The following is a 120,322-nucleotide window of genomic DNA, read 5'->3' as shown; positions in this document are numbered from 1 at the left end:
TAATTTTTCAGTGAATAAAGTAGCATAAACAGGCAAAGTCATTGCCTGGCTATTTAAATAATAGTATAATATAACCAGTGGAAAACGGTCAGTGTTGATGTTTAATGGCCTTTGAGTAAAACTGTCACCATATTTGAGAATAAAACAATAAAACCCCTCCGAGTTGTTTTGATATATTGATAAGTGGCCCAGCTAAACCTGGAAACAGCAATATGCAGCTGTTGATAGGAACAGAAATTACTCCAACTTGCATTCAATGCGATCCGATTGGATACTACAGGTAGCCATTTTGAAGTCAGTTGATTTGTCTCCCGTTATTGGGTTTATGTTCTGCTTCATCTTGTTTCGGATGACTAATGTAAATAAGCGCAGAATGAGCTACATACCTTATTGCTGTTGAAAGATGCGTCTGCGTTGTTTGGTTCATCTTTGCTTTATTTGCTGTAACTTGAGAAATTTTATTGTAACAAAGTTTGGTGATAGCTGGGAGTCTTCTCTGTTTGGTCACTTTAACCATCCAAACATCCTTAAGAGTTCAGAACCCATGAGTTTTTTACTCTGCGCCTTTACATGTTTGTGTGCGTGGCTGTGTGTGTGTGTGGTTTCGGGAACTGACGGTCTGACGGGACAATCCCCCATCAAAGGGTAAACGTGAGCTGTAGAACACTGCATTGCGCACATAAACATTTTGCGTGTGTTCATCTTTTAGGTATGCATATGTGCACCGTTACACCCCTAATAAATTATTTTATTTTAAATAAAATTCTGAAATGTTTTTATTTTTTTGCCATTTTTAATCAGCCGCCTTAAATCTCAAACCCCTAAAAATAAGGGAAACCAAATGCTAAAAGTTGTGTGTACATTTACTGAAAGACCAGGCCTTTAAATAATATCCCAGGTTGGGAACATTTCACTACCAGTGCCATGGTAGATGAAGAGAGATATTAGTAAATTTCTTCACAAAAAACATTTTCCAGAAAAGATTTTCTGAGTTTTAAAAGTCTTTGTCTTTTTTTTTTAAAGAAAAAAAAACATAAAAATTACGAGACTTGGAAAATTTCCAAAGGTCACAAATTTCCTAGATTGTATCTAAATCTCTGAGATTTATCTAAGAAATCGTTGATTTATGAGCAAGACATAAAGGATCATTTTGAGTCAATAATTCCTTAATACTGATGAAAAAGTACTTGTACGTTTTTCATCCACATCTAGGACTGTTATTATCATTAGCTTTTCTCTTGCTGAAAAGTTACTTGTAAGTGAATTTGGTCTTATTTCAAGTGTACTGAGATATTTGGAGTAGCAACTAGACAAGAAAGACCGTTAAACTCCAGACATTAATAGACATGGCAGCAAGATCCTATAATTTGAACTTCAGTTATTTCCAAACCAAACAAAAGAAATAAATATGGTGAAAATTTCCATCCAGATGTCTAAAACTAGTAGACACATACCTCCTAGCATACGCGCAGTTGCAATTGCCAGTACAACTTCACTCAAGGCGCCTGAATACATATGAGAGTCACACATTAGATTCTCATTTGTAAGATAAGTTTAAGACATATAATCTTTTCCTTCCACTTCTCAATGATGTGTCACTTTGTGTCCCTTGACATCTTAGCAGAATTAAACTTTGACGTTTTCACAGGACCAATGTGAGAAAGTTGAAGGTGCATTATTGCTTTTTTTCAAGTCACTGTATATATCAAGTCATGATGTAGCTCCGTACAGCCTGGCACTCCGCCTTTTGGCTCTATAACCTCCTTCGTTCCCTTTTATTACTTCAAAATACGCCGGCACAGATTTGTAATAGTTCATGCGAGGCTTAAATTGCTCTTTAATGTTTGCTCCTCAGAGTATCGCAGCAGAGCTCATGCTTTCACGTCTCCGGCAGCAGCAGCAGCATTGAATGCAGCGCTACCAAGGAGTTTAATTGAAACGGCTACAAGCGTGATACGGCAAAGTGTCGGCGCTCCACTTTTAAACGCTGGAAACGTCTCAGAGTTTCAAATGCTCATGCAAGAGGTTGTTGATGGAAAAAAAAAAATCTGCGGTTTTCCAGCTTTGGATTTATCTGTCAAAAGGCTGGAGACAGTGGTAGGTGTTTTATGTGGACAATATGGCTCACAGCCCAGGTTGGCAGAGCGTTGGGGGGCGGACTGAGCACTAGAGAGATTTTCTTTGAAAATGCTAAGGCTCAGTTGTACTCTAAACATGTTTTCTATTGCTTTTCAGATGGGGGATGTAGCGTCACACGCTATTTGCGCAAATGTCTCTCACCACGAGTCGCTGATCTGATTTGCAGCATCTGATGCAGCACTTCACTAAGGGATCATTTCTTCTTCTTTTTTTTATTGCTTATTGGTGAAAAATGGCACGCAGTCTAAACTGAACACTCCCCATTTATTTGGTTTTGTGACCAAGTCCGATTCTTTTTGGAGTTGCAGGAAAAAACATCTCGTTCTCCACAGATGATTTTTTTTTTTTTTGTGGTTCAGTTCTTGGAAAATGCCTGGAAAATGTCTCCGTCTTTGGAAGCGAGTCAGCTTTTTATGTCACACTGATACCGCTTTTTTTTTTTGTCCCTGAAACTTCAGATTTCAGAGACAAATTGTCACAGGTGTCTGAAAACATGATGGGATCATTCCTGCTGGGAGAGAGCATGTCTGTCTGAAAAGTAGCAGAAATCTCACTTAAGAAAAGATCCTGCGATGAAAGTTAGATTGTAGTTGCAGGAAGGCAACAGTGCAGTGTGATGCGAGTGAGAGTTAAAGAGAGAAAGTGGAATTAGAGAACCAAAAGAATAGCGAAAATAGGAGGAATATGTATATTCTAGACCGGTCCGGTTTGGAAACCACAGTGGAAATGCCAAGGCTGTACTTTTCTTTTAGTTGTTGTGTTTCTCCCTTTGTCTTCCTTTTTTCTCTCTCTCTCTTTTTTTTTTTTGAAATCATGCCGCGTGAGATGAATGTTTTCTTGTTCCGTCATGCTCTACTTACTTTCAGCATTTCCATCCTCACCCTCGCGAAGAAATGAACATCTGTGGGCGGAGATAATCTCACCATAATTTGTCACCTTTTTTTTCCTTCTTCTTTTTAAAAAAAAAACAAGCACCATCTGCGGCACTGGGTTTCCACACTTGACACAACACGATACTTTAGGGAATTTGTGTGTCAATCAAATGAAGGGCTGTCTGTCAAACGTTGGCAGTTTTCACCGCTGGCTGTCTAATAGTTTAAAGCTCCTGCAACCAATACGCAAGACAGTCAGATAAAGTAAGCCCAGCTGACAGCGAAACTTCTCCCTTTCCATTTTAGTCTGACTTCAGGTCTAGGAAGGAGTGTGATTCAAACAAAAGAAGAAGTTTTACGAATGCTAAAGAAAAAGAAAGATCTGGAACAGAGGTATGATGGGAAGTTAATGACATCCATCGCCTATATCGTCTTACCTTTTCAGGGTTGGTAGTGGCGTAGTTAAACGCAACACAGTTTAATGTTGTTTATCTCATGAGACAGACACATTTGATTCCAATCAATATCTCTACATACTTTGGTCCAAAGTGGACCTGCGAGGATAAGCGGTCATGGACAATGGATGTATAGAACGCCTTATAATAGTAAAATATAATAAAATACCAATAACTTTAATAACAGTGGAAGATATGCAGAACTGTAAAAATATTAGAGAAAATCAATGCAGCAAAACAGACAGTGGCAGTTGTTTTTGTCTTCTGTATTTTGGATTCAAGCATGATCTGGGACGATCATGTTTACTTACGCCGCTCTCACGTTTGATTTTGAGAGGTTTCCGCCGGATTTCTCATCCCGACTCCTGAATGCCTGTGAGTGACAACTGTACCTGTGGTTGTACAACACGCACTGTAGGACCATATCTGCGTCTATTTTCTTTGACAATGAAACAATCATTTTAAAATCTTGCCGTGTGAACCTGGCGTAGTGAGGCACACATGTCAGGCTTTGGACTTTAAAATACAGGAAATGTCGCTGTCCGGTGATACTGTCAGAACGAGGAGAGGGAGGTGGAGACTAATGTCAGTGCTGCCTACTAACGTAAGAGAGGATATACCATAAGGAGAAAGACTAACGTGAGAATGGGGGTAGGGAGGTATTTTATATTTACGGGGAAATAATAATAATGCGGGAGAATGGCAGTAAAGAGTGTTGGGGATAAAAAAAAAAAGTTATGTAAAGAGGCTGAGCTAACTTTGATTTTACAGTCACTCTTCCTCCTGAGCCAATACACGGTGATAGCAGAATATAGTGTGCGTTTTTACACAAGAAGACTATGATGATGAAGCGGAGCATCCGGATGTAGTTGATCGTGTTGCACTGTGGCAACTGGAGAGTGAATGACCTCAGGAGACCCTGTGAGTTACGCTGAGTGGTAGAATCTGCAGCAATCGATAGTCCCGAGATAAAAAAAAAACATAAAAAACTTAGCCACACCACTTTTCAAAAACCACATTTGCACCAGAAGATTTTTATTAAAAGCCTCTGTTATGTTTTCATCCTCTGTTCTCCCAAACAATAGGCGGAGCCCCCTTACACCTGTCATAGTTGGATGTTGTCGGTGACGCAGTTTCCTTTTCTTGCCATTTGACGAAGAGACAGGTTGGGGGAAAAGAGAATCATGTTGTCTCTGAAACCATATTTATAATAGAAAGCAAACACTCCCCTCTCACCATTGTCTTTCCAAAAGGCAAATGATATGAAAACTCTCACCTGACTCATTCCCTCAGTATGGCTGCCAAGATGCAAAATTACTCTGACCCACACAACCTTGACCTCTCATTTGCATTTTGTCACCTCTGCTGGGAATTTACTTTTTTTTATTTATTTATTTATTGTCATTATCTGCAGTATGGCAGCATGATGCAGAGGACAAGCTGATAGTGTGGTAAACAAACAAGCAAAAAATGATATCAATCTTTCAGGATCTGTTTCGGTTCAGCTGTTAGATCAAATCCCTTATAATGAAGCCTGCAGTTCCAGGAGCCATTTAAGTGAGGAGAGACAAAAACAGCAGCAAAGATCAACAAGAGAAGGCATCATCCAGAAGTAAGGAGGATTGGTGTGTGTGCGTGAACGAGGGGTGTAGGGGGGGGGCAGGAACATGTCCATCTGTGTGATAATGCGACGCTGCCAGCTGTTATGTATGAGGAACAGCTTGACAGCCGTGAAGCCTCCAACCTGGACTTCTCTGTGTCCTTCAAAGCAGAGAACTGGTTATTCGTCAGAGGAAGATTGATGGCGCTCTCCTTGGAGGAGGATTATTCTCTTCTAGCATGGATTTTATTTCAAACCAGACAGAAAGTCCAAATTGGAAGGCCTTTTACCTTTTGGGCACAGACAGACTCAGGTGACTCATGTGGGTTTATTGGAAATAACTTCATATGACTTTTTGCAACAGTCAGAGGGGCAGTGCTAATGTTGATGTATTTTCTTATGGTGTATATATATTTTCTAACACATTTTTATTCAGCAGGGTCATAAAATGCTTTTCTATCACCGTGTTTTTTTTTGCACATAAAGTTGATGAAAAGGAGAAACACACAAGACGGCTTCTTCCTGGCAACTCCAGAAAGCATTGACTGAATGCCGAAGCATGCCGTACCTTTCACGCTTTGATTTGTTCGTTATGTTTCATCGTCTATCCGGTCACAGTGTTTTAAGAGTTGGTGGGTGTAGAGTGAGAAATTATCATTTTGAACTCTTTTCACACATTCCAGATCAGGGTCACTATCAGGGTTCAGTTAAAAAGAAATGTCAGACAAAATGATGTCTCGCAAAAGTCTAATTAAAATATTAATCAACCAGTTTTTCTTCTCTGCAAGCCAATTTGAATATTCTGTACCTGAAGGCGTGCATATTTGATTTTATTTCTTCATTTGGGACATTCGACTATCCTGTTGCAAACGGTTCACGAGCTCCGGGGTACGAAACACTAAACTGTTGTGGGTGTTGAGCTTCAGTGAGACAAAAAAAAAAAGAAATCAAAATAATCGAGAAACGCTTCGGGGACCCGGAGCAAACGATGAATACGATTGACTGAGTCGGGATATATCATCAGGTTACTTGAATAAATGTTCACTTGCGTAATGAATCGATGTAATGACGATTATGAAGAGATAATATAGTTGAACAATTTAATTACAACGCGAAACAAGATCAACGACACACAGAGTGATTGTGAATACCTGAGGACATGTTACACTTTGGCTACTTTCCACTGATGGACAAAACAAGTTTGTTTCTTTCAGCAAGTCTTTTTTTAAGACTTTGCTGTTTGGTTCTTGATCGATATAAAAAAAGATTTATCTGGCAAAAAATGTGATTTGTGGATTTGGAGCGTCCTATTCTTTGATATATATTTTTTTTTATTTTAAAATCAAAATTTTAGAGGTCATGAACAACAGTTCAACGCAAATAATCCACTACAACTTGATATGATTGTGAAGACTAAGAACACATAAAGCAAAAAAGCAGAAAGGCTCATGAAATCATTTCGGTCACAAATCCTGCCACTGTGCTTCGTCAATATGATTTAAAGTAACGTTTGATATTTTTCTCACTCAAAAAGAAATTTCTCTCTTCTGTAAGAAGCATAACCTCAAAATGGTTCAAAAAGGAATAACCAGACATTATGAAGACACAAAACAACTTGCCTTACTAGTTAGTTTTTGAAGCTGCCCTGTCAGCACTAGAGCAAATCAATTTTTGGATCCATTTGCTTCGTCACATGCAACCTCGATAACTGCGTGCCTTGGCAACGTTGCTGCAGAATCTGTTTTCGCCCAGATGAAAGCCTTCCGTCAAAGACAAAGAAAGAAAAGTAAGGACTCGGTTAAATTTCGTATTGTGCTTCATGAAAACCGTCCACACAGATTCATTGTCCTTAAAGCCGTTGAAGACACTCAGAGTCTCTCTCTGAGTGTGACGAATCAGGGTATCGCTCATGTTGTGCAGTGAGGGCCAACGTCTTCAATCACGGCACAAACGAGAAGACCGGAGCATGACTCGAATACATTACTTGTTGAAAGTTCGTACTCATTCGTTTTGAACGAGAAGGTGCGTGGCAACGTTTGACCTGGGGCCGGTATTCTGTAAACAAAGGAGAGACTGCGGAGTGAGTCAATAACTGTCAATGATGACGAATTTGGGGCTTGAAAACTCGAGTTAGTGCTCACAATAAAATAAATAAATAAATAAATTGTGGCTGAAGTGTCGCTGTAAGGCAGAGGACAAATCGCAAAGGGACCAGAATCAGGATGTTAACAATCACTTCACTTAACATTGAGCGTCATTAGAGAGTAGAGAATGATGGATTCACACATAGCAAACCTTACCAGCACCGATTCAAGTTCACAGGTCAGCATCATGAAGTGGATGGTTGTTAGAATCTAAAGTCATGAAGGATTTTGAACTTTCAGTCCAGCTTTATGAAGTTGGGTGTTGTGTTTATTTCTGCTTATATGGTTCCACGTTTCAAAGGAACAGCCAACGAAAAAGCGGGGCATGCTACAGGAGGAACCGGCATGTTCTGCAGAGGCCTCGGTTTGCTGAGTGGAAAGGTTAACGCGTTTCCAGAATATTTTGTTTCTTCAAACTTCAGTCATTCAATTCAATAGACTACATCAAACCAAATTTAGTTTGAAAAATGACCTGATTGGCAAAAATACATCATGACCCAAAAGATCCCATGGGGGTTAACTTATTTTTGTTAATCTTTTTGTTCATCTTCTTATCTGTAAGATTCTGTCTGTGCAGGTGGGTTATTCTTATGTGTTAAGTCTTGTAATAAATGTTTTGTTTTGGTTCAGCTCCCTGTTTAGTTCACTGTGCAGAGGTTAGGAACTCGTCCTACTTTCAACCCATAAAATATCTCAATTTTGTACTTTGCCACATTAGAACTACAAATGCCAAAATGTCTTAATAGTGGAAGAAAACCCGTTTTTGGGGCCAGCAAAAAGACTGGGCCTGGAGGTTCACCCTCAAGCAAATCAACCACTCTAAACGGACAGAGATACAGTCAAGTTTCTGATCTTAATCCAATTAAGAATCTGCAGAAAGGTTTAAAATCGGTAATCATATACACTCTTCGTCCAGTTTGACAGAGCATCAGGTATTTTGCAAAAAGTTTCAGACGTACAAAATTGATAACCCCAATAAACTTTGACCTTTAATTGACTATGACAAGCATTCACTCAAGGGGGATAGATAGAAATGAGCTTTCAATGTTTTATTTGTAAAGTATATTTTTCAAAAACACAATTGTACGTGGTTTTCCAGCCAGCTAGCTTCGTTTTTGTGTCACGTTGGTATTGAAGCTCACACCTTCTTCCCTTTCCAATCTAAGGGTAATTACAGTTTCCTTCCCCTCAGTTATTTCCACTGAACCAAAAATAAAAAAAAATCTATTGTCACAAAAGGGAACCATTAACTCACAGAGGTCACCCGTTAACTTGTTGGGCGCTCAGATCTTGTGGTCATTAGACACACAGAGGGGGTTAATGACACGACTTCTGTAAGACGACCAGACCCCGATAGACGCGATGCTGAAAGTGAACCATGACACCGAGCAGTCAGCCTCCCGAGTGCGACTGGCTCAGACCGAGCTGTAATTGCTTTCTGACAGTTTTACAACAAACAGTCGTGACGTCGAGGGAGGGAAAAAGTATGACATTTTCCTTTACAATGCAGTCGTCGGGCTGTCGCTTTCAGTTGACAAATCTGTTTTGCTTTTCTTTTTTTTTTTTACATGAAAAAGAAGCGCTTGGGTCTACCAAATTGTTTGGTAGCGAGGAGTACATCACTCTGATTTGACAAAATTCTCCCGTTTGAAAGCCTGCAGCTGCCTGGCCTGTTTCAAGAGCACTCTGAAACTGCTTGGCTGTGACCGCTGCTCATTTGAGGACTTTGAGTAGGACGCATCTGCCGCTTGCAAACTTCTCTTTTTAAAACTGGAGGGACCCTGATTCATTTAAGTGGCATCCCTTAAGTGCCTGTTTTACAGCAAGGTTTATTGAAAGGTTTAATAAATTATGCTGTTTTATTATTATTATTATTATTCATTTTTTACCCTTTTCTCTTCCTGAACAAAGTCTCGGCCTGACAAATCGTCGGCGCGATGAATGTTTCTGCCTCTGCGCCGAGTCAGACAGAAGCAGAAACACAACAAAACGCAGGTGATGCATTATTTGTGTTGCTCACTCATAAATCACCTGCACAATTTCAAAGGGGGAACAAAGGACAAGGCTCGCCCTGCGTCTGAGTCACTTCATCTTCACCTCAAGGGAGTGCACAGAAAGGCTATCCGAGTGTCCAGGATCACATTGTGTGTATGTTTTTTTTTTCTCCCGTGTTCTTTTAAATACCCCCAGAAAATGCAGAAATGATTCAAAGCCAGGCTGAAGATAAACTAACGATAACAAGAATTGTCTCGCACTGCATCATTTTTCAGAGAACGCTGCCAGACGACATCCAGAGGCGCTTGGTGGAGCTCGGGTGTCTCCGACTGCGAACTCGGCGCCCCTCCCTCGTACTGCGGACAATAATCTGTGTGTAACAAAGGGCAGCGAGAGCTCGGCGCGCCGCAGGTACAAGCTCTGAGAGGAGGAGGGACTGAGGGGAAAGAGTCTTCCAGCAGAGCCATCTGTTCATGTGTAATTACAGTGCTGAACCTCAGCCGATTGCTCTCTGCACATTCTGACAGTGGGACCTCCTGACCAGCCCAGAGCCTGGCCGAGAGGCAAACGAGTGTCTTGGACGGCGGCTCACGGTTTAAATAAAGAGCGAGAGCTTTTAAGCAAGAAGCATTGCGGTTTTAATACAAGCGGAAACATCGCTGTGCAGATTTTTCTGCTCAAGTTGGGGTGGACACTCAACGCTGAACTCTCAGTATCTCCCTGCAAGGTTTTCTTGCTTCTCTGCCCAAATTGTCTTTGCTTAGCCACGTCCATGTCATAGGTCAAGACTAGCGCCACCTTAGGGAGCAAATATGTAAGGGCACACACCGCAAAAACACAAAATTTTACATATTTTGGGTCTGGTTTCTAGTGCAAATGCCTTTGTGCACTTGAAATAAGACAAAACTAACAGAAAAGTGACTTTTTAGCAAGATATAGGAGATTGTTTTGAGTCAATTATTTCCTTTGGGAGATAATCTGATTTATAACATAAAGTCTTTCCAAAGTTACAAGTGAAATAATCTGTCAATTGAGCTAATCTTTTTTTTTTTTATCAATATTGAGGAATTGTTCACTTCCTGATAAAATTACGTTTTTGTTGTTTTTTCTCTCTAATCCCACCAATTACTTTCTGAAAACGGGGGATTGCTGTGAAGTGAATGACTCAGATCGATATCATAAACAGAATTTGCCTACATTGTACGCTAAACAGGATCAAGCGGATAATTGTAATTAAACTAATATGTTTGTACGAATGGGGTCTGAAGCACCAGAAAGCATTGAGGCGAGTGAATACTCCAGCACTGAGCTTTTGTCAGTGATTCATTATTGCTGGTTTTGACTGTACAATAAAACTTCAGAGGAATCCCAGTATTCAATATTGGACAGAAATCGCTGATTAAGAATGGCAGTTGTCAAACACATTTGTGATTATGACGTGTTCCTTATACAATGATCTTCTGCCTTGCAGGCTAATGAGACGCTGCATGAAGAGGTCCATAATTTCATATGCAAGCATTAGGCCTCAGCATTTGCACTGTGACAGTTTTACCATTAATCAAAATCAATCAAAGCCCTTGACCCTCGACGCAGTTCAAGTTTGCACGTAGCTCATTTTTTCCCCATGACATTTCATGTGATAAGTGTGTGTGTATGCACAGTGGAGTGTGTGTGTCTGAGTGTATTTACGCATCTGTAGGCGTGTATGGTTGAGTGTTTTCTTTTTTTCTTTCTTTCTCGTGTGTGTGTGTAATTTACTGACTGACTGGCTGGATCCGGCATGACATTTTGGATTCAGTCAGGTTCCCACACTTGCGAATATCAACAGTGACGGCGTAAGAATCGAAGAGGAGCAACTACGACCGCGAGGAACCGGCGCCAGGATGTACTTCCCTGCCTGGAAGGCGGCCATGTTTCGGTTTGAACGCTGGCCACCAGCAGTCTGCCTCTGTTTTCGTCCAGACTGCAGAGGATTGAGAATAGCCCTGCGGCAGATGTTCAGTGAGTGTTTTCATCACTTCCCACAAAACTGCTTAAGTGTCTGTGGTTATCTAAATGGACGTGTGGCACTACTGCATCCCATCTCTCTCTCTCTCTCCCCTCAAAATATGTATATCTGCCCACGACAACAAGAATGTGCAAACAAACAATAACAAAGAACTGCAAGCAGTCTGCTACCCCATGGTGATTTGCATGCAATGTTTCGGCATATAAATTTAGAAAGGAATTTACTTTTTTTTTTCTTAAAATCAAGTTAATGCATTTATGGATGAGGTTTTCGATGATGAATTTCAAGTTCCACTACGTTCAACGTCACTGTGAATTTGTCAGAAATAGCACATTAAAGGCTTTTCCCAGTTAGGTAGGGAATGGCAATTATTATTATTATTATTATTATTATTAAGGTCAAAATGTTCAGAAAAAGCTGCAGCTTTGAGATTTGCTGTCATTCTGTTTATGTTTGGCAATTCTTGTCAGCAGCACCGACTGCGGAGAGCAACCCTGCAGAGCTACTCCATATATTTTAGTCAATGGGTTGAAATAAATTTATTGCAACTGTTTCTTCATAATTGGCTGTTTTAAAATGTTTTTATTATTATTTTTATTATTTTGTCAAAAACACACGCGTAGGTAGTTATGAGGTTCAGGACCACCAATCAATTTTAAAACTATTTGTCGAGCTACAAGTAGCTGACTCAGCTGACTTTCTTTTGCGTTACCTGGCAGTAGGTTTTGCGCTCTCTCGCAATAATGTGCTTATCAGTTCATGTGGCAAAATTTGATACTGTAAGCCTTTCTTCCAGTGGCTGTCGTACTTTCTGCTTTAAAATGAGACTTCTGTGATGTTTGTGTACGTTATGTTAAAGTCTCGTTATGAAATGTCCAAAGTGTTGCATCTTTTTCTGTAGGACAGAATTGCGCCACAAACCTATAATAATGAAACGGAACTTTTCATAAGTAGGAAAGAAAGAAACAAAAAACATCCAAACTTGGACTTTTTCTGAGTTCTTACCACGGGGTGATAGGTCATCTGACGGTTTTGACTGTGTCGCTATACGTGCCGGTCTGAATGGTTTAAAGGGCCGATTTGCAGTTCCTTCTCAGCCTTACACAGACATAAACATGCAGTGAATAAATTACTTTTCAATCAGGTTTTTGAACCAAAGAGTTAAGAATTAACACTGAGGGTATATATAAATATATATATAGAATTTAAATTGACTTTTGGGACTCCATACAAAATAGACCAGTAAATATTGCAGTAAGCGTATTGTGAGGGAATGCAAATGATAAATGTTTCCCCAATTTTTTACAGACTAATTAACTTCCTCATCTTAGCTACTTTGGTGGATTAGTTAAGTTTGCAAACTTATATACAAACACTTTGTTTCATGTACGTTTATGACCCATTTCCTCATTCGGCCTCACGACCTGCACGGACATTACCAAAGATCACAAGACTGTAATTGTGTAACTTTTTTTTTTTTTTTTCAGACCTAATGAGATGCTACCGTTCCAGTAACTGTGAGAGAGCTGCTGCATAAAGTACGGCTCGTGCTCTTCAAGCGACAACAATTTATTCTATTCTCCGTAAGTCTAGGACAAAGCGTGGGGTTGCAAAAATTATAATCATTTTCTTGCGCAAAAAACGCTAGATAAAATATTCTTATAGCTTGTGGGAGAGTTTGTGTTGTTATGATCTGGTTAAATCAAATTACATTTCACAGCTCCAATCCCAAAAGGTATATTTGGTGCAAAAATGACCAAATGTGAGTAAAATAGAGCCAGTTTGCATCTCTGCAGAGAATAATCTACGTTCAAAGAAATGCTCAGACAATGATATTGGCTCCGATGATGTAATCTACAAGATGTATAGACTCAGGATAAAAGGTCTTATATTTCTTATAAGAAAAGAAATGTAAACTGTGTGAAAACATTTACTCTCCCAGACCAGATTTAGACACTTTAAGTAACTAAATCCACAATAAATTTTGTACTTAGCAAGGGAATAAAATTCCCCTTGGGAATACTGATCAATTTCCATCTACCTTTCTTTGCCCCCTGGTGCAGATAACTGCCCCGTCACAGCTGTTTGAAATTTTGACCCCACAAACAAAAGCATCCCAAGGACACTTTTGTCCTTTGGCCAGTAAACTCTGAGATAGTTTTTAATACAGAACAAAATCACAGGAAGTTTGCAGTCAGTGTGCAGCTTAGTTAGAACCATGCAAGTGGAACATGTAAACAAAATATGTGTCTCATCAACTAGATTTATTATTTTGGGTGTCTTAATTGTTGTTGAAATGACATTTTTGTTCTCATAAAAGTGCAGATCAGCACTTTTGATCTGCAAAAGAGTGAAGCAGCAGTTAAATCCTAATTTTTATGGAGATATAATCTTTACACACAGACATCCTTGTACTGTTTGTGAATTCAGTGCCATTTAATGGCGGCGACTGAAAATTAAACCCAACTGAAAACCACGTGATCTTTCAAGTCACCGAATGCTACTTCATCCTCCTCAGGTTCAGGGTCTGCGCCCAATAAATACATCCATGGGAAAGAAAATGAGTTCACTTGACAGAGCCAGGAAGCACAGGGGAGTCAGTTCCTGTCTTGAATTTTCCTCTCTCCTCCAGTCCTTTGATCCTCGGGAGACGGAGGAGCGGAGGAAGGAACCCAGATGTTGAGGGGCTGGCAGATGAAACGATGCAGCTCAGCCTCAGGTTTGAAGCTTGCGGGCAAAATAGTGAAGCTGCTAGTTCGGTTCCGAGTCCTGCTGACCAGCTTTACGGGAGCGGCCCCGACTCTCCCCTCGAGGGGCCGACTCCGCAACATGGCAGTTAAAAGCTCATCTGGCCTCAGTGTCGCCATATGGCTGCGTGCAATTTGGTGGAGCGGCCCTCATAACCTTTATGGAGCTGCTCGAGACCCGGCGAGCTGCCCGCATAATAACGTCAGTGCACACAGAGCGTGGAGCTCGTAAATCAGCTGAAGGCTCTCCGGTTGTGCATGGCGTCCCCGTGGCTTCATGGCCTTGGAGACCCAGAACCTTCTCCGTGAAGGTTGACGAGACGACGCAGCGTGTGTATAGTTAGCACTGCGTACGGATTATACTAACCAGTTCCTGCGTTGTTATGTTTGAAATCACATTTAGCCTTTTCTACATTGAAAAACAAGATCATTTTGTTTTCAGAATATATTTGTTGGAAATATTGGACAATATGCATTTATAATTTGTAATATGAGTGACAAACAAATCATTAATGCTATTTTTTGAACATATATTTTCTAGTGTCACAAAAACTAATATATTGTCTTGCTCTTCACTTTTGTCTTCAGCTTTTCGTCTTGATTCTTCAAACCTGCTGCTCGCCCGTATCTAACTATATATTTCCACAAGTAATATTTCTACAAAAGCAACAAGTAGACCTATATTGCTAATGACACTAAACAAAAACAAATTTATCAATGGACTCAGGAATATCATGTATGAAAATGTCTTTAAACAGATAAAAGAAAAAACAAGACTCCCATATTGCATTCAGTTCTATTTTAGCATCCAATTGTGATGTTCCGGTGGGAAATCCTGAGCTTATTCAGCTTCTTTAGCTTCCTTAGCAGAGTAGTTTATTGCTGCCTTTTAGAAAAAATAAACATTATATCCTCATGCATGTCGCCAAAAACTACAGAAAAACTGTAGCCTGGTCTCTGGGACATGGAAGTTACTGCAGTTTTCTCCCAACCCCCAATGTCAGTGATTCAGTAAAATATTATTTGGATTTTATTAGTGTTTTTTTCACTGTACCTCTGTAATTAACCACGTGATCCCCAAGTTTTCATGGATTTTCAGCCACGTGGGTTCAGCCAAATATGTACCTTCGCGACACAAACAGAAAATGAGGGTCACGCCTCGGCCATCCCGGCGTCAGACCTCAGACCTCATAATAAACTTATATTATTGGCCTGCAGACGAGAGCTGATGGAGGCGGCTGCCAAGAAACCTGATTTAAGTCGAGCAGCCGCTGTTCCTTTTATCGTTTTAATGGTTGCTGTCGAGACGACGACCGAACTTCCCGTGGAACCAAAATGAGACGGGAAATTGTCTTAACGCCTCCACATACACGTCCTCCTTGCTGCTTTCTTTTTATCGCGTTTGCAGATTGGCGCACCAATTTGCACAGCATCACTGGGCATTTCTTACATCAGACAAATCAAAACAGGAAGGCATGCATCACTTTAGTGCACCAATCGTGCCTCCCATTACCTCCAATGAAGGATGTTATTGTGCGCGTAGACGGCAGTCTTAAGACCACTCAGCACCTTCGGGTTTTTTCTCTCTCACTGCTATCTGAATGATATGGCTATAATAATGATAATAATAATAGGGGCAGATAGCGCTGCAATTCCACAGCACGTTTTGCAGACACGTGCACCTAAAAGCATCTCATGGGTATTTACTGTAAAGATCCGCTGCAGTGACCAGGTCGTGCATTAACTGCTCAGCCCTCAAGTCGTTTCTTTTGCCGCTTTGTTTAAAATCATTAGTTCACTGCTGGTCTGCTGCAGCTTGAACAGCCACATACCCTTAATGCAAAGTTTACCGAACAATTGCTCTGTTTACTGAAGCCTACACGGCCCCTGCTTATGAATTATGAATAAACTGGCTGCACAGTTGTGACACAGAGCAGAAACTGTTTGCTGAAGTGCAAAGTATTTGCCGTTGATTAATTGTTTTCATTGCGCCTCACCTTGTGCGATTTGTTTGTCTTCTTCTAAGAGAAATGTGCTTTGCAACATTATGTTTTTCAAGGTATATCAATGTAAAGCGCATCACTTTCAATGTTAGTCGACTGGATCATTTTTCCAGCAGAGCATTTTTTTTTCTTTCAGCATTGCCAAAAGTGACGTTATTGTGCAAGAGCGGAAACAATCGCCACGTGCAACATGTTTCAAAACAGCCGGGTTTTTGTTTTGTGCAACCTGTCCGACCAATTTTGCTGCTCAAAACGCAGGGGTTATAAAATATGTGTCTAACATGCTTCAAAAGACCCTAAGTGGTAACGACTTGCATCAAAATATTTGTAGTTACTCATCAATAAGCAGGGAGTAGGTTCACATTTCAAATGTGTGGTGACTTTTTAGTGTGGAGTTGGCCTTTTCTCATGTGTATGTGAGATTTTTGGTCATCATAGCATTGTAGCCAAAGTGAAAGAGGGTTGCGTCAGCATCATGCTGCTTGGTTCCATTGGCAAGAATTGACCGGTTGATGGATGGAACGACATAACTAGCAATCAGCAAAAATAACCGGTTATGAGACTGGAAAAGACGGGAAACTTGTGCAGCTCCAACAGAGCAACAACTCTGAGAGCTCTACCAGAATAGTTCAATTGAAATCATGATTATTTGTACGAATGTCCAAAATACAGTCCTAAATTCAATTGAGAATGTGTAGTCAGTAGATAGAGCCTGAAAGTCAGCCGTCGGCCATATTGGGCAGCCATTTTGAGGGGCCAAATTGGCCACAATTGGCAAAACGGGTACGATTCATGCATTTTTAGATCTTACCACTGATCCTCGGTCTCCGAGCCGACACCATCCTGCTCCCAAACACATCAAATAAAAAATTTTGCTTAGTTTTTTTTTTTTTTTTTTTTTTTTTATGGGCAAACAGAAAGAGCCTGTTTTGCGGCAAAATAGGAGGCTGAAGGTATTCATCTCTGAAAAAAATTTCAACCATGCATCATCTGAGCTCCTCATCATTATACTCTGCTTTGTGCTGCTACATTAAATCCCTACGAAAATACATTAAATTGTGGTTAGCTATTTCACAAAGTGTATAAAATTGAAGAAAGCGCACATTTATTTGAAAGGCAACGGACTCGGACAGAATAGAAATGACTGCGTTGCTTGGCTTTTCGCAATTGTCTTGTCAGTGTCTCCTTCTGTCTGGCATTTTTAGCCAGGAAGAAACAATCACACGGTAATCTGCTGCAGGCCCACAAAGCTCGGGATCAAGCAAAAGCGTCGACAGAATATGTGTGATTTGTCTGCAGGCTGCCAGGGAAAGTCATAACCTTCAGAAGGGAAATGGACGTAACGTGTAACTATCAAATATAACGCAGAAGACACATTTTTCTTGCGGGGGTTATGACTAAACTAAAAATCAAACGCTGCTAGCAGAAATCAGTGCAAATGTAAAATTTCTCCAGTTTTTTTTTCTTTTAAAGGCACATTATGGGTCATGTTTTTTAGCATTTTGGCAAAGCTAAAAGCAGCTTCACAACAGATATCAACCCGACTGACTAAACAGATCATAGATAATCCCGTTACGTTGAAATAAATGTCTCTGTTTTGAACTGCACCATGTCTGACTTCCTGAACTAGCTAGCTGTGCGCAGTGCTAATGCTAGCTTGTACTGGTTTGAACAGGGGAAAAAGGGAGATTTGCTTTCAAAACATTTCAGAGGTTATTGGTTTGTTGGACAACAGTTGTTCTTGCATCTTCTTATATGAAAAAAAAAAGTTAAATATTTTTACTGCTTCTTGTATAAAATTACTAAATTGCTAATCAGTTCGGGGGACCTGCATCCCTGGCATCCACACACTCGTTGCTACGATCGCTTGTCTCTGAAGCGATCGTCTGAATGCTGAAGTATTTTGTTTTCGAGCTTTTTTTCCTCTCTAAACCTATTCTTAATATTACGAAATGACATGTGATGAATGAAATAAAAAATTGTGCATGAGCTACTGCAACTAAGCTTTCCTCCATACCAGCTAGCTCCTCTAAAGCTACTTTGGTTCTCGGCCATGAATCGTATTCTGCTGCTTTTACCTCGGCCAGCTTTCTCTGCAGTCTGACACTCAGACGAATGTCTTCAGTTGTGTTTTCTCATTTTGCTTCGTCCTTTTTACTTTCTGAACTTACTGTACTGTCTTACCTCAGCCTTTATAAACTCCAGCGCCCTGCTTGCTAGAGAGGTGGGACTCTTGCCCATTGTTGAAGTAGGTTCACTTGTTCTAGTGCACTGTGTTTCCATTTGCCTCTGGCTGTACATTTTTGTCTTCTTACACGCACTGTAGCACTATTTGTCATCTTATACACACCAGCGTTACGCCCCGCCAGGATTAGACCCCACACAGTAGTCGACTCTCTCCATCTCAGTCCACGTTTTCTCTTCCCTGCAACCTCACAGCAGGACATCAACGACGGAGCTGAGCATTGCAATCTCCTCTGTTTTTGCAACAGCTTTTCTCTCGTTCTCTGCTTTATTGCTGCACGTGATGCAGGCAGCGTGTTGTAGTGAATGCGTGCACATGCAGGAGCAACCCCGGCCATCAAGGTCAGCAGGGGGGGAGCAATTTTGTGGCTGTAAATCTCTCCATCTCTTGTGAAGTTAACGAGCATGCTTTCTGTTCACACGTTAGATTGAATTGGCGCTGTGGTTTCTTAAGTTGTTATTTTGATGCAAATTTAATATGTCTTTTAATGCACTTTGAATCTAACAACTTAACTGGATTGAACAAAAACAACATTTTTGCTACACAAACTTCGATGTCTTACACTGACTTACTAAAAGTGTATTGACAATCACTTCTGGTGGAGCATTAAATGAAGGGATTGACTTGAGGAGGCATTTCTCAAGAACAATTAGTCCTTGCCAACAACTTCGTAAATCTGCTTCCCAGTGACTCACACACAAAAATTAACTGACTTTTAAAAGTTTGCAAACTTCATCATCTTCTTGATGATGGATTGGGCTAATACTTGGTCAGTGACAGCCAATTAAAGATGTATAGTTGGTTACTTTTAAGCATGACTGTTGATGGTCTTCGGAACCTGATGTCAGCGTTGGACCGGCCTCGCTCCCATCCTCTAGCTATGAGAAGCTGTCCGTGACTTTGTGAGCAAATCTAGATAACAGCCAAGTACCATGCGATGTGAAAAGCACGGTGGTTACACACATTTGGAGAATGCCGAAAGTGGGTCACTTAGCCCACTGAGATTCAGCCTGTACCATTCACTGATGTGGAAATAAGTCTCTTGCATTGGCTCTAACTATCAAGGCTGCACTACCAACCAGTGCCACAGTCAGCACCCAGCTTTGCGCTGCATAAACATACACAAGCGAGGGAGCAATTTTCTTCCCATCCTTACTTTTAAACAGAAGTCTGTCATTTTTAGGCTGTAAAATTTAGCATGCTCGATTCTCTTGTGTTGATTTGTCCTTGTTCTCAGTTTTGTTTTGTACTATATTGTGTCCTGCAACTTTTTTGTATTTCCAAATTGCAGAGAACAGTCCATGTCGTCCTGCGGCCACAAAATCAACGTGGCTACGACTTCTGATGCCGGACAGTACAGTTGTAGCTTTTGTTGTTCCCAAAAAAGTTCCCAATGTGCTAAAGTGGTGCAGTGCGTGTCGACACCTCTACTCCTGCAGCTCTGACATTGGGTCAGACTTCGGTATGATACATACATGAGTAAACCTTTTCCGAATGACCTTTGTCAGATGGCAGAGAGCCAGTTCTTCACTCTCACCAAGGTCTCAGTGGCAAGCCAAACCGCAGACGTCAGCTTGTGTGTGCCGCCTAAAACTGGAAGCTTAATTGCAACGGTTGCCTCACAGTAGTCTGGATCAATTCAAACGAGATCTTGTGCAAAGCCAGTGAGAATCTTTTTTCTTTTTTTTTTTTTTTGCTGAATCTCCAACCAGCAACATCTGGCAGAAGAAGAAACTTAAATCCAAAAGAAATAGTTCTGTGTTGTAGTTTCTACAACAACATATCAGTGTTTTGATCAGTTTATCTATATTTTTTTACCTTAATGTCTTACGTTCAGTCAAATTGATTAATTTTCGATTGATTTTATTTATTTATCCAGAATGTTGTCAAATAATTTGTTAACACTTCAAAATACTGCAAAAATTTAAACTTGACTGAAAAAGTACAGGAAGTAGCACAAAGCTAATTCTGGTTCCTGTCCTACACAATGAATTAAAGTAAATTACCCATTTAAAAAATCATTGCAATATATATAAAAAGCACAAAAATTACTTATTAATCGCCAAACAGAAACATAAAAGTAAAAACTGACAAACAAAACAATCCACAACCAAACCCGAGACAATTTGAAGTTATTTACCCTAGTAACCATCTAATATTCTTTTAAACCACTTCCATAAGTCCACGCCTTCATCATTTCATAATTTAACTCCAAGGACTGCAAGAAACATACTTTTTTAAAAAAAATCTTTTTTTAAGGCTGTTTTTCTGCAAATTTACAAATGTCTCAAATCATATTTGAACTCATATCTTGTCAAGAGAAATCTTTGCACTCCAAATGGTAGTGAACTTCATTTTCCTCCCCAAAATTATTTATATTATTTTGTTATAAACCAAATCATAAAATTTCATGATGGCACACAATAAACAGTGGAGTTAACCAGACTTCATAGGGAGCATCTGAAAAAAAAAAAAAAAAACAGATTTAAAGTTTTTCTAAAAATTCTTTCCACTGCTTTGAACTTTGTGATGATGCATTGAGATGCCGCAACGACCAGGCTTCATGTCTGCGTACGGCGAGTCGGGGTAACGTGTGTCATACATTTCCTTTTTTTTTCTTCTTCTTTTTGACACATCAGATTGATCATGTCTCTCAAGTATAAAAGTTTAATGTCAGTCCACTCTGAACGTTTGCTGTCTCATAAGATGCTTGTAGCAAAATGAAAACGGGACGTCTTCTTATGGCGTTCTTGTTGCTTTTCAATCAGGACCAAATTTGGGCCTTACACAACAGAACACACACATTTGTGCACAGAACACACAAACACCTTCAATTAAACCCAAAGTCTACTCTAGGAGGTGCCACTTTATGTAAGATTGTAACATTTTGACCCTGGTTGCGGTGGGAGAAATTGGTGTATTGCACATTTTAAAGCTGGACGCCCCCTGGGGTCTAATTGTGGTCAGCCGACGGTGAATGGAGAGCAGCACAAAGCTCCCAGGGGAAAGCAGAGGTCCAGGCAAACAGTCTGAAGTCATTACTGACATCTCCTTGTTTTTCTCTGTCAGCCATTCCCCTGTGAGCTCACCTACAGCTGTGGTATATGGTACATTAAGCTTAACAGCAGATCGCGCATTAAATCAAAATCCAGATATTTGTGTGTAAGAATAGAACGACGGCTGTTAATTATCCTCCTTGTAAACATTTTGTCCATCGTCTACTTCATTGTGTTTTCTGGGTTTGTTCATGTTTGGGAGTACTTGACGGGCAAGATGTAAACCCCTGCAGGGCCACAAAAGACCTTACTGTTAATAGCAAGTCGGTCGTTTTGTCAAGGGGATTCATGAATGCAAGGAAACGAACAGAAACAAGAACCTATATATTTTTATTTTTTTGTCTAACACAGGTAAATGCTTTGACAAGTCTCAATCAAAACAAAGAGACCAAACGTTTAAGGACAGTGATTTAATGTCTTTCTTAAACGGACGCTATATGGCGGAGCTTTGCACGATGGGCAGACACATGCAAAGTTGTTTTAAGGACAAAAACCATCGGATTACAAGATGAAGCCTTCATTACTGATAAAAAAAAACCACAAACTGGATGCTCCTCATGCTTATTGGTCTGATGAAATGCCAACACAATAACTGAGGCTGGGTTTCCATGGCTGCAGTTTCATATTAGAAATCTAACGCCACAAAAGGATTTTGTTACTGTGAAAAATTTCTAGTATTGTTTCTGATGTCCTGATGTTGTGAAGTGGCAGGAAAAAGAAAATCGGTTTGCACATCTAGAGGCTGAAGTTCTGTCCAGTTTTTGGAATTAAAATAAAATAAAGAGTTCTTCTAAACATCAGTTTTTCACTGTAACCATGGATATCAATTTAAATTTGGTTCAAGAAGTTTTCTGTTCTGTCCTCACCCTTAGTGGTAATCTGTCCTCATTCCCATCTGGTCTGGTTGGACACGCAGTGCTGTGACATCACTGCCTCGAGAAGTTTGACAATTTCGTTTGCTAGCTGTTTATTCTCCATCTTTGTTTTTGTTCCACTTGGTAGCTCAGTTGGAAGTTGCTAGATGTAGAGTCACTAGTATTATGCTAATAAATTCACACGTGTTTTGAAGAGAAGTTGTGTTTTAATGTGTGCAGTGTTTGCTGTTTGGGGACACTGTGACTATTGTTCATACAGTACCACTCGGGTACAAAAACCCGAGTATGAGCTGGTGTTCCGACTTGTCTTTAATGTCGGAACCCAATCTGCCCAATCTGAGCCCAGTGAATTCTGGTTAATTAACACCCTTCTTGCCCAGCCTTCCAGTTTGGTGGACGGCCATATCTTGGTAGGTCTGTAGGTGTAGCACCATGTTTCATTTGAAGCATTTCAGCCGTAATAATGGCGTTTGGAATACATTTTGCAATTTCGCACTGTTTTAAACTTCTTTGCAGTCTTATCCTTGAGCATTTTACTACTTGCTAATTAGGAGATTTCTGAACATCTGCAGTAGACTGTAATTTGGAGTGCCAGAATAAAGCGCAATGAATACAAGTTTACGTCGCTGAAATCTTCCACAAATTCTCCTTCAGCTTCACATTTACACCCAAATTTGTCCATCAGCCACAATCCACATCAGACACAGTGTGCGGCTCCTGTGTGACGACATACGAAAAGTTCCAAGGACTTTGAACGCATTTGTAAGACACAGAATGCTCTGTAATGCTACTCATGCAACACAGTCCAATTAGATCGGGTTTATTTTCGCTCCGGCTGCCGAGAGAACCTCCAGGTACTCTCATTTTCTGCTGTTGTCCTTCGCCAGGGGAGGCTCCCGCTGTAGTAGCACCGGCAGGAGGAGGCAGAATGAATGGGCCCGCTTCAATATCTTCACTCCGTTATTTCCCCACAGGCGGCGAGCTCTCCCTCATTAGCACAGCCCTCACCTGACTTCCTGCACTCAGGCTCGCCTGTCTCTCAGGTGAAATATGAACCCACATGACTCTGCGTCGTTGCTGAAGGAGAGAAACAATTTCAGGGCAGCACAATGCAACAGGAAAACGGAAACCCGGGCCCTTATCGTTGGAACGTGGCCTCGACGCCTCCCAGGGATCTGCAGAGAGGCATCGACTGGTGGTTAACGCTGAAGATAGTGAGACTGATCTCTCTGTCACTCAGCTGGAGCTTTTTATCTGACTCCAAAGGGTGAATTGTGGCATGTCGGCTCATTCCTCCCGGCTTATCTGGTCATTGCCTCGGTACGTCCACTCTGTTGTGTAGAAAGACTATACTCTGTGGACAGTTCTCCATTTATTCAAACAAACACACAATTGTTTTTTTGTTTTTTTTGTAAGTCATTGATCCCACGAAGTAAAACTACAATTTTTTTAAATTGCTGATCCAGACGGGATGTCTGGAGGGCACCAGAATTCACGCAGCTGTTTTTTTTTTTTTTTTTTTTTTTTTTTGTCTTCCATGGGAGTGGCACAAATTAAGTTGCTTAGTTCCTAAAAATAAATAAATAAATAGTGAGAAATGACAACACTGCCCCCTGCTGGCCAGTCTAAAGATTGCACCTACCAACGTGATCTGCTCTGTTGTCGCGAGCAGCACCGTTGTTGCCTAGCTACAGTCGAAATGGAGGCTGACAGGTCAGTTACTGAAGTGACTGATAAATAAATGTTATCAGTCTGAGATGTCACACTTTGTGTATGGTTGGTTTTCACCTGCCTGAGTGGGAACAGTAAACTCTAAAGATTATCATTCCTGAACTGAATTAATTTATAAAATAAATAAATGAATTAATTAATTTATGCTTCTTGAATTGAGGAAGTTCTGTTTTTTTTGTGGGTTTTTTTTCCTCACTCAAAAGTCTTAATAGAGGGGAAAGGAGTATTTGTCTGGTCAAATTTGAAAGTGAGTCGTTTCCTGTTTTTCTACGTGTGGAGAAGAGTAAAGTCTGTTTGACCTTTCTGGCCTTACTCAAACGGCAAATACAAAGGTAAAGACGGTATAAAAAAATTAAGAAGAATGAAAAAAAGAAAATCATAAAAGGAAAACACCAATTTTATAGGAGAATGAGATGAAATTATTCTGGAAGAACAACATCGCAGAATAATTTTGAAAAACTAAGAATATATTTTTTTTCTCAATTTCAATTTCTTAATTTTGAAATTTGTTCCGTTTTTGGTGTTTCATTGTTTCTGTGTTTTGCTTTTCGGGACCTTCGTACACTATAAAACTGTCAGCTGGTCAGATAATGTACCTGCAGCAACAAACACCACACTGTTGTTGCTTTTTGGACAATGTTTCATTAGATTCAATACGGAATCCTGCAGCGAACGGCACATAAAATATACTGGAATTAAAAATAAAACATCAATTTATTGTCAGGGTTAATAAACGAAGACAACAAACTTAAGATAAAACTCTAAACAAAATCTGAGCTCAGATCAGAAACAAATCGACTGGTTTCAACATTTTGGGCTGTTTGCTAAAAAAAAGATGATAATAATATATTTATCAATTGATTGCACAACACTTTATTCATGGCTTTTAGATTAAAGAGGACTCAACATAAATACTGGCCTGACCTCAGATTTATACCTACCTATAAATAAAATATGAAAACTATGAGTCATGTTACTCCCGCTGCCCATCTGCACACAATACTTTGTGTTGGTCTGTCTCATAAAATCTGAATGAAACACATTGACATTTCTGCCTGTTACGTGACATGTATTGAATAAATGACACTAATAAGACATCATGTGTTTCTATTGATTTAAAGAGGAGTATAAACAAATCACCCTCTCAGAGAGGATAAATGTATTATTTTTTACTTTCAACTTCTTGTTGGTTACCTTTTTGTTTGATTTTAAGACTAACTTAGAGAGCTGATGCTATTGAAATTTTTATTTATTCTTTTTTTTTTATCTTGCACAGCGATGTTTCAGAACAGTGAAACTCAGGTTTGATTAGGACAAGAAACAAGTTAAAACAAGATGTGGGGTTTTGAATATTATTCCTCAATCAACTTGAATAATTACTTCTGTGTGCCCTTTCAAAACCGTGATTTGTTTGCTGCTACTTTTCCTGTTTGCCCAATTCTGACCCAGTTACAGAGTCCTGGAAAGTCCCCAAGTCTTTCAAGCTATTTTGAAGGTCATGCATTTACAAACTTTCCCCCATTTTATGTGACAAAATAAGGTCTGAAAAACCTGGCATGCCTTTGCTCTCAGCCCCGTTTTAGTCATGTTACTCGTACGCGCGCTTCTCTTTCACAAGTTCACTTTGATGGGAAGATAAGTACAAGAAAGCTTTGCCCAGGATGCGAAAATTGTAAACATCCTTGGAGCGCAAGAGCAACAAAAAGCACCTTCTGTGTTCAAGAAACAGACGCACGCAAAGACACACCGAACGCATGGCTTTTAACTGTCGAGGTTTATTTACATGAGACAAGTTTTCAGGTGTTGAGATTTTTCTTTTTTTTTTTTTCTACATTTGCACACGTGGTAACAGGAAACATCTCCACAGAGCACAAGCAAAGCGCATCCTTTCATCGCTTTCTCCTGAACAAGCCGAGCTTTTTAAGTGCAGCTTTTCTCTACAGTGAGTAATCATTCTGTGGTCTCATGGGCTAAGAAAATTGCACTTCTCAAAATGTAAATATGACAGGTCAAAGTTGATTGTAGCCCCTAAATAGAGGCCGCTCTTCCAAGTGCTCCTAAAATTTGCTAGAATGGCCTGCGGTTGCTGTCAGCACATGGCGGCAGAGGCGTCTGAAGCGAGTAGCAGAGTTCAAAACGGAGCTAGCAGGACGGAGTCGGCACGCGAAAACCGGGAAACACGAGATGGTCCCGTCCTGGAGCAATAACACAATCTGCAAAACAGTGAAGCACCGGAAAGTACAGAGGCGTGACCGCATGGAGAGATCAGAAGTACAAAACGAGACATCGTCTGTGCATTCGAGAACTTTGTTGATTGACTTTTGAAAATGAGCACACCGAGCTTCCTAATGCTGGCACCGACCTTTACAAATTCATCCAAAGATGACCTGAGTTGAGACCTTTCTGTCAGTAAACGGCAGCCTGAACAGAGGAGGACCAAAAGTACAGTGGACGAGGATATCAGAAGTCTTGGCTACTTGAAACAGCAGCTTTTTTTTATTATTCTATAAAGTTATTACCCATGTTGACTAAATGAAGTTATTTAATCCCAATTCTCCTCCCTGCTACATTTGCTCACACTTGCATTGCTAGTCAAAAGCCACTCTGTGCCTGTAATGAGTAAAAATTGTCACTGAGTTAAGACAAAACTGCTTTTAATTCTTTGGGGGTAAATCTATGTTAAACAAAAAATAAAAATAAAAACGACATTCCAGTTGTTACAAAAAAGGTACAGCACCAAGAATCTGATCAGAACCAACAAACTTTAATAAATCCCCTTTAATATGTGTATGCTATATGAGATAGGTGATGTTTTGTTGTTGTTGTTGTTGTTGTTGTTGTTTTTATTACATTTAAAATGATTAATTGAGCTGCTGGACAGATGTTTTTCTGTCAAATGAGTCAAATTCACATTAGATTTGGGGTTGTCGGCCAGAACACGACACAGTGGGTTTTTGTTTTGTCGTAAAGTGAAAATCAGAAATAATAAACGTTACCCTTGCAGAAAAAAACAACAACTTTCAACACATTTGCTTCTACCGACCTCACAGAAGGAATAAAGCAGTTGAGCATATCTACAGGTACCTGATCATTTTCTGCATGGTGGCTGTGCAGCACGGATTTCGGGTAAAATTTAGCCGCCGAAGCCGATCAACAGGGAAACAGACGTATGAGAAATGCTGTGGCTGCACCTGCATTACAACCTACGCTGCCGCCACAATCCCAGTAATTGTGAGAGGGACAGATTTATGCAAAACGAAAAACAAGAGGCAAAGAGGAAGCCAATCAAATCAAAGGGCAACGCAGAAAAGGAAATATTAACAGGTTCCTGGGAGTTAAAGTTAAGAATTCATCTTTGCTGTTCACAACTGGATGCATCATAGTTTGGGGTCCATTACAACCAGATCAATGATTTAACAAAAAAAAAAAAAAAACTAATTTTTACAATTTCCACCTGACCAGTTCAATACTTTCTACTAAACTCAGTAACTCAAAAATCATAGTTTTGTCTTCAGTGTCACTTTTAGAAAAGCACTTTGTGAAATTCTGACATGAAAACCTATTTTTTGTCACCAAGCTGTTTTTTTTAATTATTAGAATTATTTATTTTTTTATTGCCAGTTTACATTTGTAAGTGGGAAGGAAAAGCACACAGAAGCAACCGGAGGAGCAGTTTGTGACCTGTGACAGTAAAGGCCGCTGCAAGTCAAGAAACAGACTTAAAATACCTGAACATGCTGAGCAAGTTCTGAGCTCTAAACTCGCTCACAGTAAAGCTGGAATGGTTTTCAGACATCCAGTCTCCTTGAGGATGATTTTACGGTATTCAGAAATCTCCAGGGGTGAAAACGACACAGGCCCGGCTCTACTGGTTCGCCTCGGCTCTCGGACAGAGCACATCATCGTAACACGAGGTGCATTGCTCTCGACACGCTACAACCAACACGCTCCGCCTCCCGTCGATTTGTTCACAGCTGACTTTTTAGTTAGCCAGTGATACAAATCTGCCGTGACATCAAAGATCGGCTGCAAATGAAACCGGCTTGGCACTTCAATTTGTTCAATTGCAGCAGCACATCTGTAAGTTCGTGTTTATATATATATATATATATATATATATATATATATATATATATATATATATATATATATATATATATATATATATATATATATATATATATATATAATTTTTTTTAACCATCGCCTCACTCCTGCACATCACAATTAATCATTTGAGAACATTCATTTCTGTCTATAAATCAACTACAGAGAAAATAAAACACAATCACAAATATACACTGGGAAGCACAATATATATATATATATATATATATATATATATATATATATATATATATATATATATATATATATATATATATATATATATATATATACATATAATATATAAAAGAATAGACTTTGAAATGTACCAACACTGTATCTGAAATGACAAAGGTGAGGTGTTGGAGAAAAGCCTGTTTTTCCGATGGAACCAGGCCGAGGCGGTTCTGGAACATGCGATAACTCGGGTCGAGCTTGTTAGACTGTCGCAGCTGCACAGAAACAGGGAAAGGAAAGAAAGGTGAAGCTCAGTTCCGCCTCAGGTCTGGCTAAATTAGAACAACCACTGGAAAGAGGACAAGCACCGATTTGAACTTTCTCACATTCTGCTACTACAGCCGCAAACTTCATCGCATTCAATTCGGATCTTACGTGACATGTCGGCACAAAGTGGCGCACTACAAATTTCAAGACTTTTTTTAAATGTTCTATGAATAAAAAAAATGGCAAAACAATTACATTTATGCGTTAGCCTGAACTTCCCCACAACTTTCTCTCTGACCTCGAGTCATTTTCCTCACGGAACAGCTGGATTTATGCAAAATGAAAGTTCACACAGGTGGACAATTTACTAATTTCTTAACTTCGGAAGGAAATCAGCAGCTGTATTTTATCAGGAAGTCACGTAATCTTCCTGATTACGTGACTTTATGCAAAACGACCAGACGTGGTCCCAGGACCATCCTTGTGGAACACCACAAGTATACTTTATTTCGCTGTGTCAGATTAAAGGGGACTGAATGTGAACACATGCCATATTTTTCACATTTTGTTGCTAAAAAAAACAAAACAAAAAAAGCAAAACAACTTTTTAATCATTTGTCTTAACCCTCTATGGCATTGTGTTGCCCTGAGGCAACAAACCACTATTTTGGCCCACACACCGCCCCTTTAAATTTTTTTAAGTAAAACATCACATTAAAAGTCTGATGATATGTCTGTGACCAATGAAATTTGAGCTGGGCGTGGCTTTGACCTTTGTCTTGGGGTGAAACAATCCTTTTTTTGGACCCCAGCTGACTTGGACACACCGCTAGCAGAAGGTAAGATAAATTTCACTTTTTTACATGTTTAAATTTAAATAATTTTGTATAAATAATATGTGCGATGTGCATGAATAAGTGAAAAAGCATATTTCATTGAGTAAAGACACCTTTAGTCTTCATTTTTTACTAAAATGGCAGTTTTTCATTTGTTGCCTCAGGGCAACATTGTGCAGTTAGACCACTTTTGTGTGAACTATAACATGCTCATGGATGAAGTTGTGTAAGGATGTGTAGTTATCAACATAATAAATTTTTTCCTGTACTATCTACTGTTACTCACAGGAAATGGATGCACAAAGATTTTATGGGCGTAAGGAACATGATCAAGCGGTTAGGCTCATTCCTTCTGACAATGAGCTAGAGGAGAGTGACAGTGAGGAAGAGTTGACTCCAAAATCAGGTTTGAGGGAGAGTTAGGAGATCAGGGTTCAGTCAGTAGAGTAGCATACTGTATGGAATGAGCATGTATGTGCGTTTGTACATCAGTGAGTGAAGAGAGGTATATATGACCTATTCTTTTATGCTTACTGGTTTCTTTTGAAAACAGATGACCTGCCTGATGACAATGAGTTTGTGGATGAAGAGGAAAATGAAGATGATGAAGTATCACAGGAAGCTGTTCCACGGTTACCCCATTGGAGAACACCCCGCAGTGCCAATATCACTGATTACCCAGAATGGCAGGCCAGTCTTCCAAAATCATCCATCCATTATCTGGTCACCCTTCTCCCTATCTGGGTCGGGAGGTGCTGGTGCCCATCTCCAGCTGCGTTCCGGGTGAGAGGCGGGGTACACCCTGGACAGGTCACCAGTCTGTCGCAGGGCAACACAGAGACAAACAAGACAAACAACCATGCACACACACACTCACACCTAGGTTGAATTTGGAAAGACCAATTAACCTGACAGTCATGTTTTTGGACTGTGGGAGGAAGCGGGAGAACCCGGAGAGAACCCACGCACGCACAGGGAGAACATGCAAACTCCGATCAGAAAGCCCCCAGGCCAGGAATTGAACCCAGGACCTTCTTGCTGCAAGGCAACAGTGCTACCAACTGTGCCACTGTGCAACACCTTCCAAAATAAGATCATATCATTTCCCCCTACAAATACTTCAAGATGTTTTCTTCTGAAGACATTCTGGAAGTAGTTGTAGAGCAGTCAAATTTATATGCAATTCAGTGTGACACCTGAACCTCGCTAAAAAAGAACTGGAACAATTTATGGGTATAGCAGTATACATGTCATTGTTTGGATTGCACAGTGGCACAGTTGGTAGCACTGTTGCCTTGCAGCAAGAAGGTCCTGGGTTCGATTCCCGGCCCGGGGTCTGTCTGCACGGAATTTGCATGTTCTCCCTGTGCATGCGTGGGTTCTCTCCGGGTACTCCAGCTTCATCCCAAAACATGACTGTCCAAAAACATGACTGTCAGGTTAACTGGTCTTTCCAAATTCTCCTTAGGTGTGAGTGTGTGTGTGCATGGTTGTTTGTCCTGTTTGTCTCTCTGTGTTGCCCTGCGACAGACTGGCGACCTGTCCAGGTGACCTGTCTAGGTGACCCCGCCTCTTGCCCGGAACGTAGCTGGAGATGGGCACCAGCACCTCCCGACCCCGTTAGGGAGAAGGGTGCTCAGAAAATGGATAGATGGATGGATGTGTGGATTACCAGGCACCTGCATGCATCTAATCTCTAATGCACTAATTGATAAACCATTTGTGGCTGTTTGTTGAAAGGAAACTTGTTAAAATTGTTGTTGTTGAAAATAAACTTATTCTAATGTATTTATTGCTTGTTTGTTCATCATTCCACTTATTAAATACATACTACAGTATAAAGAAAACCTTGGCATTTTAGTACCCTCATAGCATATTGTTGCCCTGAGGCAACAAACCAAAATCTGGTGGGGGGGGGCAGGGTGGAGCACATTTTCTGATTGATATATTATAAAGACCCCCTCAAACTCCCAAAACTAGGGTGAAATATTTTTTTCCTCTGTCGCAGCTGCACAGAAACAGGGAAAGGAAAGAAAGGTGAAGCTCAGTTCCGCCTCAGGTCTGGCTAAATTAGAACAACCACTGGAAAGAGGACAAGCACCGATTTGAACTTTCTCACATTCTGCTACTACAGCCGCAAACTTCATCGCATTCAATTCGGATCTTACGTGACATGTCGGCACAAAGTGGCGCACTACAAATTTCAAGACTTTTTTTTAAATGTTCTATGAATAAAAAAAATGGCAAAACAATTACATTTATGCGTTAGCCTGAACTTCCCCACAACTTTCTCTCTGACCTCGAGTCCTTTTCCTCACGGAACAGCTGGATTTATGCAAAATGAAAGTTCACACAGGTGGACAATTTACTAATTTCTTAACTTCGGAAGGAAATCAGCAGCTGTATTTTATCAGGAAGTCACGTAATCTATGAGAATCAACTTTATGCAAAACGACCAGACGTGGTCCCAGGACCATCCTTGTGGAACACCACAAGTATACTTTATTTCGCTGTGTCAGATTAAAGGGGACTGAATGTGAACACATGCCATATTTTTCACATTTTGTTGCAAAAAAAAGCAAAACAACTTTTTAATCATTTGTCTTAATTTATGTAACACGCTGGTGTTGGCCGCTCATTTACTTTCCCAGGTAAACACACTGAAGTGTGCTGCTATAAAGTGTCAAAAAGTGAAAAGGTGCAATAATATTTTTGTAAGGACCTGTGTGGACTGTTGCACATTTCCAAACTTTAATTTAGAAGGTCGGTCCTGTTACTAAACAACTTGGGTTACAAAAAAAAAAAAAAAAGGATATCGACGTATTGCTAGCATACAAGAATCACAGATGGTAAGTTGTGATGTCTATTTACAAACCAAGGTTTTTACCTTCTTTCCATCACAAGTAAAAAAAAAATCTCTCAAATCATAAGAGTTACTAGCCTTAAGAAAGTCTATTTATAATAAAGGGCAGAACTGAAGCAGCAGCTGAAAGTTGTTACAGAACAATGACACCAGCTGCAACTATTGAGCTGCAGAACTGTCAAAAACCCATAAAGGCCTCAGGCCCACATCCACTGAAACATCTCAAGCAAACATTCAGATTTGACGAAGCGGCCACCGAGGGCGAAGGCTTTTGGTCGAGCACAGAAAAATGCAACGGGACTTTCACACAAATGGCAAATGGACATACATTCCTTGTTTTTGATATAACACCTCGAGCTTGCGCCGAACGTCGGACGAGTTTAGAAAAATTGTCGTATAAAGACGCAGGTGTTAGGGTAAAATGAATAGAACAACCCTTCTGAAAAGAAATGAGGTAGTGATGTTGAGACAAAAAAAAAATAGAGGGATGCACCAGTCCATGTGAACACTGCTCCAACCATTAATGACATCGAAACGGATCGGGCCAAAAATACAAGAAATATCTCCAACATGTTTATGTTTTTTATTCAAAATCACATGAACACAAGTACAAAAACTGGGGCCATTTTTCCATAGATTTTGCTCTAAATAAATATTTGCTCCCTTGTAGATGTCTTTTTTTTTCTTACCTTTTTGTCAGTCTTGCATGTTTCAGATCACCAAATCAATGGCACAAATCTAAAGAGGAGTTTTCAAATGACAAATCCTTTTATTCAGAGGGGGACAGTTATCCAATACAACCCGTCCCCCTTATTAAGTCGTGAGTTAAGTGTCTTTGAATTCCCCAAAAAGCTCAATGCACTGTCCAACACTTACTGTTGAAGTATGATTGTTATTATTATTACTATGAATTAACTGGCCTTTAAGTGAAAGGGCAAATTATAGCTAGAACTGTAGAATCAAAAGATCAGTCAAACAGAACCTGTCCCACAACATGAAGTAGGATAAATGCTTTTAAAAACAAATCCTGCCCGAATAAATTCCAGCACAGATTACAAAGTTATTGACAACCATCAGTCTGGTTGGATTTCTCAGGCTTTTTGTACCAAAGTCAAAGCTGTTATCCACAACATGGACAGAGCATGAAACGGTGGCAAACGTCCCCAGGAGCTGAGGTCAATCTTTGTCCTCCAACAATAAGAAAAACCAGGTGAAATTTGAATTCATGCAAGAGTTCCGCATCCAAAACCACTGCTGACCAAAAGGAATTCAAACTTACAACCTCACCCCCACTCTCAGAAAATAAGAGAAACAACAACAAAAAAAGCCTTTTGGAACAGATGAAAAACTCTGGAAAGTTCTGCTTCCCAGTAAGTCTGACACAAAGCTGAAACAGCATTCGGCTAAGTGACATCACACGTGTCGTATTCACAGATCCTGCTGTGGTGTGACCTCAAAACGCGCCGTTCGTACTCGAATACCCTCCAAAAGAGCTAAATTGACTTTCACTAAACTTTTATTCATCAACTTAAATTTTTTTTTAAAAAAGCCTTTTGTATTTACTTTGATTATGTTTGTGAGATGTTAAAATTAGTTTGATCATCTGAAACATTTAACTTTGACACAAAAATACCCCAAACAAACCGAAAAACAAATCTGTAAGGGGGCAAACACTTTTTGAGCTACCAAACAGGCTCGTTGGAAGAGTTTCAATTTTTGTGTGACAGTGTTCTGACATCGGTGTGGACAGAGGTGCATCCCTGCCGAGCTAAATCAGGAGAGTGGCCTGCAGATGGGTTGCTGTAAAACCCTCCCGTTTTGTTTTCCCTCCAGCTTAATGCAGCCCAGGTCTACATTGAGGTACTCTTGATTTTAATGCGAGACGGACACGTGGCCCCACATCTACCGAACCTTGTTCACTTCACTCTTGACATGGTTTGTACTCGCATTGAATAGAAAATATACAGAGGTTACAGAGGCACCCGAGACCCTCCACTCAGGAAATGTTTGTATTCGGTACGCTGGACTGGAATCCCTGTGTGAGTGTTTGGACCCTGAGACTGCAGGATGTGGGTGTTCTGCACTCTGACATTCGTGAATACTCTTTAAGGTCATTTCTCAATGCCACTTTGAGGGGGTATCGATAAAGCAACCCACCCTGATGAAACCCCGTCCGATTACTCCATCACTTCCTGTTGTGACGTACTAAACACCACCAATAGGAGGAGCCCATCTGTAATTCACTCCCTCCTGCTCTGACCTGAGTCAGGTTGCCCCACAGCCTCTTGTCAAATCAGGCAAATTTGGTGTGAAATGTTTGTGCAGCAAAACATCTTCGCTCGTGCCGATACCATTTCAAAGACACTGAGAAATGTTCCCAGGGGTCATGAAAGGTCAACCAGCGCCTCTCCAGCCCCTTTCTTCAAATTGTGTCAGTCGACTTGACTACATTTGTGCTGGTTTGGCTTCGAAGAGATTAATGAAAGTTTCATTTCATTTTGATTTAGTGAAAGTAGGTCAGAGGGGGAGCCGGTTGACCTTTAAACTTTCATTAATAGCTTCGAAGCCACAGCAGCATAAACAAAAACTTCAGCTGCACAAACATAGCCGAGTTGATTGGAACCAATTTTGTCCGGTTTGCAGAAGGTGTTCTCTCGGGTTCTGCTCTGCTGATATCTAAACTTTCCCGTCTCCTTTTTGTGATGTGGAAAGAATCCACAAGGATGTAGAACTTCAAACAGTTCCGGACCTCTGCAGAAAAAGAAAACACTTCTTCTCATGTATACGGTATACACATATGTGAAATGATGGATTCAAAGTATCTATAAAACTATGCAAGGAAGAGAAAGAAATCCAGTGACAATGTGCATAAAAAATATTTTTTTCCCTTCATGGATTCTTCCTGGAAAATTAAAAAAATAATGATAATAGTCTGAAATGTCCCTGCGAAGATGAAGTTAAGGGCACAGATATATGTGAGCAGCTGAGGTAGAGTGGACGAAGCCGGGGGTGACAAAGGGTGCGGAAGGTAGTCCGGCAGAGATGGCCTTCCCTGCAGCAGACGGGCAGGGTCTGGAGTCTTCCACTTCCACATGCTCAGATTTCAGTACGGGCCTCAGAGTCTTAGGAGAGTGGAAGCCATTGGTGAGACAAGTGTCCAGCTGTGGCTCCCTGTCGGCGTTCTGCTGCTGCCCGGCGCCTTCCGCCTCCTCATTGTGACGAGCCGCCAATGTTCTCGCGGGAAGACTCGGGGGACTTTCAGCCGCTGAAAGGTCTTCAAGGGGCCCCGCCTCTTCTCTCGGCGAACCCGGCCGGCTGAGAGGGGAATACGCGTCCCCTGATAACGACGGCCCCCGGGTGGCGTTGGAATCCCGCTCGCTGCCCTCCTCCTTCCCCCTCCCGCTGGGGTCTGACAACTCAGAGTGTACAATGACTTCTGCCTCCACCTGGTTACTGCACAGAGACGCGGAGAGATGATCGTCGGTTTCCTGTAACACAATGAGGCCGCTGTTATTTTTAGGGCTTTCATTTAGCGATTCTCTTGAACCATTTGGAAAGGTTCCTTGTTCTTTGGAAACTTAGGACAGGTCCGTTTAGCTTACACAAAACATTGTTCATTACATTTTTCAAGTGTAAACAACATTTACACTTGAATTCAAGAAAGCCTGCAAGCAGATAAGCAATTCTACAACCTTCTGTCTTTGAAAAGCAAAAGTAGAGCCTGCTGCACAGCCAACAAGAATCCAGCTGAACATTAAGTCAACAACAAAGTGCTTATCTTTTCCAGTGGTCATTGTATAGTGTATACAGCAGTAAAACCAGCTAGCAAAACGTGCTGACCTTTGCTGGGTGTTTTTTTTTTTTTTAAGTGCTCGGGTTTGGAAGCAGTAGAAACCCAAATGAAAGTACAAAAATGTGCAAAGTGTGAATTTTCCTAGTACTTTTGTTTAAACACATCCAACCAAAAGTTGATATGGATTCAGATCAGTTTGTCAATAGCATTGAACTCAATGGAGGAAATCTCAAATGCCAGAAATAAGAAACCATCGATCGTTGGATTATGTCTCCACTTTTAAAAAGTGTGTCATATGATGGGAACACTCCAATGCACCAGATGCAAAATGTTGGACAGGTGCAGTCAGGGGCGCAAAGGTCGGCAAAATTCACAGTCTGACAAGTATTTGCTACTCTTCACTCGTAAAAAACAAAAACACACATTTGTAGGATGCATGCCCTGGAAAAGTCTGGATTCTGTTCACCGTCCTCTCCTTCACCGTAGGAGGATCGAAGTTTCCAGATATCAGAGTTTAGTCACATGTGTTCTGCTTGGATGAATGCCATGGTGAGTCGTTGGCTTGGCCTTCAACTAAATGCTGGAATTCCAAAAAAGTGCTTCAAGCCAGGAGTGTGACTGTCACAAAACCCCTAACCTTTTAAATGAGCTTCAACAAGCTTTATTAAAGGGAAAAAACAATTAGGATCTAAATAATTACAAGTAATGGTTGGATTTGCCCCTTGACACGAACATAATTAAACACATTTATTTTCCCTTTCTTTCTTCGGTACCAACCCTGTCCTCAACCTTTTCAGCTGTATAAAAAAATCATCCAGGTGGAGTTTGTTGCCACCTTGTTAATGTCCGACATCTGAATGGATTAAAATGTCAGTTATTGACTGTGATGTTGGCTTAATTGGATTGCTGGCAACAAAACATGCCTGGCATCAATAAAGTCATAGGGTGGGTAAGGAAGACCTCACTAAGAATGGATGAAAATATTAAAGACGAAAGTGAGAACTAAGAAAAAGAAATGATATCATCTTGAATCTGCTGATAATAAAATATATGTCTGCTTCGAAGCTGCAAAAATATGTTTCCATGTTCTGTCCCAGACATAAACTCTTTATCGCAAAGAGGAAAACTGGTATTTCTAACAAAAAGCAAGAGACTCATATTTGAAACCTAAAACTCAGTGTGTATGACTGGTTGCTTTACCGTGCCAGTCGCAGTAATGAACATGTTGAGCGCTCCGTTAGTCAGCGCCGGAGACTCTTCTGTTATGGTGTCTCTGTATCGGGTGATCCTGTTGACCCAGTTATGACTCACAGAGCCGTTCCAAGCAGTCTGCGAGAGAAACGAGCACAATCGGAGGCATCAGAGTGTGACTAGTCACTTTATCGACACACACACACACACACACCACACACACACAAACAAACAACAACAAAAAAAAAAGACGTAAAGAACCACAGGCTTCCCCCTCCTCCTCGCCTCTCATTGAAGGTTTTGACATTCAATTCATGTGCAGGAGCATCGTCCCCAGTTTCACCATGGATTACAACTTGCCATCAGACTCTGTTCCTCCGGGTCTTTTGTTGGCTGCTGACCCGACTCCTGGGTGCCTGGAGGCATCAGCGTCTCCAGTTCGTGGCTGTCGCTGCACCCGGGCGCACTGGCCGGAGCAGGGCAGCCGCCTTTCCTGCACTGAGGAGTCGCAGCTGTGGAGCTCAGGCCTCCAGACAGCTCTCTGTGTGGGGGAGGAATCTGACCGTTAGACAAGGAGACTAACACTCCGGAGGCGTCGCCATGATCGGCAAAAAACACAAAGACAAATACGAGATTTACAAGCTTTACAGTACATTTGACCTCGTCTTAAGATCGCTCATTCACACATTGGAGGGGTCACAACAGGAAGGGCTTTGGAGATCAGAGGACGATTGAAAGGCTTCCAGAAAATTAAAGATAACTATGACTTGAATAATCATTATTTAGAGATCTATAAGCAAGAGATTATTACAATAAAGAAGACATAAAAACAGTGGACAAGGGAGAATCTTGTGACGTCTTAGTTCCTTGTGCATCAACAATCCAATGCCAATTACCATAAATTAACAAAGACATACTCACTCAAGTGACAATGTAAACAAAAAAAAAGATGGAAAGAGGATGAAATATTGATATAAAATTAATATATTTCATAAAAATATCAAAGTAAAGGGAATTCTTACAGAAAACGTCATATATACATATACATATATATATATATATATATATATATATGTATATTCACATATATAAGTGTGTATGTTTGTGTGTATTGTCTCACTCTCCTAAATTTTCCAACTATTTTTCATATATTAAGGACATGTTCAAAGATAAAACAATTTTGATAAAATGTAAGAACAACAAAAAGAAAAACGTCTCTCATATAATTTGCTTGTGGATGTTTCTGTTCAGGAATAATACATATTTAGTTGAAATTCTAATGAAGACTTGCAATAACAAGGAACTTGTGACAGAGGGAAGCAGAGACTCTAAACCGATGGGCTGGAATTAATGAAGAAATCTACATAATGGGAAAACTGACAAGACTGTAAGAGCCCCAAGTGGAAGAAGAAGAATCAGCTGTCTGAGCCGACTTGATGTTCTAACCACAATTTTTTTTCTACTTTAAAAATCACAGGTTCAGGAGGCGCAGAGCTGTTTGACCTTCCGAGCAACGCTTTCATAACCATCTGATGCAATATTAAAATCTCTGAAGAGACCGATTTTTCTGATTTCATCTACTAAAACCCGTAGTTATCGACAACGACAAAAATAAATGCTTCTAACATATCTTTCTAAAAAGCCGTCAAATATAGCAGTTTCACCTTTTAGTTGGACTGAAATTTATCGAGGTGTTCAGGGTGTTCTTAGGAATTGCGACCAAAATAGAAAACATGCTTAGAGTGCAAACACTGACCTGGGTTTGCTGTTTCGAAAGCTGAAACACATACAGAGGAGGATGCAAATAAGTCCCAAGCAAACACCGACTATGATGCCTGTGACTGTGTGAATGTCCAGCTCTGGTAAAACAGGCAAAGCAGAAAAAAATTAGGATACCTATTAGGATAAATATACAAATTTCACAATTTTACAACAACGTAGCACAGAAAATGGGTAGAAAATGTTTGATCCCACTACCGAGTTTCATATTTGACTCATAAATCACTGGAAACATTTTTATTCTAGCTTCGGGGAACGCTGCAGTGGCTGGAATGATGGCTAAATTGAAATCAACGCAGTTGAGACAGGATGGACTTATTTTTCAATGCGCCGTCGAGATATTTGGCTGTGTTGGATTTGTGGAGAGCAGATCCTTCGTTCATATTCATTCATACTGGGTCTTGGCAGTGTGGATTAGCAGTAGAGGAAAAAAAACAGATGGCAGAAAAACTCAGCCACCCACACATCTCCAGTTCCATTCACAATGGCACATGCAAACAAGAGTGTTACTCTGCTCGAAAAGTTTCTAAGTGAAAGATAGGGAAGAGTGAAAGACTATTTTGTTTGCTCGACAGTTTCTCAGGTCCTGGCTCAATGCATTGCGTAAAGTTTTCAAACGTTCTCGTTGATGCCTTATGTCACAGAGCGTAATGCAAAGAAGTGCACGATTCTCAATTGTTTCACAAGTGAGTGAAATTTTCCACATGAGGAAAGAATATTATGATTTACCAGACCAAGCTCAGACATATCGGATGGAAAAAAATCTCTGAACATTAAACTTCAAGTCCTGCCCCAAACCCTAAGATAGTTTTGAGTTTGTGCTTTGACTAATATGCAATATACCTGCATTAGCATTCGCATCATTATCGATAACTGAAACTGGGCCGGCGTCAATGTATATTTTCCATTTTGTTGTCGTTTTAGTTTTCAGGAAGGGCAGGACTGTGGGGCGTTTAGCTGAAGCAGAGAAGAAATATTCATACCATACTTGGGCAGGGGAGTATGAACCTCCGAAACGGGTGAAAAAGGCCCTGATCCCACTTTTGTGGAAGCTCCCACTTTAAAGAAGTACCGGGTTCCCCCTGACAAACCGTGGACCTCCACACTAAAGATGCCCCCTGAGAAAGAGAACATGACCGACACAAACAGCTGCATCCAGTGTCTCAACTATGAACATGCTTCAACGTGCAATTGCTACTAGAGAACATACCGCCCTCGGAGAGATTCCTCCACTCGTCTTCAGGCTCGCTCTGGTTGACGGTGTACAAAACCTTGTAGCAGACGATGATGCCATTTGGCTCCAGCGGAGGGCGCCAACTCACCAGCACAGACGAGGAGTTCAGAGCTCTCAGCTGCAGCTCCTCAGGTGGTGTGGACGGGCCTGAGGGAGACGAGAGGATCAGGTAAGTCATCAGAGCCCAGAAAATGAAGCCTCACACAGCTGGGGAGAGTTTATTGTCTTGGTGGGGGATTTGACTCGCTGTGTGATAGCCATCTGTGTCCTCATGTCCCTGCCACCTGGGTGCAAGAGAGGATATATTATGAGGGTGGGGTAGGGGGGGCAGGAAGAGGCTTAGGTGATGATGCACGATGGAAGAGAATGTGAAGAGGTTAGCTGGCGCTAGAACGATATAACCCACCCCTCATTCAAATTCAGCAAACAGCGGTCATTGGCCATTTTCACACCTGTGCGTTTAATTAGTCAGTCAGTTATTAGCAACCCCTGTCAACTGCGAATCCCCATCCAATCGGTTCGTTTACTGGTTTGCTCTCTGCACATAATTACTTCCATATATAGCATGATCCATCAAACTGCCAGAGGTACACACAGTGCAGATTATTCAGGCCTCCAAAAAAAGAGCAAGGTGAACCTAACTTTTACTGGAACAGATAAAAAAGATCAACTTCAAAAAAACAAAAAGCAAACGCTCACCGACTCTGTTACTTGCTGCTTTTCATCAAGAGATATTATCAGCTAGATTTCTTTAATCAACTCGCTCAAAAGAAGGAGCTTATGAGTGTTAGCGTCAAAGAGAGGACCCCAAAAAATAAAATCAAAATAAAGAGCTGAGACTTTAAAAAAAATTTATTTTTCCACCAAGAGCATGCAAGAAAGTTCATACTTGTCATATTTGTGCAGCTCTGAGGATACTCACGGTCAGGCAGGGTGGCCTCCACCACGGTGCCGCTGAAGGGCCCTGCAGCGTTCGCTCCATTGGACCGCACTGCCAGCTCATAGTGGGTGAAGGGCCTCAGTCCCCTGAGCAGAATCTCCAAAGACGAACTGAACAACATCAAGACAGTCAATCACCACCCAAAACCAACCAACCAACCAACCAACCAACCAACCAACCCACCATCCATCCATCCATCCATCCATCCATCCATCCATCCATCCATCCATCCATCCATCATCCATCCATCCATCCATCCATCCATCCATCCATCCATCCATCCATCCATCCATCCATCATCCATCCATCCATCCATCCATCCATCCATCCATCCATCCATCCATCCATCCATCCATCCATCCATCCATCCATCCATCCATCCATCCATCCATCCATCCATCCATCCATCCATCCATCCATCCATCCATCCATCCATCCATCCATGCTCTAACACCCTTTTCCCTACTGGGGTCAGGAGGGGCATTGGTACAAAACCTTAGATTAATTCTATTCTATAGTTGTTAGGATTCCTATGGAGCACTTTATTTTGTCAAAACTAAGTCTGAGCAATATCTATTTATGGACATCTAGGAGAGATTTTGGTGATATTTAGTGGAAAAAGTTGTCTAGAATGAGTTTAGATGATCCTTAGAACTCAAAGGATGCATTTCTGCCAGCCCCATGCCTTTCGCTTTGATCAAAACTGTAATTTATTTGCCTAAAGAGTCTGGTTTGTTTGGCGAGGTGTGTATGCGCACTGAAAGTCAGATGCAGACCAAAACAGCACTCTCTGGCCTGCCTCAAAACAGAGGTCTCGGTTCGAGCGTGGGTCGAATGCATATTTGAATGTCAGTTTCCTATGTTTCCCCAAAAGTAGAAAACTGACTTAAAAAAGAGGGGAAAAAAAAAGAAAGAGAAGTGGGAGGAAAGTTGAAAGGGAAAGAGGGAGGTGAGGATAGAAGAGGGGAAGAAGGGTGAAGAGAACTTCACTTGTTACGAAACAATCGCCTCCTCTGGGGAACAAGTTCACGTCACATCTAGAGTCACTATTTTTGAGACTTATGTGCAACTTGAGTCCAAGTCTCTCTCCTTAAATTTGTTCTACTTGCAGCCGAGTGAAAAAACTGGAACACCTTGTGATGGCCCTGTGCGTTTTTTCAAACATATTTGGATATATAAAAATGGTAACTTTCATTTTAACAATACCAAAAACCGTCTCAGATACTCATCCTGGTCTTCCGACCTGCTGTAATAAGAGACAAGAGAGGCGTTGGTGGTTCCTGCTGGGCTGCAGCGCACTGTGTAGTTGATGATGCGCACATTGATGAACCGAGGTTTCTCCCAACGGAGCCAGATGGAGGTGGAGCTGTTGGCCGTAGCTTGGATGCTGCCAGGGGGCAACGGAGGGGACGAGGACGGCCCAGAGTCTGCAACACAAGCGTAGCGTCACTCCCTTGAATGCCAGAAAGTGCAAATGCTGTTCTGCCGTCATCCACATGCAGCCGTCATGTTGGGTTCTTTTACTGCTCAGAGATGCATCCCTCTGAAGGGAGCCTTACGTCTACCGTGGAGCTTATCCGTCCTTCCCTTCCACACTGCAGCTGCTCCGTCCTTTTGCTTGTCAAATGCCCAGACCCTCACCTCATACTGCCGGTCAGGAGCTAATAAAACGCAGAGGAAGAACCCGGAGAGACAAACTTTTAAAGTAGCACAAAGGTCTGTCCAAGCAGCGTATTGTTGGATTTCAGAAACGACCAACGTCTTACCGAGCCCCGTCAGCAGGTGATGCCTCGCCTTCTTCCGAAGCCTGATGGTGTGCACCTGCGACGTTCTGTCTGTGATGGAGAACTCATCAGTTTCCGCTTCTCGATAGGAGAGCTTGTAGCCAGAAACCAGCGTGTGATTTGGTGAGGGTTGCCATGTCACATTAAGAGTGGTCACTCTGGTTCTGACCTTCAGCTCAGAAGGAGCAAATATAACTGGAAAAAGATTTTAAAAAAAAGAAGAAAAAAAGTGAAGATTAGCCCATTGCAACACTTCACCCCCCTTCTTCAACTCAGCTCACTGAAATAAGCCAGTACAACTTTTAAAAGATGTCGTTTTGCTTTTTACATTATTGGTGTGATCGGTTTGAGCCAAAATCAAAATTTAATTATGAATCTGGTGCCACACCTTGTTAGAAAATAAAAATAAAGAGTTTGAAGCAGGAAGTGCTCTCAAACGTCCTGGCAGAAGGATGACCTAACGTTATCCAAACATTGTTTTCATTTCATTTATTGCCATAATCAAGACTGTTTCTTCATTTTTTTTCCCGTAAAGACAGTGATATGTTGCCCACTTTTTGTATCCCATGGTTTTCAAAAGGACGCATGAAGTAATTATCGTATAGCAAATGGGGACACGAGTGAGCCGTGAACCCTCTCACCTGTGCTGTTGTCACTGGGGCCATTGCGAACTATCGTCTGCTGCTCGACCCATTCAGACGGAACGCCGAAGCCCACCGCGGTTCCGGCAGCTATCCTCAGTCGGTAGACCTGGTTTGGGCGCAGCTCCCTGAGCGTGAACTGAGTCTCGTTGCCCCTCAGCTCCACCGAGAACACAGTGTCCTCTGTGGAAAATACAGAGCACACTCTGATTTCTCAAAGGCCACGGGGTCTTTTGAAAGAGAAAGTGGACAGGTCCTTTTTTTTGTTTAATTATAATTGTCTTGCAAAAGAGAATTGTGCAAATTATTTCCAAAATAGATGTGCTGTTTCTGCTTTATATTATCTACGGAAAATTGTTATGGAAATAAAGTCCATGGAGAATTGAACTGGTTAAACTAATCAACCTGCAACAAGAAGAAGTCGGTGGCTAAGAGGTTATGTCAGAGGGCGGGGCTTTGAGGGATGGGGGGAGTGGACTCGGTAGGCTGGGCTTGGAGCCCATATATAACTGCTTGCAGGTCTAATTATTATTGCTATGATCCACAAATCAGTTTTCAGTCATTCTCGGGGGGCCACAAAAAAAGCGTTGAGTTTCTCAATCGGTGAAGATTACTCACTCTGATCCAGCGCGCTGTAATCAATGCGGTAGCGGGTAACGGCCCCACGGCTGTGCTGTGAAGTCAGCGGCTGCCACGTCAGCCTGATGTCAGTGGGGGACGCGCTGGCGACGGACAGCGGAGGAGGTGCACTCGGAACTACAAGCAGAAAGGAAGAGACAAGCCAAGCTGACTGCTGTGCGCGGTAAGTCCGAAAATGTTGAGAGGCCATGACAACACAGCAGAGTTCTGGTTAAATAAAAAAAAAAATTAAAAAATAAGATCCATTTGTATAAGCAAAGTGAAATTGAAAAACACAATGTGTTTGTAGGTAACTACAAAATCTACAGCATTTTGGCGTGGGCAGCATTGATCATTTGTGAAGTCCTGCAGCCGAACATATGTCACAGCTGAGCTTTTAAGGTCTGTTCGTGTTCCAACCCCGGATAAATTCGCTGATTGTTATCCTCTGAGTACACCTGCATCACTCACATGAAGCTGCCACACAGACACGGCTTAAAGCATGCAGGATCTGATGCGGCTTTCCAATTGGAGAGCAGAATGACCTCACTTTGTGATTCTTTGCTTCATTTATGAGTTCAGTTTCATTTGCCTTTTACGAAGGTTGAGGTACTCACCATCCTCAAGCATCTCTATGGTTATAGGCAGCGATGGAGGACTGGCTCCCATGGGCGAATAAGCCACCACAAAGAAAGTGTAGGCAGTGTGGGGGAGGAGCTCTTTGACGAGATACTCTGTGGTGTTGTTGCTGACTGCGAATGAAGAGTCCTGATTATCTGACCCTAAAACAAATGAAATTCATATCAAATACGTGGATTTGTTTTAGTTTTTAGCTCCTTACCACATCCACTTAGAAAAAAAAAAGAAAAAAAGACTAAAAGCAAACCTGCAGTGAGTTGGTAGTGCACGGAGTAGGCGATGATTTGGTCCGTGTTGTATTCGGGTTTCTCCCAGGAGAGCAGGGCCGTTGTGCTGGAGTACGGCGTAGCAGTCAGGCGGCGAGGGAGGCTGGGGAGACCTTCCTTCACGATGACCGTCAGCCTGGCAGTGGCGCAGGCCGTCCCGAGCACGTTCTCAGCGATGCACTGATAGTAACCTGCGTCCTCCTGAGCCAGCTGGTTGATGAGCAGGACCCCAGGGCTTTGCACCTTCACCCGCCTGAAGGATCTAATGGGTTGGCCGTTCTTCAGCCAGTGCAGCACTGGGAAAGGTTCCCCAGAGCTGTTGCATAGAAACCTGGCGGTGTTCCCCCGGGAGAGGGACACAGACTCCGGGGGCTGTACAATCACTGGAGGGGCTGTTCAGAGAAGAACGTGGAGAACCCTTAAGAGCTGCAGCTCAAATCCAGGCTGCAGTTTTAAAGAAGAGCTTGTTATGCACACACAAAAGAAAATCTATTATTTTCACATTTTCAAAATATTATGCTTTTTTGACAGTTTCCCCATTTAATTAATGCTGTAAATTACAATAGGCCTTCAATTCCGTGAAGATGTTGACGGGGACTATTCTCACTCAATCAGCTCTCAGAAATATCTCAAGATAAAAGGCAGCAGATAGATGGTGTGACATTACTCTTACCGGCAATGTGCAACTCGGCAGCAGCAAAGACAAACTCTCTAGTTTTGGGCTTGTTGGCTCGGCAGACGTAGACGCCGGCATGGTGACGCCTCGTGTCTCTAATCACCAGGTTTGTGGCAAGGACAATCACGTCTCTGGAAATGGGCTTTCCGTCTGATCAAAAGAGAAAGCGATGTGGAGCATCAGCACAGGAAAACTGCTGCTGGCGACTGACAGGAGAAGAGATTTTTCTTTGCTGTCTTATAAACGCCAGAGAGATGTAACAGGAAGAAAATGCTTTGAAGAACACGAGGCGGGATCGGATAGGAAACCTCACAAAATGACCAACAGGGGGCTCTCTGATTTTTCTTGGACTGGGTTCGCAGAGATGTCTGGATGCAGGAACCACACTCTTAAAATAAGCATGTGGTCATTTTAAAGTTGTGACTTTCTTACCGGGTAGCATGTGCACAAAGGAAAGCATGTCCAAGTTACTGCAAACAGGCGAATTTATAACTTCTCATCAACAAAGTTTAAGGAAAGTGGATAGGGTGAGGCTTAGGTTTGGGTTCTTAAGGTTTAATTTGGTTTTGGCGATACACCAGGAAAAAGGAAAAGTCTAGCAGGTACTGACGCCTCGGGGCATTGAATGACACCAAGCGGACTAGACAGGTAGCACCAGAAGCTGAGAAGAAAATAAATTTCCGCTCACTTTCGAAGCGAGTGGAAACCTTTGGAAGTCCCACCTTGTCTGCTCCATGACACCAATGGTTTTGGCTGGCCGTGTGCCACACACTCCATCACGGCAGGATGGCCGAGCACCACCGTGGCATTCTGGGGTGGCGCTACAATCACAACTGGGCTTGGACTGTCAATGGAGCCTGTAACAAAACAATAGTTTCTCTGGTTTATGTACTTGGAATCAACATTATTAGACTACTTTTTAGACTCCTGTTCTTCCAATCCAGACATGAAATAAGACCAGAAGATCCTTAGCAACCCTGAACAGGAGCACCTTGTTCACATACATCAGATCGACATTAGATTTATTTTCTTCTTTTGTTCTTTTCTTTTGATTTTGTTATTTTGTTTGTATTTCCCTTTAATTCCCGTAAAGCACTTTGCATTGCCTTGTTGCTGAAAATGTGCCACATGAATAAAACTACCTTCACCTTTAACATTGGAGTACACTTCAATTTTAAGTATTGCAATGGCAAGACCATAAACTTTAAATCTGGTGCGAAATGTTTGAAATGTTTCAGCCTAGAACTACCAACATAATCTAATCTAATATATGCTTTGTCCAAAAAGTATTTCTTTCCACTGGACACGTAAGATAACAAAAGACTCCTTCATTCAAAGTTATTTACTTGCAACTTGGCTCGACAGATTCAATGAGCCGCAACCTGAAAGGCTGAAACAGAAGAAACTGGAGGAACAGGAGGTGGTGTGTTAGTGATGATGACACCTGATAATGCAAAGTGTTTGGCCAGAAGGTCGAGCCGAAGAGAAACACAGAAGAATAAGGCTTTTTAAGGGCTCTAATAGGTAAACCATCATATCAGCTCACAGGATGGTGTCAGTTATCAAACGGAGGAACTCTGCTCCTCCTTAGCGACAAAGAAGGCCACTCAACAAAAATGTCTTTATGGGTTTCATAGGCACTCGTTTCTTGATCACACTAAAGTCGCTAAGGTCCAGCAAGCGCAAATGAAAGAAATAATCTCAGCAGAAATGGTCTTGCATACTGTAAACACGCATTAATCATTGACATCACGTGCAACAGTCTTTGGTGATGCAAAAGGCTTTAAGTGGGTCATGCTGCCTTTGCAACAACTTTCTCGCTGAGGGTGTCTACAAAGTGATGGATCAGATGGGTGCGGGTGAAGTGCACTGCCAAAAATAGAAGCCGTAGCAGAAAACAGACCAAAGAAACACAATGAAAACCTCTGGCAGTGCCTGTTAATGTCTTAGGTTTTCCTCAGCTTCTGAAGTATTTCGGTCTATTACTTCAACACAAAACTGCTGACGCGTTCCTGTGGGTGTTGAGCTATTCCATTCGTGGCACTGAAACAGACAGAGGCGACAACATTAAATCTGACAGAGGTTTGATGTAGACAGACAGCATTGTAACATAACCACTACGTTTGTTTTTTCCAATAACTATATTAAATGTCAAAAATAGCAAACTGTCTTGTGGAACAGTTGTGGGGATTTCATTATGAAAAAATATTTCGAATTTCCACTGTTAAAAACTGATTTTGGGTAAATCATGTTTGGGGCCAGGTGTGTGAAAAATTAGTAATGAAAAGGGGGCGTGTGCGACGGCGAGGCGCGGCGCAGTCAGCAAGTAAGACACTCATGTTCAGATCTGTGCAGAGGGAGTTTTAGCTTTATTGATTGTTTAAACCAAGGAGAAAAAAACTAACGGAAAAGATAAAACAACGATTAAGGCAGATCGTGCCCGAGACACTAGACCGAAGTTTGCACCCAAGAAACGCCGCCCGGTGCAAAAGGACGACGCCAGTGTGTGGACAAAGCCACCGGGGGGGAAAAGGGACGCTCCGGGTGAGATCTGGACTTTGTTTTACTTTTGGGTTTTTTTTGGTGGTACCACTCTGCTTTTTTCTCATCGTTTTTGGGGCTTTTTGACGTTTTGGATTTTTCTTTCGGGATGGAGACTGGGGATTAATACGAGAGACGCTTCCAGGACGTTGTTTTGATTTTGAGTTTATGGGACTCTTTTATGGACAAAATTCTCACAAAAAAGGAGCAGGACTATTGGGACATTCAATTATTTAAGTTTGGTTGATGACTCAACCCAAGCAAGGAGAATCAGACCTATGATTATTTTGGAGGGTTTTGGTTTAATGATTTAGGTATCAAGATAACTATTATTAAGCATTAAAATTCTGCGTTTTCTAAATAAATCATTGTTGGTAAAACCTATTAATTTCTATTGAGTGGTTGAATATTTGTTTTTTTTTAATCAAATTAACCTTGTAACACTTATTACCTATTTTCCTGAGACAAGATCTCCCTTGTGTGTTTTTGAGAGTTCTGCTTTAATCAAGCCGAATATATATATATATTTTTTTTTTTGGGGGGGGGGGTGTTATGAAAGCAGTGAGCCATTTTCCTGGAAAACCTGGAAACATGACCACTCTGCAGTTGGAGAGGAAGAGGTTCATTGATTCATGCAAGTCAAAGCACTAAATGCTGAACAAATCTCTGAAAGGTACAGAGTGTAAGACTATTTCCAACACTGTATTCCAAATCACAATATTGATTTTTGCCTTGGTTTAAGGTAAAGAAAATCAGCACTATTGTCCCTGTGACAGAAAAAGCAGCTGAAACATGCCTCTGTGTCTGCAAGACTGTGGCACTTAACTGAAGGAAGTGTCTCAGTAGCTTTAAAATTGACCTCTCTACACATGTCAGGCCTCTACAGTTTGCATATTTCGTCAGGATTTACAAAAATGATGCAGTGAACAACAGCAGATCACATTTCTTTGCCGCTTTATCCCACCTACAGCAGAACTAACTTGGAGAACAAAATCAGCTGTGCAATGGTTCTGCTTTTTGTCACCTGAGAATCCAACACTTTCTCACTTTGTAACTTGATTTTAGAGTTACACTCAGTCAAATCAATCGAAAATATCCCCGAGTTCCTCAGGGGTGTGTGCTCAGTTCTTTGCTCTTTGACTCTGCTGAAAAGTGACTGAACCCCCTAATTTGCCACAAATCAACTCTTCAGTCGTGGAAACGATACGTCTGTGGTTTGACTCATCAGCAACACCATGTGGACGAGTGACTGCTCTTTACTGGCAAATGTCCTTTTTGTGCACTTACATTTTCAAAGTCTTTGCAGCAGGAGCAGAACAGATGTCAAATTTCTTGTTTTGTGTGCACAACCTTGCAGCTGATTCTGACATATTTGGAGTTATTTTTCTGTCAGCAGTGATTTTTGCCCTGGAAATCTCACTGAGGCGAGGAAGGCTCGCATTGCTTTAGTTATTGTTCTGCGACCTTGTGGATGCATTTTTGCAATATTTTTTTAGGCCAGCCACACCAGGAAGGTTCACTCCGATTTAATGGTGTCTTTATTTGTTGCTCTCACTATGCTTTGAAGGCATCGCAAAGCCATAGAAATGCCTTTGCAATCCTTTTGTGAATAGATGTGATTTATCGACTTCTTTGAGATCAGGGTGTATTTTGACATGTCTTACTTTGCCCCTCACCCTGAATCTGTTTAAAGGGATTGTGATCAGGCTTTGGTGTGACGAGTATAAGTCATTCAAAAGATGTTAAGTCACAAAGGTAATTACATTTGACCCAGGACCAGTAAAACTTCCTTTCCATTTAATATATACAATCATCATCTGGTTTGCACGTTTAATATCTTCTCTGGCACATTTTGAAACACTTGAGTGTGGCCAAAAAGCAGCAGAGAAAACGAAAAGAAAAAGTTAATTTGTTTTAAACATCAACCTTTATTGTGACTGCCAATAATTCACCCAGTTCACTGGATTGAATGACCGCAGGAGACTGATATCTTCAATAATAAGAAAAAGCCAAGAGCCTGAAAGCAGAGGAATGTTGCCAACAACATTTCAGAATAAAGACTTCTGCATATATTTCAAGCAAAGTAGTGTTGAAGGACATGCAATGAAAATGTAAATGAATCCTGTATGCGACGACCCGATCAAAGGTCGTCACAGCTTTTTCATTCGCAAAAGCTTTGCGAATGAAATGCTTTTGATGAGAAAGCATTTCATCAGGAAGTCGTTTGTCAAGCAACTTGATTTTAAACCCCAAAAGTCATATATGAATATAGCTAATAGTCCTCTGCTTACAATCTAAACTGACTTAAAATGAAAAGAAGTTGATCGACTGTAAAAGCAATCGATAGTATTTTAAGTGGAATATGTTAAAAATTTAACTTTTTCACTTCATACGTCTACATATAGTCTAAATAATTGGCTTGACAAATTAATTTTATGAACCTCAAGGTGATTTGGGAATCAGAAAAGAGTATGAGTTTTACATTTTACTTTTTAATCACGTTGACATTTTTTTTCCACGTGGGATCTGTTGAGGACATGTGGTTGTCAGAAACCATCACTTCATGAACTTCTCATACATGATGCAAACCATAAAATACCCCCCCGGATCCTCCACAAGAAAAAGAAATAAAACACTGCCGTTCAGTGCGACAATTCCTGTATTTTGGCACCATCGGCCTCCGGCCTATTTTCATCAATGCCCTGTGACTTCTTCGCCTGCTCCGGTTTTGGACATAGCTGAAGTAACTCTACCCTCAGAAAGCTCTTGATGCTCAAGTTCTTGGAATACTTCAGCTGATAGTCAACAACTCTCTATGCTATCGTCTGACCCGTATAGCTTTAGAAATAGATTCTTCCATGTCCAGAAGGTTAGCGTTTGAGGCAGCTGAAACAAGAACAATTTGTTAGACTTTGGATGAGCTAAATTAAAAAGTTCCTCAATCAAAATCGGGCGTCTGTTATTATCCGCTAAGTTGTCTCAATTAGTCAGTATTACAGTGACGTGAAATGACACATTTCGGTTTACTGAGCCTGGCCAAATGTAGTGGTATGCAAGGTTTATTAAACTCATTCTTCAACACATTTCCTTGTTATTTGGTAGTGTAGTCATTAAGCCACTTGGCAACTGAATTGCAAATATAATGAGGGCCACTTTCAATCGGAAGGCCCCTGCCCAAGTTTTAAATTCCTGGAATATATTTTTAGATATTTCAATATTTCCACATTCGGAGATCGGAGAAACTATTTGAATTGTCACCAGCTGAAAACAGGAAATGCTTAGTCTGAATTAATGTAAAACCGAGCATGCCTCTTTCGATCAACCATATGCAAATACATCTGGTTTGAGCTGCATGAGGCATCCAGTTTTCACTACACTGACTTGGTTGAACTAATCTCATTTAAACACGCAGTTATTTTAAAAAATCACATCGCCTGGTAACAGATACTACAACACACGGTCACCCTATTGGATAAGGATGTCACGCTCCCTCAATAATAAAACCAATACGTGGTTTATAATTGTATTGCCAGCATGCAACCTTTCTTGTAGTGCTACATTAATGTGGTTTACTTAGATGGACGACCTCCCCTGTGCCACAGTGTGAAACCAGAGAGCAGCTCTCTGAGGATCCACTGAAGGTGAACAATGTCTTGTGAATCACCTTGAGTCACAGAGCGCCAGGGATGTGAAACGTCACTGCAACTGACGCAGTGTTGATGTTCAGCCTATTCAAGGAGTTACATGGAGACGCAATCATTGCGTTTTTGGCGTTTCAGCAGTTTTATTGATCAATAATTGATATAATCTGTCAGAACGTAACTCTCGCATAAGGTTAGATACAATATACAATAGGCAGATATTTTCCATCAAGTGCTGAGTGATAATTTAGTATTCTTAGTATGATTTTCTTTTTTCTTCTTTTTTCTCTCTTTCCTTGATCCTGTCGCCTCTTTTGCTGCGCTTTTGATTGCTGCTGTGTCAAAGGCTTACTTCATTCCGGTCGTCTTATTTAGCTGCAGCCTAAAATGAGCAGCAGGACTCTCCGGCGGTGCCTGATTGTCCCACTTGGTCAAGCTGCCCCAGCTCTCCTAAATGCAACATTTCAACGTGGCAAATTTTAACAAGCCATGTTTCTCACAGTATCTCCTTTCGCTCTGTTCACCTACCTGGATTTTACCCCAAGCCCAAGGACACTTAAAAAACATAAACCTTCGCATGAGCCAGGTTCCCTATTGAAACACTGTAAAGCAGAGCAGCAGACCTCACCTGTCGTGACAGTGAGTCTAGCTTCGCTGCTGATATTCTTCCTTTCAGAATTGGATGCCACGCAGCGATAGAGGCCCTCATCTTCTTTAGTCACCTTCAGAATCTGCAGCACCCCATTAGGAAGAGAAATGAACCTGTTGCTCCAAAGGGAAAAGCAAAACAAGTAAAAAAATACAGAAAGCATAAGACAGAGAATACAATAAATGACTTTGTACACTGATCCATGAAGCAGCAGGCTGATGAACTCTACTGTTTTGTAGTTTTCCAAATTATTTTATTAATGAAATAGAGATTTGACCTGACAGGACTTTAGTTACTAGCTATGCACTAAAAACAAACTAGCTTTGTGTTGGTCTCCCTTTTCTGCTGAAACAACCCTAACACATTGACACATGGACATGAAGTCCTATAGGACTCACCTTTGTTTATCAGGGGGAAAACAAAGAATGATTGAAGACCTCCAACTTGTTGTACTTCAAATGAAATCATTTCCCCCCGCTTTTTGGCACCTTATTGTGTCGATAAGCAATTTGAGCTACAGCTGGCTGTTGGATCAGACCACACGAACCAACCTTGCTACTTGGATGCAACTGTGTGCCTTGGAGTCCAACTAGTTCTGATGGATTCTGACCAAAGCGGAACAGAAACAGCCCACAGAGACGATCTGAGCAAGTCAAAGCCTCATGCTCGCCCATTTCTTCTGCTTCTACCTCATCAGGTTCCTGGAGGAAGCATCCACTTAAATAAATCCCAACCGCAATTATCAAAAGGTAGGTGCTATTTGCATCACCTGCTTACAGTTAAGAGAATAACTCACAAAGTAATTAACAGAAGTTCTGTGTTCAAATACAAGATTTGAATCCTATGGAAAAATTCTGGTGGCGCACACACACACGCACACACGAACGTCGCCTCTGAAAATGAAAAAAAATTAATAAATCAAGTCCGAGACGATTCATGCTGCAAGACAGCGGACATAACCAAACCGTGAGTGGCTTAATGGACGCAGAGAGGGACGTGAGAAAAGTTTACAACAGAGAGTGACTAAGGAGAGGCTGTGAATAGGACAAGCAAATGACAAGAAAAGATGAACATGGTGAGCAAAGGAGAGGGGGAAGGTTAACAGCAATTGAGGACAAGGAGATAATACCTAAGAGATGGCAGAGGGTCTAAGCGAGAAAAAAAAGAAAATCACCTAAAAGCAAGAGGTAACAAAAAGAGAAAAAAAGCCTCTGTTTCATCAGCCATCCTTTGACCGATTTCTGCGAGAGACCCTTTAATACTGCCTGGGGTGGGAGAACCACATTACATCAATAAGACCTTTTAAGCAGCAACCTGTCTGGAGGTCATGCCGCGATATCGCCGACATTAACAGTTCGATCTGCGTAATAAGACTGAAAAGAAATTCACTGACCCCAGGGCCTCAGCAAAATGTCTACTTCGCTAAGCCATAAATGAGATTATTTTTGAGAGCATTGGCAAAGGAGATCTTTTCAAGAGTCACATATTTGGATTTTTTTATAAAAATTATATTTTTATATATTCTCTTAGCACACAGAAGACTATTACAAATATGTTATGTTTCCACTTCAGAGAGCCTCTTAATCATGTCGCTTTTAAAACAAGCCTTGCTCTCAGATGTCCCCATTTATGCCGGTCCAGTTTTTGACCAAGAGAAAGAAAACAACACCTCCACTCGGCTCTTAAAGGGTTGTAAACAATGCCACGGCTACACCACCCCAACATTGAGCTGTAGTGATGGAAAGAAACACGACTGTTCAATAGGAGCAGACACTTGCCAAGCGTCGAAGATGAGTGTTTGTCTCCTGAGGTCACATCACTGCCAGCAAAGATGTGCACAAACGTATAAATGTTGCAGGGTTACATTGTCTTGTTTCACTAAAGTCGATCCCTCAGCAAATGCAGATCCGCAATAGATGCTGCGATCGTTATCATACTCTTTAAAATATGCTTGCTGATGTTTGTCATTTTATTACTGGGATACAATATGAGCAAAAGGAAACATATAAAACATATTTTACTGCGTTTTATTTTTGAAAAAATTAAAAATCTGAATTCACAAAAAAAGAGTGTATCCTGCATTTCAGTCAATTTTGTGGAACCTTTGGTTGCAGGTTGTTGTTGTGGTTTGTTTCCTGCAGTTGCACACATCGATTCTTAATTGCAAAAAAAAAAAAAAGCTCTTCCTCTGTCTGTAGAGCAGTTTTAATGTTTTGCCATGAATTCTCAAGTGGATCCAGGTCTGGACTTTCACTGGGCTAGTCAATGATATGAAGCCAAAAAATTTCGTTATACCTTTGGCTGTCCTCTGTCCTCTGTCCTCTGGCAGTGTCAGAGTGAAATGGTCCACCACACTTTTTCTGATTTTCTTTCCCCTATCGATTTATAAAAACCTGGACTCTCGTCCTTTGCGCTTCAAAAGTACGTGCTACTCTGTGCTGGTCTGTCACGTAAAATCCGAATAAAATGCGTGACAGTAATGATGCAAAATATTTTTTGTAAGGCAGTCTGCATATCTCCTTTCACCAGCAACATCTGCGTGAGAATATTAAATGCACTTCCGTCTAACGCACAACTTACCTTGTCTCGTCAGTGACAGTCACTTTGTCTTTTTGCCATGTTATGACAGGTGTGGGTATTCCTTCAATCTGGCACTCGAACCGAGCAGAACCCCCAGCGGTCACCGTTTGTGGTGACGGCTCCTCATAGAAGCTGGACAGACCTACACAGGAAAAACAGCAACAATGTATAACCCATTGAATGAGGCCAAACACCAATATAGGATTGACAATTGGCCAATTCACTGCCATGTTGTTAGTTGGGTTAAAACTGCAACATGGTTTCAAACAGTCTAGTATCTCTTCAAACCATTTTGCAATTTCTATGACACAAGTTATAACTTACTTGTCTGTGCAGACACCTTTAAAAGTTCAATCTCAATTGAAACGAAAGAATATGTGTGACCGAGGAGTAATGTGAAGCACCAGATGGCAGCACTGAGTAAAGCCAGTGAACCTATGACCTCTGACCCCACCCCCCTACATGTTGGTGGGGGTGAGAAGAACGAACAAAACAGCTCCAAGTGTCCCTCACCACTTCAGCTTTAGTCCTGACTGCAATGAAAAGGTACGCGGGTGGATCAAAAGAGAGAAAACACATAAAGAAGACAGAGGTGGGAGACCAAGGGCTTTGAAAAAAACAGAAAAAAAAAAGAGTACAAGCCAGCATAGTTCTGAAAACCCCAAACAAGACTGGCACCGATAATAAAGCTTCTAGTTAAACTCACCCTACTACGGACTGTGAGAGCAAACATGGAGGCCTCCAGATGAGAGACGCATTCTCAAAACATTCCATCAATTTCAGTGACAGATTCTCCGTGTGAACAGATCTGCATAACTAATGTAGAACATATTTGTCTGACTTGATGTCAAAAGTGCTCAGCGGAACTACGCATACAGTGTTAGCGAAGACTTTCGAGCTATCCGCCTGCTGGCAGATGTTTCAGTGTCTCACAGAGGACATCTTTCAAACACTTAGGACAACATTCAGATGGAGCAATTTAGTATCATAGTGACCTTTGGCATTAACCCTAGTGGCCTCTAATATTTTACACTCTACTTTGAACATTGTAGATATAAACTTTACACATACAATACTTTAAGGTGCTGCTGCTATGGTAACAACTTGTGAAGAGGACAGTGATATTCCTGATGAGTGTTGCTATATCAGTCTGTCAGAATAATAAAAAAAAAAAAAGAACATCAATGTGTTTTTCTTTGCTTCTATTTTTTCTATCATCTATCAGTTAACTTGGGCCGACTGAGCAGAATGACGCCAACAGCAGAGCAAGGACTCGTCCAACAGGTCACAAGCATCCAAAGAACGGCAGGCCTCATTCGCCTCAGTTAGGGTCAGAGGTCATGCCTCCATCTCGAGGAAATTGCCTGCGTTCCAAGACATAAACCACTGCTGAGCAAAAGGAACATTAAGGCTTGTCTCAGTTTTTCCAGAGCACATCTTGCTGATCCCCAAGACTTATGAGGAAACAATCTGCGGGACAAAGCTAAACTCTTTAGAAGAGGTGTGTCCTGCTGCATCTGGCATAAAAGTAGCACCCGTTTCACACAGAGAATGGCATACCAACAGTAAAACATGGTGTGATGGTCTGGGACGGTTTTGCTGCTGCAGGACCTGAACGCCCAGCTAAAACGCAGCGGCCTTTCCACCGCTTGATGGCTGAGGAAAAACAAGATGAAGACTTTGGGGTGGCCTAGTCAAAGTCCTGACCTGAATCCTATTGAGATGCTGTGGCATGACCTTAAAAAGTCCAACGCTCCTGTGCAGCTGGAAAAGACCCACTGCAAGACATCACAAACGCTTGACTGTTATTATAAAAACTGCATTTTGAGTTGACTTGTGTTGTATTTCATCAAAAAGTAGTTTGTGATGCGCGGCGAAATGTGCAAAAAAATAAATAAATAAATCCCAGAAAATTGGGAAAGTGGGAAACATTTCTTCAAACCATCGCATCAAAACAACAAATACATGTTCTAGATGAGAATGCGAAGCAGTTTGTATTTGTTTTTGCAGCTGTATGAATCATTGTTGCCTTTTCTGTTTTAAGAACATGTTTTGTCCCAAAACTAATGCAGTGAATCTGAGGTGCTGTCACTCAAGGTTTGTCAGCACGAGAATCTCGCCGCCGACCACAACTGCTGGCGCTGGCGACACCCCGACCGTCTGTCCGTTACGGCACTGAGAGACCAAAGTTTCCCGGTGTGTACACAAAGACTGAAGGACGTGTGGTAACAGTAGCAGAAGGGGTCCGATTCGTTTCGGAAAGATCCGGAGCCGCGAGCTTCAGCGGAGGTGTTGATGATTAACCCCTGGCGCTTCCTGACACATCGCTCCGCACCACAACCTAAATCCCAGAGTTCCTCATCGGCGCCTGATGCGATGCCAGACTGTCCGAGCGCAGGCGAGCTTGTGAGTTGTGGGGCTTTTGGGCCAAGCTGCTCTTTACCTCACAGCGTTTAGGCCGCGTCGGTGCCTGCGGACACACTCCTTGTGTTTGCATTGGTGGATTAACTTTGTGTATCTCTTCTCTAACGGTGTGTGTGCACACGAGGGTGAATGACAGCAGATAAGCAAGGGTGCACAGCAGCAAATGTCAATGAAAACAGAGAGAGAGGAGAGGGGGTTGTTCATAGAGGGCCCTTTGCCCATATGGCGATGGGACAATGGTGATCAGTCGGCCTTCCACCTCTGATTCTGTCAAAGTATAACTGTGCTCATCTTTTTTTTTTAAGGATCTCAGAATTTGAGATGAAGTTCCACAGCAGATCCATCCGATACCCCAATGATCACCCAAGTGGTTAAAATCTGAGGCAAGGCAAGTTTTCATTGACATTCTCACAATAAAGACAACATTCCAAAACACAGTGAGAGATCAGGATGGACATTCAGGAGTTCTGAAGTTGCAAAGCTTATGAAAATAATAATAATAATAAAAAAAAGGGGCACCAAATTTAGTTTGGCCCCTTTTCTTTTTCTTGTGTGTCTTGACTTCCCCCTCTGCTCTCCCCCTCTGTCTTTGTCTGTCCCTGTCTCTGTGCCCCACTCTTCGGCCCCTCGGCTATCAGATTGCAGCGTTTTTCCCCTCCCCTTGTGCAAGCAGATAATTCCACCCGTGACCTCTTTGCTACCCGGCTCTAGGGCTGAGATTGTGAAAGCTCATCAAGCATACCTCCAGCCGGGACGGGGCTATTTGTAAAAGCCACCAAGGAGCATGTGCAACTCCGTCAGTTCAGACAGGAAGGAAGGAAAACCCTTCAATGCTGCCAAAAGGAGTATTAAAAACAAACAAACAAAAAAATGTCTCCTTTCCGGTACCACGCAGGTGTAAGTTCTGGGAAAAAGATTTTTAAAAAAGGCCGTATTGGCTTGTAGAAGGACATCATTAAATATATTGGAATTTCACATAACTGAATCATAATTACTGTAGGAAACTTAATTACTTCATGTTCAACAAACATACTGTATCTGGCCTCGTTTGTGTTTATTTCCCTTCTGCTGTCTTTGTCTACACACTAAAGAAGAAGAAGAAAAAAATCCACCACGATCTGAAACGATTTAAAAAAGAAAAAAAGAGAAAAAGTCCTTGTCCGTCTCTGTGCCTTTCAGGGACAAGCACATGATTCATACTTGCACGGCGACTGCGAAACCAGAGCAGGTGGCTCTCCTAATGTGTTATCACAGATGTGATCTCTGCTACATTCTCTCATCACTCTCATTCCTGCGAGCGAAGACACCCGGGTGGGGTGGTGAGGGGGGATGAGGAGGTCCGCTCGGTATCCGACGACCAGGCGGACCAGCTCCGAACTCCCTCACATCTCTTCAAAAGGTTTTTGCAGAGAACCGTTCGCGCGCAGACTGAAAGATGCGCCGACCCTGCATTCATCCTCCTTAAAATACGCATGTTGTCGCAGTAAAAATCCACAAGTCAATGTATTGTTCTGTGGTTTTATGCAATATGCGCTACCAAACATTTTGTGTGTATCTTCGAAGTGAAAGTGAAATGTGATGCTTTTATTTATTTAGAGGAAAACATGATATTATTTGTATGGATTTGCATTCTGTCCCTTAAAACCTGATTCCCCTACAACAAAAATCCACTTGAACTACTCAAGTGAATAGTATTGGACTCTACAAGACTTGAGATTTGGGTGGAAATTCATCTTCCAGTAGGATTACTCTCAACATACAGTTCGGAAGTCACTATGGAATATTTAATATCTGAGCAACTTCACAATTACACTGGACCAGTCAAAGTCTACACCTAAATCCCATTGAGAATTTTTGGCAAAACTTGAAAATTACTCTTTACACACACTCCTCACCCCCCCCTCCCCAACCATCTGACGAAGCAGTTAAGGAACTGGCAAATAAAAAATCTGCCTCCACAATGCTAAAGCTGGTGCTAAAGAAAATATATCACTGCAAAAAAAAAATAAAATAAATAAATTGAATAGTGTGCATCATTCACTGTTACAACCCCCCCCAAGACCAATAAGGGTAAAATCTGGCGCTGGTTGTAACACAAAAAAACAAACAGTTGTCTGTAGCAAAATGTGGATCATTATTTACAGTGCAGGTAAGTCAACTAAAACAAAGAACAGAACACAGGGAAGTATTTATCTTCAGGGTCTCCAAGGCCAAAATAACAAACAAAACACCCCCCCCCCTGTCTAGCTAAGAAATTAAAAAGAACTTTCTAATGGTAAATAGGAAAAAGAAAGTACAAAACCTGAACTCCCTGGCTAGCCATCAAAACAGGAGAAAAATGGTTGAACACAAATGGCAGAGAACCCCTACCAGCTTCCACTGTGAAAAAAAAAACAAAACAACAGGTTTTGGTTAACACACTTCAAAGGCTCACAGCCAAAATCACTCAGTCACCAGTAAAGTGTCAGATCAGGTCAAGGCCCAAACAAGAAGGGATCCAACACTGGTTGTATGAAGCTCTTTATGGAGTGGCTGATGAGCTCCAACACATTTCACCTGTGCATCTGAAACACAGAGAGAGAGGACTCTCTCATGAAGAGAGCCCCTAGAGGTCAGTGACCGTAACACCCTCCCCCATAAAATCCTACATAAAACATTTCTTCAACTGACAATACCACAGTGAGATAAACAACATTATATCCTGGATAGTACATCAGCTATCACATTGTCCACCCCTTTCTTATGCCTAATGTCTAGGTTGTATTCTTGGGCCAATAAAGCCCAACGCATTAACCGCTGGTTGTGGTTATACATGCGGTTCAGGAAAACCAGTGGATTATGGTCCGTATAGACTATCACAGGACTTGTTGAACCCACATAAACTTCAAAATGCTGCAAAGCCAATAGCATGGCTAATGTTTCCTTCTCAATTGTGGAATAGTTTAATTGATGAGGCTTGAACTTAGCTGAGTAGTAGGAAACTGGGTGACTGATGTCATCTGTCCCGTCTTGGAGCAACACTGCCCCAGCCCCAGTGGCACTTGCATCTACCTCCAGCTTGAAGGTCTTGCTGAAATCTGGAGCTGCCAATACAGGAGCACTGCATAGAAAGGACTTTGCACAGTCAAATGCATGTTGACATGCAGTAGTCCATTTGAATGGCATCTTTGGACTACACAAATTTGTCAGAGGAGCCACCACCACTGAGAAGTTCCTGCAGAAACACCTATAATAGCCAACCAATCCTAAGAAACGGCGTAGCTCACGTCTTGTGGTGGGCACAGGGTAGTTTAGGATAGCCTCCACCTTTGCATTCACCGGACGTACCTGGCCATGGCCCACTTCCTTTCCAAGGTACGTCACCACCGCTTTGGCAAACTCACACTTTGCCAGATTTAAGGTGAGGGAGGCTTGAGCTAGACGAGCAAACACAGTTTTCAGAGTGTTAATGTGATCAGTCCAGGTTGATGAATAGATTACAATGTCGTCCAAGTAGACATTACAGTTCTTAATGTCTCCCAATACAACGTTCATCAGTCGCTGAAAGGTAGCTGGTGCATTTCGCATTCCAAATGCCATCACGGTATATTGCAAAAAATGGTCTGGTGTGACGAAAGCTGAAATGTCAGAAGCTCTGGCAGTCAGAGGAACTTGCCAGTACCCTTTCAGCAGATCTAATTTTGTTATATAGATGGCTGCACCAATACTGTCTATGCAGTCTTCCATACGGGGCAATGGATGTGAATCTGGGACTGTAACTGCATTTACTCTTCGAAAGTCTGTACAGAAACGTTGAGAACCATCTGACTTTGGTGTCAGAAGACATGGAGAGCTCCAGGAGCTATGACTCTGTACAGCCAACCCATTTTCCAGTAAGTACTGAACCTCTTTCTTCATCATTTCCTCTTGACTGGGGGACAACGGTACGCATGTTGTTTAATGGGTGGGGTATTACCCACATCAATATCATGCTCCAGTACTGAGGTCCTAGAGGGCACATCGCCGAAAAGCATAGGGTGCAGCTTGATCAGTCCTTCCACATCCTCCTTCTCACCCTGGGGAAGATAGGACAAATATGCATCCAAGGAATCCAAAATGACAGAGTTCGAAAACCTACCACATTGGCCCTCATCATTCTTCTTCAAACCATCATGGGGAGTATGTCCAGACACCAGAGAGATTGATGCAGGTTGCGGAGAGTCCTCACGACCAGTGTCCTTGTCTTCTTCTCTGGAGTGAAACAACTTCAACATATTTATATGACACAGACGCATTTTGCGCCTCCTATCAGGAGTATGGACAATGTAGTCAGTGTCATTGACTTTGCTTTTTACCACATATGGGCCTGCAAATTGGGCTGAAAGTGATGGGCCAGGTGTGGGCACCAACATGAGCACTTTATCACCTGGCTCAAATGACCGCTTTACAGTCTTTTTGTCATATAGATGTTTCATTTTCCCTTGGGCAGCTGATAAAGACTCTCTTGCTATCGAACAAGCATGGTATAGACGCTCCCGACACTGTGTGACAAACTCAAGGACATTAGATTGTGGCTGCGTCTCAGCTGACAGGAGTTGCTCCTTCAGAACCTTCAGTGGTCCCCTTACACCATGCCCAAATACAAGTTCAGCAGGGCTAAAACCAAGAGACTCCTGTTTAGCTTCTCGGGCTGCAAACAGCAGAAAAGGAAGGCCTTCATCCCAGCTTTTGTCTGTTTCATGGCAATATTTTCTCATCATGGCCTTGATAGTTTGATGCCACCTTTCTAGAGCACCTTGTGACTGGGGATGGTACGGACTTGAGGGAACATGTTTAATGCCAAAAGACTGTAGTGTCTGCTTGAAGATTTTGGATTGAAAATTGCTACCTTGATCAGTTTGTATGATTCTAGGCAGACCAAAAGTTGCAAAAAACTTCAGAAGAGCTTTCGTTATGGTGGGCGCTGTAATCTTCCGCAGTGGAATGGCTTCAGGGAAACGAGTGGCAACACACATGACAGTCAAGAGAAATTGATTACCAGCTTTTGTTCTGGGCAGAGGACCTACACAGTCCACTAGGACACGCTCAAAAGGCTCACCAACTGCAGGAATGGGTTTAAGAGGAACAGGTGGTACCCTCTGATTAGGTTTACCCACTATTTGGCAAACTTTACATGTCCTACAGAACCTGGCAACATCCTTTTTCAGGCCTGGCCAGAAAAAATGCTGCAGAATACGGTCATGGGTTTTAGTGATTCCCAAATGACCTGACCATGAGTGGTCATGTGCCATCTGCAGTATTTGTTCACGATAACCTTGAGGAATAACAATTTGATATACTATTCCCCAATCCTCTCCAACACCTTTCTGTTGCAAGGCAGGCCTTGAGATCCATTTCCTCATGAGTAATTCATTCTCAACATAAAATTTATGGGCCTTATTATTTACTGAATCACTCACACTTTCAAAGCATTTAATGAGAGTTTCATCACTTTTCTGAGCTTGGCTCAAACTCTCACGCGACATTGATTGCGGGATAAAAACCTCAGACTTTTGGGTGAAGTCCTCCTTGAGGGGTGCTGGTTCTACAAGGTCATCTGCTGGCAGCTTGTCCTCCATCAAAGCAGAGCTAGCTCTAGACGAACTAGACGTACCTTCAGACGTGACTCAACAGTCGGACTTGATTCAATAGAGAAGGGCTCAAACCGTGGGAGAGAGGCTGGTGGTTTTTTCCCATCCGGCTTGATAACAGGTGGTGTCTTCTCTACCTTCTCAGGCTTATCAGCAGATTCAGAACAGGTGGTGTCCTCTTTCTCCATTTCTCCTGAGAGCACACCTTTTTCAACCAAGACACTAAAGACAAGAGACTTCAGTTCACGTTTGAGCAAAGACTTAGGGACATGGAGACCAAAATACAAAGCAATTTCATACAAATCATCCTTTCTACAGACATCAAACTGTTGTACAGTTGGAGTATCTAAAAACTCCTTCAAACTAAATTGCGCCATACACAAACAAAATAATCCCGGACGAGCCCCCACTTATGTTACAACCCCCCCCCAAGACCAATAAGGGTAAAATCTGGCGCTGGTTGTAACACAAAAAAACAAAAAGTTGTCTGTAGCAAAATGTGGATCATTTATTTACAGTGCAGGTAAATCAACTAAAACAAAGAACAGAACACAGGGAAGTGTTTATCTTCAGGGTCTCCAAGGCCAGAATAACAAACAAAAGCTGCTAAGAAATTAAAATTAAAAAGAACTTTCTAATGGTAAATAGGAAAAAGAAAGTACAAAACCTGAACTCCCTGACTAGCCATCAAAACAGGAAAAAAATGATTGAACACAAATGGCAGAGAACCCCTACCAGCTTCCACTGTGAAAAAAAAAACAAAACAACAGGTTTTGGTTAACACACTTCAAAGGCTCACAGCCAAAATCACTCAGTCACCAGTAAAGTGTCAGATCAGGTCAAGGCCCAAACAAGAAGGGATCCAACACTGGTTGTATGAAGCTCTTTATGGAGTGGCTGATGTCCAACACATTTCACCTGTGCATCTGAAACACAGAGAGAGAGGACTCTCTCATGAAGAGAGCCCCTAGAGGTCAGTGACCGTAACATTCACATGTACTCATCCTGTTTGGGGGAATATTTTCTTCTTTTTTAGCATATAAATCTCTGCTGCCTTTTTGGGGGGCAGAAGGGTTAAGCATAAATAACTGATAAAGTACATTGAAGATTGAAAGTGTAGTGTAACTACAAGTGGGTGTGGATCCTTTTGCAAAGCCCTTTCATTATGCTAGAGGCTGTAACTCTCCAAATTCTCCTTTGCTTTTTTTCCCCACCCTTCGCAGCATTTAATCTAACATCTCCCCCGCCCCCTCCCTATTAGTACTTTAGTCCTTATTGTTCCCCAAAGAAAAGATCCTCATAAATAAGCATGCAGCAGCTGACAAAAGACAGGAGATCCACAGTGAATGGTGTCTCATCTTACACAAAGCTAATGACTGAATAAAGAGCAGAACTCGGGAGTTTGAGGGAAAGTCAGTCCGTAGGTCAGACAAAAACTTCTACCTATCCCCTGCTGCTTCATATCACGATCTTCCGGCTAATTGAAAAATGACGCGGCTTTGTGTGAACCTGCGGGGTCGAGAAACACGGTTCGCCCCTTCAAAGAGAAGAAAGCACAAAAAAAACGACTTTTTCTCTCAACACGCCGGGGAGAACGAGAGTCCGACTGCAGATGCACAGATCAAAAGGCCAGTCATCCAGCCAGAATCCTTTCAAAACTGAAACACTCAATCAAAAACTTCAGCAAGACTGTGACACAAACTAAGTTGCATAGAGAAGAAGCACCGTGTCGAGCTACTAATGAATACACGCTACTTGTGCTGCATAAACCTTCACAAAACGACTGGTGAAGCTGGAACTAGAGGCTGTGTGAATTTTCCACTTAAACGGACGGGATTCTCCCACTTTGTCTGTTTTCTACAAGTTGATGGTAACAAAATTGTTTCCAATCTGACTCATTGTGGGCAAGAACTTCCATAATGTTCCCCTCTAAACAGCTGCAATGCAACTGTTAATCATACCAAAATGCCAGATGCTTGTACTTCTAACTTACAGTCTAAGATCATAATTAGAACCGCCTGATGCAGTGGTTCTCAAAGTGTGGGGTGCTCCCCTTAGGAGGGACAGGGAGTGCAGAAAGTGGTATGGATGAATGAAAAAAATATATATAGTTACACAAAAATGTTTCACTGTAAAGATGGTTTGTAGTTTGTTTTGTTGCAACCTGAAGTGTGAAATAAACTTCAGTGGAGTTTGAAAACAAAATATGTGTTTTAGGTTTATGTCTGGCCGAACGGTGTGTGAGCCAGTTCATTTTTTTTTCTTCTTTTTTTGGGGGGGATTTCAATGTAATCCATAGGGGCCACTGGCTTAAACACATTATATATAATGTGCCAGATTTGAGGCTCACATGACAGTAAAAGTCCTCATTTAGTCACCACTGCAAACAAACACGTTGAACCAGTTGTCAAAATCTGTCAAGCAAGTTTTGCTGTATTTACAATAGTTTCTTTCCTGAAAATCTCTCTCAAATTGAACAGTTTCTCTCAAGTGGACCTCAGATTTTACTGATGTGAAGTGTGTGAAGAATTAATTGTGACCAACGATGAGCCACTTTGCCACCGTCACTCAAAGCTCAACTCCATTACCCCCAAAATTAGCAAGCATATATATATATATTATGCAGTGACGTGCAGTCAGGAGAGGATCTATGTCCCTCGTAGAAAAATAATACGTAATTATAACATAACTTATATTGCTATTTTCACCCTGACGTTTGTAGTATAAAGTACTTACTTTTCATTTAGCTCAACCAATTCTGATTATTTTTGATTCAAAATTGCTGAATTTTCCCATTTTCCCATTCAAATGCTTGCAAGCGAAGCAGTGAGCTGAGCCTCACCTGAGATTGATCAACCTCTCTAACTGGTTGCCATTCAATGGGAGCATGCACTTCCTGTCTGTACGTCACCAATAAAATGGCTAAAAAACATTTACTATATGAACTGATTTGCCATAATTTAGCTTATGGATATAATGTTCAGTGTTTTTTGTTGTGTGTTTTGTGTGCTGAGAAGCAGAGAACAGACTGGAGGTGAGGCAGGCAGTTCTCTTCGAATGGATAAAGTGGCCTAAATTCAACCAAACCCAACTCAGCATTTCTTGCACTACGTTGTAAGACAGAGTCCATGTCAGAAAACTGCTCAATTTGAACGAGCTCTGCTGTGTCTTATGAGGAAAAAGGGTCAAATATCCAGCTAGAAATCAATCAGAAGCTTGTTGCTACATCAAGGAAAACTTACATGAAAAAACTCACAATCAATTCAGATGTGTGCATCCCGTTCCACCCAGAAAAAGAAAAGAAAAATAAAAAACAGATAAAAAGGATCTCTGGAGTCTGAGTAGAGCCAACAAACGCATGCAGACAGACATGTAACGCTCATCTGCAGACAGGACCGAGCCTCAGCCTTACACAGGCTCTGTTACAATCTTCAAATGACAGCAGAGTGTTCTGTGAACTGTGCGACTCCTACTTGCAAGCAGCACGTTGACAGTCCGGCTGGTCAGGGCTCCGATGGCGCTGGCACTCACACAGCTGTAACTGCCCTCTACGTTCTGGGGAGGCTGGCCGGTGGGCGACAACAGGAGGGATCCATTGGTCAAATACCGCAGGCGATCTCCCGGCGCCGCAGGCAGGAGCTGGCCATCCTTGAACCAGGTGACATTGAAAGGAGTGTCGCTGGACCCCAGGTTGCAGTCCAGCAAAAGTGGCAAAAGCTCCAGAACCACATGGCTGGGCCCAGCACCACAGCTCAGTTCCACTGAAACAGGCTTTTCTGTGTAGGAAGAGAGGACAAAAAGATCAGTTAATGAGGATGTACCAGGAAAGGCCTGGGAAAGTTTAGCTTTTTTCCATGCGACTTTGTACAAGGAGCTCTCGGAATATATGAAAAAGAAAGCATTGTCTACTATGTGATAGATTTGGGCAAAACGTCACACTCGCTACTTTGAAACATGTTAGTCGTTTCTGCAAACTTGGCAGTCTGGATGGGTTTAAGAGAACATTTATGAAACGAGCCGTTCTGAAACAGGACGGAGAGTGTTCTTGGAGGAGGATCTTTAAAAATTAGATTGGCACTGCAAGAGTTTACTGGCATCGCTGGTAAAGATCTGTAAAAAGAAAAAAAAAAGTGTGAATAAATCAGTCTTTCAATGCAGTGGGATAAAATGAAAGACCAATTTTCAAAATGGGGACATTACCCTGAAAGGTGGGGGGAAAAACCCCCATCACGTATTAAGAAATAATTATTTCTGACAAAATCACAACTTCCACAATTACAGGCTTTTTCTATGACAATCATTTTTCCAGTATGACGATAATTTGTCACGATAGAACAGGAATCTATGAACCTGTTCTGTGTTTCTCTCTAGATGTTTTTTTTTTTCCCTCCACTTCACCATTCAGATTTCCTGTCTTTAGTCCTGAATCCTGTGACGGCCATGATAGAATCCTGTTTTGTCTTTGGATTTGGCCATATGTGTGGAATCATAAGGTTCTCAAGGTCTTTCATAGAGGAATGGGTTCACTGCATCAGCATCACAAGCCGTAATGGATACTCAACCCTGCTTTTCTGCATATTTGCTCTGTTTCCAGTGAGCCCGGCATGAAAACCTCAATCTGTTTCTTCTGACCACAGTTTCAAAGCTCCGGTGAAGTTGGGCAAACTCCAAATGTTTACTCTATAGATGGGAAGACAGAAACGACTTCTTTCTGGCATGCTTCTTAGGCAGCTGGCTGGCACGTACACAGTGGATAATGGTTGTTATGGAGACTTGGTGACCTCAGGACACCTCTCTCTTCGCAGCGGTTCCCACACGGAGCGTTTTGGAAATTGATTTCAACTCCCTTATCGTCCCGATCAGCGGACATCTTGTGCCACGAATGACGTGACTGGGTTTCCTCCCAAATATCCCCAATTTAAATGTCGCCTTTTGACTATTTAAAGAATCATTTATTTATTTAAAACACATTCGTCTGCCCATCAGTTTTGACCAAGTTCCATCAGCGTTTCATGGAGTCATGCATTTTAATCCACGGGGCCTCCTCTACAAAAGTGTCAGTGGTTGTGGCCGTCAAGTTACATTTTGGTCACTTCTTGTTTTGAGGCTTGTCTTTGTTCCGTGTGGCGTACTAACGTTGAAGTCACTTTTCCTTCAAGTCTTTCTTTATTGTGCATCTTGAAACTACCGCAGTGCTTTTTCTTTTGTTTTTTTCAGAGTTCAATATGCGTTAGCTGAAGCTATATCCACGGGGTATAGCTTTTCTTTGAATCGGAAACAATTGGCTGGATTATTTCTTGGAGTAGCTCGCATTGGCTCGGTTTCAACATTATCCCAAATTTTCCACTTCTCAAGGTGAGTGTGAACACAGCTGACACCGTCATTTCCAATTCCTTGGGAATCTCTGTGTTCCATTTTCCCATTACATCAAGTTCAAGAACCTTTTTCTGCAGATCATTTGACGATTAGTTTACTCTCTTCAGGAAGGGCAGAAAAGCGAAAGTACATCCCATTATTTGATAACATAGTACATTAAAATGCTAATCATCTAAATACAGTCAGCATAAATTGCTGCTTTTGTTTTTTTAGCCACTGTATTGCATGGCTTTCATTAGACTGATCACTTTTCTGAGGTCAATTTAACTTGAAAGTCAGCATCTGTTTGCCATGCATATGTATAATATGCACTTTGTAATATGCATGAGACCAGTGGTAGTTCTCATACTAACCAAACAGTAAAGTGAATAAAGTACATTCATCATTTCTTAGAAAAGGATACAACAGAAAAAATTAAATAAATAAATTAATTAAATACAAGATAAAAAATGTGTGCAGGTTTTTTGTGAAGTTGGCCTTATGGTGATTTGTATAAATCTGATAAACTGAATACAACAAGACCATTTAATCTCAGGAATCATTTTCCTTTGACTCTGTAGTCAAATCACTCTGAAGACATTTTTGCATCAGTAAAAGCTCTGGGTTGTCAACACTCATTCCCTCCTAAGGGAAGGCTTGCAGAAATGTGTACCTGGAAGGAGAAAACAAAGTACTCAAGCCTTGGCAAATTAGAACAAGAATCTCGTTGCATCATTTTTCCGGGAAAAATCGAATGCTGCTTAAAATTTGCTCTAGCTTGTCTGTGGTTCTGAATCGGCAGTCGTACTGTGCAGCCACTCGAGCTCAGGGCTAGAGATTTCTGTCACAATTGGAGATTTTGAAGAATTATAGATGGCTTGACTGCTTCGCCGTTCTCAATCAGAAAATCACCCTGAAGAATGTTCCTTTCATCACCTACAATTCCTTGTTTTATGAAGCAGCTTGTTTGGATGTAACAGGAGTTGAAGTGAACATACTATTCTTCCAAGGACACAAGCCAGCTGTGCACAGAAATCTAAACCTGTTGCTCTGGTGTGTTTGGAGCAACTGGCAGGCTCACCAACATAACGCCACACAGGCACACAAATGTCCAAATAAACAAGATAAACGTAACAACTGCAGACTATTAACGGCTGCCGTACCCTGCTGTTGTGAACGGTTTTATTTTGAATTGTTTTACACCGCTGAAGTCAGCTAAAACAGACAGTAAATGTTGAGCTAGCTGTATGCTACCACCAAGAAAACAGTTTTATTCTTAACAAGTCTGCAATGATATGACATCTTTTTTCTACAATAGGTGAGGGCGCATCAGGTTCTGCTTTTGTGCTGAAGTTTTCCTGCACACCTACTGAAAACTGCATGTTACTCCGATTTAAATGTTTGGAAATGATGTGGTATAACACGTCTTGTTACGTCTATGAAGCCTCTCACTCCGAATAATGCATTTATGTTTTGATTGGAGGTGTGGAATTTGTTGCTTTTTTTAGTGCGAGAAAGCAGTGTGTTTCGTATGCAGTCACATTCTTCATTTATTTCTATATTTAATTGATACATTGGAAGTGAAACTTTAAACCCCTACGAGTTCTGCCAGGTAAGTTATGTATTCTTTTTTTACTGAACTATTTACTAAGTAGACCAAGTCATCCATTTCGCTTTCATTTTCAAGCCTTTGGAATCCTGAGTGAACCCTCATCATTTCATACATAGCATCTGGACAGCATATCATGCAGCGGTGTGCCTCTTGTGTGGCATAAATTGCATTTGGTAGCTTCTCCAATAACGTTTTAAAATTCTTATATGAAGCGTTATTTCAATAACGTTTCAAATAAGTGATTGATTAGGCAGATCAATCACCAGATCTGCCTAATCTGGTGATTGAATTGTGCATTCTAAAATTATGCCAAAGTCTAATCTTCCTGTCCTACTGTCTTTTTTTATGGAAATGAAAGCATGACAGCGGTATGTGCTCGGGAAAGCATCGTCGCAGTTAACCAACGCGTTTTGTTAATCAACGCAGAAAATTCTGCGTAACATAATATCACGTCTTCGTTCCGACGACAATCACTTTTACGGTTCAGCTTTAAATTGGTCGACTCTCACATACACAGGGAGCAGGTTGCTTCCAGCTCCCCCCATCTCCGCCGTCGGACTAATTACGTTAATGGGAAATGGAATTCTTCCCTTGATTAAATGAGGCCTGACTCCCCACCATCACCTCCTGATGAAGAGGTTATGCTGAGTGAGGCAGCCGACACGTCCACACATAGCTACACTGGAGGAGGAGGACAAGGAGGAGGAGAAGAAGAAAAAGATGCTGTACAGATGTATCAACACACCCATAGAGCAAATGCAAAAATCAGTCAAACTAAAGACCTGCGCATGAGAAGCATATTAAAGCTTCTACGCAGCTGGTAATGTGCTTCAACACAGACAGATCACCCCTAACGGTTCCTTGTATCCTCTCTCCAATTTCTAGTAATTAGGTCTCATTAAGTCATTAAAATGCTAACAGCGATTTCCCGGCTTACCACAAGCATGCTAAAAATAATTAATAATTAAATGAAAGGCGAGTAAGACTCTGTATCAGCCCTCAAAGAGGAAATAAAGGTGTGATTAAACAAGAGGAGGACATTACATAACTCTTTTCATTAATAAAATTAGCCACTTTTCATGTTACACTCATTATATTCCGGAATAAATCAAATAATAGGCAAAAAGCTATGAAGATGTCCTGAAATGAGGTTCAACACAATCTCCTGTCCTCTGTAGCGGGATTTAGAAGACCAGCCGTGTAAATCTGACTCCATATTCACGTGCGTCTGCTCCAGGAGCATTTGCTGATTTGAAAGCCAAAGGTGTTCACATGCACGGCGCAGAGTCGCACGCACCGACGCTGACAGATGCTGTAACGCTGACGCAACAGCAGCAAGCGTGTCATGAGGTCATGGTGCAGTCAGAGGAGGAGAGGATGTGAGACGTGGTCATTCTGCCACTTTTCTTCACAAATTGCGTCTGCTGGGAAAACTGTAGTCGTTGCAACAAACGGCAGCAGAGCACAACAAGAAGCAAACAACAAGAAAAACACAGGTGATCCAAAACAGATCAGGAATGAGCAAAACACAAGTACTGAAGCATGAGAGGACAGAAATACGAAAGCAACACAGAAGAAAAATGGGCAAAGAAATATTTTATTATTTATTTATCTACTATTTTTCTCAGTGCAACCAACTGCCCCCCGTGAAGTCAGCTAATTAGAAAGCAGAGTCGGTGTGTGTGATTTAAAATTCAGCCTCAACGCAGCTGTTCTGCGAATGCCTGAGAGGTTTGTTCAGTTCAGGGATAAAAGTCGGAGAGCTTCAGTGCTCAGTATCCTGAGCCGCCAACCTCCCATGGAGGACTGCTTGATCCGTCATCCGAAAACGAAGAGTGCGCCGCAAACTTGCCAAGACGAGGCCGTGCACCTGAACCGAAAGGACTAGCGAGGGGCGCATCAGCAGGGAAACAGCTAAGAGGCTCACAGTAAGTCTTGATGAGCTGCAGAGATTTACGGCCCACTTGGAAGAATATCCTCAGCCGCTCCAGAGGCAGGCAGTGCTAATCGGTATGGCAGATAGCAAGGAAATCCACTGAAAGGAAATCCACCTGCAACTGAAAGCTACAAGCAGTCTTGTTTTTACTTTACCACAAATGATGTACTGGCATATAACCAGGTGGAATACACCTGAATATTTTCATCTGGATTCAAACTGCAGTTCTGGTCACGCTAGCAAGAAATAGAGAAAAGCCATACAATCTTTTCCCTTATTTAATAACTTACATCTTCTGAGCTTTATGAACCACACAAGTCCAATACTCTTTGCCTTGTGATTACGGTAAAAGGTATTTGACATTGGTGCCATGTTATCAGGTTTATCTGTCTGTAAACTCATGTAAACATACCGAATTTTAAGAGCAACTGTTGTTGCAGATTGTGCCAAACTACACCGACTTCCATCTGTGAAAATCAGCCCAATGCAGAGGAGAGATCGATATTCATACAAAAAACAAAAAAAAAAACAAATCACTCATAAATTGTCATTAAGTATTTAGGTACACCTTACAACGACTGCAGTAACGGGATGAGCAGTTTGACACCTTAAGAATTGGCTTTGGTCCAATTTTGGACTACTGTTCCCAAGATAGACTGTGCTAAACTCAGGAAGGGTCTCCCGTACACACACAAGTTAAACTGAGGCGCGTATGCCGGCTTTGTAATCAATATCTGAAGGCACGGGCAACATAATCTGCAGCTAAAATTGCCCGTGAGTTCCCCAAATGTTTTGACCATTCAGAAAACTTGTCAAAGTGGTTGCAACAAATCTTGTTTGTTGCAACCACAAACAATGTCTAGATTTATCTGTAACCTTTTAAGAAATTAAAGAGTATACAATATAAAAGGTCAGTTCTGATTTGAATGAAAGTGAGGAGTGAAACACGTGGTGGCATCAGTATAAATGCTACTATATGTACTGCTGCCCTTTAATATGCTAAATTGATCCACCAACATCAATTATTACCACGTATTTGAAATTCCACATTTTTAAAATTGTATCATGCATGATAACACTTCTCTTGGAAAAACCCTCCCAAAAAATTTCATTGTCTCAAATCAAGAGCAAATTTGTGTTTTGTCTCAAAGGTGCTTCTTTTTCTCACTTTCAAGCTCACTTGTGAAATGTGAGACTTCAATAACCGACCCCTTTTGAAAGCTCGCAGTCAGAAATCAAATCTCAGCGTCTGTCATTTTCAAGCTGCAGGGAGACGAAGACTCTTTGGTTTCAGCGTGAAAGTTGAAATGCCTGTGCAATAACAGAATATCAGCGACAGTTTTCATCTACTATTGTCTAAACGTTTAGCTGTTTGCAGGAAACAAATATTGATTCATTTATCGGATCTAGCTGTGGGCCAGACTTTCTTTCTTTCTTTCTTTTTTTCTTTTTTTTCCTTCCCACTGCAGGGATTTAAACTTGTGTGGATGAGTTTTCAGGGACAGCAGCTCGCATTTCTTTTTGCCTTTCAGTCGGTTTGTCAGTCAGCTGCGTGTCACGGTTGAAGAAATCACTGACCTTTTGTTTGCCCCCCGTCATAAAAGGAAAGTCAGCTGTTCAGGAATTATTGCACATAAAGGAAACAACTTAGCGATGACCTGAAACCACTGGAGGTGGTACAATTTCAAATCTCCAAGGCAACCATCTGCTGCTCTTTTTGAGATTTGACTGTCTTGGAACATGAGTCAGTCAGTCGGTTATTAGAGGGTTTATTAGGTCAATAAAAAATAAAAAAAAAGATCCATCATATGATTAGTTAACTCGCAAATATCAGCTCGTCAAGCTTCCAGTGTCAGTTAATTTAGGATTAATATTTACGGCTGAAGCTACACAATTTTGGTTTACAACACTAGTTCAACTATATTATAGTGATTTTATCATTCTAAGTAGGATTTTAAAGATGAAATTCCTAATTAATTGTATGAAAATACATTATTTTGTTTAAGCCTTAAGGATTTTCAAGGTATTTCAAGTCGTTCTAGATACTGATTTCAGTTCAGTCACTGGAACTTCATCTTAGGGACTTTTATTTATGTTTGGTGATTTTTTTTATGCCATTTTACACTGCACATCAATCAAGTATAAATGCTTGGCAAAATAAATAAATAAATAAATATCCCACTCAATTAGCTGGATCAAAAAAAAGTGACAAATAATCAAAACATGATAACATGCAGCAGTGTGATTCTAGCTGAAACTATTAACCAATAGCTTTCCGTCTCCTGTGGAGAGGAGCCGCAGTGAAGCTGCAAGTCAATCAGCCATATAGCAGCTGCTGTGTCGAGCGTGAGCCGTTCCAGCTGCGTTTCCTCTCACACAGACACACCAAGGTTTTTCTCACACCACCTTACGGGCAGAAACAGAACCACAGTCCTGAAAAGCCCACAATAATTCAAAGATTTCGGCAAAGGTGAAATCTGCAGCCTTTCCAACTAAAAGGTAAATTTTATTTTGTGTTTGTCACAGGGCTGCATAGAAGCGAATGGCTGAAGCGGCTGTGAAAGTAGCTACTTTTCATTTTCAGAGTCAGAGGTGGCAGTGTTTATAGTCAGGCCACATATCTCTCGTAAAACAGCACACGATGTAAAAGAAGTAAACATTTTATCAAGAAAGTAGTGTTTTGACACCTAAAAGTGAGTTTTTGCCACCATCTGACCAATCATAAATGTATATTTAGGAATCTTAGATATATGCAATTTAAATGCATGTTACTGTTGTCTGGTTTATACACCAGATTTTGATTTTGTGAATGTTTTTGTTTCTTGCAGTTGATCATGAAATAGTTATTGACACAGAAGTATTGCCTGGTACGTATATGTACAAGTTAGAAATAATCTAATTTATTTGAGCAATTAAATAAATCAATGAGTATAATGATTTCAGAAAACCTTTCAAATATAACTTATTTTATGGAATTTTAAAATGGCTTTAAACTATGTTTAATTAGACAGTTTATACTCATAAATACTGAATGGAGTACCCCTAAATTAAACGTCTCGTACCAATTGTTGGTTAAATTGGAATAGTTTGCTTCCTCCAATCACAGAGCTCCTCTCCTGCATGCACTGCAGCCCCCCCAGCTGCATGGGGCCTCCAAATGGCCATGTCAAGGGCCAGATGCACTCGCAAGAGTCAACAAGGCTTGCAACAAAGCTAACATGGGAGTAACACAGCAGGTTCCAGACATAAACATCCAAATTCACAGCACGGTTATCCTACAGTGAGGACCTGGCAACACCAGCTTATGAGGCAGAAGCTGTTGTGAGACTAACTGGCGTGAAAATGGACAATGACTTAAACTTAAAGGAAAAGCAACACGTGCGCTGGGCACTTGCAGTAACTCGTTTTAATCTCATTGCTCCTTTCTGAAAGATGAAGCTGAAGCATATCGATAAAACGCTTCAAAGGACACAGATTTCACACAAGATCAGGATGAGGCAGAACACTGCATAAGTCATTTGACATCATGCACTGCGGTGAGGCTCACATATGCTCACAGCGGGATTCTCACAAGATATTTCCCGTCAGGGGGCTGTAGCATGGTCTTTGAATAGTATGCTGCATGTAAACGAGGACTATTTGCATACTCATTACAAATGTACAAAAATTTGTTAAGGAGATCCATAAAACATGCTTATTTTATTTTATTTTTTAGGTTTTGTTGCGGAGGAAAATATTAGCGGTCTACAAGTGAAAGAACTCAACAGGAAGTGCCAGAGAACTGCCTCTTCGCACAGACTACACGTCGGTAAAACCTCGACAAATAACCCACTTCTGCCCCTCCTGCATGGCCACCTACAGAGTATCTCTGCTCTCAAGAGGCCGAGCAAACAGCACGGAGTAACTGAGAGCCGGTGACTTGCAGTTTGAACAGCAAGTGAATATTGCCAGGGCTGCTAATGCTTTCATAAGAACATGCTGCACCCTGCCTTTCAGACACCCGACTGCTCAGATGGGCTCCGGGTTCCACGACCTCGAACTGGATTAAACCTCAGTGGAAAGCGGCCGGCCGGATGGACACAAAGGAGGGAAGCTTACCGATGTGACACGCTGAACCTGAGATCCGAGGCCAGAGGAATTTCTGCACTGCCTTTAACCTAAAGTACTGCTTGCTAAATGCTTGACTCAGAACATGTCAGAAAGCCGAGAACCTAATGAAGTAAGATGGTGCTGTAAATCAATAATGTGTCTCAAGAAAAATATATTCTCTCTTCATTGGCATTATAGTACAATAGAGTCAAAGCAGCAGCAGCAAAATTCAATCAGGTTTTATCACTTTAGGACAATGAGGTGAATCAGAAACATTTGTATTACAGAAATCTTAACATTTCTGTACTTTTACAGATGGATGAAGAGTCTTTCTGGTTAATTTCTTGGTTTCCCTCTTAGCTGAAAACTTCTCTAAACATCCAACCAGTCCCTACTGAGTAATCACCTTCCCACTTTCAATTATTTGCCAGATCCACCTGTTGAATTTCTGCTGTCATGCCCTTAGTCCTACGTAGGATACAATCCTCATTTTATTTTCTTAAGGCTTGTGTTTATTTCAATAACACAATTATAATCTTGGCTACTTCATGCTTGCCTTTCGGATCTCCGCAACCATAATGGGATAGCTGCATATTGCGTGGCCCGTTATATTGTGCAAGTTTCAACCCCCATCACATTGAACAAAGAGAGACACAAAAGAGATATTATTATTATAAAATGATGGTTATTAATCTACTATTGAACTTTAAAATGATCAGTCTTGATCATAGTGGTAGACTTAACTTGAAGATTACAAGTTTATCGTCAACTTCAAACATAGTTCACTTAAAACCTCAGCAGTTGCTGTATTTGTTCTGAAGAATCTGTCTTGGTGCTTATTGTGTTAACATAAAATCAGACAGTTTCATATTTTCATTCTTTTTTCTGGGGAGATAAAATTATATCAACACCAAATATTGATTTTCATTCAACTTTCAACTCCATCCATGTAAACATTCTTCTCAGGAAATTGGTACAGTTGAAGGTTAATCCTTTTTTTTTTAATCAAGTGGTGTTACTCTTTTTTATCAAAAAGATCTCAGGATGTAAAATACAATTCAGTTCTCGCTGATTAAAAGATTAGTAGAACAGGGGCCCCCAAGGTTGCGTCAGTTCGCCTCACCTTTTTATTTTGTACACAAATGAATGTGCCAGTTCTCAACCCAGTCAGTATATCATAACATTTTCAGATGATACTGTTATTTTGAGTCTTTTAACAGACAACAGTCATAAAGCTGCCATAGATAAGTTTGTTTTTTGGTGTGACTCTCAGAAACTACAGATAAACACCTCAAAAACTGTTGAGTCGTTTCTGGATCCTAAATCAATCACTGACCAGAGTCCCTTAGCCATCCATGGCTGATCCACCAAACAGGTCACTTCTTTTTAATATTAAGGTTTTGTACATAGATGGCAATCTGAGTTGGCACACACATGTGACAAATGTATGCGTTAAGGTTCACCAGCGTCTCTATTTTCTTAGACGACTTCGATTGTGTGGCATTTCAGAACTGATAATGTTGATCTTTTAAAGGGCAACAGTCGAGTTTGTTCTGAGATATGGCATTACTGGATGGTTTGTAAATCTTACTGATAAATTAAAAACTCAAATTCAAAATCTGGTGAAGATGGCAAATATGATAATCAACACTCCGGCTGTATTTTCTCCACAACAGCTGTTTGAGCAGGCTACCATCAGGCAAACTCAGAGCATCTTGTCTGATGGGTCACGTGTACTCGCATCAGAATATCTCCTCGTGAATTCAGGGAGACGGTTCAGGGTCCCCCTGTGCAAATATAACCATCTGAAATGTTCATTTGTACCACTCTCCATTAACCTGATAAATGGCAGACCAGCAGGGCCAGACGGTGACCAAGAGTGGCATGTGGAGGATGTATTGTATGTGAATGAAAATGGTCATGGGGAAGTACTGCCGATCTTTGTGCTTTCATGTATTTTTTGGTTTTGATGTATTTATTTATGGTTACTGTCCTTTTGGATTAGCTTTTATTGTTGCTTTGTAGTTTTGCCTGTTTCCAGGACAAATTTCTCCTAAAATGATCTTAATCTTAATTGTACTCGTAACAGTCTTTGCTCATAAGATTAGCAAAGACTCATCTTGGACACGTTATGAGCAAAGACTATGTCCAGATATTGGTCAACAGATTCAAAGGACAGGAGGAGAAGACAAGAGGACTGATGAATGTTCACCGTGAACACATCGCTGCATTGTGATGTTTATTGAAATAAAATTGGCAAATAGAGAGCCATTTGCTCAGACACTTCAAGAGCCACTGTCACCAACAACCGAATAAAAACATGCACTAACCTTCACCATCACACTGACTCCTTAAAGCTGTAATTGCTATAGCACAAGGTGACATAAAAAAAATCAACATATTCATTCCACAAATATAACTTAACTCAGAGTGTCTTTAAATAATATGCATCTCAAATTAGTATTTGCTCTCTGGGGAATGGATCGAGATGCAGTGACAAATCACAGTTTATGTTTGTACAAACTGAAGCTCCCAGACAAGCAAGGAGGAACACTGGGAACATTGGATTAACCTAACCAAACGCATACACACACACGCATACACACACACGCATACACGCACACACGCACGCACGCATAGCTTAATTTGCTATGTTCCATTAGCTGTTCTCTAAACAGCCTGTTCTATTGTTAAAAGTCTTAAGATGTCAGCTGAAATGAAACCAAAAATGAATAAACTTATTTGGTGAGAAAGAGAAATAGATGTGAAAGGAGAATCTTTTTTTATGCTTGCATAAAAAAATCTCAAAGAGATGTTGGAGAGAATAACATCTACCCCCAGTGAGGGTTTGAATTTACATCAGAACTGCCATGAACGTCCTTCCACGGGCGCTTTGCATCTATTTACATTGAAAATGTTTAGTACTGAAACCACTCAAGGGCTTACATCTGCCTATGAAGGTTTTGTCAGTAACAATTTATCCAAATTGACAGCTGCAGCGTTTGAAAGAAAACAGAAATGACAGCTTTTTGAGAGACAATGAAACAGACGAATCCTGTAGTACTCCTACTTCAAGAACATGAACAGCTCAAACGAATCTTGAATGTAGCTTGTCTGGAAAAACTAATTTAACATGTTTAGAGCAAAAGCTTTTCAGTTAATTTGAACAAACCTTATCAAACAAACTTTGAGGCTTCTTTAAAATCTAAATCCCAAGGCCTACTTCAGAGTAACATCATTCAATCAGTGCTGCATTGTGGCAAATATAGAGAGGACCTAATTCATGTGTTATGGAAAACATTAAACTAACAATTTTGCCATCTAGATGTTCCCTTGTCGGAATATCATTTATACTGTATATATGTTCATATATGATTTTTGGAACAAATATTGTGACCATTTTAAATAAATCTTAATGAAAGATGCAAGTGCTCTCTACTCATCCTAAGTGCGACACATAATGATTATTAATGAACAAGAATATTCATTTTGACAAGGCTCATTTGCCAGATTACGTTCCTTTTGAAAATAAACTTTAAAGTATTAAACATATGTTTCACAAAGCCCATACTTCTGATTTAAGATAACCTAATGTGATAATTTCATTTAAATATATTTCCATTAACTGTACTGCAGAAAATTGCCATAATTATTAGATAAAAAGGCGTGAAAACATCAGTCTATGTGTAACTAATCTATATAATGTCTTTCACTTTGTGAATCAAGTTTCTGAAATGAAAGAAAATTCCATTAATATTCTAACTTACTAAATATGACTAAACTATCTTGCAGAAATTTATACATGTTGAATGTTCTGTTGCCTACAGACTCTAGAAATATTAAACATAAACGATATACGTATCTTGTCAGAAGTTGGTATTAGGAATAACTAAACAACAAGGAAATACCCATATATGAAGGTTTTTTTTTTTTTTTTTAGATATAATTATTGTGCCAATTTAAAAGTTGCAGAGGAAATACTTTAAAGATTAAGTTACAGACTAAATGAGCTGCAATAAAACGTGTGAAATGAGTGGGTATGTAAAATGGGTCTTCTCTGACAGATTGTCAACCCCAAAATGCCGTCCCACCCTGTAGTGCAACTTTACTGCCATGTGCTTTAAGTTAGAAAATGGACTTTGAACACAGCACCACTGTGTCATAAATTTTCTGTTTCAAAATCACTTTCCACCCATTTCTGTCAAGGTGACTAAGATTTTTATTGTCTAAATTTTATTGCTAGCTTTACAAAAATATTTACCACGTATTTTGCAGAAGGATTAATTACTCCAACCTGACAACAACAAGGATATATTTCTTCCAGGTACTTACTATTTCAATGATATTTACAGTCACCCTACTACACTCTCAAAAAGAAATTTACAATTAAAGTTATGATATAAAAATGTGAGTTTTAGGGTGATTTAGTGTCTCTATTAATCATTTTTCCCTGAACAAGTTCAAAGTGTTCTTGTGATTGTTTCAGCTTCGTATTATCACCCGTGACGCTCTGCAGAGACCCCATTAAAGAAATCGCAGCAAGCGTTTTACTGGGATACCGCCAAAAGATTTATGAAGTACCTATTTGAAGGTTCAAGTTTCCACTTCAGTCACCCTAGTCTGATCAAAGGTTTGCAGGAAACATTTTTATCATGACAAATGGCCGTGATAGGGAACTACTACTTTGATAATCACATAAAACCTTAAAGTTGAGTGTGCGGCATTCACATTCTCTGACTGATCAAGCGTTCCACATGTAGTATTTTTTTCCCCCCCCATCCGGTCAATGTCACATTAGAATGAATCAGAACATTAGCTTGAAAAACGTGTTAAGCATAAGTTGCACTACATGAGCAGAAGCAAATGGATCTAAAAGCTTCTGTGCAGGAACGTCAGAATTAAGCTTGAATGCACAGATAAACTTTTAATAGTTGATTCCTTTTTTGACCATTTTTTTTCACCACTTCGACGACTACAACAAATAAAAAAAGTATTGTCTTTTATTTATCTAGATAATAGGTTTTTTGATGATCAAATACATTATTTTAAATGTTACAGCCGCCTGCAAAGAAATGAAATCCTAACACTTGAAATGCCCTCAGAAAATTCTTATAACTGCCTGTTTTAATATCACAACATATACATTAATACGCACAGTAGAAACTCCCTTAGCATTACAGGAGAAGATAAAATCATCTACAGTTCCTTATGTCCTGCTGTCAATCAGTGCCAAGTAAAAATGAATGATGCTCCTGGATTGGCTGCTGTATGCAAACCCCAACCAATAGCGTCTGAAGTAGCATTCTGGCTGGGGATTTAAAGGGTTCCAAAACTACACATGGTAACTCATAATCAGCCTGCTTGTAAAGCAGCTCACTGCAGGCTAGTTCCCCAAATACTCAGCTTAAAAACCAACTAATTTGCTTTTTATCTTTGTGTTCGTTCATGAAGGGGAGAAGAACAAACAGGGAACCTTTGCTGTACAAGAAGCCCTTACAGCTAACTGGTAGACAAAGTGAATTTTGTAGCACTTTTACGACCACACTGGAGCTGCATTCACCCAGTCGCACACCAAGTGTCTTGTTCAAGGAGAGGTCAGCATTTCACACTGGAGGAAGGTGGAATTAAACCCACAACTATCTTGTTTTAAGATGACCACTCTTCCCATTGAGTCACAGTCAATGAAGGATGGTTAAAAATACTCCTTAAATGACAATATGTTTTTTCTACTGTATAATTTTGCCTCAGGTTGTGTATAAAAATCTAAGTAGCAATAATTCAAGGTGATTTCTTAGAATATAGCTGGAGGAATTAATATTATTTTTGCAGCAGTAGGAATTATTGTTGCTTTTGTGAAAACTATAGAGAATTAGTTCATGTTGCACGTTTTTGTTTAAATTGTTAAATTGCAAAATGCAGTACTGTGTATTTTTTACTAAAGGTTATCGTACCATGAGAATGTCAATCCAGCAAAAACCCATTAGAGAATGATTTGGAATTAAAACAGCGAGTTCATTGTGTCTAATTTGAATATGAGAAAAGCTTGTCACTGACATTTTGTTAGAACTTCAGATAATGATGTCAACACATTATAAAATCTTGCAAAAAAACAACAACAACAAAGTACCACTCCTGAATAACTACTGGTTTCTAATCTATGAGACAAACTAATTGAAATGTACTTGCAGTCAATATTCTGTCTAGAACTCATACATGCTCCATTTGGCTATTTAAGAGGAAAACGCAGCTTGACAAATGTACGACGACAAGACCAGTGGAAGAGATGAATGTACATTTAAGTTTCATCAAGGCATATCACACTCTGCTGCTCCTGTGGAATTGTACCAGGGGGAGGGTGGGTTTGTTGCCAAAGTGGGAGCTGGGGGTTTTAAGCTGGACAAAGCAGAAACACATAAAACAAAAAACTAGTTGGCGCAGAGGGAGAAGACAAATGCGAGTTTTTACAAATCATGCAGTCATGCCTAATAAAAATGGTGTGTTTTTCAGGTCAGTGTTCAGTCACTACCTGTGACTCATTATTGTGAAAAAACAATTCAGTTTCTCATAAACCCTTGCATAGCTGGAGATAATTATCTTTTTTAATAGCTGCAGAACTGTTTGACTAAACAGAGGGAGAACAAAGAGCTGTCTAGACTTTTGTCAAATTCATTTGCTTGTTTTGTATTAAGTATAATGCGGATATTTCCACTTGATACTTGGAGTGGACAAATACATATTCTTTGTGCATGTAGGAATAGCCCTTGACCTCAAATTTTCCCAGCACCCATTAAAGCATCCCTCACTGTGCCCACTGCTTACCAGCCTGTATTCCCACAGCCACTTCCACTCAACACTCCAGTTTAGGAGGTCAGTGAAATGTACTCACAGGTTTGCAACAGAATTAAGGTCACTGGTGACAATCCAAGCAGTGAACTATTGGATATTGGACACACAGTAAAGCTCATCAATCAAGAAGTCTCCCTGTTTTTCAAAATCAAGTAAGTCTGAAAAATGGTCAGTGGGGTGGAAAAAATGGTAAAAAAAAAAAAGATCTGTTTGTAAAAAACTCAACTTTGTAATCATTTTTATATATGAAAAATTGTTATAAAGTCAATGTCAAACGCCAATGATGACAAGAACACTCAGGTAAAGTTCCCTCTCCCAACATAAATTAGTACAAAATTTTAGAACAAAATGTGTGTACATTTTTGCAGTTATCAGAATATTGATATTTATAAATCAAATATCACTATTATTAGTAGGAGCATGAACAGTTGAAGCATTGTAGCATTTTCATACTTTTTTTTTGTCAGTGTCACATTATCTCTGTCTGCAATCCAAACACAAAATGCATCCAGCCTTCTCTGCATTGAGTTTTTTTCTAGCAAAGAGGACACTGACATTTACGCAAGTTCAGAAGACTTTCAACATTTATTCCAACAATTGTTGCACTCTGAAAAATCACTGATTATTGCTTTTGGATTGTCCAGAGGCTCTTTTCTTCAGATTTGGATTGGATTCAGAAAAAAAACATTTCAAAATAAGTGAAAAATATGAAAATGGTGTCTCGCAGAGCTTCGCTCAAAGTTAATAAGCTTGGTATAGCATAAGAGGGTAAATAATTACAATAGTATCCCAGGGTGATCAGTCTGCATTGACACTGTTGGCTCCCAGAATTTTCATTTCAGAAAACCTCTCTTGACTGAGACTTGAACTACAGTAAGAAAATACAAAATACTGCAGGGACTTCATATCCCATCTTGCCTGGGAACAACTCAGAAATCCCTTGAATGGGTTGGAGAATGTCACTGGGGAAAGGAAAATCTGGGTTTCCCTCCTGGACCTGTTATTCCTACGACCCAATTTCAGATAAAGAGAACACAGTAGATGTATGAATGGGACACCTGCTAACAGTTGCTATAGAGATTAATGGTATTTTAAACACAAGGTAAATACATTTCACACTCTGTTTTGATGCAATGAACACTCATCACCAGCCTGTAAAATGATAAATTATGGAATATTCAACTTGACCTTTATTCCTCCGTTTTATCTCTCTTATTTAAGGATCCAATGCAGTTGCATGTGGCTTTAAACAGAATATCCCAAAGAAATAATGTTGCATACCAGATAATAATTATAGTATACTAACTTTCTATTTATGTGTCAAACAATCCAGCTTGTTAGCTAAAGTATGCATAAGATTATTACCAAGAATTCAGTTAATTTTAATGTATTGAATACCGGCATTATTTAGTTGATCAGAAGCTAAATGTTTCAAAGAATAAAAGCATAGATATTGAACAAACCATAAGCATTTCTGTTGACGTATTCAATGAAATTACCATAGACAACCTACACACTAAATTTCTGGTTCTGGGTGTGATGGCCTCCATTGTGGGATCAACTCATGTGAGGAGGATCTCAATGGGGGGCAGATTTTATTCTAACTTTCTTGGGGACCGAAGTGCATGGTCATATGACCCTCTAGTTACTTATCAGTTTAAAGTTAACAAAGAACACATTCAGTCTCCTTCTTTCCCCCAACCTTCTCGACTCAAGACTTTTTCACTTCCACATCAATTCTTGCACATTGTCCCTGCTTTCTTTGCGATTGCTGATGCCAACACATAAAGAAAGGCTCAGGGTGAAGCAGCACAAGGTGCGAAACAATGTCTGGACAGCAACAGTTGTTGAATGTGAATAAAGGTTGTTTAAAGACATCTCATTTTAAACTTGCAGTATGTAGTGGAACATAGACACCTTTTCAATTTAAGACACATAAAGCCTCATATGCATTGGAACCATAAACTATACATTTCATCCAACCATCTGACACTATAAGCAAATCAGGCTTAGATTGCTATTCAGACACAAGCAGGATTCCTAGTGTAGATTGGATTCATGCCCTTGAAACCCATTATACATATAAAATATGATGTGCTGTAAAAAGTTGTCTTCCATCAAGTTGTGAGACTACCGCTCTTCTGTCCAACTTGATGATTAATAGCTTCTTGTTTGAAAGGCTTTTCTTCAGCCATTTAATCACAGAGGTAGAAATTTCCAATCTGATGCAAACCTCAATCTTCCTTCTGAATTGGCTGTGAACTGATATTACTGATGAAAGCCTTACATAAATTTACCAGCTGAATGGTGAATGGAGGCCGAATTGGGAGGAAAAGGAACATGCCAGGTCTAAAATAAAGTAACTGTTTTCACCGAGCTCATGAATGTCTCTCTGCTCCGCATCGACCCAATAATTATTAATACTGTGTGTCCTCTAGACGGTATAACTTAACAAGGTTAGATTACATTAACAGTTAACACATGCAGACTTGCTAAGCATAAACACGGTTTTCATGTCTGCTGTTGTTTTCTATCTGTTAAGTCCTGTCATCTGCTTGTTTTATGTAGAAACAAGCCAATCCTTAAAACACACCGGAAATTACATTCAAAAGAGATCAAGCACTCAAGATTAAGATTTTTTGCAATTGAATCTGTCTCATCTGTTATCTGATCAAATATTTTTCAAAAAAATCGATATTACTTTCTTGAATTCATTAGAATTACAGACATTTGAATGAGATACATTGCTTTGAAAGTTGCTTACATAAAAAAAATGGACTATACTTTTGTTGCTTTTGGAAAACAATGTTGCTGTAAATAGCTCTAAATCTCCTTCATTGACAGGTTAGTGAATTAGTAATTATCATAGTGTGCAGGTCTGTCCCAATAAGGAAAACTTTGGGTTAGTTATATATAAACCCCAGTTCACTGAACTCCATGCCTGTAAACTATGTACTTCTTTTTAACTCAGAAAAACAGTAATTTTTACATTCTAACATTCCTCTCAATAAGCACTGGAAAACTACAGCCAAATTCTAATTCAATTTCAATTAATTGTTCTGGTGAATGGAGGCTTATTAAATTGAAATAAGCAACAAATAAATGTTACACCGTTATTCTAACTGGAATAATCAAGGAGCAGACATTATTTCTGCAAGGAGTAGAGAACTAATCTGTTGCTTTTACATCTTAAATAAAAGCAAATCATTATATATATTCATCGTTTTATTGTATCATTTCCAGACCTTTTATGCTTTTTGGCGTGCATTAGAAAGATGTAATGTTGCGCTTTCCCCTCCTCCCCCTCCCCCTTTTTTCTTCTTGTCTTTTGGTGGACAAAAACCCAGAACAAACTTGTCTTCACACTGAGCCGCCAAACTTTCCCCGTTCAGCTCAACGCGGCGGCCCGGTGTGTTCACATTCGGGTCTTCTGCAACTTGACAACCCCGGAGTCCTGTAGGCGCCTACTTTGCTGGGAGGCAACCGAAGCATCGATGCAACAACCCCCCCCCCTGGATCTCATAAACAAGCACAGAGGCCATGTGAGGTGACGGCGGAATACCGAGGAGACGCAGCAAGGCGCAGGGTGTAAATCCCCCCCAGCAGCTCCGTCCTGTCTGTTTGGCAGCCGACTTTTGGTGCCGACTGCACTTCTATGTAATCTGAGCGGCCGGTTTCTCCGAGTCGAAACAAACACACATATAAACAACCCCCCCTCACCTCTCTCATGATGACAAAAAAAGAGGAGCATTACCTTGCTTGGTTGGACCCCAATACAGCGAAAGAAGACAGAACAGCCAAATAATGCTCTCCACCGCCATGTACAGCCTTTGATTTCCACCAGCGGGGCAGAAGCGTGCGCATGTATACAATCACATACACCGTAGTTTCGAGCCCACACGGCGACACGCACACGCTGGAATCCGTTATTGTCCACGGCGGTGCGTAACGGAGTCTCTGTGGAGGCTTGGGGTCTCTCTCGGGCAGCGGTCCCCGGGCTTTCCGCGCAGAACCACCGCATTAGTCGGGGCAGAGCTGTCGTGTCTCTCGGCGCTTCAACGCCATGTTGCGAGCGAATGATAAGCGTGTGTGTGTGTGTGTGTGTGCGCCGCTTTCCTATCCTCCCACCACACAAATACACGCTTGGCCGCACACGTGCACACGTATCCCCTGACTCACGCGCTCGTTTACCAGACAGTGACTGGCTGGTGTTCCGCCGGAGTCCACTCGAGCTGTGGGTGACACGCACACGCGTACACGCACACACGCATACTCCCCTTTCTCTTTTTGTTGGACTCCAAGCCTTCCTCTCGCCCTTGGGGGACCCGTTCGTAGCAGGCACGCTGCCGGATAGAAATGCACTTGGAAATTTGTTGCAACAAATACATCTCAGCCCGCAGTGAGGGTGACGAGAAGGGGGTCATCCAGTGCAAGGATTCTGCATGTGCTGGAGTAAAAGTAAAGAATCGAGAATGGTCCTTGGGTGTCTGTGAAGACTACTAATGCGTTCCCCCCCGAAAGAACCCAGTGTGTTGGGATGTGCGGCAGCTCTGAACAAGAAGCTGCACAAAACGTGAGAGCAATTTATTTAGGTAACTGCACATTCGTTCTTAAAAGCTTTTTTGTAGCATTGTTGAGTGAAAGCATGCACTTTTGTTAGTAAAAGAGAACATGGTTTTAAGTGAAGGGGGGGCTCATGTGCTCCCTGAGTTAAAAAAAAAAGAAAAAGAAAAGAGGTGGGCTGGTGAAGGGGAGGGCTTCTTCTGCATCCCAATCAATCAACCAGCTGCTGCCCCTGCCACTGCTCCATGTGCTGAGGGAGCCACTGACTTTTGCATGTAAACATGTAGCAGGAGCCAGCTGGAGTCCAGCCTACCCACTGCAGACAAAGGCTCGCCTCCTGCAGGGCCCTTAGCATCACTGATACCAGCACCATCCCCAACACTCGCCAGCACCAGTGGCCAGGACAAATGCGGAGCTTTACTGAAGTTTCAGACAGTATGACAGGACATTCTAGCAGAAATAACTCCCCGAGATAAAAGGAAAGTCTTGTGCTGATTTTCATTCATTTTTTAATCCCACAACCTTAATATGTGCTATTAAATAAGCGTTGTTTTACTATTCTGGCTATAAATTCTTATGTTGCCTGACACAAAATGAAACAACAGGGAAACAAAACCAGTCTGAGATGAAATTGTTCCTTCTGATAATAACATATCATGTAACCAGATTTCCTGCCTCGCTGTATTCATCGATGCAGGATTGATTGGCGCTGATGAAATGGGATGGATGCAGCTCCCAGGCGTCTGATTAAAAGCGAATGTCTGGGGTGTTGGATCATGAGATTGAGACAGATAGAATTACTGTGTCCTCTGCAATTGTTGTTTGGCTCTAATTTTCCCGTTCATCCTTCTTCCTCTGCTGGTGTCAAACACTGAATCCAAAATTTGGACTGTTGCCTCCACCTGATACCCTGTGGATTCAAGGGTATAATCCTATGCAGAGGAGTTTTTATTTTTATTTTATGTAGCATTAGCGGCAGAGAAAAACACAAGAGGAAAGCTTGCTTCTCAGTAATGTTTCTGAAAGCAGATGTGCAGCTGTAACATTTATAGTTCTATCCTTCATTTGTTCCCCCAAGTGTCCTCGCTTACAGTGCTTTGCACAAGTAATTATACCCTTTGAGCCTTTTTAGCACATTTTGTCTCTCACTAACCACAAACCTCAAGGTGCAACTTACTGGGATTGAATATGACAAAGACAAAGTAGCACATAACAGCAAACAACTCAGGACAGACAATCTGTCAACATGAGTCCACTTAGTGGCGCACACCACAAACCTGCCCTTTCAAGAAGAGTGGCAATCATTGTTGAGAGCAATTTTGCCCCTATATTTTTGAATGACAGGGACCAAATGAAACAAAGTGGAAGTGTTTAGAGTGCACACAAAAAGCTGTTGATGGTAGATAGAAAGGGTTAACCTAGCACCATCAGTCACACAATGAGTCAGAGTTGATGAGAAGATTAATGGAGTTGTGAGAAATCATGCAAGGAAACTTGTGTAACATTTACAGGATCTGAACTTGGAGCAGAAGTTCGCTGTGTATCAAGACAGCAACCAGAAATGTAATCACCACATCTACAAAGCATATTGATGTGCTAAAATTGTCTAGATAAACTAGATAACTAGATATACACCCAACTGACAGATATATTGATGAAAAAAATCACTGCTCACAGATGCTCCCCATCCAATTTGACTTAGCATAAATTATTCTGCAAAAGATGACTGGCAAAATGTTCAACTCCTGGATGTGTACAGCCAGTAGAGACAAACCCCAAAAGATTTGCTCTTGTGTTAAGCAGTCACAACAGCAGATTCTACAAAGCTTTGAATCAGGGTTGAAAGCATATTCATTATGTCTCACCTTTTGTAGTAAATATATGAAAGAAAACTTGTGTCCTTATGCTGTTTTTGTATATAAAGGGTAAAATCTTCAATCTTTAGATGTACAAAGCTAGCAAAGGCATAACTTAATAAAATAAGTTTTAGCAAAATGACAGTTTGGTCATTTCTACAATGTTTGATTCATCTACAAATAGGCAGGTTTTCTGTGAATAATTTGTAGCTGCCTTCCATAGAGTAAGGAGTTTGTAGATAGTTGAATCAGAGGGGTCCACCGTACTCCAAAAGACTAACACCTGCATATGCAGTTATAGATAATTTCGTTAACTTTTACAGTTTTCTTTTAGATTGTTATTTGTAACTAAAGTCGCAAACATTTTCAGACATTCCAGTTTATACCAGATCTAAAGATCCACTGCTGACATTCCAGGACCAAACGCCTCAGTCTTCCCCAGAGAATCGGCTGGATCTGATCACCACACAGACACGAAACTTATGATTTACAAAACAAACTCAAGATTCAATCAAGCTATGACTCAAGTCCAAAATAAAAGGGTGAAAATCTAATTAGTAGTGACTGTTAAAATCTGCATGAATCTACTACTATGACCTCTATCTGAGCTTAGAGTGAAGCATTGATTAACGCCAGTAAAATGCTTTAAATTAGTAACTTCAGCAGGATGAAACTAAGATTAATGATACATCTAATGATGATATTGATTCTGTTTTTATTCTACTGATTATCATCCCCTTGTGTACTTTTATCTGTTGCATTCCTAAGAAAAACTGCAAAATATTAACTCAGTGATTTAACAAACTTTCTTTAAGAAATTTATTCCTGCAGGAATTAAATCTCTTGCAAAAGATTGGGCTGCCAGCTATATTTGTGGCCTGATAATATTTTCTTATTTTTCAGTTTACAATGCCTTGAAATGAAAATTGTTTTTTACAAGGAGTTTTGTCCCCTGAAAACTCGAATTTTCTCATGTTTTATCCTGTTACTACTAGAAACGTAATTGTATTTTACTCGAATGTCATGCGAAATGTCAGTGCACAATCATTCAATAAATTAAAGTGGAAGTGCATGGCTGAGGAATTTCTTTCAGACCTGGCAAGGTGTGTGCTGTCAGAGGAGTTGCCTTGACTTGACAGCGAAAGACATCCACAGCTTGGGGCTGAGGGGAGAATTCATTGTCACAATAACTTCTAGTCGCGCACTCCACAAATCTGGCTTGATATGGAACCGTGGCAAGGAGAAACTCATGCTTCAAAGATGAAATGTGTTGCCCCTGATGAAATATGTCCATGTGACGATGGATGGAGCTAAAACCATGGCAATCGCACAAGAAAACAACCTGAGCAGTACAATGACCCCAAACATTCAGCTTCAGCTGTACCTGAATGCAACCTTTACAACCTTTATAACCAAAATTGGATACATTTACCTCTGCCCAATTTTGATACTTGTGGAATATGCAGCAAAGAGAAAAAGCTCATTTTTCAACTGGTGATATAAGTTTAAAACATAAGGACTTTGTTTGAGATTCTGTGTGAAATTTAAATGCAGTTAAGAAAAACAAAACTGCTAAAACTGTCATGTTTAGGTGAGTGACTCACATGTGGATATCATTTTAAAAGATAATTTTTAAAAGGTTTATTGAAGAGCAGTAGCTGTGCTTCCATTACACATGTCCACCAATCTGTCCATTTTCTACTGGAAAATGTAGAAAATTAAAAAAATTAATTTAATTTTAATTTTTTAATTGTTTGCATTTTCAAAAATAAAAATGCAATTATGAAAATGTGGCTCAAAGTTAAAAAGGGGCACATTGAGCAAGATCTTAAAACACCGTACAGCAATATAGCAACAACCCATATTCATCAAGAATCTACTATGTCATTGCCATCATGTGGTATAAAGTTGCTGTTTCTGCTACTGACAGTCCAGGAGGGCTGAGTTGATCTGAGACTGTAGCTGTTAAACAGACCAGAGGAGAGAAGGTCAAAGGTTATGAAGTTATAAAATAAGAGAAATTGCTGTCATTTTACTAATTAAACCCTAATAATATTTATTTAACCTCTTGAACAACTTGGCTGCAGACTGATTTATAGATCAAAAAAGCTCAAATGTGTTAACATACATAATTTATTTATGTTAGCACCTCTGACATCTAGAATTGTAAGACTGAAAATATCCAGGCAAATAAAACTGAATGGCTGCTGGGAGGGCCCTCCAGACATTCAGGGGCCCCTAGAAATGGTTTAATTGTAACACAGACCATAGATCTAAACCATCATTTATAGAGGATGACAATGTTATTAAAATTCATGTTATCCATTCAGCTGAGAAAAAAAATTGCACATTTAGGATTTTATTAGAAAGTTTGTAAAAGTTTAAAGAATCATCTTGATAGTTTGATTGTTGTGTTACCATGGCTAGAATATGGTGTAACGTTTGTGTTTGAATAGGGTTTGTTCACAAATGCATTACAGCGAACAATCAGTGATTGATTTTAAACTCGGCCAATAAACCTAGTCTCCCTCTCACAGATTCACCTTATCTATATTTAAACATGTTAGTGATGCTGAGGTTCTTAGTAGGAAGGGTTTTCTCTGATGTTTATTTTGTGAACTCTAAATGCTCTGGCCCAAATATTCCTTTAACACTTGAGGCTCTGCAGTAACTTCTATTTAGTTACAGCCAAAGCATTTCTGTGCGAGGACAATTACAAAAATATAAACAGAAACAGTTTTTCTAACATTAGCATCAGACCTACGTTTTTATTGACAAACCAGTGTATAAAAAACATTCTTACCCATGATTTAATAGTTAGAGGACACAGATCCACCCCCCTCCTCACCATGGACCCAGTATCTGAACAACATGGAGGCAGAAACTGAAACAACAACTAGGACATCAAGAATAAAAGGGGCAGGGGCTCAAGCCCCCTTCCTCCCCCCCCTTTATACCCCCTCTGCTTGCCCCCTGGTGGACACCTAGAGAATCCAGAATAGAAAACAAACATACTGTAACCTGACAAAAACATGCATTTATTATTCTATCTATATTTAAAAACCACAATACACAATATATATGTATATAAAATTCTCCCATTATTTTTATTTCACTAGTGACTAGTGAGTGTGAGAACCACTGTCCAGGACGAAACAACTAAGATCCATAAATACATCAGGGACAAAGCCTCAACAGACAATGTGCTCAGTGAATGTCTCAGACAACAGGGAACAGAGGTTGAGGTGCCAGAGATACCATCATGGGAGGACAAAGCCCCTACATGGATGTACCACCAGCAAATAACCCAAGTGGCTGATATCAGTAAATCCTACCAATGGCTGGAAACAGCTGGACTCAAGGACAGCACAGAGGCCCTCATCCTGGCCGCCCAGGAACAGGCCCTAAACACCAGAGCAATAGAGGCCCAGATCTACCACACCAGACAAGACCCAAGGTGTAGGTTGTGCAAGGAGGCCCCTGAGACAGTCCAGCACATCACAGCAGGGTGCAAGATACTGGCAGGGAAAGCGTACATGGAACGACATAACCAAGTGGCAGGCATTGTGTACAGAAACATCTGTGCAGAATGTGGACTGGAAACCCCGAGATCAAAGTGGGAAACACCCCCAAAGGTGGTGGAGAACGCCAGAGCTAAGATCCTGTGGGACTTCCAGATCCAGACAGACAAAATGGTAATGGCAAACCAACCAGACATTGTCGTAGTGGATAAACAACAGAGGAAATCGTTGTGGTAGATGTAGCGATACCAAGTGATTGCAACATCAGGAAAAGGAGCACGAGAAACTGGAGAAATACCAGGGCCTCAGGGAAGAACTGGAGAGGCCTGGAAGGTGAAGACCACAGTGGTGCCTGTGGTCATCGGGGCCCTCGGGGCAGTAACCCCCAAACTGGAGCCGTGGCTACAACAGATCCCAGGAACAACATCAGACATCTCAGTGCAGAAATGTGCAGTCCTTGGCACAGCCAAGATACTGCAGAACCCTCAAGCTCCCAGGCCTCTGGTAGAGGACCCGAGCTCAGAGGATAAGAACCACCCGCGGTGGATGAGAAGGGATTTTTAAAAAAAATATATAAAAAAATTTCCCATTTTTTTAATTTAACCTAAGTTATATTTAGTGTTGCATTGGTCTGTTAAAAAACTCTCCAATAAATTTACTAATACAAGTTAGATTTTTATAAAATCACAAAATGTGAGAATGAATAATTTTGCAAGGTGATTTGTGCAGTTCAATTCTAATTTTACCTACTAGTAACAGATTCATACACTTTTTGTATTGCAATTTCTACCATTCCTTTTATAGATAAACCCCCTGGAGTTTAAGTACAAGTTCTTCAACGAAGTCTGACTGTGGATAATGTAACATTTGTGTAACGCCTTGTTTCTGAACTGGCGTCGGCCTCACAAACTTTCAGCATCCAACTAAACTCACCTCACACTTAGAAACTTGTCTGTTATTTTATTAAATAATAATAAAAAATCCAAAACAATAAGTGCTTGTGGCTGAACTGAAACTACTACATTACGGACACTGACAACAGCGCCCTCATCTGTATTTCAGTGGTGACCACATCTCACCCAAACTGATTTCATTCCAGTCTGAAGCTGAACACCAAAGAAGTTAAATTAATTTCTCATAAAATCGGCATAACATTTATGTGTTGGCTTGGAACTGATGGGTCAGCATGAATAGGTCTCCATAGAGACAAAAAAAACACACATGGTAACCAGGTTAAATTATTCTCCTCAGGAGGACAAGGACGCAGAGCTGCCAGGATACATAAAGGAGGAATCACATAAGACTTTGAACAAAACTGATCAAGGATAAGTTAACAATGACATTTCTGAGTGATTGCAACATTTGTTTGAAATAAAATTATTACGTACTGGTTCCAAATTTTGTTCAAAAACAAAAATGTTTTTGTTTTTGAACAATGAAAACAAGTTTTTGTTTTTTCTCTCTCTCTCATTCAAAACCCACAAAGTTTACGGTGCATTTTATTTGTTTTGAGGTTTTGGCCAACATCCTAAAACACAATCAGAGTCGATGGGAAAACGGCTGGAGTTAAAAACAGGACACGTTAAACGGTTTACCTTTTTAGTAAGAAAAAGATCCTAAACATACAGCCAGAGTAAGAAAGGAGGGGTTCTTTTCAAGTCCAAGTTGATATCAGCCCACTCCCATCACTTCTTTCTTCTTTCTTCCCCTTGTTTTCCATTCTTGTGTTTGGTTCTCTCGGTTTATTACACATTCAGCGCTTCGCCACACAGTTAGCATCCTGTTGTGTATCAGCCGCTCCTCCCAGGCTGGAAGCAAATCTTCAGAGTGAATCATAAAAGTTTATCTGTGTTGCATCACCGCTTCCTTATCAGAGTGATTGCAGAGGGTGAAATATGACATGCCTTATCTATTCTTTGCAGACTAAAGTGGTCGTGTTTTGCTGGTGGAGTTTGTTGGAGCCAGGTGGACTCATATCATACAGGACTATTAGTTTCTGAATGAGGCAAAAGAGAAAAAGAGACAAATAATCTATTTTTGATGTCAGTGGTGTCCCTGTTTGTTGTAGTGGATGGGGGGGGGTCAAGTTAAAAGGCTGAGTAATAAAATGAATACAGTTGAAGAAGAGACAAACATAAAGGACTTCACTTGAGCCATCCATACTGGAGTGTTTTTGTCTAAAGTAGAAAACCTATCGGGTTCAAAACAGCCAATCATAAGTCAGCTGAGTTTTATTTATGTAAGTTATTGGAAGGAAAGAATGACCTGCCGTAAAATACGCCGATAAGGCACAACATTATGAACACTGACAACTTTAGTAAGCAACACTAATCATCTCTTCGTCATGTCTCCTGTTGGGAGACATTAAATAGATTCAATCTGAAAAATGTGGATCAATGAACAGCAATCCAGACGTGTTTCACTTTGGTCCATGTACATGTATTTAGATGAACGTCTAAGATAGTTTGTTACTCAGAAGTGTCAGGATCACGATGTGTTCAAGACACCTCGGAAACCTAAACGCTAAGCTCCGTCCCTTACTGTTGTAACCCGGTAGACGCAATTTATTCATAAAATTCAGTATTTTAATGAACACGTGACACAATACGAGCTGGTGTTTTGTTGTTGTTGTTGTTTTTAAAAAGAGACAATCGGTTTCTTCCGACAAAACCGTCTCAGTCTGTGCGTTCAGCACCATGGACAGGGTTCCGAACAGCGATTGGGCCAGTAGTTCGACGTGGAGGATTAAAGTGATCCCACCATTGGACAGAATCAGAGCGACGGCGGAGCTCTGCGCGCTGATTGGTGGAGGATTAGAACGACCTTAAATTAGTACTGCTGCTACACCGGGCAGAAGAAAGTGCTGTTATCTCCCAATAGCGAGGCCTGAGGCGGCGGTGGATCGGTATTAGGTGTGTTCGGGACACAGGTGAACTCACGGTACGTGTGTGTGTGCGTGTGTGTGTGAGAATATCAGACCGAGGAGCCGCTGCTCTCTGAGGTAAGCAGATTAAGTTTCCCGTCGCCAGCTCCCACATTTCCACAATTCGCGGTACGCAATAACAGCGCGTCTCATCCGCTTCCAGGTTGCGCGAGGCTGTCATCGGCCTCTGCGCGCGCGTGTTCCATTGCCTCCTCATGCATGATGAAAGCGGAAAGATTGAGTCGTTCACATCTTAGCAGATATTCCATCTCCCCGCAAACGCCAGGACGGCAATCATGAGCTGCTCCATCCACTGTTAACCTCTCTCTCCCTCTCCTTTTAAACCGTTCGGTGCATTAGCTGTGCGATACATCACATCAAGTATTAAATTGTCTGAAAGTTATCGCGAAGCTCCTGCAGTTGAGCCGACCTGAAGTTTCCTCTTGTTTGATAGGCTTGAAGGGCCTGGCGGAAGATTAAATCTCAAAGCGAATCACCACGGTGTGTCCACATGGCCGGTCGGTGCAAATTGACACTCACAAGAAAAATGACTTGAATTCGAGTATACGTCTCACCATTGTTTCATCATTTGCAGATACGGAGCCCAATTTCCCTCCTCTGCCCGGGTTTGTTCCTCTGAAGCCCTGCTTCTACCAGAACTTCGAGGAGATCCCTGATCAGCACCGCAGCATGTGCAAGAAAATGTACAACCTGTGGATCTGTGAGTATGTTCACACTTGATACCCGATTCACCAGCGTCATTTGCTTACCTCCACTGCTTTGCGAACTCAATAACACTCCAATAACTTCTCACTGTGCTCATGCAACCTTTTCTGTGTTTAAATGGGATGTTATGTGACTGAATAACCAAAACTGCATCATTTTGAAGCGGAAGGTTCATGATAAATGGGTAATTTCCTTTTCTGTTTACAAATATAAATCTGAAAAGTGTGGTGTGTGTGTAACTTGTGGGCTTCTGAAAATATGTGCTTGCTGTATTTTTTTTTGTATGTTTAAAATGTTATATTTCAAAACCATGCATACTTTTATTTTGATTGCACAATTATGCCCTGCTTTGTGTTGCCACAGGAAATCCCCTTGAAATGACGATGTATTTGCAACTAAATGTGAAAAATTCTGAGGCTATGACATTTTTTACAAGACACTCCATACGTCTTGCGCTGCAAATTATCTCTATGAGTCTTTTTTCTTTCTTTCTGCAGGTTCCTTTAAAAAAATCAATGCTAAACAGAAGGTATTTCATTTGTAATCAAAGCCATAAACTTTTTTTTTCTGCCTAATTTTAATTTGGTAAATCATGTGATATGAAACAGTGATATGCATGTTTATTGCTTCAATGTTATGTTTTTTATTTTTTTTCAAATGTTTTTTCACATTTGTTTTTCTAGTTTCACAGGAAATCTCAAACCATTGATTGTGCATGGAGATTTTTTTCTTTTATTGTTATTATTATTTTTACATTAGTCCAGGTTTCATTCCTATGAATTTAATTTCATTTTTCAAAACTCTTCTCTGCATGTGCATGCGCATGAAGTCAATATAATCTTTTGTTCACGTTTTGCACCAAAAACCCGAAATGCCTCTGTGGTTCCTTTGCAGTGAACAGTGCCACCCTCGCAGTGAATTTCGTCGGTTGCTTTGCTTGGATGTTTGGCGGCGGCGGAGTGACTAACTTCGGGTTATCCCTCATCTGGCTACTGATGTTCACCCCTTGCTCCTACGTGTGTTGGTTCAGGCCCATTTACAAGGCGTTCAAGTAAGTCCAGAATTTAAAAATATGCAGCTTTCAAACAAGGTCCTTACTGCGTTAGATGATGAAGTCATTGTAAATCTGAAGAATTATTATAAAAGTAAGTCATTGTGAATGGGATAGTGTCTGGTGTGATTTTATATCCTGGTGCCAAAATCAAGTATCTGTAGATTATAAAGGACGTTTCCTTCCAAACAAACACGTGTGACGTCTAAGCTAGTGAGTTCACGTCCTCGTCTTTCATGGCAGCTCATTTTAATTAACATCAGCTTGAATTTGTGTTAAATGTCTACATAATCACAAGTCAGGTAAAAAAATCGATCGAGAACATGGATCCGCAGCCCCCTATACTGGAATCGGCACCCCTGATCCATAAAAAGACAAAAACAAGTTCAACTTTTATGGTACAAAAAAAAAGTCACATAAAGTATGTTGAAAAAGTTAAATAGGTTTGAGTATACCCCGTGTTAAGATATGCACCGGCTTCTCTGAGTCCTGTTAAGGAGAGTTAATCAAGCATTTTTTTTTTTATTTACTAATGTCTTTTTAAATTATTAATTCAAAATGCAAGACATTCTGTTGTCACTTCATGTGAAAATATTGTGGCAGAGAACACCAGTTCTCATAAACATGCTCAAAAGTAGAAAAGCAAGAGAACGTACCGGTTAATTAAGGCAGATCTTCAAAAGTCGGGGGAAGGCGACCAGAAAATGTGTTACTCAAAACCTGCCACATTAAATGCAGCTCTGATTGATTAGTTGATCCAGCTATAATAAGTAAAGTGATGTGAAACTAATTATTCAAACATCGTTGACATAAAACTGTACCTTGTCAGTGTGAGATTATGCCACTGCAAAATCGATTGATCACGACGATTTTACACACAAAAAAGAAAATAAAGCCTGAAGAAAACAATAATGGTGAAATATGAATGTTTTGTTGTATTTTTGTCAGGTCAGACAGCTCCTTCAACTTCATGCTGTTCTTCTTTGTGTTCATGGCCCAAGTTGGGATCAGCATCATCCAGAGCATCGGTATTCCAGGATGGGGAGTATGGTGAGAGTTAGAGAGAGGATCCACACACCAAAGAATCTTCAAAAGGAGATTATTTTGATAAACTTTCTCGTTCATCTGTTGCTGAACTACTTTGAGGTTGTTTCGCCCATTTGAACTGTGTGTGATTCGGACCTAAATTTCCAAATGTTCATCCCTTCCATTTTTTATTTGCCTTACCTTAGAGTTGCCGTGAGAAAGGATTTCTAAATTTTGCAGAATAAAATATTAAAAGAAAACTAAACTTTGCTCTAGTCGCCATCAGAAAATGGTCAAATATAAACACAAGTGAAGTTGATGTAAATAAAGCTAATGTGCTGCTGGCAGAGAAAGAACAAAAAGAGCTATGTGCATAAAATGTTAAGCTGCGTTTTGTACGTATTTAAAATGATGGAGAAGTAAAAAGTCTTGACATTTTTTAAAGAATTTAGAACAAAACATCTAAAATCACAAAAGGTCGAAGGTCACGTCTTTGGTCGTTGTCATATTTTATGCTTAAGGAGAATCACAGTGCTCCCCAAATTAGATATAGTTTCTTTTTTTTTTTTTCCCTCTCATCGCTTCTCATAAAGATTACAATGTCAAACTCTCAGATATTGGCTCGCTATAACTTTTATGTTAGTTCTCGTATTATACTTTGAGAGGCCATTAAAGTAATCCTGTAAATGTCACCTGACTCAGGCTGATGATCAGAAATTAATGTTATGACAGCCTCTATAAAGTTAGTAAATGTCACCATGTGCATCGGGACGTTCTCATCCATAAAACCTTAACTTTTTATATCACAATAATTAAATCTATGAATATCACACCACTTAGCAGCCAGATGTTCAGCTCTGGAAGGTGGAGGAGAACCACAGAGTGCAATATAACGGTTTATGTTCTCCTTTTTTTTTTTTTTTTGGTCCTCATTAAATGACATTTTCTAACACTCGTATCTTTTTGTTTTACAGCGGCTGGTTAGCCACCATCTCCTTCTTCAGCTATAACATTTTCATTGCTTTAGTCATGCTCATCCCGACAATCATGTTCACGGCTGTGGCCTCGCTGTCCTTCATTGCACTCACCAAGGTAAAAAGATTCACTGGTTCATGGCTTTGCAGAGCTACATAAAATAATATAAAGAAACCAAATAATGTATGTAGTTCCCACACCACCCCGGAGTCAATATCGTCTAGAATCACTTTTTTTATTTTTTATTTTCTTTGTTGCAGTTTTTGGTGGAATACCTTTACCAGCTTTGAACATCTTGAGAGTGATTTCTTTAGCTATTCTCTTTTTGCAAAGACGCCAGTAGGAAAAGTTGGGTTCAAAGTTTTGCGGAACATTTTGCTAACAGTTGTAAGTTGTTTGGGCTGTTTCTATTCGTTTCACATATCTGGTAGAATTCGAATTCAAATTCTTAATTCCAAGCTGCTGGAGGAAACATTCCCATCATGCTTTCCTGTATTCACAATGCCCCAAAAGTCAAATTCTACTGTCTTCTAGTGAGAGCGCTTCCAATTATTCACTTTCTGTCTCCTCTGCTTGGTTTGTCCTTGTGGTTAAATAAAAACAGGACTAATTTTGGATTTGTTCTTGTTTCACTAACAGTTTTTCCGCCGACAAATCCTCCCATCCGAGCTGCCGCTCATCCACAGTTCTTCCTATTTGCTTCTCTGATTTCAGTGGACGGTCATGTGTTAGCACATCAGGAATTGTGCCGTATCTTTAGAATTTTGTAAAGGATTGCACAATGCTTTGTGAGCGGTTCAAAGCCTGGGTCAATATTTTGTAATTGAGCTCTGCTTTAAATCTTGACACATTCTCCCTCACCTCATTGCACTGCTGTTTTTTAAGGTTCTCTTAAAATAAAAAAAACAAAAACAAAAGCTATCTTTCATAAGAAGCCGTATTGTTGCTAATTCATAACCTCATCTTGCTCGCAGATCCATAATTTCTATCGCGGCACTGGGGCGAGCATGTCCAAAGCGCAGGAGGAGTGGGCTACGGGAGCCTGGAAGAACCCCCACGTCCAGGCGGCTGCCCAGCAGGCCGCCATGGGGGCGGCTGCTGGAGCCATGCAGGACCAATTCTCCAGCCCGCAGTACAACGACAACCAGATGTAGCGCCGCCAGGGCGGGAGACGGCAGAACTTTAATGCCAAAAATTTCACTTAAGAACATCAAAACCATTTTACATCGGAAAAAAAAGAGAGCAGTGAATGTCTATTGGTAGCTCATTTCCCCCCCCCAAATCTTCATAAAAGGGCATTTGTATTCTTTGTGTTATTTTTAGATTTAATTTTTATGAAAACCTATTTCCTCTTCACTTTGAAGAGGAAACTGTTAAGTGTTGTGATGACATAAGAGCCGTGCGCTAATTTAAAAACCTTTAGCAATAGAGACTTATATGAACAAAAGTGAAAGTGAATGTACTTCTCAAGCTTTCTGCATATGGAACATATTTTCGTAGAAATATGTAAGAATCATGACTTTACAGTATTTATAGTATTTATAGAAATATTTTTGTTATATTTGGAATTTACATGTAAGCCAGAGATACTAATTTTGTAAACATGTTTTAACGGGTGTTACTCTCAAAAACCTCAAACTAGTGGAACATTTACATGACCTTCAACAATAACGTTGTTTGGAAATGCAAATGGATGTATTATAATAATAAAAAAAAAAACAATGCTATTAATACATCACTTTAAGTGGATTTTGTCAGCGTTAATCCGAACCTTGAGTTTTATTTTTGCTATCTTTGGTACCGGGCGATTTCAATCACATTTCTCACCCTGAAAACATGCCATTCATATTTCTCATGCTTAAATAAGCCTCATTATTCTGTTAAGCAAGCGGGAAGCTCCAGCTCCAGTTGAATGTTTACATGCATTCATAATTGGCATGAATGTCATTAATTTTTACTTTTACGAAGCTCATTCAAACCGATTATTTTCCAGGGTGGAATAACTGCATAAGACATGCATTTTATTTAAGAAAATGGATAAAAGAGTCGAAATGATACATAAGAGATTAAGCATATGTCCACATCTCCACTGCATAATCTCACTTGGCATCGACCACACTCCTGAAACAAACAGAAATGGTAGAATTTATTTTGATAGCTTGGTTTGCTGGGCTTTAAGCAAAGCATGGGATTTGATCAGAAACATCCAGAAGCTTAATCTTAGACTTTTATCAATCCTAAAAATCAGTCTAAATCCTGTGTGTTGGTCGCAATAGAGTGAGATCACAAAATTTAGAGGTTGTCCTCGTTATTCCTTACATCATCAACGCTTGTGCGATGCACCATCACTGGATAAAATAAGAAGAAAAAAAAAACCTCACAGCTGGTATGGTTGTCCTGAGGCAAATTCAACACCTTGACGTCTTCATAAATACCTCCTGCTACACTCAGATTTTCTTGTTAAGTCCAAGAAGTTTTCTTTTCCATGTGGTTTCACCCAAGCTCAAAGTTTTCTTTTGTCACAACAAGAAATAGTTTTTCAGGGGTTTGGGGGGCCATCATGCTAATATTGTGAAGCTTTGGACAGCATCACTGGCGTTTTGGCTGCTTTCAGTTTGAGTCTCGGCCGTTCCTGAACATCTTAACCTCACATCAAACTTCCTGCCAGTCACTACAGACACTCATATGCAACAATCAAAAGTTGGGTGGGCGGCAGATGAACCACCAATTCAAATGGACTCTGCCGAGAAGAGTGGTCAAATATCCAGCTGGACTCGTGCCAGAAGCTTGTAAATGACCACCCAGGATGCCTGGCTGAGATCCAACTCGTTCGGGAACCCAAAACCAAATGCATTACACAGTTAAGCCTGTATGGATTAAAGAAAATCTGCAGGAGCTCCAAACTTTTGCATGCAGTTCTTGTTTTGGAATATGACAATAATATGCTTTAAGCTGTTGAATCATTGCACCCCGAAAAAAAATAAATGTTCAATTTGAACTGTGCCAAAATGGAGCGGAGCAGTTATATCCACAAGGGTTTAAATATCAAATTCATATATTCTACTGCTTTTTGTTTAGTTCTTGTTCTGAACTTCATCTTGCGGTTATTTTTGGTCAAACAAAGTGGATTTAAAGAAACATTTCTCTGTTTTGCTGTGTGACCACACAGGGGCGCTGATGCATCTTGTATGAAGCAAATAAATTCAGCCACTGCATCATCCTCAATAACCCTTCAGGAATACAAGAATACAGTTCATTTACCTTGTGCTGCTGTAATGACAGGTCAGTCCTGTTTGAGACTTCAAACAGGAAAGAGTAAAGACCATCTATAGCAGCATTTTAACCACCACTGATCTGGGGTAACCATCATTCATCCAGCTTTTTTTTGTTTTTTCTTTGTTTGCTATTCATTGTTGTGCTCGAGTGTTTTATGTTGTTTATCTCATTTCATAAAGATGCTCGGTGTTTGGTCATTAAAATGCGATTCATACTCTTTCCAAAACATTACACACAGAAAATGGTGCTTCAGTCACACTGAAACGCTGTCATTATCGGAAATCACAGAAGGCAAACGCTTACCTGTAGATGGCGCTACACACCCATAATCCTGGTCCAGCATTCCCCACAGACTGACCACCGGGGGCACTAGAGGACTGCTGTTTCTTCTTCTTTTTTTTTTTCTACAGGAACCTCTGTTCAAGAACATGGAGGTTCCTGAGATACTTAGTGTGAATAGTCCACTGAAAGCCGTCCTCACGTGCTTCGAACAGCTCCTCCTTTGACACACTGTACACAGCAGACCATCATAGAACGGATTAAAAACAGTCTAAATGGATTTATTGGAGTTTTTCTGTTCCCTTGTACCTACTGTGTGCCTTTCCCCAGGCTTCGAGAGATGATCGAATTACCCCGCAGAGTGGGGATGAAATTAGACCACGATACAGATGCCCAGAGGACCCACTAGCAGCAACCAACAACAAACTCTGTAATTGCTGCGCCCGCAGAGGCTTCTCGAGACAAGTAGTGACAGCAAAGAGTTGTGGCATGGAGGAAACAGCTGTGTTTGGCAAGACGCATCAATTCAGGATGGATCGACGCCGAGCACCTCCGTGAAATCTGTCTACGGATGTAAAAAAGTGGAGGAAGCGATTCACGTCTATCACTGTTTTACACTTTTAAGTGGCACATTTGGATTTTAATGTGGGCTAGCTCAAGGTAGGCCACAATGTTGAGCCTGAGAGGAAAGCTAAGAAGGAACCGGTCCCTCTGCAGTGGATTTTCTTTCCTTGTATTTCACAATGTGCCGGGTTCAAAATGAGTTTATTTATTCGTCTGTCCGAACCTCAGCGATACGTCCAGCAGCAGAAATAAGGGAGTTATGCAAAACGATTAGAACGTCGCAGCGTCTGACATCCTCATTTGAACTTTTATGCTTTTTGTCACAGTACAAACTCAAATCTTCAAGGTGTTTTTTTTTTGTTTGTTTTTTAACAGACCAACATAAACTTGTGTATTACCGGGGAAATACTGGTAAAAAATAAAAATACGGGAAAAAAGTGGAGGGAAAATGACAAATAGCCTTCGAATTTTTCTTTTCAACTCAAATTTCCTTGAGTCTTCTTCCCCCTCCTCTGTCGGCTCGCCTCAGGGGTTGCCTCAGCTGATTACTTGCCTCCACCTCACCCTATCCTATCCTTTGCCTCTTCAACTGTTACACTAACCAACTCCCTGTCCTCCTTCACTATGTCCATTAATCCTGTCCGGGCTCTTCCTCTTCTCCTCCTGCCAACATCCTTTCCGCAGTGCATTCACAGTCTCTTCTAAGAACTTGTCCAAATCACTGAACCTTCGCTGTTCCTGTGATCTATTTATTTCTAATCCCGTTCATCCTGGTCGCTCCCAATGAAAATCTCGGCACCTTTTCATTGTCACCTTCTGCTCAGCCTCTTGTTTTGTGGACAATGCCAGGGCCTCAGAATCATATATCACAGAAGTTATAACACCTTCCTGATGACAACCGTCTCCATCTGCTGATACTCTTCTTCACCTCTGATTTTTACGTTGCCCGCTGTTTACGATGGTTTAAACTCTTGCCGCCGTTGCTCCTTCCAGCTTCACCTTTGCACCTTCCTCACGATCGTTCAGACACACATTATTCCGTCCTGCTTTTGCTGACCTTTATCCCTCTGAGGCGAACCTCATCTAAGTTTCCCTGCACATGCTTCTGACCTTCACCGCAGTTTACAATGTCATCTGCAAACACCTTGATCTGCGGAGCCTCTTGTTTAATCTCATCTGTCAAACTTATTCCACCCCTTATGTGAACCCATCGGTCAATCCTTCTGTCATCCAGCATTTTCTCACTCTGCAGGACTCTGCTGAGCAAGGCGGTCAAAAACTCCACTAACGTCTCTCCCAGACATTGCCATTCCTCTACAGCAGGGATGTCAAAGTCAAATACACTGCAACGTTTACTGAACAGCAGGGGCTCAGGTAAGGTGCTGCTCATCACTTGAACTTTGACTCCTGTGGGATTTCAGGCTAGTCTTTGAAAGGTCAAAGAGCAGCCTAACACAGTGCAGTTACACTGAGGTGTCAGAAAGCTTAAGTCTCATAAGATCATATTACGATGTAGGTACATATTGTGACTGATTTTACTTAAATATGTATTTTACACTCTGAACTTAATTCAACCTGATACATATTATAAACAATACAAAAGAATAAATAAAAAGTATGTAAAGGTGAAACGAAACAATAAAAAAAATCCATGACTCAAAATTCCGACGTAGATTATGCGCTTCTGCGAGCGGTTTCACAAAGTGACAGAGGACCGGCGCGACCCTGTGGGTCGCTGGTTCGCGACCCGCCTTCGATACCTTGAGATAAACAATTCAAATCTATGAACTACAATTACACGCTAAAATGCGAACCAAGCACACACCATTCACGAGTCTGTGAAAAACTCGACCCCTTTTGCGTCATTTTTGCGTGAGGGGCGGGGCAAATCTTTGAGCTAATCCCCCATGATGCATTGCGGGTCACACTGATATTTTTGGTCAGTGACTCCCATCATGTTCAAAACTTTACAATGTTAACGTTTTTTTTGTTGTTTTGTTCTTTTTTGTTTTTTAACTTTAAGGTTTTAACGTTTTAAAAGTTTAATGTTTTAAAGTTTTAACACTTGCCCCAAACACAGAGGTTACAACCTGCATTTGGTCCTCAGTTCTTCTCTTTCTTTTATTCTAATAATAATCCTAATTAATCTTCCTTATCCTTCTCACTCTTTGTGTTTCTTTGTCTTCTTAAATAAGATAAATTTTTTTAGTCTTTTCCAAATTGTTTTTTTTGGTTTCTTTTGACCGTCAATGGAAGAAAGTTGTTAACATGAGGAAACGAGCACAATGTGGAGGTAATCATATTCTCACTTTTGGTCCATTTCTTTAGTTTTTAAAAAGTTTTTCAGGCTCTAATAAAGTGTTTTAGGTTCTAGTAGCTGTTATTTTTGCAGTGGTTGAACAGGAAACTGGGAGGAGAAAGGAAGGAATGACATGCAGCAGATTCCCCAGGACTGGGAATTAAACCCAGGTTGACAAAAACAAAACCGATAAGTAACGTCCTAAACAAAACATAATTTGCAGTCTGACTATAAAAAACTGATTTAGGCACACGGTAACTTTTATCTTTGATAAAACCTGTTTTATCAAAGATAAAACAACTCTGAGCTTCTTCACGGTCCGGATTATTAAATTATGATTACAATTATTATCTAATTCAATGTACAGATTTAACTCTAATCTTAATTTAACTGGAACCTGAAAAAGTCCAAACGTGTTAAATCACGTTTTTTATGTTTGGTATGAAAAGAAAACCAGGATTTATTATCAAAGGTAAATGGACTGAACTTGCTAGTCATGCTGATACTCAAAGCGCTTCACACTGCAGTCACATTCACCCACACACATTTACACCCACATGCAGGTCGCTGGGCAACTTGCCGCTAAATGCCCTGCCCAATGGCACCTCAACATGTGGCTGAGGAAGCTGAAATCGAACCGACAACCTTATGGTCCATTTACCCACAGAGACACAGTCGTCCTAAAGACGCCACTGCATGATCCTTTTGCTAATCTTCTCTAAAACACAGGTTTAAACGCAGCATAACGAGCTACAATTCAGGGCAATTTAATGTGAAAAGGTCAACCAAAGGTCAAACCGTGAAAGCACAAGTACAGTGAAAATAAACAGAAATCATTACTATGAAAAGAGGAGATTTTAATCAACACGTTGCTATAAATATTTAGCTGAGTGTTGCAGTAATGAGCCTCTATCACTAAACCAGTGGAGGGAAAATGCCAATTAATTTTACAAGTTTAACAATAAAACTGAACATGTGTTGGAGTTTATAAACTGTTTTGGGGACGATTTGCAGCGACCAAACTGACCTGACCGGCATGTTTAGGGGATGTGGGGGGAACCGGAGCGCCCGGGGAAAACCCACGCAAACACGGGGAGACCATGCAAACTCCACACAGATGGTCTCTGTGAACGCAGCGCTAACCGCTGCGCCACCGTGCTGCCCACCATTTTTCTGTTGGGTTGGGAGGATCTATTTTGTCAATCGGGGGAAAAACTGTCTTTTTAAAGACAAAGTTCTGTCTTTAAAACTTTTTTTTAAAATTTAAAGTTTTAAAACTTTGCTTTATACCTTTAAAGTTTTAAAACTTTGTTTTAAAACTTTAAATTTTAAAACTTTAAAACTATAAAGTTTTAGAACTTTTAAAACTTTAAAGTTTTAAAACTTTAAAACTATAAAGTTTTTAAACCATAAAATTTTAAAACTTTAAAACTATAAAGTTTTTGATAAATACTAAATTAATCTCTTATCCTTCTCACTGTTTGTTTTTCTTTGATTTAAAACCTAGAAATGTTTTTATTCTTTCCAGATAGTTTTTTCGGTTTCTTTTTACCGTCTAAATTCTGAAGATCACTTTCTTCTTGAGTCACGATTTCGTCAATGGTGTCAGAGTCCTTAGAACAACCTGGCTGTGGTTCTGGTTCTGGTCCTGGTTCTTGTTCTGGTTCTTGTTCTGGTTCTGGTTTATGTTCTGGTTCTTGTTGTGGTTTGTTGGTTCTGGTTTGTTCTGGTTCTGGTTCTGGTTCTGGTTCTTGTTCTGTTCTTGTTCTGTTTTTTGTTCTGGTTCTTTTTGTTCTGGTTCTGGTTCTTGTTTGGTTTTTGTTCTGGTTCTGGTTTTTGTTCTGGTTCTTGTTGTGGTTTTTGTTTGGTTCTGGTTCTGGTTCTGGTTTTTGTTCTGATTTTTGTTCTGGTTCTGGTTCTGGATCTTGTTCAGGTTTTTGTTCTGGTTCTTGTTCTGGTTCTGGTTCTTGTTGTGGTTTTGTTCTGGTTCTTGTTCTGGTTCTGGTTTTTGTTCTGGTTCTTGTTCTTGTTCTGGTTCTTGTTCTGGTTTTTGTTCTGGTTCTGGTTTTTGTTCTGGTTCTGGTTCTTGTTCTGGTTTTTGTTCTGGTTCTTGTTGTGGTTTTTGTTCTGGTTCTGGTTCTGGTTCTGGTTTTTGTTCTGATTTTTGTTCTGGTTCTGGTTCTGGATCTTGTTCAGGTTTTTGTTCTGGTTCTTGTTCTGGTTCTGGTTCTTGTTGTGGTTTTTGTTCTGGTTCTTGTTCTGGTTCTGGTTTTTGTTCTGGTTCTTGTTCTGTTTTTTGTTCTGGTTCTGATTCTGGTTCTTGTTCTGGTTCTAGTTCTGGTTCTTGTTCTGGTTCTTGTTGTGGTTTTTGTTCTGGTTCTTGTTCTGGTTCTGGTTTTTGTTCTGGTTCTTGTTCTTGTTCTGGTTTTTGTTCTGTTCTGGTTCTTGTTCTGGTTTTTGTTCTGGTTCTTGTTCTTGTTCTGGTTCTTGTTCTTGTTCTGGTTCTGGTTCTGGTTCAGGTTGTTCCTCGTCTGAATTCATGTTATCATTTGATTCATTAATCGGGTCAACATGGCCGACTGATGTTTCCTCCTCCTCTTCTTCTTGAGGACTCGCCGTGTTGGTTGACGGTAAATCATTCAGACTCAACAATATTCCACAGAAAAACTTTGACGTTGGTTTCGTTCTGCTGATTTTAAGTGAACTGATGTCTCTTTCATATCGGATGGAGAGGTCTTGATACAAAATGTCCACATTTTTTAGTTCTTCCATGACGTTGCTCAGTTTTTCCTGCAGGCAGTTTATCTCAACTTTTGATGTTTTCTGCAGGACAGTTTTTTTCATTTCCAATATGTCGATGAGCTTCTTTTTCTCCTCTGTCTTCTCCAGGAATAATCTTCTGTCTTCTGTTATTTCTTCAGGATCTCTCCACTTTCTTTCTGGGCTTTCAGTTCGTCGGTCAGCTCCTTATTTTTTCCAAGGTTTTCTAAATGATCTTCTTTCTCTTGCCGTAGCTCCTGTTGGCATCGCTCCAGGTCTAGTTTTCAGGATTGCGATTTCTTTCTCATGGACCAAAGTCAGATCATGATACGATTTTTTAGATTCCTCCAATTCTCTCTGTAAAAGTTGTTCTGATTCTTGCATTGACTCAATTTTTCCTATCATTTCTACCCTCATCGTTTCCATCTCTGTTTTCACAATATCCAGTAATCGCTGCTTTTCACTAATCTTTTCCTCGTAAAATGTTTGTGACTTGGTCTCTTCCCTTCTCTTTATCATGTCCGCGTTATATTTAGCATTGAGCTCCTGGAATGACCTCTGGAGCTCCTTCATTTCTTCTTCCAATGCCTTATTTTCTCTTTCTCTTCATGCAGTTCGTCCATAAATGCTTCAACTGTGTGAAAGCAGGAGACCCTCACTTGTTCATATTCTCTGTTATTTCCTCCTTGTCCATATCTTTGATTTCAAGCTGAGCCTGAGAAGCTATCACATCTAATTTCAGGACTTCCACGTCTCTGAACTTCTCCAGCCTTTCCAGTTCGGCCTTCGCTTTGCAAGCCTGATCAAAATAGCCAACTTTTAGTTCCTCCTGCTTTTTCAGTTGAAACTCCATCTCTTGGAGCTCTTCCTCCAGTTTCTCTCTCACTGCAATCCTTTTGGCCTTTTCCTTGTTCAAAAGGCCGTTCAGTCGATGGATCTCTCTTTCCATATCATCAGGGTTGGCAGTAGAGCTCCTGCCTTGGGGGTTGGTGGTTTCCCCTCCTTGGATTAAATCCCATCATCGTTGATTTTGCATTTTGCTGAGACATTTTCTCAAACACTATCAATAAAATCGTCGATAAAGTATCTTAAGGGGTTTGCGAGCGTCTGAACTGGTCAGTAGTATTGCGAGCAATGACAAATATGCAGAATTGTGTTACATACAATTCTGCAGTTGATGACATCACAGACGGCATCGCCAGTGACATCACAGAATCTCCCTTTGCTGGCGGTGTGACATCATTCCACCTCCAAATATCTTGTTTACAGTCAAAATAGTCCATGATTCTCTTGTCTTATGTCAGGGACATCAAACTCATTTCCATTGGGCCCAGATCAAAAATCTGAATGTTGTGCCAGGTTGCATTGATAAAAACCAATTCAATTGTTAAAATATCAATCAATAGGTGTTTCAGCATTCAATAAGTGTTTAAAATAAAATAATATTGAACGTCTTTTCACACTAATCAGTCCGTTTGCGATTGTTCAGACTTTTGCAGCATCACTCTTTGGAGATAAAAATGAACTAAAATAATCAAATGTATCTTTTAAGACTCCCAGTGATCTTGGGGTTTCCCAACAAGACAATGTTGACTGTTTAACCTTTCACCTCTTCGCCTGCTTTGGTCACATGAGCTGCAGACTAGCAGACAAACTTTAATAAAACTTTCAATGGCGGGTAAAGTAGCAGGTCAATGGTGGAGAAACCAAAAACAACTCTGTCTCCACTGTTTGCTGAAAGAACATGGAAGATGGAGAGGAATACTTTAGTAGAGAGCATCCATCCTCACTTTTCATCAGTTTGAACCTCTGAGCTGATAAAGGTGTTATTGTTGCTCTGGCAACTAACAACATGCATTAGAAGTCATTTATTGATGGTACGATAATTATTCTTAACCAAATTAAATAACATTTACCTTAGTATGCTAAGTGTATTTCTCGATGCACAAATAGTTGATATTGTTCAGAGATTAAAGGTTTTTTATTGTCATATCAGCCACTGGCCACCAGGGGCTCCCAAAGCGCCCCAGCCTGGCTCCAGGCTGTACGGTGGCCCTGAGGTTCAAATTACAATTACAAAAGCTCTATAACATGAACAAAAAACACAATGACATTAATGAAAGCGTTTTTATATCACCAAGAACGTTCATGTTGTTAAAAAAACACGTTAAAGCCAGAATGACTTCCGATTGAAAGTAAAAACGAGCCGCAGAGCAATCAGCGATTTCTTTCGTCTCACACTGGGACATACCTGATCCGTTTCATTAACGTTGAATCATTCAGGCATCGAACAGAAACTAAACAATGTGGATGTGCCAAAACTTAATTCAGCTGAACAGAATCAAAATCAAAATTCTTTTTTTTTACCTAAAGAGGAACGATCTAGAAATTATGCAGGAAGAATATGAATGTGAATTTAAAGAAATACAGCAGATTAAAAATTGTAGTTCATTAAAAACGATTTAACGGTTCAAATTAAATGTTTATTTCAATATATAAAGTGCAGCTGTAGTAATCAGTTATTTTTTATTTTATTTTTTTTTAACTTTATTTATTTCAAAAAACAACAATACAATTGTATTGTGAACATAACACAGTCAGACAATAATAATACTTAACCAGGGGGAGCATCAGATGAAATTTTACAACAAGAGAATGACATTACAGAATATTAACATAAGAGGTAATCCAGAAGTCCAAGTTGATTGCAAGCCCATATTGTTGACTCCGCTCTTTGGTTGGTTGAGGATTGAATTGTTAATGAATAATGTTTAAGTTCAATTAAAAAAACAGAAAAGTTTGGTTTTTTCTTCAAAAATTTGCATTTATGTAGGTGAAATTAGCCTTAATAATTATTAAATTGATAAGGAAACTTTTCACATTCATTCCTCCATTTTGTTTAAGTCCAAATAATACGTTTTCCCAATATAACTGAAAGCCTGTTGATATTTTGTAATCAATAAAGTTACAAAGATGTTGCCAAAAGACATTAGAATGAGGACACAACCAGAACAAATGAGTGAGCGACTCTGGGCAAACGTCACAGAAGGAACAATTCACATCAATATTAGAATTGAATTTCTTTAGATAAACTTTAACGGGGTATATTCGGTGAATGAGTTTAAAAGAAACTTCTTTCACCTTGTTAGTGAGAAGAAAGTGATTAGGGAGCAGCCAGATAAATTTCCAAGACAGAGTAAAACAAAAGCGATTCCAATAATGGACAACCACAGGGACAGAGGTCACGTCCTTCAGAAACAGGGATCTGATCCACTTATTATTGTTACGAGGAAAAGGATTCAGACATATTTTACCAACAGGAGAATGTATAGGAGATAGAAAAGAAGACTGAAAATCGACTCTCGGCTTCTGCCTGAATAGCATACAGATCTTTGTAGAAATGGCACCAAAAACTTTTGCATATTCTCCAGGAGAGACAGGAAAATTGAATTTACAAAGAAATTAGTAATCAGTTATTGTTTTCACAATAATTTGTAGATTTACGTCACGATCTATGTTCCCTCTAAGCTGCGCGCCTGCGCAATCGCGCACTGCTCACATATTCTCAGCGCACAAGAAAATCTATGTAGCGCATAAAATAAAGTCCAACGTAAAGTGGACATTGAGCTCAGACATCAGTTTTGACTATGGACCAATAAAAAAAAATTTTCCGTACTACTTTGCGATCGAACTCAGTGAGTGACAGGAATCCAGCCAATGATACGATACGGTTCACTTTCGCTACGCAGCGAAAGTGTGTACGTGGGTTACGTGCCTTGGTCATATGCGCCGTGCAGGTGAGAATAGTGCGGTAGAGTTAAGAAACGTGAAAGCCATCACCTTATCATGTCTACGTGGGACATCCACTCACCAAGCCAAAGTAAAAAAAAAAGAAATGCACTTCTTTCAAATGGAATCAAATCAAATGAAAGGAATGGTCTGCAATTGATATTGAAATGTTGAGTTCAGACTTTTGACTATGGATAAGCAGACATTTGTACATGGCAAAGAAGTATGAGGCCATTCTCCTCCACCCACAGATTATGGAGGCCATTAACAGTCAATATGCTGAATTCAAGTAGATAAAGCAAGAAGCAGACTGACCATCAACCTGGGCTAAGTGAACAACCACTGGAGAATTGAGAAGAAGTGAGAAGGGCAGACGTGAAAAAAAGCTGTAATTAAATATTTTACAAGAATTTATACTGCATCACAAGCTACAGAAAACATTTCATTGTGCAAAATGTGAATGTTTTAATATGAACAAACATTTATGTCTGAAAGGTGTAATGTCTCATTTCTCACCCTGGCTGAAGCAGGACTCTTACTTATAGCATGCATCTCATGAACAACAATGTTTTCTTTCCTTTTTTTTATTTTAATTGAGCAAATCACTGAAATTAAAAGCAAACGAATGAAAATGGCTGATGTAATTAGATTTTTTAAATAAGCCATGCAACTTTCTACAATCCCAGATTTATGATACTTGTGCGTGGCCACGCCGTGTACACTGATGATGCTCACAGTGGTCCTCAGTGTGCCCAGGAAGCTTGTGTGTACGCCCAGACACATGAAAAATTAGAGGGAACATTGCTCATAATAATACTGTCGTATTTCAGCGAAAGTATATATTTTAGAAGTACTCAAGAAGTCAAAGCTAACAGGCCGTATTTCATTTAAAAGACAATCTGATCGGTATGACAGGATGGCTTTTTTAACAATCCAGCATCAGGATGTCTTCAGTCAAAAGCTTTCAAAATTATGTTTTCTTTAAACAGTCCAGTTTCTTTAACAATATGCGACTGAACACCTTGAGCCATAACTATAAGCTGTAAATAATACATAAAAATCAACATTCAGATCTGCAGAAGCAGGAACAGCAGCCGCCTTGTAGTTCTGCTTTATTATTATTGGCTATTTGTGATAGTCTGCTATGTGAAAACACATTTGTCTCCGGTTGTAACGCAACCAAATGGGAAATGTCCAATGCATGTGCTGGAAGCACTAATTGCACATGAGACATCCTTAGACTCAGATGCTGAAAACACCGATGGTGGGAATTGGAAGGAGGTGTGCGGTAACTGATGGGCAACAGCTGGGAGATTAACAAGCCTCGAATCAACGGTGGGAAACGGTTACAACGAAAAGACGGATCGAATGAAAACATACAGACGAACATGAACTGAAATAAAAATCCAGTAGAAAATAAACATCTCAAACCCAAACTGAAGTTTCTAAACGTGGAATAATAAAAAATTCTGTCCTACAAAATTCACAATGTGTTTTTGATATTTTCAGATTCAGTGCGAGACATGGTGATACCTTGTGCCTGTCTTGTAGCAAAAAGGCCATAAAAGGAACAAAGCGACAGTACGTATTTTATGTGCCACACTGTTTACCTGTAGAGTAAGCAAAATCAGCGCTGTTTTTTCGTCCTGGCAAACTTCCCCCTGCTTTCAGACGACTGTCTTAGTTTCTGTGACAGATTTTTAGAAATGATGGTTGAATTTAAACCCTTGTCTTGTTTTGTACTGAAAAGGATAGATGAAAACATGGCTCGTTGTGCTCAGAACAAAGCACATAAACAACATTTGAGCAAACCTGCAGGTCTTCTTTGTGATCAGTCACATCAGCTGCGCTGCAGCAGAGCGGGATTGTGGGAACGAACAAAGTAAGCCGCATGGGAAGGCCGTGTTATGACCTAAACCCGACAGAGCACAGTGGCTTTTTCTGTTTGAGTTCTCAAGAGAGAGAGAAATAAAGTGCTCTTTCATGCTGTTAAGTATGTACACACCCAGCCTCGTCAACACACCGAAAACACTTTAATAAAGGTGGACACACACACACACACACGAAGCCACACGGGTGCGGCTGTGCTTATTTGAGCAAATCCTTCACAAATTTAAGCTCACAACGCCAAACGTAACTCCTTGACTGTTTCCTCTGTCAACCCTGGGCAAAAATGAAGCCGGGTCAGGACTGGGCGGCCTGAGGTACTCCGACAGTTGGCAATGTGCAAAGCGGCTCATGCAGACCAACGCCAGACTCTGGAGAAACAACTAAGAAGCAAAAATGATGCAAGAAAGATGTCAAAATGAAGCGAGGGCAATGTTGAAAAGCCCAAATTTCATTTTTGATATTTGTCTTAAAGATAAGGAAGGTTAAAAAAAAAAAGGGAAAAAATTCACTCTGAATTAGTTAGCTATAAAACTTAATATCCTTAAAATCCTTCTTAATGTCATTATGTTAGTCTCGGTGTCTATTTGCTGCTATTTTGAATGAACGCCACTTTTAACCTAGTTTTTATGTGCTGCTAGTTTTAAATCTAGGATTTTCAAAAAAATAAACACGTTAAAAGAAGGCTACATTCATAAGAACTTTATAAGGACTGACAGTAGTACACAGTGAAAACACTTAAATCCTTATTATTACTATTATCGTCATTTTACACTTTGCCGGACAAGCGAGGGTTGCAGATTTCAACATGAACTCGTCTCGAACAAGCAAAATAGAAATGGAGCGTTCCAGTTTCAAGGGGTTTGGCAATTTACCTCCGAACCAAAATATGACTCAAAGCACATTTATGACGGACGCTTGTATGAATTCAAAGACTGAAGCGAATCGTGACACTTTCTTCAGAAGTCAAACTGGTAGACATCTCCACATGAGATTGGTGTCCAAGTGTTCCACTTGTAATCATACTCTGTTGACGTTAACTCAACTAGTTCCACTGCAGAAGTTACTGGAGACCATTCAAAATGCCCACCTTGCGCTTGATATGGTAATTACTAATGCATCATATTTCACTTGGAGATACAATGTGACTACCTGGTTGACTGGATCCGTTATCAGTCTGTCAGGTTTGCTGGTACTGCCACTATACGTATCTAATTGCTAATTAAAATTCATTTCTGTCCATTTTAGCTCCACTTACCACTGTTCAAGCTTTTTCAATGCGTTTTTTGTTTACTAATTACCCAGAAAGCATGCGGTGTTATCGTATAAGTCTTGTTGGCTTTGATGCAGCGATACAGGATGCAAAGAGAGACTCTGAAAAACCCCCCAAAACATAAGTAGTTATATCCTTTGAGCTCATCATCCACACTTGACAATACTCCGTTCTGTGGACGAACACCTCCTTTGACATCTCCAAGTGAAGTAGAAGCTGGTTTTGTGTTGTCTGTGCAGTTTTCGTTGTACGATCTAATGAAAAAGCAAAACAAAACAAGCTGGTTCTCTTACTCTGATCTGTGGCACCGATTCCAGTTAGGAACTGAAACCAATTTGGTGGAAAACGCCCATAAGGCCACAAGCTTGGTTTAATAAGCGCCTCTGGCTCCAAACGATTCCCATTTCCAACATTTCCAATTATCGTCTAATTAGGTGTAAATTAGTGATCCAAGATCAGGGTTATGGATGCCTGGCTGGACTGAATGGGATGCCTATAATCCAATGGGAGTGACTGACATGCTGTTTGGAAAAGATATGCCCCTGGAGGAGTTTCCACAAAGGCTCACTAGTGGCATGCTAATTATCATGATTCATGAGCTGTGCTTTGTGTCAATACGGTAGGTCATCAGTTTTCTACAAAACCTTTGTTTGAGGATGTGTGTGGGTGTGTGTGTTGCTCTTTGGCCAGCAGGTGTATGAGGAACCACATTGAAACTTTTTCTGGTTTTGTTTGTTTGTTTGTTTGTTTGTTTTGTTTTGTTTTTTTGTCTGTGCTCCTGTTCTAATGCACAAGCTCTGTCTGCGAAATGTAAGCACAATGTTCCACAAAAATTTATATTTGAGTTCAAAGCTTTTTACAGTATTTTTGAATTTACATAATCTTTCCACCAAACACCAGTAAATTAGCTTTTGCTTGTGAAATCACTCCCGCTGTGAGGAGGGAGGAAAGCCAGCCGGCTACGATGAAACCAAAGAGGTAAAACGTTCTGAGAAAGGGGATCTGTGGTCGGAGCTGCTGATGAATGACATTTTTTGGACAGCGCAGGGCGGAGATCGGCTTTCATACCGAGTCAGATTGGCCAAGATTAAAAGACGATCAGTAGTGCGAGGTCTTGCAACCGCTGCAGATAATTAGCGTCAATTTAGGATTAAATTAGCATAGAAGTTTCTTCTTTTTTTTTTTGACTAATTTTTTAAGATATTAAGACGTCATCAAAGTTAGCGCTGTCAATCAAACTCATGTACTTGCTACTAAATTTGCTACTGATGCAAATGCAACTTTTTCTTGGAGGAAATCCATTTTTCTGCCATCACAGGCTGACTCGCCTGAGCGTTCACGACAGCTGGCTTTACCAAATGGAGCGTAACAGAGAGCAAGGGGGAAGAAGGATGAGCAGTGCCACATGGAGGGGTGATTGACAGCGCTAAATCCCACCTCCTGGCTCTGATTGGTTGTTTCTAGACGGCGCTGGGACCACCGGGAGAAGGGAGAGGAGCTTAATTCTTTCACAGATTGTCTCATAACATCATGTGGCAGTTCTGACAAACATGTAAGAAAAATACATATTTTTAAGTAAAAGTTACAAACTGCAGCTTTAACACCAGGAATGCTGCAGCTGCAGCCTGTATCCTGGTTACTGATGTCTCCTAGGACGCTGACTCCAACTACAGACCATGTCTAACGAACCTATTGAATGCATTTTCCTTCACAATCCTCTCAAGGCAACCAAAGTTTGTATCACACTTTGTCCTTCCACTCAACTTTCTACCATTATACTTAGATGCTTCAGAAGCTGCCATTTTATATCAATCTGCACACTCAGAAGGAATGAGCAGATAACACTGTTACACGTCACAGACAAAACATTTACATGTTGTGCGTCAGTGATTTTAATATTGCATTTATTAATCTTAGTATGTATATTTGAAGGGTGAGAGGAATAAAAGCCTGTTACCAAGAAGGGGAGTCACCAAGCTGTCTGGAACGAGGCAGATGTTTGAGAGGGAACGGGAAAGCTGCTTCCACCAGGCTGTGGAGTCACTGATCTGATGATGGGAGTCGTCCTATCCCCCCGACCCCCACCCCCCCGACAGTGCAGGAAACGGCGATGTTGACGCAGGAGAATGAGTCTGGTGAAATATGGGCCTGTCATCAGGAGAGTCTGAGCGCAGCAGAGCAGGGGCCGTCGCTCCCCTGTGGCTGGCTTGATCATCGACACTCCCCACGGAGCTGAGAGGGTGACAGGGTGGAAGGAGGAGGAGTGGAGGGGTAGTAAATGGAGTGGGGGGAGGAGGGGATTAGAGGCGGCCCGATTAAGGCTCAAAGCCTATCTTACCTATACAAGTTGTCCTCATTTGTTCCAATTGCCTCAGACTATGAACACAAATGCACCAACTTCAATTTCTGCCTTTCAGGGAAAGGAAAAGCCTTAATGAGAATTTATTGCCCCGCTGTCGGGACAATGAAGACTCCCAGGGATTTTTGGAAGAGTTGTACATTTACATACTCCTAAAAATTAATGACTTAGGAAAGTGAGGGGACTAAGACGTAAGAAGGATGCTTCTGGTGTTTTTGTTTGTTTTCGCAGCAGACAGCAAAGTCAAGACCCGTGTGTGACTCAGCGACGACTTAAACTGCTCAGGTGAACTGGTGCGTTCAAATAAACCTTGTGTATTTGACACTTTCACATTTTAGCACGTTGCAACCAAAAACCTTCATCTACTTCATCAGAATTTCATGTGAAAAAACACATGCTGTACTTTTTGAAGAGAAAAGAACAGAAACAAGTCGTTTCAATTCAGCCTCTTGATAATATTCACCAAACACTGTTTGACGTTCAGTTCCTTATTCAAATTAGTGTAAAGATGTTTCTCTCTCTTGCGTAGAATGAGAGTTTCATTTTTGTGGCCATGTCAAAATTGTTCTTTCCTTGCAAAACTGCAATGGAAGCACTTTTTTCTCCCCATCGCACGAGTCACATGAAGAAACACAAGACATGAAACTGAGTTGGGTCTGTTAAAGCAGGAAGACATGAAACCCGTGGTGTCAAAATGACCCTCGATGCCTAAACCCAACAAAGAACCTGTGGATAAAACCGATGCAGAGATTAGTGTTCGCAGAAGAGGTTTCGAAAGCCGTGAATCGTTTTCCGTTTTCATCCCAATCAGTCACCACTTTGTGTGAAATCCAAATGAAGTAAATGGAAGTCTGCCGTAACGATAAAAAATGTGGAAAAGGATGGAGGCGTGTGAATACTTTTGCAGAGCGCCGTCTAATGCCCACTTGATTCATTGTGGTGATCTAACATGAGAAGTGAAATATTTGTTAACTCTGATAAATGTGGCAGAGTCAGCTCTGTGTTCCCCATTTTCCATTATCAAAACAAATGAGCCAGCAACTGCAGCTTCGTGTAAATTTTTTATTTTTTGCACTCTATTAAAAAAATCTTTGGCTGTTCTCTGTCTTCTAGCATTTTCTCATCTGCCTCTATTTTTCACAAACAAATCCCTCTCACTCTTACCTGTCCCGTGCAGGAATGTGTTACTCCCCACAGAAATCAAGATTTCCCCACATTTTAGTGCATCTAATTAGGCTGCAGAGCAGAGACGGAGTCACAAGATGAATGACTTGCAGACTTGATGTTGTCTTAACAGACTTTCCAAACCGCGGTCTCTGCAGAAATCACACGTTGAGAATGGAGGTGTTTTTTTTGTTTGTTTTTTGTTTTTACCAATATCAACACACATTTTCTATTTCCGCTAATTTATATTGTCACTGAATAAACTCGCTGTAGTGAGGAAAAACGCTCTAAAATCACATATTTTGAATCATGTTTTGTTGTGTGAGGCCAGCTTCTGAAATGAGGAGAAAGAAGTCAGAGTGCAAAAGCTAATATTTTAAAAAATGTCACTTTGTTTCATAAACATGTTTAAAATGCTGCAAACATTGTTTCATAAAAACTATCCTGAATAATAAGACAAAAGGCCTCAAAACCAGTCTTGGTCATTAAATGAAGATTTATTCAGGGAAAGCTTCATCATGCTCTGGGAACAAGTTATATGCAGATTGTGCAGCCAAAGTTCCCCGGAACAACAAAACAGACTGATGAAACGCAAGCGGTAATTTGATTTTAAATACACGAACTCGACTCCTGATGTGACCCAGTATGAACCGAATAACGTGCAAGCCAGCTGTGGGACAGAGAGACTTTGTCAACATGATACCAAAGTCAGACATTGAAGGAAGAGAAATTGTGAATCATTAAACTACGTCTTGGATTTAGGTAAGATTGCTGCAAATGCAGGACGGCCACCGACATCCTCTGCAGAAACGGATGGAAAGAAAGAAAGGATAATCGTGGCCTTGAGAGGATTACGAAACGCAGCCCCTTCAAAGGTTCGCGGTGAGATTGACAAGACGTGGACTGCAGCTGGGCTCGGTGCTTCCAGAGCCAGCGAACACAGATGTCTCCAGGAAATGAGGTGTAAACTGTCACATTCACTTTGCTAGCAAACTCCTGAAGAGTCTTACCCGAGCTGCGGTGAGCAGAACTGAGCTGTTGTAGAAAAAAAAAGTTGTATTTTTTTTC

The 120,322-nt window shown here is 40.6% G+C and overlaps 2 protein-coding genes across 3 annotated transcripts; one reads left to right on the top strand and one right to left on the bottom strand.

Moving 5' to 3' along the window:
- Positions 1 to 31,722: 31,722 nt before the first annotated feature.
- Positions 31,723 to 87,292, bottom strand: igdcc4 (immunoglobulin superfamily, DCC subclass, member 4). Of its 2 annotated transcripts, none has more exons than XM_055045126.1 (20): positions 86,718 to 87,292; positions 66,599 to 66,901; positions 55,093 to 55,234; positions 52,492 to 52,631; positions 46,404 to 46,538; positions 45,679 to 45,831; positions 44,987 to 45,397; positions 44,718 to 44,882; positions 44,101 to 44,238; positions 43,483 to 43,665; positions 42,824 to 43,036; positions 42,617 to 42,718; positions 42,301 to 42,484; positions 41,040 to 41,167; positions 40,094 to 40,264; positions 39,867 to 40,001; positions 38,861 to 38,963; positions 37,465 to 37,645; positions 37,114 to 37,242; positions 31,723 to 35,608 (listed from the first exon to the last, which is right to left on the bottom strand). In XM_055045126.1, exons 1-20 carry the CDS (start codon positions 86,782 to 86,784, stop codon positions 35,078 to 35,080), a joined length of 3,714 nt encoding a protein of 1,237 aa, XP_054901101.1. In that variant the 5' UTR covers positions 86,785 to 87,292; the 3' UTR covers positions 31,723 to 35,077. The 2 variants fall into 2 exon arrangements, with proteins under 2 accessions (XP_054901101.1, XP_054901103.1); XM_055045128.1 differs by having other exon boundaries at positions 52,492 to 52,625.
- An 8,433-nt stretch (positions 87,293 to 95,725) lies between these two features.
- Positions 95,726 to 101,331, top strand: LOC129369384 (secretory carrier-associated membrane protein 5-like). The gene is made up of 7 exons (XM_055044732.1): positions 95,726 to 95,843; positions 96,281 to 96,344; positions 96,422 to 96,547; positions 97,447 to 97,603; positions 98,552 to 98,653; positions 99,604 to 99,721; positions 100,579 to 101,331. The coding sequence occupies exons 2-7, from the start codon at positions 96,338 to 96,340 to the stop codon at positions 100,756 to 100,758; spliced, it is 690 nt and encodes a 229-aa protein (XP_054900707.1). The 5' UTR covers positions 95,726 to 95,843; positions 96,281 to 96,337; the 3' UTR covers positions 100,759 to 101,331.
- The last annotated feature ends 18,991 nt before the right edge of the window (positions 101,332 to 120,322 follow it).

The sequence above is a fragment of the Poeciliopsis prolifica genome, unplaced genomic scaffold (genome assembly GCF_027474105.1).
Source record: "Poeciliopsis prolifica strain line A6 unplaced genomic scaffold, Auburn_PproV2 SCAFFOLD021, whole genome shotgun sequence".
Lineage (NCBI taxonomy): Eukaryota > Metazoa > Chordata > Actinopteri > Cyprinodontiformes > Poeciliidae > Poeciliopsis > Poeciliopsis prolifica.
The sequence above is the reverse complement of the archived record's forward strand: the minus strand, read 5'-3'. Positions and strand labels throughout refer to the sequence as shown.

Excerpts from the sequence above, each read along its gene's own strand:
- igdcc4 (XM_055045126.1), bottom strand. The coding sequence starts at position 86,784 with ATGGCGGTGGAGAGCATTATTTGGCTGTTCTGTCTTCTTTCGCTGTAT. Across the intron at positions 44,883-44,986 it reads GCACTACCAACTCACTGCAG|GGTCAGATAATCAGGACTCT; the intron begins GTTTGCTTTTAG and ends CATTTGTTTTAG. Across the intron at positions 37,243-37,464 it reads CGGAGGAACAGAGTCTGATG|ACTGCTTGGAACGGCTCTGT; the intron begins GCAAGTTGTAAT and ends TTTCTCTCGCAG.
- LOC129369384 (XM_055044732.1), top strand. Across the intron at positions 96,548-97,446 it reads AATGTACAACCTGTGGATCT|TGAACAGTGCCACCCTCGCA; the intron begins GTGAGTATGTTC and ends GTTCCTTTGCAG. Across the intron at positions 97,604-98,551 it reads CCCATTTACAAGGCGTTCAA|GTCAGACAGCTCCTTCAACT; the intron begins GTAAGTCCAGAA and ends TATTTTTGTCAG.